This window comes from Etheostoma cragini, chromosome 15 (assembly GCF_013103735.1).
Source record: "Etheostoma cragini isolate CJK2018 chromosome 15, CSU_Ecrag_1.0, whole genome shotgun sequence".
In the NCBI taxonomy this organism is placed as follows: domain Eukaryota; kingdom Metazoa; phylum Chordata; class Actinopteri; order Perciformes; family Percidae; genus Etheostoma; species Etheostoma cragini.
In genome coordinates this window covers 17,986,958-18,119,561 of record NC_048421.1, presented here as the reverse complement: position 1 = coordinate 18,119,561, position 132,604 = coordinate 17,986,958, and the positions used below count along the sequence as shown (strand labels likewise).

The following is a 132,604-nucleotide window of genomic DNA, read 5'->3' as shown; positions in this document are numbered from 1 at the left end:
AAAGTTTCCTTAATGCAGCTGTAAAGTCTGAATAAGAAAAAGCAAGCCCTTCGCCGCTCTCCCACACAGCGGTAGCCCATTCCAATGCCTTGCCTCCTAATAATCCCGTCACAAACGCTATTTTAGCTCAGTCGGTAGCGTATGATCGGGGCTGTTGCTCAAACACGAGTCCACATTGCATTAAAAACGAACGACACTTCCCAAAACTGCCTTCATATCTCTCCGGTGTGGGAACCCACGGCTCACGAACAGAGTCAATAGCAGGTCTTACCGTAACCGGCTCCGGTAGAGACACGGGTGCAGGCGAAGCGGAAAAACTGGCAAGCTGATCCTGGAGACCAGAAATGTTTGTAGCCAGTGACTGGAGCGTATTCATTATATCCTGGAGTGCCGCGCCAACAAAGCGCCCTGGTGTGAAACTGCCTGTTTCCCCGTATCCAAGTCTGCTGGGTTCATTGTATGGGTTTCGTGGTGGAGGTGGATGCTTTTGCGTCGGGGTGGGTGCTGTCCTGTCTCAACGCTCCCCCTCCGACCAGGAGCTCCACCCTTTTGCGTTCCTCTCCAAGAAATTGTCTCCGGCCGAAAGGAACTATGATGTTGGCAACCGGGAGCTGCTTGCGGTCAAAGTGGCGCTGGAGGAGTGGCGCCATTGTTTGGAGGGGGCTGAGCTGCCATTTGTGGTCTGGACAGATCACAAAAACCTGGCTTACATCCAGTCTACCAAGAGGCTGTCATCCCGGCAGGCCAGGTGGGCGCTGTTTTTTAGTAGGTTCAACTTTACTCTCACCTACCGTCCGGGGTCGCGGAATGTGAAGCCGGATGCACTGTCTCGGCAATCCGACAACCCGGAGGATTGTGCTGAGCCTGAGACGGTGCTGCCACACTCCTGTGTCATCGCTTCTGTGCGCTGGGAGATCGAGGCGCAGGTTACAGCTGCCCAGGCCCTGGATCCTGGACCTGGTGACGGCCCAGCTGACCGGCTCTACGTGCCTGCACCTGTGCGGTCCCAAGTGCTTCAGTGGGTCCATACCGCCCGCTTCTCGTGTCATCCTGGGAGGCACCGGACGTCGACGCTGGTGAAACGACACTTCTGGTGGCCAGCGATGGAGGCCGATGTTTGTGCCTACGTGGCGGCCTGCTCTGTCTGTGCGCGGGGTAAGGCTTCACATCGACAACCCGCTGGTCTGCTGCTGCCGCTGCCTGTCCCCAGCCGCCCATGGTCCCACGTGGCGCTGGACTTCGTCACCGGCTTGCCCATGTCCAAAGGTAATGACACTATATTGACTGTGATGGATAGGTTCTCTAAATCTGTCCACTATATAGCGTTACCTAAATTACCCACGGCTGGTGAGACGGCTGACCTCCTAGTCCAACATGTTTTCCGTCTCCATGGAATACCTGTGGACATCGTTTCCGATAGAGGTCCACAGTTCATATCACGTGTGTGGAAGGAGTTTTGTGCTGCGCTGGGTGCTTCTGTCAGTCTGTCCTCCGGTTACCATCCGGAGTCGAACGGTCAGACGGAGAGGGCCAACCAAGATCTGGAGGCGTCCTTCCGCTGTGTGGCGGCCGGGAATCCCGCCACCTGGGCTGACCACTTGCCCTGGATAGAGTATGCGCACAACGCCTTGGTTACATCTGCCACGGGGCTCTCCCCCTTCGAGGTGGCCCTGGGTTACCAACCCCCCCTGTTTCCAGCACAGGAGAAGGATCTGTCTGTGCCCTCTGTCCAGGACAACATTCGCCGCTGTCACCGGGTGTGGGCAGCGGCCCGGGAGTCCCTTCTTCGGACCGCTGACCGGAATAAGAGAGGGGCGGACAGGAATAGGGTCCCGGCTCCCCCGTTCCAGCCAGGCCAACAGGTATGGCTGTCTTCCAGGAACATTCCTTTGCACGCCGAGACGCGGAAACTCTCCCCCCGGTTCCTGGGTCCCTTTGAGGTCGAGGCGGTGGTGAACCCTCCGGCTGAAGCTGCCGGCCACCATGCGGGTCCACCCCACGTTTCACGTTTCACAACTGAAGCCGGTGTCCACCAGTACCCTCTGCCCTCCGGTGGATCCGCCCCCGCCGGTACGGCTGGTTGACGACCACCCGGTCTACACTGTCAGTCGGCTCCTGGACTCCCGACGGCGTGGTAGGGGGCTGAAGTATCTGGTCGACTGGGAGGGCTACGGGCCGGAAGAGCGGTCTTGGATCCCCCGGAGGTTTATCCTGGACCCACAGCTGGTCACTGACTTTCATCGGGACCATCCCGATAGGCCCGGTGGGGCGCATGGGGGCGCCCGTTGAGGAGGGGGTACTGTTGTGGTCTGCTGTCCTCTCCCAACCTTTGGCCTACTTCTCCTCTGAGTTGCTGTGTCTCTCTGGCTGTCTGTGAGGGCGTTCCTGCCTAGGGGGCGTGGTTACCCTCACCTGTTCATCATCCGCTCAGCTGTCACCCATCATCTCATCAACTCCTGCCATTCATAAGCCCGGGCTAACCACCTCGTCGGCGCCAGATTGTTACTTACTCTTTCGTGGAAACTTGGCTCTCAGTTTATGTACTCCAGTTTATGCTCTCAAGTGTATCTCTTGTGTTCACCGTGTTTTCTCTGCCTCTTCACACAGAACCCTCCAGCTGCCTTTCACCATCCCTCCGACCGGTCATCTGCTCTCTTGGATCTTCTACTATCATCATTAAAACCCTTTTCATTATCCTGCCGTTGTATCTCTGTGTTCTGGGTCTCACATATCACAACAATCTAAATTACCATAGTCACCTCCCTTATGCAATGGTAGAACAAAAGTTGATTTCCACATCTTAGGGATATTTCCTGTACTTAAGGTTAAATTGAAGATGTGTATTACTAGACTAGCAATGAGAGGTGCAGCACATTTTGTAAAAATGGGTCTAGATTGTCATTGCCTAAGGATTTCTTGGTGGCAGGACCTCTGCTTCAGAGAGTTTCTGAAAACTAAAAACTTAATTTCCATTTTCCTTAGTAACAGTTAAAAAACAAGATCAGGAGTCAACTGACTGGCCAGAACCACAATAGCCATTTGCCCTTTCAAATAAAAAACCAGCAGAGATAAAATGCTTTTTAAAATGATCACAGATCTCATTTTTATCACTTAGAGAATGGGAGTTTGAGATAATTTTCTCTGGAAGAGAGACATCATAATTTCCTTGTTTAGATGAGTTGATGGTTTTTCAAAATTTTGCAGTATCTCCTCTGTCATAGCACTTAGAAAGTAGTTTGATTTGGCTCTTTTGACAGCTGCAGTACACTTGTTTCTCAGTTGCCTATAAAACCACCAATCAGCTGGGGCATCTGTTTTCCTCGCCACGGCCCAGGCTGGATTCTTTTTCCGAAACTTGCTAATTCAGGAGAGAACTAAGGATTAGTCAGATTTTTAACTATGGGGTTCTTAAACAGAGCATGTTCATTAGACAACTCAAAGAGAAAAAAGCAAGGCCTTAAACTGGGTTCAGATAGCAGCATGGGGTTACAAGTTTTGAGTGATCAGTTGAGGATAAAAGCTTGCTGCAAGAAATGTTTAAAATTTCTCTTAGAGATTATACAGGGGTCTGATCGTTTCAGGCTGGTATCTCTAATATAAGCAATAGGGCAGTGTGACCATAATTTCAATAAAGTCCAACTTTTCGATCAGGCTTCTAGCGTTCAACTAAATTATTCCAAGACCATTTTTAAGTGAGTGCATATCAGATGGAGGAACCGGGGTAGGCCTCAAAGCAGTATTAGATGAATGATGAACCATTGATGGGCTCAATTTAATTTGGACAAGATTACAACTACCTTTCTGCATGCAAGAGTGCCTACTCAGAATATGGTGAATGGACATAAGTCTAGGAATTGCATAGAGGTGTTTATTTGTTTTTTTTATACTAGCAAGTGAGTAAATGGTTAATGAAACTGGGGTAGGAACATTAAATATGGACTGATGGGACAGCAAGCAATCTCAAAAATCAGACCTTTGAGATAGTACACTTCAGGTAGCAAAGGCTCTGCATGAAGAAAGAGTCAGAGACATGTTTGTTGAGAGAATTCTGGAGCCATACCTGTTAGGATGAAGATTATCCTAAGAAATAGTCCTGGGGCCTGTTTGCACAAAAGTAGAATAAAGACATCCAGGATAAGTGAAAAAGCGCAGCTTGACTCAATGTGATCCCCTCATCGCGGCTTAATCTGTTGTATGTTTGCCAAGCCAGGATGAACAGGTGAAGCTATGTCAAGCCAGCTGTAGATATGGGATGAGTGTACATTCACGGCTTTCTCAAATAGACCACGGTATCGATCACAGATTTACTGATGCAGAATTGAGAAGACGCATGCGCCATATGTTTCACTCAATGATCAGCAGTTTCTAATGGAAAGTAACGAGGAGGGGAAGAATATAGTATGCAGAAAGGGAAATACGGCTGTTATCAAACGGAGGGATAAAACCCAACATAGCGTACCCGACTGAATGTGTGAGGGTGTAAAAAATCTACTTAGCCTATAGTCACTCCACATTTTTACAAAGTTGTAGGCTACACTGTGTTTTAATTGCTTTAAATATGCTAGTTTCATGTTTCTGTTTTTATGTGATAAATGTGCTGGTTTTACTGTAAAGTGTCCTTTGACTAGCCTGCCATGTAAAGCACTATATAAATAAAATGTATTCATATTTAGCCTTTGCCTTAAAAGAGAGCAGAGGGAATTAATGTTCCTTGGTAAATGAACTCTAAGGACTTTAGGCATAATTCCCAAACCCTTATTCACAACGCAAGAACATTTTTTACAACCATGTGCACAAATCTCTATATGCTATATCTATATATCTAATTCTTTGTACATTTAATCTTCATACAGAACAATCAAAAAGGGACAACAACTAGAAAAAGAAGTGACTTCAATACACGCTGTGAGCATATGTAAAACAATATTCATGGTTTATTCTTCGGACAAGTGACCGCACCAAAATAAAAAGATGAAGAAGCATTGTGGTGTTCCCAGTGTGATGAATGTAAACTACACTATACATACTGTATATAGGCCCCGTTATTGGTCCAGGGATGTGAGACTAATTGAGAAGGTTATAAAACCACTGTAAGCTATAATAAAAAACATTTAGCCTACACATTAAGGAGTAACACAAACTGTCCTTTATTAGAGAAGGACAAGCAACAAGAAAAGGAATCATGAATGTATTGGTCTCTGACTGGTCTGCCATTATTATCATCTGCGAATATCGCTACATTAATATTTGAAGCTGAGACCACAGAAGCTGCGCTGCTCAATTCTACTTTTAGTGACAAAGTGGACACTGACGCAACTTGCAGGTCTGCGGGCAGGCAGCAACCACTGGGCAGGAGTGGTCGGGCAGCGGCCACGGGGCAGCGGCCACGGGGCTGCTGCCCTACGCCAGGCAGCCTCGAAACAGTACCGGCCCAACGGGAAAAGTCCCACTCTGCATCAGGGTGCCAATGCAACCATTTCTAACCATCTAAAAAACAGTAGTAGGGTTTAAATCAAACTCGCGACAACAATAGTGACAAGTAGGCAAATGCATGTTAATAATGCATGTTAATAAAAATAAAGCAGAACACATGCAGAAGACAACGTAATAACTGTTAAACACGTTTATTCGGGATCAGAGCGGCAGCTGATTTAACACATGAGACTCCAGGATTAATCTTTGCCTGGCTGTTAGCCTGCTCTGGACCAGGCTAGCTGCAAAGAATAAATCTCCATGGTTACTTGGCTGGGTTTTATTTAATCTGGTTTCGTGCAACCAAGTCAACACTCATGCAACAGGCCCCTGGTCGATTTGTTATGGCTGAAACATTATCCACAAAAGGAACTCTCATTAATAATAGTCTTTGGCCCTAAGTGATTTTGATTTGATTTGATATTTTGGGATCTCCATTAGCAGGGGCCACAGGCACAGCTATTCTTCCTGGAGTCCACCAAAAGCTTGTGCAGCTCTACATTACCAAGCATCACTGTTACATTAAAATAACAACCCAAAACAACATTCAAGACATCACTGGAAAAAAAACATCTAAAATAACAACATTCAGCACAGCACAGCACATAACAACACAAGACAACACAGGACCTACTTTACTTAGGCACAGAATGTACAGCAAGCAAATACACACAATACCCTCAATGACACTAACAGCATTCCTTAAGTATTAACCAATGCAAAATATTGCTCAGCTGGGAAATGTTCTTTAAGTATTACTTTGAACTGAGATTTTCCATGTTCTAAAATTACATGTATACTACTGTGTTTTTCCCCGCAATGCATGTCTAGTACTGTAGTCATGTTTATCAGACAGACCAGTTGGAAAGAAGGCGGCTGAGGATTGTTGAGCACGATGTTAGGTAGGTCCCTTTGAGCTGAATGGAGCACTGGAATTGCAGTGCGGCCATCTTGGAAAGGGAAAGAGAAGTAGCCAAATGGCCAGGAACAGCTGAAGGAAGGGTAGATGAAGAGATGAAAGGATGTATGTGCACGAAGGTCCTGTGAAGAAGGCAGAGATCGTCTGAGACATGATAGACATGGACGAAGCAGGCAAATGGGGAAATACAACCTGACCCCTGCCAGGGAGAGCTGGTGATGCACACTAGGGCTGTAGAGGCCCTGTGACGTCATGCCGCTGGAAGCCAGACACCAAGAAGTGCCGTAGGCACGTGATTGCTGCCTTTGGGGTAGCAATGGAGGCGAGGTAGAGCTGGAACAATGCAGTTTTATCGTTGTCGCGGCAGAAGGGAATGCCTTTTACGCGTAGGGACCTTTGAAGGCGGTCCACAGTCCAGTTCTCTTATATCCAGCGTCATCTGTGGCGGTGGAGACGGTCGTGTCTGCCGGGGAGAGTGGTGGGCGCCTCTATGGGAGGAAGGCTGATGACAAGGAGAAGGTAGACGCCGACCCCCGCAGACTGAGGGGAAGAAGCTTCAGAGCTGCGGGGGGCCGGGGATCATTCGAAGGAGGAGTGGAGATCCGGGCGAAGCCTGGCACTGTGACCACTGACTGCAAGCGGCTCCGTTGAGACAAACAACAGGGGTACGACTGCTGCTTGACTGAAAAATACCCTGTTTCAAATAGATCATTGTGCAGATCTTTGTTGACATCTGGTAAACTTAGCTATATTTCTGGATCCGTGATGGAGAGCTTGGAACTATGACCCTCTTGCGCCAAGCAATAAGAGATACACGATGCTGGCTGCGCAGCACAGTATATGTAAGTTTGTCTGGTGAATAGAAGTGTGGTTTATGCTCCCAAACCTAAATTAACAAATCCCAGATTAATTTCTTCAATCTGGGATTGCTTTGTCAGTCTTTTGATATTGTGAGAACTGAAAAATAACTTCTCAAGTGCCCCATTTGATTAAATGATACTGGGCATGATTGTGAATAATTGACCGTGGTGCATTGTTACAGTAACGCGCTTTTTAAAAGGCAGATGGGTGGAACCACTGAAAAATAATACTTCAAACATCTGTGCCTTCTTCAGTGGAAGACAAAAGGCAACCTGGGATGGAAGAGACAAATCAACAGAATGAGTTAAAAAGACTGAGAATACAGGCAACTTAAGTCTCCTCTCCACTATCCAAAGGAGATAAAACCCCTAAATAAACAAGTAAGAGAACTGTATCTGGAACTTTTGTTCCAGAGGTAAGAAAAACTCATTCAAGTTAAGTAGAGTGCCTTGAGTACTTCTACCCAGTTTCATCTTACTGATGAATTGACCAAATTCAGAAAGATATGTTGGGAGTCAGCACCATTTCTATATTTGATACAGCACATTGACATTTTACCACATCAGTATTAAATGGAACTAAGATAATGAGTACATGCCAGCTGTGAAAATTAGGTCTTACCTCATGAAACTAGGTCTTCAGTCAGTCACTAACTCTTCTGGGTCATTAACATGTTTTAAGAACAATGTTGGTCTAACATTACTATTAATTATGCTGTAAACAGCGATTTTTGATAGCTCCTGACCTATTTTATCTGATTTTAGCTTTCTTTTTTTCCAGTGGCACTATCACATATCTTACTTAGGCTAATAATAACCTTTTTTTGGTACTTCTTTTTGTTTTCTCATGTGAACTCTGAACAATGTGTGATAAATCAGGTCCGAACATTGTCTGGAGTTGCTGTTTCACACATTTAGCACACAACAGGAGATTGTCCGTGTCAGACGCGTTCTTGCTCCCTGAAAATACTCCCTTAGGCAAGGGGTGGCACCTTGGCGCGTGTGGGCAAAAGGAAATAATGCGGTTTACACCTCGGCAACGTTGCCAGTTTGTAATTTGGTCATTAACAACAGTCTCTTGCGTTTCTTGAATTTGTTGAACAATTACGGCATCGGCCCTTAGCGACAGAAGTTCTCTAATCTCATCACCTCTCCAGTTAGAAATGTTTTTGCCATCTTTGTGTTTTACTAACAATGAGCTGCTCTATTCACACATGGGCTCAATCAGACATTACACTGACTTTGTATGAGGGAGCTGGCAGTTAAAAGTCTGTTTACTGTCCAATCTAAGTGATTTGGACATTTGCGCTCTTACATAGAGCTGAAGTTAAGTGTTGTACATGTGTGAAGGGGGCTTTTTAGGCAAATACACAAGTGTAAATGATTGTGAAAAGTTATCTTAGCTGGGCCACAGGGGTTTGTGTACTTGGCGGCCAACTGATTTTAATTTTTAAATTTCCCAACTACCATTTGTAAATAAGGAAACAAAAAACGGAAAATTAACAGTTATTCATACTTTGTTTTGATATTAAACAACGGAAAACAATCTTGTTACACGATTTGTCTTTGATGTGTTTATAGATTGAAATGAAATCGGAAATTAAAATACATGTATATGAGTCATTGTCTTTAATTTTGCATTGGCAAAATTAAAGACAATGGAAATGGAAAGTCATGTTCTCTTTTGAGGAGGAAAAAGGGTTACACTAAAAGATGATGACTTGTCTGTGGACAAGAAAAGAGTGTTATGTTGTGGACTTGCAAACACAGTGTTCACAGAGCATTGATTGGTGGCATGCATACAACCATAGACATAATGAAGACTTCTATTATTTCCATCTATATACACATCAAAGACAATTGAATAACAAGATTGTTTTTTGTTTTCTGTTTTTAATTTTTACTAAAGGTAATTTGAAAATGGCTTTTTTTGGTTTTCGTTTTTTTTAGTAGTACACGGAACCACAGGAATGGCAACAAATATATGCTCAAAACCTGAGAAAAAAACCCTGCCTCCTTAGCTCAACTAGGAATATCACCTGCTGTTAGCTTAAAATATATCCTCATGATGAATTTAACAGTCGAAAAGATCAGTATCATTAAACAATTGAAGTCATCACATTCAAATGTGTGTGTGAATAGCTTAAAAAAAACACTCATTTCATAGATATGAAAATGATTAAATCAATGTATACAATACACATGATGTGCTTTAATAGTTTGTAAACAAACAGAAAATGCACAAGAACAGTCATATTTTGTTGTTTTGAAGCCTTTAAATTAGTCTCATATTATTTGTGCAATTACACAGACACCTGTTTCATTCATACCACATTTAGCTGTATGATAAATGATTGACTATAAAAGACAACAGCCCTAAAGAACAGCAATGCCTTTATGGCAGCAAATGAACCTCACAACATTTTAAAAGTGGCTACAGAGTTATGGTGCATGAATAGGAAATATTGCACATAGATAAAAGGCTCTTGGGATGACATCATTATTAATTAAGTAAAAAGAAGTTTGTGAAAACTAGTTAAGCGTGGCGGTAGGTTACATGTATCTGGCTGAAGCAATCTACTGAACAATTATCACCCCCACCCCCTCACCCATAGCTATCAAATTTTCTAGCTGCAAGCGCTCTCCAAGAAAAGGAAAAAAAATCATGTATGCAAAGACTATTTTGAAGAGGAAAAAAAGACTATCTAAGAGGAAAAATCATAATCTCTAATTGACATCCATTAATACAGCACGTACATTTTGAAATAAGTTAAATTAATTAATTTGTTGAATTACTTTGGCCAACTTTCCACAACCCTACAGTTAAAAAAACAAACATAAGACAGCCAACCTAAAAAAAAATGAGTTTTTCAACCTAATCATGGATTTACAATGAGACATTGCTTTCCTACCAATTGAAAAAGGACATATATCACAAATGACATATTCAAGTGTACATCTCAAATATCTTATCATAGAAACACCAATGTTCCTGATGTTTTACTTGTACAATAAGGTCAATTTGTAATCTGATTGTTATGTGTAAGAGATACCTGTCATAATTCTTTGCAGCATATACAAAGATGTTTATACTGCAGACAATTCAGCTGTCTGTCAATAGACATAAAGTACATATTTTCAAAGCCTTTGGACTCAACAGTAGAGATCTTCATGGGTCAGTTTTGGACACAAAAGGAAATGTGTCTATAGAAAGTCTAATATATATATATATATATATATATATATATATATATATATATATATATATATATATATATATATATATATATATATATATATATATTAGTTTGCACATGGGACTTTATTTCCATAATTTGAGACTGGGATATTGAATTCGGACATAAACCAGGACCGAACGCCAAGATTTGAGATTAACTTTTAACTTTTAAAACATTTGCACGTTTCACCAATTCACTCACAGTTGCCATTAAGAAAGAGGACTGATAGGCCTATCGCTCATTTTTCTTGCACTTTATAATCCACACTATCCATCTGCCTTGAAAAATGTGTTTTTCTCCGGCAATAATTATAAGCCACCGTTGGATCAGAGCTGAGAGAGTCCGTGTGGATGCATTTAGGTGTTCAGGTGGCATTGTGACAAACAGGCCCGATGAGACCTAGCTGATTATACAGAACTTAACTCCAGGACCCAGTCCAACTCTGGTCATGGTTTGTGCCTTGATCAGTAGGAACCAAGTAAACGTTAGTCTGGCATTGCCAGCCTGATTTGCAAATGTGAATTAGTCTGGAACCTCTCAGTTCATTTTTCGATTTCCAAGGATCATTGAACTGTGCAGACTAAAATGCCTCTGGACTCAATTGAATCGACCGACATCCAATATCAATCAATTTTTAACAGGACAAAATGGCGGCTGGGTTACAAACTTTCTCATATGACAGATAAAGCATAGGGGGGGTATGCAAGAAAAGAATCTTGATTCATGTTTGATCAGTAATTTGAGTTTTGTGAGCCTGGTGCATTTACTGTAAGGACGGTAACTTTCCTCTTCTTAAACCCTACTCGAAGGAAATAATGGTTGTGAATGGTCCGCCCATGGCCAGGCCTGCTGGAAATCTGTCTAAATGGGATGGGAGTCGGGCTCCCAGGGTAAGTGAACACATGAAGACCTCTACTCTCCAGTCAATCTGACTGAACAGCTGACAACAAAAGCACTGTATGCCCAATTCATTCAGTCAATGGGATAAGTGTAACAAATTGTAACAAACTGTAGAAAAAACCTTCTAGTATGTACTGATTTAGGTTTAAGATTCCTTTAACTAAATTAAGTCTTGTTGAGGTAACACACTGCACCATCTATTACTGTTCTATTGTTTACTGCTGGTTCTGCTGGTAAACTATAATCAATAACATTGCACAAAAAAGCTAAGACAATGAGACGAGTGATAAAAGCATCAATTAAGAGCACATGGGATTCCATACAATAAGGCATTGCTTTAATGAAAACATCAGGACAAACAGGTCACAGTTTTAATTAATGCTTGATTGACTAGCAACTATGACTTCCTCTTCAGTACTGATTGTTTCTGTCAAAACTGTGACTGGACCAATGAGCTCCTCAGCTCCGCCGCAACGAGTACCTGATATGTAGTGATGGAAGCTGCTGGCAAATCACAAACCTAGCAGAGGGTGGCGGGGGAGGGTCAGCCTCATGGATGATAAAGCAAAGGAAATGATGTGTGAACCAAAATGAAGCTAATTGCTTCAACCATCAGGCTCTTTTGTCACCTGTGGATTCACGTCTGCAGACTGAAGCTGCTTGTCGACCGTGGTCAACGTTTTCATACACAATCATATCCTACAAGCACACCTACAAAAGAAAGAAATACTCCCCATGTACATATTATATCCACATATTTTGCAGACATCTGCGGAAATAATATTCATTTGGGATCTTTTCCTTATCTAAAATTAAAATTATTAATTGGGAATATAGATTCCAGGTGGGAGAAAACCAAACCAAACCAAACCATAATGCCAAAGGGCCAGCTTTTCTTGTTTAAATGCTGCTAATATAGCCTATTTACAATCATCTATTGTATGCAACAGAATTAGCCTCTGTTTTCACTAAAAAGCTGATATGTCCTGGCCGTTTATCAAAGAAGAAGAGTAAATAAACCAAACCAAAAAAGGGAATTCATAAATTGTGCTTTTTAACCCACAAATCCACTTCGTTGAAATGGGACAATTTTAAGAGGCACCACTTGAAGTGCTTACATCAGTCAATGAGAATCTCTAAAGCTATAACAAGGACTGAAAATACAAATAGTAAATATAAGTATATGTATATATTAAGAAAGTTAATACAATTCCCTTTCCAGTCCCATGTCCAGTTTAAAAAATAGTTTCTTCAGGCTGTCAAACAAACATCCATCTGACATGAAGGATCCTTCTTTGTGTCAACGCGCAAAGCCCTTATGATGTCCTAAGAGAGAGACGTCTTTGCCGGGGTTGATTGTGGATGACACAGGAGGCTTGTGCAGAAAAAAAAGCAGAAATGGTTTTGTTTTGTTGTTTAATGGAGGAGGTTGTTGTAATAAGAAGACAGAACACCTCTGCTGAGGAGACATGCTGATTTTTCGAGATTTCTGTCAACGTCCGTGGCGTGTCTCAGGAATCCTTCAGCTAACCGTTCTGCGGTTAAACAGTTACCTCGTTCTTACTGGCAGTGCGGTATGTGTGGTGGTGACCCGGAATGTATTGTAGGTGGTCCACCGTGTGTGTCCGTCGGGAGGCAAACGCCTGCCTCTTAGACGAGCTTGGTTGGTTGTTGACCGTCAGCGTGTTGTAGGAGTCGTTAGAGGCAGTGGGCTGAGAGTGCATCTTGGTCATCTTGTGGCGGTCCATGACGGGCGTGATGGGCATTAGCATGTCGGCGTGCGACATCGCCCGAGCCATTGCCTTTTCCCGGAACTTGTCACGCCTCATCGCTGGGGACAGCAAGGGATCCTGGGAGTGGAGGCGCTCTGCCGACAACAGCTGCTCCTCTGAGAGGTGTCGGCTGCTGCTATAAGCGGCCGCTGCCATGACGCCGTATGAAGATAAGCCGTAGTCCCCGCGACGTGGCGTCCGGGGAGGAGACAGGACGTGGTCCTGGGACATGGCCCTCTGAACTCGGCGGGGCCGCTGCCGCTGCTGGTGCTGCTGGGGCTGCTGATGCTGCTGGTGCTGCTGGGGATCTGCGTTCAGCTTCACCATGTGGGTCGGCCCCCGGCCGCCAAAGTCAGGATGATGATGCTTCCTCGCGTAGTACTCATCTACGTCCTCACCTGAGAAGCAGAACACAAAGAGAAATAACAGAATCAAGACCTTCCTGGCCTTTGTTTTGGAAATAGACACCCTTGGATACCTGTACTTGTACTGTAATATGGAGTTTGATTATGCGTATGTAATTTATTTTTCACAAAGGTTTTGTAATAATAAGCTGTAACAAATGTATTTTAGTGCATTCTACACTACCGTGGTTAGTGATTCCCACAGTTCCTAGAATTCCATTTAAAACAAAACTATACTCACAGAATATACAGTATAGTACATACACACTTAGGGATTTTTTTTCTCACAGTGGGGCAGCAAGCCCCATATATAAACCAAACCACAATTACAACATGCAAGTTGCAGCATGAGATAATTTCCTCTTGTTTACTTTGACACATTTCATTAATAAAAACAAGCCATGCAATCCATGCATGAGCAGGCAAGAGCCCTTTATGATTTGCCAAGTCAGAATCAGCTTTATTGACCAGGTATGAAGACACATACGAGTTATCTGCAATTAGCAAGAACCGATAATTTGTGATGCTGCCACTCTTTGAAATCTGCATGCAAGGGGTGCTCACAAACCACTTTTGTGAAATGTGGCTCTAGGACCCTAAGGGCCATGAGCGGTTGAAAAGCATTGACACCTTAGTCTAAATTATATTTGTCATAAACCAAATCTGTTCATGAATCTGTTTGTGTCTCCACAGATTGAGGGAGTCTAAGCTGCCATATGATAAGGTATTTTTTTTCTTCTTTTCGGAGGTTGCTGGAAACCCAGAGAGAGAGAGGCTTGACTAGGTTTCGGGTGATATCTTGGCATAACAAACTTGACAGCTGAGAGAGAGATATATGCATTCGGGGGAGACAGAGGAACCTCAGAGTTGCGGACGGCACTAGTCAATGACACATCTCTGTTAAACTGTACGGTCTGCCTTCGTTTTTCCTCAATCAAGTTCGATAAATGCTTCTGTATAAGTCATCAAAGTCTACGGAACCTTCATGTATCCCAAAGTCAAGCTGCAAGGGTTTCTATATCGGAGGTGAAAATGCTAATCAGCAAAGTAGTTAGAGAATCGGATTCAAACTGTTTTGAATAGTTCTGGCCCTTTTTTCCTAATGAAAAACAGAACAGCGAACTCATTAGCGTAGTTGTCCTTCAGCGTCCAGAGGGCTCATCAGCATACCACAATACTCAACAGATCATGAGCTGGTCGTGCCTGAGCGGCCAGCCAGTTGTTCAATTCCTCTGTCAAAAAGCAGGTCGGTCTCTCCACTGAGGGGTACTAATGGTAAAGTCATTTATGGCTGCATTAGGCTGCAATCAGCTCTCAGCAGACTTCTATCTACCTGTTTTTGGCAGCGCCGGCACACAGGGGGACGCTACCACAGAAGCTCTCTGATTAACAGTAGCGGCTGAGGGGTCGTTACCTCTGCAGTAGTTAATTATCGCAAAACGTAGAGGTCGAACGGCCATTTTTAGGACCGTAGCACAGAGTCGTGGAGGAGAGGGATGATGCGAATTGTTTGTCTGGATGCTCGGCTGTCTGGGAGAGATGTGATTTCTGGATACAGAAGGTCACCTTATTGTCACTTCATGAGGGGTTTCATGTCCACTGGTCTTTGCATTCCTAATGGAGGAGGCTCAACTTTGGCCTGTGGCATTGTGCTCCAGCATTTGTCCCTGAAGGCTTGGTTTAGATGTGACATTATGGCATAAAATGTCAACCAAAGTCAACCAGAGGCGACACGTATACAAACAATCGAAAAGCGGTGGCCCATATCTCCATTAATAGGTCACACTCCAGTCACTGTGAGAGATCTGTAGTGACTATTAACTCATATGTTAATGGGGCAGGAATGTATTTTGTCTTGCTATGACAATAAATTATACATATTATGAATTCTCATATAAAATGTAAGTCTCCGATAATAGCCAGGGGAGTGGCTGACATCAACCAACAGGACCAAGTAAAAAAACAAAGGGCCAGGTGGATCATGTCTCACTGATTGACACTTTCTAAACTCAAATACTGTTTTCATTCACTAGGTATTTGCTTTGATTGTGATGTTTGCCTCAAAGAATTTAAGTTACCATCAATAAAACTCAAATTCTAACTGGTAGATAAACTGTTGTCATCTGTTCAGAACGCCTCTGGCCCGCTCAAATTAGATACACCAATGTGATTGGTGCAGCTCGGCTAAAAAGGTATAGTTTATGAGCAGCATTACTCATTGACAAAGTAACTCGCTGAGCAAATTCAAATTGTGCTCTGGGCTAGAACTCTATTTATAACCATTAACACACAGATAAATGATACTATTTTTGTACAATGTCAGATTAATCCCTGTGCAATAACACTACAACCAAGCATCCAAACTAACTAAGATTGTAATATAATAAAATAAACTTAAATCTGGAGGAATCCAACCTCTCTCTACCTTTTGAGGTAGATAAACAGTACACAAAATTGTGAGAATTCACTGATATAATAATTTCAGTAGAGGGTTTATTGGTTACCTCAAAACTGCAAATGCACTTCCTCTTCCTTTAAAGCAGTCTTTTCCACCACTTAATTTAAAACCTTTTCATGATTGTTGTTACACTGTTTACACTTTAAGTGAGTGAAGTGATTTAAGAGGGTCAATGTCCATTGATTGCCGTCATCGCTGCGGTGTGGATAGCACACAACACTTTACAATTAACATAACTGCGAGAGGCTAAAAGGGTGCAAAACATGGGGCGGAGCTGCAAACACACGGAATAGCTAACAACAGCTAATTAAAGCCCAGCTCGCGCTCTGCTAGATTAGATTCAATTTAAGCAGTATACTTACGTTTCAGCTATTGATCACTGAAGACTGTAATTGCATAATGCACCGACACTTGTGAAACTGGTGCAACATCAATTATCAAGTGATCTTCAGATAGTTTTGGAGCAGGAGCGGTCAAATTAAAGAAGGGAAATGCAGCAATTTTAATTGTTTGTTTTCCCTTGTGGTGTATCAAAGGCAGGTTTGTGTATCAAAGGGAGATTTTTTTTCCTACTCTTTTCTGAAGCTCTCCTTGAAAGAGCTGATTGGGCTACTTTAGAGCAGCGTCCTCAATCTTTGCATTGTTGACATCACTGAAGGACGGGCAGGATGGAAGTGTAGTCTCTCTCTCTCTCACAAACACACACACACACACACACACACCATTTAAAATATTTAAAAAACCGAACAAATTTAATTTAGTCATCATCATCCCTCCAGATTGTTTAATTAAAATCGCAACTAATTAGATTATTTTGAGGCGGTTTCGAAATACCTCACTCATGCTTGAACCCACAAATGTATTTATTTTGGAAAGGCTTTTCTTCAAGGGACGACTTTGCTTGCTCGTTTGACAAATTCTGCAGGGCTCCTGTATCAAATTTGAAAAGCCTGTTTGTAGTTTGACTTGATTCATCTCTGTGATTTTTTTTTTTTTTTTGGTGTGTGTACAAGTCTCCGTCGAGATAAGAGCAAAGCCCGCAGTTGATAAGGGAGAGAGAGAGACAGAGAGAGAGAAGGCAAACGTGTCAAAGACAAATGTTGAATGTGTTTAAAATGAGATTGCGCAGAAGCATGTTTTCATATCCAACAACCAAAGACACATTTAAATGGCTTTCTCTCAGTGTTTAATGTCTCTTAAGATTCAAGGTTGCTTGACGAGCTGCATGCTTGGTCTCAAACAAAGCAGCACCAAGCCAAAAATCGTATTAAAGTGAATAAGAGCATGACAACGCATAGTCTGTGAATATTAAGTACTCAAACGGCAAGCTGATGATCGGTCTCTTTCCTCAGCAGTGGCGATGGAAATCCTGCTGGGGCCAAACAATATTCATACAAGAATATTTGATTATGGAATCCAAAACATACCACAGAGAAATATTATATTGAACCTTATGGGAAAAACCAGTAAACTGTGCAAGAGTGAAACTGTGATTGCTGTAGTCTACATCCACGACATTCCACTTGAGGGATTGCTCAGTTGCCTTGTGTCAAATGTCCTTCTTTTTTGCCGGATGTCTGTTACCTTCTACTTTCTTTGTGTTGGAAATTTAAACTACTAGGACTAGGGTTAACTGCTCCTCTGCAGGGTAAATCCAGACAGCTAGCGAGACTATTTGTCCAATCTGAGTTTTCTGTTGCATGACTAAAACGACTTTTATTGTAGTGTTCAATCGAAACAAGTTACATCTCGAGCCTATTGTACAGCGGAACGGGAGCTCTGTCCGGCACTTATCGCCGGCCAAGTCAATTGTGATTTGTTTAAAGAAATGCCAATAAATCAGAGAAAGGTTTCCCCCATCCCGGAATGCTGTGTGGACTAGCCAGACCCTCCTCCGCAGCGCTGTGGAGAAACTATGGCTGTGACCGATGGATCACCAACACCAGTGATGACAACATTCCAGGCAAATAATGCCATCTAAAATCACACAAACATGAAGATCCAAGTGACGACTATATTACCACACCCCAAATTACTGTTTGAGTTTAAAAGAGCTCTCAATATCAGATAGCCTACTCACAACCCGGAACAACACCAGAATGAGGACAATAACAATGCAATGCAAGTCTCCAGCTCACTGCTAATTCAGTCAACAATGATTCAGCAGTCAATACTTGAGTATACAATAATAGAGCAACAATGACACAGTGACCGCCCACTTTTTAAACTGCTCTGGTTTCCATGACGTTTTATTAAATGCTTAGAGAGTTTTAAGCCTGGAGCCAAACCAACCAGCCAAACCTACACTATTAACTCTGTCCATAAAACATTTGATTTGGCGCAAAACAACGTTTTGAAAACGGCGAAAACAGCAAAGGTACAACACTGTGTACAGAAATGATCATGCACTTCAATAGTAGCAGCTTGCTTTAGCCGTTCATGGGTTCACAGGTTGGGTAAACATTTCCTTCGTAACAGCAAGCTTTTAAAACCAGAGACGCTGTGGCGTTTAGGATTGTGGGTAGTGTAGTAATTCTCCATTATATCGCAAACAAGACCAATATCATATGGACTTCTGCCTTCTACAGGAGCATACATCTTTGATTCACAATCTAAAAATCAAAAGCCTATACATGATTCGTTGAATAACCACTCTGCTCTGGTTGTTTCATTGTTTATCCATGGAAGAGCGGTGCCGCCAAACTTGGAGCAGTACTACCCTTGGCGTCCCGCAGCGCTTGGAATTGCGCTCGAAATTCTAATTATTTCAACTTTGACCTTGTTGCCGCTGACCTTTTTAAGGTGCAACCACTTCCAGAATGTTCCTGCACTGCGCTTAGTGCGTTTAGTAGTGCATTCAAGTGTGTTGAGAAGAGTACACCTGAATACGCAATTTGAATATCGGCTGTGCATTGAATTCATTTCTGCAAACAATGCCTCAAAGTAAAAGTAAGGCACAAGCAATGCTCTGCAGTGTTTTCACACACAAATCACTGTAAACACTGTATAGCTCACTGAGTCCAAAGGAAAGGTCTTAAGAAAAGGTACAACATAATACACTAGCAAGCACACACTGTGTTTTCACGATTGTGTTTGCATCAATGGACTGATAAAAAGGAAACGTAATGGCACACTTAGAGTAGGAGCACATATTCCGTGTCTGCTTACTTGAGTGTATTAAAAGAAGTCCGAAGGTAAAAGCTGTGAGAAGAAAATGTGCTGTTCCATGACTTAAAAGGAGTTTTCATGCTCAGACGAGACCAGCTGCAACCCCATCGCCCCCCTTCGACGATCTCCTTGCTGTAATTCAAAATGTTTTGCTCAAATGAAAGAGGAAATCTGACACATAAAAAATAGATGGTCTCAAGTGGAGGATCTGAAGTGTAAGTAGTCAACTAAAAATGGTAGTTTTTATAAAATAGTTTTGTTCCTGGTGCTTTTCAAAGGTTCAGTTTGAGCCTCGATCAAAATCCTCTAGAGCTCTGCATCAGTTTGAAACAGCAAAGAGAGAAATGCATCCAGAATTCTGCTTTTTATGCACCTTGGCATTGTCTAAACAGCAGATACGGATTAAAGAATCTGTCTAACACATTTTCATTCCAATATATTGCAAACCAAGACACAACAGAACATTAGGCCCACTGCATGTGTTACCCATCTCCAAGCTGCCTTTTACACACTTCAGTTACCAATTAAATATAACCTTGAACACCCCCCAAAAACTAATTTACAACTAACCGTAGACCTGTCAAAAAACAGATTTTTTTTTTTACTTTGATAGTTACTGCATGGTTGCTACACTTCACTTACTTTTTAATGAGGAACTTAACCTAAGCTTCAAACACATATCAGAGCAAAAGATAGCCATGAATAATCTTAAATGTCCCAGGTGTCTTATCTGCATTTTTTTTTTTAAATACTAACTTGGGTTTGGAATCATTCACAAGATAAACATACATTGGAAATGTCCTTCCAGTCAGGCGTTCAAAGGCCACATTTAAAACATGTTTCATGAAGAATGACAACGGTCATGCCTTCTTTCATACCTTATGTTCTATCTTAATGTGTTACCGTTCTCTGGTTTAATGAAAAGATAAGTAAAAGAAAATCTAGATCGACATAGGAAACATGCAACAAATGCAAAGAATACTGGGCATGCACATGTCATCATCCAGCTGAGAATAAAGGAATTATAGCATTGCTTGGGACAATAAAGCACCATCTTGTTGCGGTTTTGGCTTAACAGCTAAAAAAATAAAATAAAACTTAATATGTAATCAAGAGACATTAGCAACATGACATAAGCTGCAGATGGAGCCAAATTACACGCCAATTAGATTCAGTGGACGGGCCGATAGATGAGTCGATGGGAATGATTATGGTGGCTGCAGAGCGGTGTCATGCATTTTAAGAGGTTTATTTCCCTAAAAGGTGAAAAAGTGAGCGGATAATCTGCATGATGAGCCACCAAACATCTGGAGATACTTATTATGATGCATGTCTCTGTGATGGACATTTTTGATGTTTCATCAGGTCAGACGCAGTGAATGTGGCAACCCTTTAATGCACAGGGCATGAGGGCGATGTCATTCCCTGTCTTTGCTTTAGTGCATCAGGCAATAAACTATGGAGGACCAGGTCTTCCATATTTAAGAATAAATACAGAAATAAATAAATGCTCAATAAATAAATAGGCATACAATTAATTGCCCCAAAAAATACAATGAACAAATAAATGTAGGTAGAAATTAAATTATACAGTGAGACATAAATGTGTATATCTCTATTAATTAGCTTCTTTATATATTTAGCTTTGTAATAATTACCTTATTTATTTATTGTCCGTTATAATCTTCAACTTTATTTAGTAATTACCTATTTTTTAAATGTATTTATCTCTGTGTGTGTTTAATTTTTTGGTCTGTTTTATTCTTCCTTTGCATTTCTACCCTATTTATTTTCACCCCTGGTATTTATTTCTGCCTGTCACTTTTACATTTCTGTATGCATTTCTACCTCATTAATGCAAATGAGGAGGGGCGGGTCTTAAGGGGCCAACTTCTGCCCATTGGTTGGTCAGCATTTCACTGCACGGTCGAATTTACATGCCACCGGTCCACACACAACAAAAATGGCTACCCGCGATGAAGTTGTCAGTGACAGGGGGCATTTAGCAACTGTTTTTGAAAACAATGCTAACGTTATAATTATTGACTTTATCATTTTTCGTTTAGACGCTCTGACAGAACGTGTGTTTCAGTTAGCGGCACACATGGACACAGATGTGGACAATGTAGTTTTTCAGAATGTGGAGGAAGCGGCCTATCTTCTTAACTCGGTCGCTAACGTTAATCACACACCTGGGATAGCTGGTCGCCCTGCTTATTTGCTGCCTGTGGACGCCGTGGAAGGACTTCTACATGCGGGTTTGCCTGTTGGTGCCATTGCAAGGCTTTTTGGAGTCAGCAAAACAACAGTGTATCATTACATGTGATGCCAATAGAACCAGTGTGTGTAACGTTACCAATTCACAAGAATGACACAGGAGAAAGGCAAACCCTTGCTAGCTTTTGTTAATTTACAAAGTTATGGAACTAATCAAGAATGCATAGAAAGTAACGTTATGTCGCACACACAGTGACTTCAGACTCGACTCCAACTCGAGGTGCGGGACTCGTGAACAATGTTTATTTTTAGGAAGCGTCGGCTGAGCTTGCCGTTATTACCTTCCTCCGTTACCTATAACCTGCCTACCTAACACGTAGTATCTGCTGCGCGCGGCCGCACGTGAGTGAGAGTTGACAACAAACATCGGCAGCTGCTCCGCCATTCATCATAAAGTTTGGCTTTAAAACGTCATACAACAAGACCCAAACAAAGAAATGCTGAACGCAAAATAGGTGAGTAACCTGTGGTGAGTAAACATGTTCAGCTTAGCATTGGCCATCTAACGTTAGCTTGCTTGTTGCTTCAGCTACGACCTTTGGGAGGTTTACTCTGACTGTCGTTCGTTATGAGAAGATGAACGAGCGTTTGGTTACTTTCCAAACTTGTGGTAGTCAATTAATGTAGGCTAAACATTTACGTCCCGCAGGCTGCCATCACGTTAATTATTACAGATTGGCTGTTGATCAGGTTACAGTTTTATTTAGTAATAACTGTTACTGTTACACTTGTTTGAGAGTCTGGTGGTGTGTTGACTCACAGTAGTTTAAGCTGTCATTGATTACATTGCACAGTACATGGTTGTGCTCTGTGAAAAACAGGTTATAGTTACATTATTCCTTATAACCAAACGCTCATTCCTCTTCTCATAACGAACGACAGTCAGAGTAAACATCCTGAAGGTCGTAGCTGAAGCAACAAGCAAGCTAACGTTAGATGGCCAATGCTGAGCTGAACATGTTTACTCACCACAGGTTACTCACCTATTTTGCGTTCAGCGCTTCTTTGTTTGGGTCTTGTTGTATGACGTTTTAAAGCCAAACTTTATGATGAATGGCGGAGCAGCTGCCGATGTTTATTGTCAACTCTCACTCATGTGCGGCCGCGCGCAGCAGATACTACGTGTTAGGTAGGCAGGTTATAGGTATATATGGTTCTATTGGCATCACATGTAATGGTACACTGTTGTTTCGCTGACTCCAAAAAGCCTTGCAATGGCACCAACAGGCAAACCCGCATGTAGAAGTCCTTCCACGGCGTCCACAGGCAGCAAATAAGCAGGGCGACCAGCTATCCCAGGTGTGTGATTAACGTTAGCGACCGAGTAATGAAGATAGGCCGCTTCCTCCACATTCTGAAAAACTACATTGTCCACATCTGTGTCCATGTGTGCCGCTAACTGAAACACACGTTCTGTCAGAGCGTCTAAACGAAAAATGATAAAGTCAATACTTATAACGTTAGCATTGTTTTCAAAAACAGTTGCTAAATGCCTCCTGTCACTTACAACTTCATCGCGGGTAGCCATCTTTGTTGTGTTTGTGACCAGTGGCATGTAAATTCGACCGTGCAGTGAAATGCTGACCAACCAATGGGCAGAAGTTGGCCCCTTAAGACCCGCCCCTCCTCATTTACATTAATGAGGTAGAAATGCATACAGAAATGTAAAAGTGACAGGCAGAAATAAATACCAGGGGTGAAAATAAATAGGGTAGAAATGCAAAGGAAGAATAAAACAGACCAAAAAATTAAACACACAGAAATAAATACATTTAAAAAATAGGTAATTACTAAATAAAGTTGAAGATTATAACGGACAATAAATAAATAAGGTAATTATTACAAAGCTAAATATATAAAGAAGCTAATTAAAAGAGATATATACATTTATGTCTCACTGTATAATTTAATTTCTACCTACATTTATTTGTTCATTGTATTTTTTGGGACAATTAATTGTATGCCTATTTATTTATTGAGCATTTATTTATTTCTGTATTTATTCTTAAATATGGAAGACCTGGTCCTCCATAATAAACACGGGGATGGAGGACGAATGAAGGACCACCTACTTAATCTGTGGAGAGAGGAGGAGTATTTACTTAAGTCAGACTTGAGGGCCACCTCGTAGGAGGGCGGCAGATGGCTGAGGTTCTGGAAGGATCTGGACAGGGACAGGTCGTAGGGCTCCGTGGCTGAGGTCAGGATGTTGTTCATCCGTTGGGGTCTCTCTACAGGGGACAGGGGAGGAAGCGGTGTGGTGCAGTCAGAGAACAGTCAGTCAGAAAGACGGGTTATACACTGGGAGTCTTTGCTGGAGAAGAGAAAGGAAGGCATGTGGATAGAGAGGGCAAGGTGTAATGTGGTAAGAAGTGTGGATCGAAGACTTTAGCTTTTGCGAACGAACGCGTGAAAAAGTCTGGTTGCATTTTAGATGTACAACAGTTGATAATGCTGGATCTATTCCCACCAGAATCAGTAATGGCTTGTTGGGTTACTAAATACGTTTTATCAGCAGGTGCATTCAGAAGGGAATTTTTGCCTCACTAGAATTGTAGCACTTTGTGTTTTTTTGGTACAAACAGTCAATGCACTGACAAAACAGATGCTAGCTGTAGCTGGGAGTGACTCTGTACATTATGAACTATGACTAATTTAAATACGTAAAAGAAATCTTGTTTTCTTTTTCTGTCATTTTACTTCCGACACGGCCCTTTTTCTATTCTTTGCACATTTATGAAATGGAGTCATGTCATCAAGAGCACTGGGATCCCAGTGTTACACTAGACATGTTTCCGTTTTATCAAACTTAACCCAAACTATTGGGGTTTCCATAAACTGGTTCGGATCAAATAAAATAGGCAACAGCGTAGTTTTATCAGAAGTTGGCGCTATAATCTATGGATGGCTTTAATAATCCGCCAGTAAACAGAGTAGAAGAAGTAGTGGTTCCTAAATGGAAACAAAACGAGTGGTCTTGGCCATCTAACACATCTACGCTGTCTGGAAAAGAAGACATGTCACGGGACTATCCTGAAGGACGTCAACAGTGGCAACAACTAATTAGTCATGTGAGTTAAATGTTTGCTTTGTCAGAACCTTTGCAGCAATGGTTTTTCAATATAGAGCATCAACTCTTTTTCCACAAAGACAATAACAAAACATTTCTTTGTTTTATAAAAGTTTACCCTTTCCATTCAGCTATTCTAATGCAATGCTTTAAGATGTGCATGAAGATATGTGAAAAGGAAACTGACAGTTATTTGGTGGGGGGCACACTACTCTACCTTGTACTTAAATGTAGAAAAACTGTTTAAATAAAGAGGTTAAATGCTTGTATGATGAACTAAAGAAGGAGACGTGGTTCTCAACAGTGTTTTGGAAACTATAGTGTCCACTAGCAAGGCAAACTAAACTCCTTGCTTTTTGAAGGGTGTCTGGTGACTTTCCCCTTGAGCCTTAAAAGGTTGTTGTTTACTGAATGCTGATGAGCAGCATCAATAAAATGTACCAATGTGTGCATCTTTGCCATCACACATTCCGAGCAAGCTGCAAATCTATTGCGTCTAAGCAGCTCAAGTGACGCTTGATTCATTGTGGAGTGCCTTCAACAGTTCTGTTTTTGGTATCAGCGATATGTGGGGCAGCGTGCAGGCTCCTTGCACTGCACGGAGCTCCTGTGGCTTCAGTATTTGGGACGCCAAGTCATGGGTCAGGAGGCGCAGCGGGGGGAGGGCTGGGATACGGGCAGGGACTCTGGTGCGGGATTTAAAAATAGGACTGGGTGACTACTGCAGCAAGGAGGACAGGGACAGACAATACCAAGGAACATATGGTTTAGAGGGGAGACATTCACTGAGTTGTCTGTGCAGGATTTTTAGGGAAGATTGAGCCGGTTAGGTGAAGTGAAGGAGCCGGTTAGGTGAAGTGAAAGAGTAAAGATAATGTGTGAAGAAGAGATTTTGAGATCCAATTAAAAGGTTATGGACTGTAAAGCAGCGGTGTGAAATTTTTGTGACTGCAAAAAAATACACAAGCATTTAGGAGAATTAAAAAAAATGACCCCCACTGTGCAGGTATACACATTTTAAATCTCTACATGATAAAGAAAAGGTGAAGAAAAAAATACACATAAACACCATTTGTATGTGTATTACTTACCGTATCTCATTTGTCTGTGGGCTAACAAGTGAGAAAGAAAGCATCAATAGCAATCAATGTAAAAAAAAAAATGTTTCAACCCTAACCTCCCCAGAGGTTGCCCTTGTTCAAAGTGAATATTGCAGCCAACACAAAGATTTGGAATTATGCATAACAGCTCCCATCCTTCATCAGAAGCTAAATAGACTTCAAAAAGTGCTGTTTGAATAGTTTTATTTGGTGCTGAAAGTTCTTTTGCAACCCATTTTCCCAGCAAAAAAAGGCTGCCCTGTTCAAGAGGCAGAAAAGCACCTGCATAATGGGGACCGCAGCGCTTCATTAATGGTGGAAAGGTTTGTATAATAACTCGACACTGCCACAGAATGTCGGCCTCTGCAGTTTATAGAATATCATAGAGGGACATTTTAATAACATGTAAGGCCGGATTCCCTCTTTAATTAAACAGTGTTTCATTTCATTGCCGTTTAGATGCAAGATCATTCAGTAACTCCACTCTAAAGCTGTTCTCCTTTCACAGAAAATCACATTTATAGAAATAGATTGGATACAATAACAGTGATTGCATTTTCAATAACTGCAGCAACTGCACAGATGATCCTTTGATTATCATGCACTTTTGTTTCTCATTTTCTCCCGAGGATTTCTTTATCAGTTCCTCAGATTTTAATTTCCTTGTGAAAGATATACTTCTGTCCCTGAAATTGAAAAATAGTCCATCACAAGAATTGTTTGGCTTACTTTCCTTTAGAGACTGATAATAATGCATATCATATGAAATGAAAGTCAAGTCGGGTCAATCACCACATTAAAAAGATAAAACATGATGGGATTTTGTGATTGACTTTTCTAGCATGCATTCCAAATGTACACATTCATATTAGGTACAAAGTGACTTTTTACACTAGATGCAATAATGTCACATCATCCAGTTACAGTGAGGACCTTTCTTACCCAGTTTAGGTGTTAGCGCAGTCAGATCCAGGTGGCTGTGCTGGTAGTCATGGTGGTGGTTTCCTATTGTGAGAAGAAGAGTTAACACTTAATTTCAACAATGTGGGTTCAAGTGACAAGAAGAAAATCAGACATGTCATCAGACTTTGCCCTTAGTCCTTACCAGTGTAGTCATGAATATCATTTTTTGAGACATATGGATTCTGAACATTTGAAACGGTTTTAATTCTCATTTGGCACACCCCCTCATCTCATCCATCGAATTTGAAACACACACACTCACTCACGCACAGGTGCAGTGCACACATGACATCAGGAGTGCTGATTTGAAATACTTTGCAAGGAAAGGCAAAGGACACAAGCCCATATATTATCTCTGTGGTATAAAAAGATCAATATATCACTGAGTAAATCAATATTTTCAAGGTATTATGTTGACTTTAGAAATTCCAGTATCATGACAACACAAGTCCAACTTGAAAAAAAAAACATTCGCCCTTTGACCTTTGTGGTATGTAGCCACATGTGTTTGAGATTTCTTTTGCAACTCCACTTATTCAGTACCTCATGTAAACCCTTTGAATTGAACATGGTGTAAGTACTGTAGTGCACTATATCAGTAAAACCAAAAATGAATGACCCAAAATCAACATTGACTTTTTTAATAAGTTACATATGTAAGTTAAGTACCTAACATACTTAACCCTACTTACATCATGTTGCCTACGTAATGTACTTATGTACATTGTATACAAAGTATTTATTTGTTACCTTATTGTACCCAAACCCCAATCCCTAAACCTAATTTAGTACTTTTGTTGCCTAATCCCAAATAGTTTCTGCGCTACCTCCACATAGTGCGTTGTTGAGTGGTTGTGGTAATTTCAGTCAGTCTGACAAATGTCATCCTCCTGGTTGAGTGTGATCAGGTCTAGTAATATACTTTTTCCCCCAGGTACAAGAACTTTGATTGGTTCATTGTGTCTGAAGTTAGCAGTTACTGTTGGGGTTCACTTATGAGAATGTGAGTGTTTCTTCCTTTTGACGAAATCCACAGTGTACCGCTGCTTTGCCAAAATGATTGATTGTAGCTTCTTTGTACGGGAACATGGAAGCAGCTACACCTCATGCTGATCCATCTTTGCTGCAAGTGACTCATTTGATGTACTAATATTGTTATGTGTAGTTTGAGTGGTTAAAGAACAAAGCAACATCATCTGAGACCTCCATCGTTGAGCGGCTAAGGGAGTTTAAATAATTTCAGAGTAAAAATATTGCCTTTATTCAATTGTGCCTTGGGTTTCAGAACAGCAGAACCAACAACAGATCCTATTTGCATTTAAATATGTTCATCTATCATTCTATAGACTGCTAAAGACAATAAAAACACCTCTGATAGCTTAAACCTACACATATGAGCTCTTTGTCAAGCCTTTAACTGACGACAGGGCACCCCCCTAATGTAAGTGTTTGGCTTTTATTAAAGATCATTGCCTGTTTTTCAATGATAATGCTTTTCCCAGCGGGTGCATGTGACATTGCTGACTTATGTTATTTGTTTTTTGCTAAGCCAGTGTTCTCATCTTTCTTTCTGGTTTGAATGTGGTGTTGGAATGTCTTGCTTATTTCATCTGAAATTAATATTCAATTCAGGAAAAGAAGGAATATAAAGACTCCGGTTAAATGGTTATTAAGCTGTGAACCATAATCATAAAGCGAGTCTTTGGTCCGTTCTCCCTGCAGCCCTACTCTGCTTTTCCAATCGCACAGGTTTGATCAAGGGACCAATTATTGCAGCTACAGAGAGCTCAGCTAAATTACCCTGCTATGAACTTAAAACGAAAGCAGTTTTGTACGAAATAAACAACAACCTCCTACTATCTGGGTAATTGCACAAACTGTTCTTTTCTCACAGCATGAGAAAACCACCGGTCACATAAAATTCACACATTAAAATGTAAAATGAGTGTTTAACTATGGTTCAAAAGTTTATCACCCAAAGGGAATGGGACTATTTGAGGTAATCTCCAGTTCCGCTTCATAGGAGGTATTTGACTTATTCATTCATTTATAGATTTTGCTACTATTGGGCAGCAACTGTGCCGCAACACTTAGAACGTATTGTAAAAAATATTATATTATTTGTTTATGAGGAGGGTGGATTTCACGGAGAAGTCTGGTTAAAGCACTCGATAGATGCAGCCGGGGATGAATCAGCCCTGGAGAAGTGAGCAATCACACAACACAAAGCAGTCAGAGAAACCCATTCCCCCTAAATGCGGTCATTTCTGAGGCTGGAGTGTATGACGCTTTAGTGTTTGGTCAGTGGAATACTATAGGTGCATTTAGACACAGGTTTTGAGATCTTTTTAAGTCCCCAGAACTATTTCGAAGGAACTAGAAGGTCCCTTCAGTCCATTGTTGTGTTTTGCTACGGCGGGTCAAAGACCTGTGAGAATTAAGACCGTTAGTCCGTTGACTATATGCGACATGACAAGATGAGTGAACACACTCTGCAGCCTGCGGTTCAGTGTCCCAACTGGCTTGTGCAAATCTCTTTCTTTCTATGTCTTTTTTTAAAATGTATCGGGAGACCGACAGCAAAGCTTAACTTCACTTTTATTGTTTTCAAACAAAGAGAAATGTTCTCCCATCATCCTACAATGGTCACAAATCGATAGGAGAGTACTTCCTCGTTTTTTCATTTAAGTTAAGGCAACCGTCCTGTGTGTGCCAATCTGGGATGGTCATCCCTGCAAACCTCATCACAAAGGTTCCTGAAAGTACTGCCTTTCAATCAGGGCCTTTTTAAGGTGAGAAATGAATCCCCCTAGAACCCAGGTCCCGGGAAAGTTCCTGCAAATGACCCCCCATTGCTATCTGAAAACTGCAGCAAGATGCCTGAAAAAGTGAGTCTATGTCCTCAAGTAACCTGAACAACTAAACATTGTCTTCCACCAAAAGTCAATGAAATTCAGTACACTGCTGTTGCAATATCCTCCAGTCTGTTGCAACAGGCGCAATGGATGGTTTCTCTTGCCATTTGCGCAAAGACTTAACAAATGCAGATATTCTGATATTTAGAGCACACTGTATGTAACTTTACTGTTTACTTAATTGAAACAGTGAAGCCAGAAAAAATCCATGACATGAAAAGCTGGTATAGGAACATAATAACTATAATGTATATAGAAAAGTATGTCAACACCGGAAGATCATATGTGGTTATTAAATATATTTAATAAAATATATTTAATACTAATGTGTTGCTTTAACAGCCTCCATTATTTAAGTTTAATTTTTTTCACAAACTGATAAAACCTGGCTGCAGGCGTTTGCTTCCATTCAGCCACAAGAGCATGAGTGAAATCCCAAACTGATGGTGGATTTTAACGTCTGGCTCTCAGTTCATCTCAGAGCTGTTGGATGGGGTTAAGGTGGGGGCTCTGTACAGGCCAGTCATGTTTGAAAATTTGGAAAACCATTTATTTTTCACTTCTTAAGAATATTAATTGGGACTTTCACCTTTTTTGGATAGTTGACAGTAGAGAGGCAGTCAGGAACAGGACAGGAACAGGACAGGGAGGAGGGCATGACATGCAACAACAAGGGAAAACACTCCTCTATGGAACTGGCTTTGTGAACAGGGGCATCACCAAAGCAAATGGTCTTCACCAAGAGGTTTTATTTTCCTAACACAAAATGTATGTGTAGTGTAGCCAGACCTTACTCAGCAGCGCTGTGGAGACGGGTCTGACAAAAAGAGTATTGCTCCAGTGAGTATTCGGGGCAGCACGACTCTGTATGTGGGATGGAGTTGACAAATCTTTGAATGGTCTCAAAGGAAAACTGTGATTGCAATCCTGAGCAAAATACTCTTACCATTGTGCAGCCTGAATACGACTGTTATGTGTTGACACATCGAGAGCCAAAGCCCCTCATTTTCTTCACAGATGATGTTTAAACTGTTGCTGCTGCAGTAACACCACAACTGAAAAAGTGGAGCAAATGTCAGGGGATTTCTTCTAAATATCGATTTCATCATTCACACTGAATCCAACTGACAGAGCTCAGGACAATGTGAAGTGTATTGAACAGAACATACCTGCTCAGTGTTAATACATAATGCAGCAGCTCTCACTGCCAGTTAAGTATGTCACATGGATTAGCTGTAGCAATTCAGGTGGCTCTGTCACAAATAAATCTAATGCTTCCAGGTTCCAGAGAGTGGACAGAGGGGATCCCACTGTGACCCAGATCCATTTTAAACGGCTCGCTCTGGGGAAGCTGATGGACAGACGCTGGCTGCGGAGAGCACTCATGCTATCTCATTATGCTGGCAGAGTGTGGAGGACCATGTGGACTTGGTGGGACAGATCACCTCGTTTTGCCCTTGTGCGTATGAATGTGTGTGTGTGTGATGGAGAGTCAGAGTGACACGAGGAAGAAAACAAGATGGGAGCTTACATTTCAAGCGGCTTTACCTTCAAACTGCTCAGGACTTTAACCTCTAATGGGCCTACGATGGGCAACAAACCACAATGGAGAAATTTACGGAAATACCAAAATCTGAAGCTACGGTGGAAGAAGGAAAGAATAGGGGGGGGGGGGGGGGGGGGAATTCTGTTCAAATTCAGTGCTGTTGGTGACAGCTACAATTTATCACCATCATTTTGAAGTGAGCCTTCAGCTGAAATGACCAAAGTCTCCCGTCATGTCTAGATTTTCTAAAGCCTCGAAACAGAGCAAGAGGAGGTGCACACTTCTAGTTTTCTCTCAGACCACTTGAATTACAATTTCTTGAAAAATAACCATGGATTGTTTTACCCAACAACAGCAAAATAAAGTGCCTACCTCAGCTTTAATCAGCATTGTGAGCGTTTGGCAAGGGCTTGAATCTAACAGACATTCATTTATATGTAAAAGCACTCCAGCCTTAAACAATATGTGTGTGGAATGGAAATGCACTTACTGATTAAAATTAGGTTTTCATTCAAATGGCTAATATTTAATACAAGCAACAAAAAGGAATAAGTGGCATTTGTTGTGGATTTGTTTTTCTTTTAGAAATCAAGTGTCTACTGTTGAAACAAAATATAGAGAAATTAATGCATGTCATGCCTGCAGCTGATGGTTTAATTTATTGGCTGGAACTCATCTTTGCTGACATGTTGGCATCTGGTTTACACCACATCTGCCACCTTTTAATCAATGAAACACCCCACAGCCTTTTAATTGCACTACTGAGTATTCTTGGTATTTAAAATGTCCACGTTACCACCAGCATTTTTTCCTTTGTGCATTTAACTCTTATGGTATTTTTCTTGTGCATGAATGAATCTTAATTCTGTCTTCAAGTGAAGTTCTTAATATCATGACATCTTGTAAAGACTGGGTTTTTCCCCCAGCAAGTCCCCCCAATAGTTTGCTGACGAAATCAGTATTCTCTATCCTGCTAAGCATTTTCTTCAATTAGCACAAACACAGGTCTCTCAGCCTTACCCACACAGCGTCATGAGCTGGACCAATGGCGTCTCAGGGAAGTCTGTGAAATACTAACAAGGATAAGCACAGATTTATCTGATGTCTTCTCCGATATGTCAGAAGTAACATCATACAAAGCTGCCGTTATCCTTGCCGTGGAATATAGGACTCCATGAAGTCAGAGAACGGGGGAAAAAAAGAGGCAACTGGAGGATCCCCGCTGACAGCTGATGTTGAAATGATGGCTGGGTCTTGAGAGAAAAACCTGCAGATTCTAAAGAACATTACATGATGTGGCAAAAGTATGGGGACACTACATTGATGGAAATCTTTATGCTACAACAAGCAATGCTAAATGTACTTTTTTCATTTTTAAATAAAAAAGGGACAAACACAAATTCCTCGGCCCGTGCACAGAGCCAGTTACATAAATTGATTTCCTAGTGAGAAGTGGACCGCTTATACAAGGTCCAACAGCTTTGGGATGAGCTGGAACACCGACTGTGAGCCCTGCTTTTCTGAGTGCTGAGTCCAAAAGTAGCACTGCATTAAAGTCAAGGTGCTGTGCCGGCATGTTGCTTCAGGAACCGGAGATTTATTTAAATGGAGTGCTCATGTCTATCTGACCCAGTCCAGTCTCCCTAAATCTAACAATATTTCTCCAACCTTAACCAAGCTCTTTTTCTTTTGTTGTCCACCCCTAACAATAAATTCCTGTCAGTAATTTAAATACCTCTTGAACTTCAACTGTCTAGTAATTGCCATGCGAAGATACTGTAGAAAGAAATACAGTTTTTGAATCATCTAATATTTCTCACTACCAACAATGAATAACAAAATGTTCCAACTCATTTTAACTACAGGAAATAAAAGAATTCCACTTTGTTGGGGGCTCAATGAAGTAATTAAAGGGAACTTCTAGTTCCTTTTTCTGTTTGGTTAACTCATTTGGCCAAGAGTGAAATTAGTTTTTAGCGTGCATCTGTACATCGAAAACATCTACGGAATGGAGCTTTTGCTGGAAAAAGTTTCATGTTGAAACTTTGATGACTCACAGCTAAATAAGCTGAATTAAATAAGACTTATGGCACAAAACACAAGACGATGTATTTCAGAAGTAATTAGGTGAAGACACACCGAGCATTTTCAGACTCTTATCAGGTTCGGTGAGTATTCAAAAATGAATTATCCACTAAGTTATTTTCTATAATTACGCTCCATGTTTCACTGTAATTAGGTCGGTAGTTTGGCACAAAGCAACTGTTGATAAGCAGGCTGATGAAATGATTAAATGAAGGAGGAAAGGCAGGGTTTGTGAAGACACCACAAACTGGAAAATTACAACAGAGATCTTTTAATGACTGGGCAATTATGGGCCGAGGATGGGTGCTCGCTGGCAGGCGAGTGATCGGAATCCCAAATCCAAATGTTTACATCAATTTAGGAACGCGTTTCAGTTGAGACACGGCTAATTTGGGCTCACGCGAGTTTACACTTTGATCAGACACAATTGTGCAGTCATGCACTATGTGAGTGAACTAGAAAGTCACCCTGAACAAATGACTGAAGTTGTTGTTGTTTAGCTTTCAACATGTACAGTGGGGCTCAAAATTTGGGGCACCCCAGGTAAAACTTACAATAATACAGTAAAACTGTAAAACTGTATTATTGTGCATAAAGAAGCCAAGAGAAGATAAAGACGCTAAAAGAAGATGGAAAAATCTCCAAAAGGCATCAAATGACAGATTACACATTCATATAATATGTCACAAAAAGTTAGATGTTATTTCCAACAATTACACCCAAAAGTTTGGGCACCCTGCAGAGTTAATACCTTGTACCCCCCCTTTGGCAAGCATCACAGCTTGGAAACACTTCTTGTAGCCAGCCAAGAGTCTTTCAATTCTTGTTTGAGGTATCTTCGCCCATTCTTCCTTCCTAAAGTCTTCCAGTTCTTTTAGATTTCTGGCTGGGTTGCCACGCACTGCTCTTTTAAGGTCTATTCATAGATTTTCAATTATGTTTAGGTCAGGAGATTGTGAAGGTCATGGCAAAACCTTCAGTTTACGCCTCTTTATGTAATCCATCGTGGATTTTGAGGTGTGTTTAGGATCATTATCCATTTGTAGAAGACATCCTCTCTTTGACTACAACTTTTTCACAGATGGCATCAAGTTAGTGTCCAAAATTTGCAAAAACTTTATTGAATCTATTTTTCCTTCTACTCGTGAAATGTTCCCTGCTCCACTGGCTGCAATACAACCCCAAAGCATGATTGATCCCCCCCCCGCCCCATGCTTAACAGTTGGACGGAGGTTCTTTTCATTAAATTCTGTGCCCTTTCTTCTCCAAATGTACTTTGCTCATTCCAGCCAAAGTTCTATTTTAACCTCATCGGTCCACAGAACTTGTTTCCACAATGCATCAGGCTTGTCTATATGTCCATTTGCAAACTTCAAACGCTGATTTTTGTGTTGAAGACGTGGAAGAGGTTTTCTTCTGATGACTCTTCCATGAAGACCATATCTGTACAAGTATCTCTTTATAGTGGAATGGTGTAGCACAACTCCAGTGTCTGCCAGGTCTTTCTGGATGGGTCGTGCAGTCAAACGTGGGTTTGGACTTGCTTTTCTCACAATCCTGCGAGCTGTTCTGTTTGATATTTTTTTTTTGTCTTCCAGATCTTGCTTTAACTTCCACTGTTCCTGATGACGGCCAGTTCTTAATTACATTCCGATCAGAGGATTTTGGCATCTGAAAACCCTTTGCTATCTTCTTATAGCCTTCTCCTGCTTTGTGAGCGTCAACTATTTTTCGTTTCAGTTTCCTAGACAACTACTTGGTGCTGAGTTATGGGGCAAGGTCAGATGAGTCTGGACATTTAAAACCTGAAGATTGACATCACCTGGTCTTCCCAGATGAAGATTGAGAACAATCCATGAAGCGTTCAGATCTCAGCTTTCCAAAGGGGGCGGTGCATGCTATAAACTCTGCAGGGTGCCCAAACTTTTGCGGATGTCATTTTTGTTTTCTGTTATTTTGAAAGTGTAAAGGATGGACTTTTTGTGACATATTTAACAAATGTTTAATCTGTCATTTCATCCCTTTTGGAGATTTTTCCATCTTTTCTGACTTTATACACAGTAATTCAATTTTTTACCTGGGGTGCCCAAACATTCGAGCCCCACTGTATGTCAACTCCTCCGAACTGCAGGAGAGAGGAGGCGGTTTCCATTCCATGAGTTCCTACTTGAGAGTCTGTCACCATGTCTATTCAGTCCCATCTATAATTCTGACAGGTGTGTGTGTGTGTGTGTGTGTGTTTCAGCCCTCTCTCCTCTCCAAAAAAAACAGTGTCAGGAGAACCGAGACAACCGGCTAGGCATTACACAAGATGGGTTCCCACCATGGGCCCCTGGGGCCGAGGATATTTGTTTCTCCTTTATTGATTAGGGATTGTGTGTCACAGCTCCTGGGTGCATCATGCGCTCCTGACATGCATTTCCAGTCAAGAGAAGGCACAGCCTGTTGTTTCCCCTTCCTCAGGCTGACCTTGTGTGACTCCTTAACAGAAGAACAGGCCTGTGGACAAACTCTTGAGCTCTCCAGAGCCTGAAGGCCACATGATAGGGATGAGCAAGGAACGAAAGCCAGGATGTGTTTTTCAAATACACACTGTGAAAAATCGCCATCTTATCCAGGACTGTAGATACCTTAGAGGAAAGGTTGTGTTTCTTTGCAGTTTCTTTGCATTTTGTAATTTATGGGTTTTGGTAAGTAGTTGTAGGACATGGATTCTCAATTCACTTTGTTTAATAAAGAAGCTCTATTTTGATGTTTTTTTTTAATGCACTTTGGTTCCATATTTACATTTAAAGTACAAAAATAAATCCCAGTGTGAATCAATTTATTTTTATGTGAATTAGAAAATAATTGGCCGGCCACCTGGCACTCTCTCGCAAGGCTGTAAACTGAGGAACATTGTTTTAGCACAACAAAATAAGAGTAAAAAGGTTTTAGTATCTCTCCCGCAGCATTTCATTCCTGGCAGGTTGGAGAAGGTCTTATATATATCTTATAAACATATTGTGGTCAAGCATTCTGAGAGGTGGCAGACACTGTGTTTGGAATTGAATCCTATAACTATTAATAGGGCTACAGAAACAATATGAGTAGTAAGAATATGTCAAGCTGTTTCCAATAGAAATAAACTTAATCCAATGTTGAAGCAGGATTGAACAAGGAACCACAAAAAACTAGTCGAAAAACCCAGGACTGCAGAAGTGCCTACTTCATTATTTTTCTCTGTATATTTCATTTGTCTCACTTTGATTTACATGTTTTTTTTTTACAAATGCAAAATCACACAAAATGTTAAAGATACTTTCAAAAAATTAAGTCCTAATAACACCAAATGTAACGTGCTTCTACAAACTGGTTTTAAGAAAATTGACTGGAAAGACCTTGAATTACAAACAAAAATACTTGGTGGGGCGGTGTCTTTGCACTGCATGAAGATCGGTGACATGGGTGGAGGAGAAAAGAATGCAAACCCGATATTAGAAGCTGCAGTCAGTTTTGAGAGCATTTTGAAATCCTAGTAGAAGATTTTCTCTGCAGTTGTGTTTTTTTTTCCCCACTCCAAAGCAGGCTTACCTAACCCTGGTGATCCTGGAGGAAAACAAAAAATAGCATCTGTGGCTCACTGTTTAGTGACTTCTCAGAGAATCCTTTACCGGGAGGCTTTTGGAGTAAGTGGGTGTTTATTTTCTAGCCCTTTCCATCAATGGAGCATTTCTTAGCTTGGTGTAGAATGCCTTTGAGTGGCTTTGTCTCCTTCACACTTCTGCCATTTTCACAGAATCTAAGTAACAAGCGCCCTTCTGTACCCTGCCTCATGAGTAATGTATGATGATTAGAACAGATAATTACATCTATTTACATATAAATGTGATTGATACTTGTCCTACAGAGCTAAGCTTCCTTAAGCCGCTGCAGGAGCCGTTTGCCACTGATCTTGTGATAATACATCCATAATATTTGGATCCTCCATCTGAACTTCCCTAATTAAATGATCACTCACCACGAGTAAACAATCGGGGATGATGATGCTAATTAACGATGGCTGAACACTGTGATGCGGTACATGATGAGAGACGCCACTAGTACATTCTAATGGTGTTCATTATTCTGAGACGTAAGATTAATACGATTTCATAAAGAGACGGATTAAGGCCTGTTTTTTTTCCAAGAGCAGAGATGGAGCAACAGCAGCGTTGCACAGTATCGGAGGGGCCGCGGGTGTAATTGATTAGCTGCAGTCATCCACAGTACCCGCAGCCTTCATAAGAATCTCAAATGAACACTCAAGTGATAATGCCAGCACTCAAAATGGGACCACAGGGGACTTTTTTGAAATGTCAAGACAAGCCCAAATGGTTTTCAAAGCAGGAGGACCTTTTTAAATAGATGCCACAAATTCCATTTTCGTAACAAATAGCAACAAGGTCTTGATTGTGTATTCATACATTTAAAATACAATCAAGTGTCTGTTCCTTCTCCCTGTTGTGCTTTTTTAATTTTTGTAGTGCCCCTGTCTTCCTGAAGCCCCTTTGTGAAGGTTTTAAGAACATTTGCTCACCCTGTGTAGCCCGGTGTCAAACATGCCCTCTAGTCAGGTTGCGCCTTAACAGGTTCACAGTCAGACTGCTTATTAAAACGTTGGCTTCAAGCCCAAATAGCCTCTGGGTTCTTTTGAACTGGTAACAGGCCTGCAGCATGATTGTGGGCTGCAGGTACCAAGTTTTCACCAAAAGGTGTCTGGCTGGAGGTTTGATCCCCCCAGTTGAGACTGAGCCTCCATCTCCTCTGACATGCTGTAATAATCTTGGCACACTTGGGGACTTCCACTCATGCATTTCTCAACTGGCACCGGGACATATCAGGCGGTCCCACATGTCACAGTGCAAAGGCCAAATTCCAAATCGCATACTTTTTCTTTTCTTTTTACTTTTAGTGTGTACTGCAGCTGCCCTTACAAAGTAAAAAATGCAGCATGCATAAAATTGGGACAGAATACTTCTTCATAACACTGAACCTTAAACTATGAAAGTGTTGCACGTATATGCAAAGGATTGTGGGTCAGAGTAGCCAGAAAAGCAAAATTCGACCAAATGCAGTAGGACATCCTGGTATTTCTGCATTTGACATACTATCTATTGGGACATACTAAATCTTTCTCTGGCATACTAAATAGTATGGTAGTATGGGGTTTGGGACACAGGAACCGTCTCCTAGAAATTCTTTGCATATACTAATATGTGTTCCAAGATATTATTTGTAAAGAAATGTAATCATCACCTGGATTATGTTCAGAGACATTGTGAGGCTGCTGACCAATAAAATACATGTTTTAAGGTTTTAAACCAATGCTGTTATTTGTCTGAGGGCAAGCTAAACTTAATGGGACTAAACATCTGATAAAAGAACAGACGCTATCCTACTTTAAGCAGCAATGACCTTCTCCTCAATTGTGATGAACTGGCTTGGATGTCATCCTACAGTGGTTCCAGTAACACTGCTCTAACAGAACGTGGACACCTGCTGTCCCCCAGAGGTCAGTCCTTCACCCCATGCTGTTCTCAGTGTTCATATGCTTTCCCCTAGTCTGATGACTTTCCACAGTAGCATCATTGCTGCACCGGTGACACCTTTTGTATGCTTTCTAAGTCCATTTGTAATTGTTGAGGAGTGTCGGTCTGTTCACAGAGCCAATTATGTTTCCATCTTTTGTATTTCTATCTGTTTTGATGAACAGAGATAGCCTAAATGCCAGCTGAACTTATCCCCATCCACAACATTTGAGGTCGGAAAGTTCGGTCTGGGCTTGATCCATTGTGGAGCAACTATGTTCGAACCGGAGCTGTTTGGACCAATCAAATTGTCAGAGCGGGCTTTATACAATGATGGACATATGATCAAGGGTAACGTAATCAACCACGTCACCAAAGAGCACTTGGGTTACAACAAAGATTGCTGCCACTGGAGAATTGAGATGTGTAGATTCTGCCATTGCGTCTGTTATAGAAAACAGACAGCGCATTCATCTTAAAAGAGGAACAGAGCAAGGCATTTGTCTATTGGAAAGACTTTTTTGTCGTCCTTCCTACGGGATTTGACAAAACGTCATCATACGTCACACACTCCGTTGCTTTGATTGGTTGTAGGTCTATCCAATTGAGTGCAGAGGCATTTTCTTTCCTGGTTCGGTGGCAACACTACCCATAATCACAGCCCAATGGAGCCTATGTATATTCTAACTAGAATCTGAGTATGATGACGTCAGATAGAACAGAGACGTTCTATCAGGCCAAAATATATGGAACTGACATAAGGTTCACTGTTGTCCTCCCGTGAATAAGGTTAGGGCCAATGGAATCAAGATTTTGATGATATTCCTGAATGCATTTAAAATAAATGTGAATGGGCACCGACAAGAATCGTTTTTCTTTCAGCAAAATAAATCCATGTCAAGATGCATTCCCAGTACTAGACCATACAAAACAGTTTTGTTCCGTTCAGTTATTTTCCTTTTGAAACATAAAAGACTATAACTTGCATTTTGTTGTGAACTGCATTGTAGAATGACAGTACGTTAACCTGAAAGTCTTTCAGTTTTCTGAATTTTGATCTTTGAAATGAAAGCAGTTTTTTCTCCAAAAGTGTGTTTCCAGTCCTTCCAAATGGCAACTAATTAACTATTCAATGTAGCAAAGCAATGCATGCCTTTTGGTCACAGTGTTTGGTTGTTATTCACCTGGTATTGTTAGACTTTTAAGTAAATCAAGTCGGTTCACATCTTAGGTCCACATTTTCATGAGTTCAACCAAAACAAAACTTTCCACAAATTAAATGTTTTGTGGATCGATATATACAGCAGCCTTTCAGCAACACACACCGGTTGCGTATGAGTGGCATGAACTCTCATTATCACCATTCCTCAGAGACCTGCATGCCTTTTTCCCACCAGCGTTTGTACACCAGCACCTTGTTATCTTCCCATTACTAAAGGTGACACATACAGAAGACAATTAACAACAACCAAACATTCGCAGTGAAAAGAAATGACAAAGCAGTTATTTTCAGACGCTTGATTGTCTCGATTCTCAGCGAGTTGTTTTTGTACTCGCTGTGCGTCCACAGTTTGGTTGCCCTGACTTTGGACAGACCACTAATTATACAACAGCAGGGAAGAGTATTGTTAAAAGACAACTTACCTGCTACAACATGGAGAATTTATTCAACTAAAAATACTTTTTCTCCTGCACAATCTTCCGCTTGAAAAAATGATGTAGACTCAAGGCAGGTGTTTGGTTTGAAGATATGAAAGAAATGAAGCCTGGTCCGATACTGAGTTGTTTTATGTTGTTTTGTGGCAAAGAAGTGAGTGTAGATTAGATTATCACAACAGGAGAAAGGGATTTATTTTGAAAATCAAAAACAAGTGAGACAGTATTTGGGGAGATTATGCTTGTGAATATATCTATATTTATTTTATTTTTAACAGTTTATTCTTGTGTTTTATCTGTTTTTATTTGTTTTGTTGAACTGATTTTCTGTAAAGTACTTGGAATTGCCCTGTTGCTGAAATGTGCTATACAATTAAAGCTGCCTTGCCTTGCTTATGTGTATAGATCTATCCTGTGTATGTATGTGTGTATGTACGTACACCACTGGTCAAAAGTTTAGGGTCACTTAGAAGTTTCCATTGCACTCCATTATAGACAGAACACCATCTGAGATCAGTTGCATTGTTTTTTTTTAACCAGGGCAGCAGTTTTCAGATTACGTTATGTGCTTAGATAATTGCAAAAAGGGTTCTATAATGTTTTATCAGTTAGTTTTTTTAAAATGATGCCATGTTAGTGAAAAGAATGTGCTTTTGGAACATTGAATGAATGGTTACTGATAATGGGAAGTGTAGTTTTGCATTAAAGTTCAGTCACCCACCCAGATCAGATGGTATTCTGTCTATAATGGAGTGGTATGGAATTATTTTATTGAAATCAGTGACTTCAAACTTTTGAACGGTAGAGTGTGTGTGTGTGTCTGTATCTATCTATCTATCTATCTATCTATCTATCTATCTATCTATCTATCTATCTATCTATCTATATATCTATCTATCTATCTATGTGAATTTGTCTGTTGTATTGCTTGTTTCATGTTGGACCCCCTTGAAAATGAGGTGATTCGTCTTAAGGGGCCATCAAGAAACGTTCAAACTAACATCAGGAATACAAAAAAAACAAATATGAATAGTTGCTTCCTATATGATGGCAACCTTTCTGATCCAAAGGAAACAAGAGGGAGATAAGGAGCAGGTGAGAGGGAGGACATGAAAGAGGAGACTGAAAGAGAATGAATGTGTATAAAACAGTGAAGGGATTGTGGGGCTTCTGTATGGCAGCTTTTGAAGAGGTGTCTGGTTTGTACAAAAGGAAGAGGTCAGTGAACAGATAAGGGTAGAATGGGTGATGTGTCACACGCACAGGTGAAGAAATCTCACACTGCCAAACAAAGAGAAGGAGAAACACAGGTGATAGTAGAGGATGGATGCAACTCTCCCAAGGGATGCAAAGCATTTTCTGACCTAAGCAACATCAAAGAGGGGATGATGATGAACCGCAAGAAAGACTGAAACCACAAACCTGTTCCATAATAAAGATGTTTCGAAAAGTCACGTATTGTATCCTAAGCCTACATGTTGACACTTAAACAACAGGCGCATTGGGATAGGAGTTAAAGCCACTACATGTAGATCTTATCTAAATGTTGTGTCTTTTTAGTTATACGGATGGAAAATGTTTGTTTTTGTAGAGACATTAGTGTTGCAGTCATGTTGCAGAAATTGTAAAAGTGGGCATTGCTTTCTGCCACAGTGTCTTTGTATTTATACTACCATTGTGGACAACTGTCAGAAACCCAAGCTATTGTTGTTAAAGAAAAAGCAATATCATATTTGTCTTGTCAATAAATCTCATGGAAAGCAATAATGTGTTTGTCTCTACTTTGTCTTTAACATCCAGGCCAAAGCCTGTTGGTTAAAAAAAAAAAACATGTTAAAAAAGCAAAAATCAAGTATTTTTCAAAAGCTGTTCACCAAAACATTACTCATAAAAGGAGAAAATTGCGCATTTGTTGGGGATTGTTTCCCATGGTGGAATAATCACGGTTTGGTGCTCTGGTGAGTATTTCTGGCAGAAGGATGGTGTTTGTGGGATTTGGAAAAATATATATTACATTGTGTTTGTGCACAGACAAATACTGGGATAATACTATTTTATATTGCAGTGTGCTTTCATCATTGGTGGCCTTTACATGGATGGATGGAAATGTGTTAAGTATTGTTTTTTTGGGCTAATAGATTAGTCAAAAAAGTTGGGTCTTAGTCTGTCCCACCAACCGTCCAAAACTAAAAGACATGCGAATAAAATGGAAAAAAGACTCAAAACTGAGAAGCTATAGAGGCAATATGTTAAGCATCGTTTCCCGATGAATTAGATTAATTAATTCTCAAACATCCACCTTTTCACCTCAGAAGGAAGCATTACCTTAATGTAGACTGCTTTGGATTTTCTGGCCTCAAACTAAATTGCTAAACATGAAAACAAAACTGTGTTTCCCATTTCCATTTTTAGCTCTAACATTTACACCTCCTGCTGTGCTGACATTAGCAAACACCATCACTAACCCCTAATTTCCACTGGCAGCGTAAGCGCTGCGTTCCAGAAGCGCCGCAACCCCCCCGAGCAATCCCTTTCCATTCAAGTCAATGCTTGATATTCCACCAGCCGCGCAACGGCTCATCATAGAAGCCCCGCAGCCAGGCAGGATGTGAAACAGCGAGGAGTATCAAGTCAGTTTACCAAAAGACCCCCCCCCCCCCAATATTGTTAATGTCTCCTCTACAACACCACAGACAACTGGAGATTCTAAACATCATCACACCAGAAAAGAGAAGGCACAGAGTTTAACTGTAGGACTAGATACTATCTTAATAAACATGTGATTGTTCAGTTTTAGTACTAGAGCCAATCAAAATCTGTAAGTCTGCAGGCGAGACGCACCACTTCTGAGATGCTCTAGGTGTGGCATGGCGGAGGACAGAACAAAACTGAAACGCAGCACAGAAACGCGCAGTGGAGAATTGGAGTATGTCATGCTACCTTGCAATTCCTCTAGCCTTAGAAATACTGCTTTTTATCTCTAATTGAAGTTCCAAATGTGTGCAGTCAATGGCAACGTTTTAGCCTTGAAAAGCCAGAGGAACAGTCTTGATAGATTCTGCTATTAATGCACGGGATCAGGCATCCTGCAGGTATCTAAAAGAGCCTTAAAACTTAACAAAAGCTGCACATAAAGAGAGAGAAAAAACAACTAGTTGTGATTTGCATTCCTCTGTACGTAGAGAACGCACACTGGGAGACCTTAGGGTGTCCATTTACAGTTGGAGCTAAAGAGGAGAAATCAAACAACAACTTGTTAGATTGATTTGTTCAGAGACGCATTGTGCCTTCGAGTGACTCACACGGTGGTGCAAATGAACTTCCTGCTACCTCGTGTCTTCCATCTGAAGACTCCTGCTGTCAGTGAGCCTCTACCAGTCCCATTTTGATCTTTGCTTTCATGTCTTTCATTCTTTTTTGCCCCTCTAACCAAACATCTCACGTATTAATTAGACCCAGGAAAAGACTTGGTCACCTTTCATGTGCATCTTTTTTTTTTACCTATTATTCAGTGTGAAAGGAGATTGCATTAACTGAGGCACGGATTCACAGTGCTCACTGCAAGTACGGGCCTGTGGCTAATAAACCGTGACAATCACACAGACAGCACTTTATATGCTGTACATTGAAGTGACACAAAAACAGGAAATTGCACTTCTAAGACCTGATAGATGAAACTAAATAAATACTAAACCAAGCTAAAAGAAATGGGAATGCTGCAGGGTCCGAGGGAGTTAAAAAGCACTCACCTCTGCGACTACTGGAACCAAAAACATCTAGGCATTTCCCACAAGACAGAGTGATGCACTAACAAGCCCTCAGAGTGGCTCGTTTTTTTTCCACCTCTTGCTGTGTCTGTTCATTTTGGGTGCCAGACACATCTGTCTGTGGGTTCGCAGAGGTTATGACTGCTTGGAGATGAAATCCTAGCGGGCGTTGCACGACTGGAATACATGGAGCGATATGGGGCTGCTGTCTAGTAAAACAGTTATTATAGATTACTAATTACCGTCATTTGAGAGTAATTCATTATATTACAATATTACTGTCTCTGAATTTTAATGCTTTACACAACTTTCACCAAAATAACAGCGGAAGACCAGATCAATTAAGTCTCATCTTCAAACACTTCAATGCATCATTGATTGTGTATAACATTTTGTGTAATTTGCAATATAATTGAGTAAAATCCAAATTAACTAAAGCGTTACAAAATAAACAAGTACAATAGGCAAGTAGGAGAACATGACAATACTTAAATACTAGTACTTATTAAAAGTACCTTACAGTTGTATTGAAGTACGGCATAGGTACTTTCCACCGCTAATAAAATGTAATGATATTTACGTGAAGCAAGCCTGAACATTACTTCCCGGCATGTTCTTATTTGGAACACACTGCTGTCCGCGCTGACGTAGCATCACCTGTTGGGACACAGATGTTGTCCACACTGTCTCTGGTTCTGGCTCTGGCCACGGGAACAGTGATAAATTATATAATATAAAATAATATCCATCTAACAAATGTATCCGTCTCTGTATCCATCTCAACCATCGAATACAGCAACAGGAAATAATACTTGCAGATTGTTTTATTTCCTGTGATTAAATTTTTTGCGTTGTTGGTGAATTCTTAAAAAAACAAACCCCACTAAACTAAAATGGCTTGTAACATTTGTTAATGAGATAGTAAAAGGTAAAATATTACCAACATTTAATTAGTAATCTGTTAAATTACTGCGATAAAGCAAAAAGTAATACATTACTGTAATTGCCTTACTTCGTAACGCATTCCACCCGACACAGCTGGCAAGGAAAGATGACGACAAAACAAGAGCTTTAGCGGACTAAAGAGCCGCTGGAGACAGTGTTTTTTAATTGGACAGCAACATTTACCGATGTGCTGCACCACAGAACAAAAAATATTGGCCACAAAAAAGTATCAAAAATAGTCATCAATCCCTGACAAAGTCTTGCATTTTCAGCTGCTCAGCGATGATGTTCAGTGCTATGAGTGAGCAGTGTGGTGCTTCATTACAGCCACAAAGATAAACGTATTATAATAATATATAATAAAAGTATTAATAAAAAACCCTGTCTATATACCTTTTGCCTAACGCTGTTTGTAGGCAGATTGCAAATGGCAAAAGTGTCACGTTTCCTAAAAAAAAGCCCTACACCTATATTGCATTTTCAATTACGTTTCAAGGGAAATGTATTTGTTACACATTAAGTACGTCTATTATGTAACTAAACTGAGGTATGTTGCCTAACTGAGTTAAGACACGAGTTAACATCTACTTTTAGTTTCACACAGTGGTCCTTTGATTAGAAACACACTTTTGATACATCAACAATAAACTTCTTCCAGGACAAAATACATTTCTCTCCAAACGTAACTGAGAATGCAGTTTAGTTGTATAGAAATGTAATTTTGAGGAGACAGGACTGCTCTTGCATGCTCATGTATGGTGTGAAAGTGAGGGAATTGTCTCATGTTGCAATTCTTCTTGGAAACATCTCTATTTTCTTTGCTTGAAATTGTTGTTGGATCTGAACTTTTAACTCTTGTACTAGTAAAATATTCATATTAGTGGACTCTGTCAGAGAAGTTGTAATTAGTATTGCAGAGGTTGATAGCGGTCTTAGATTAACTTTAAAACTATCTGGTTGACAAATCATCAAGATCGAAGCTCTTCAAATAATTGAAGGAGGACATTTAATTACCAAAAGGTGTCCACCAACATCCCAGAAATGCTGATCAGGAATATGTGAAGTAATGAGCCTACGTTATGAACTGGCGGGCGCCTCCTTTACTGCTGACACAGCTAGAAACCTATCATCACCTTGGCAGATTAAAACAATTGAGCGCAAACATTTCATTTCAAGTTCATGAATCGTCTCCAGCGTGATGAATGAAGCCAGACTGGGTGATCATTGTTTGAAAGAAGAAGCCAGTCTAAGAAAAGGAGCATAAGTTAACACATCACGTCATGGAGGGGAGCACAAATAACTCAACGCAGCAGGAAAGGCGATTTCAAATCATATCCTGCTAATTAAGTTTCTGCAAAAAGTCACGCAAAAGCCATTTAAAAGACTCCAGTGCTGTTTGGGTGGAGCGTTATTGAAATTGCATTCATCTGAAGCACATCAAAAGATAGATATGGTGATATGAGGAAACACATTAACTGAGATGCTGCTGGGCCACATCATTAAATCAACGTTTCGCTGAAAGTATTGCTTTTTACACAGTGTATGGTCCAAAAGTTATTGTGTGAATAGGTGCCTATTCATAAAGTCTTCAAACATAACTTTACATAATAAACACATGGGCCGGATAACAGAGTAAACCACACATACACTATGAGGCCATGAACTATACCCTTCCAGTCTACATGTTGTTTGTCATCTCTGACTACTCTCAGACCTCATCAGTGGTATACTCTGGCATTGCCAGACCTTCCTCTACAGCGTGGCTGAGGAGGGTCTGTTTGGTCCACACAGCATTCCAGGATGGGAGAAAAACATGCTCTGGTTTATTGGCATTTCTTTAAACCAAAGCACAATCGCCATGGGCCTTAAGCGCCGGATGGAGGCAAGGTGTCACTGCAAAATAGCCTCAGAAAGGACTTTTTTGTGTGGGTGAAACATGCTGATTTAAACGTTGTTTTAGTCGTGCAACAAAAAAAAACAGTTTGGACAGAAAGTCTAGCTTAGGAAATCCAACCAAAAAGAGTGACATCTGGCAGAATTTCCGGTTGCAACTAAACAATCCAGGAAGTGGAACGTTGTGAATATAGACTAGCAGTCCAATACTGGCATCAAATGTGCAATTAGGAGGTGGTCACCTCCTAAAAAGACTTTGGAGTTGTCAGTTCTCCTGTGATGTTTATGCATATTGTAAACAAAGCCATACTGTGCAATACAGAAACATTTGTGTGGACCTAATAGGCTTAACTAGCTTTCTTTCTACTTCCAATGACTTGAACACAACGGATGTTAATTAATATAAAATAGTTGCGTTTAGCTTTAATACAACTTCGTAAACAAATGATTCTCCTCCTAACTTTTGCTGACAATAATTGAGTTACAGCATCACTCAAGTAAATGCAATCAATAATATTAAAAACCATACACACTGGCAGTGCCCACAATTGGCTGTTCTGGTGCTGTTGGACAGCCTCACCAAGGTGATCCAGTTCTTTGCATTAGGAAACTAGTGTTTAAAAAGCCCATCGGGGCTGTAAGACATATGCTGTTACTTGTTAGCTGAGAGTTGTCGCAGTATACCAAGAAACACATTGTTAAATTTGTACCATGCACAGCTTTATTCACGCCAACAAGACGACACTGTAACAATTGTCTTGGGCTGCTCTCTCCAGTCTGACATTAAAGGATGCTTCAGGAGGAAAACAGGCTGAACATGAGAAGGAGACAAGGCCAAATGAACCCGTGTGGGAACTCTTAAAATACCCCTTTAAGTAGGGCAGAACTCAAGGCTCTGGGTGTAGCACACTGCACGGCGAACCTGTGCACGCAGATGGGACAGGAGTTACATAAAGCAGCATGAGACAGCACAGGACCCCGCTAACTGGAGCCTCTGATTATAGAAAGGCGTGGCGAGGGCTTGCGTGTGATCAGGATTGGAATGGCATTATCTCACCTGCTGCATGGCGACTCACATGACTGAGAAGACATGGGGGATTAACTCCCAGGCTTCTACTTTAAATTTTAGCACTGCCAGCAAAGCAACTTCTACAACTGGGGTGTTTTAAAACAACCAAATGAAGCGGGTGGTGGTTAAAGATTCATGGGTAGCATATTCCCAGCCATCCGTTTCACTGATGAGGTCTATAGCGAGGGATTAAGGGGAGCCATGCATATGGTTTAAATTGTGGCATTTCAATGCTCGCAGTCTGCCCTGTCCTCCCAGTCTGTCCTGCACATATTATGAATTCTAGTAATAAACTGGCCTTATACACGAGAGCACAATATAAAATATGAAGTGTTGCACAATGCAGAGAACATTTGTCACCATTAAAGTCAATATTTGATGACTGCCACAAGATGAATGCAGCCCTGGGGAAAAAAAGAAAGAAGCCTGTTATAATCTAATGTGAGTCATGAGTCTCTGTGGCTCCTGTAGACCCAGGTAATAGTCTGCATTATACAAAGTAACACCAGCTACTCTCTAGCACTTCACCTTGATGCTCTACTGTATGCATCATCATGTTAATATTACTTTGAGAACAACAATACAAGAATGATTGCAATACTACAACAAAGAGATGATTGTATCTAAATAGAGTTCTTGCCAATAGTTTAAGTTGTTAGTTGCCATGACTGTCCCAAATATTAGAGACAAAATCACCTCCTTTTCTATTTGTGACGGTTGTCGCTGGTTACTGAGCTTAACATGGAATCAATTTAACTAATTAATTTAAATGGAATTGTTTTTCCGCAGCAACTGAATCGCTGCCAAAACTGCAGCCTTGTTCAGCCATTAGAAAACAAATGATAGTGAATTGTCTATTAGCTCTGTCTTCGATTAACTTCTAAAAAGTTTTTTTGGGGGGAGGACACCTTAGTTCTCAGGGTAAAGACACAATCCTATTTTTTAGCCCACTCAGACATGCTTGTTCCTGCAAATCTGAAGAACTTGCCTTAGTTTTTAACTTTACTTCTGTATCAAGTATGGTGGTATATTGTAGATCGTAGAAAATCAAATGCATCTTTTCACGTCTTGAGAAGGATTGACATGCTGACCTGTATGTGGTAGCCATGGTAACATAGCTTTTGTTAATGAAATTACCTGTAGTGTGTAGGGGTGGAGGGAGGTTAGATACGATGCACACACATGGTATCCCTTGTATGTCCTGTGCATGCTAATGTCCGTCCCCGGCTGGAGATGCTGAGCCGCCCTGAGGCTTTCTCCCTCCGACTGTTGACAAGCTTCTTGTCAGGAGGGTCTGTCAGATTCTTGTAAAGCCAAAGGACTCAAGAGTGTAAAAAAAAGTGGGGAGGTGAACGCTGTTCCCTGAACACTGCTGGAGAAAATAAATGCTTTACGGTCGGATAGTTTTAGGTTGTTTGTGACTGGATTTACCTGGTCGGGGGGGGGAATCAAAGCTTACAGTGAGAATTGCTGAGCAAGAGGTTGTTGTTCGAGAAGAGTCGGGCTGGCTGAAAGGGTTTAGTATGTGAAACACTTTCTCATAACATCTGGGATGAAGGGGCATTAAATGATCTTGAATTTTAAGACCCGACTATATTTGATTCAGTACACCTGAATCTGGCACTTGGTGTAAAGACTATTGATATTACCATCTGATCTAGATCTGGGTACAGAAACTGGCCCAAACCTGGCCCAAGTGCTGCTTGTTGGATCTGCTTTTCAGCCTAAACTGGCCCAAGTCTGCACCCTCAATGAAACATCCAAATGTGGTATTGACCCCCCCTCTTTTGGCGTGTGTCTGCAATCTGGGACTTATGCATTGTCAACGTCAAGTATCAGGAGTGTTTGCTGCAAAACAAATGACAGACTAGAAGGTCAATTTTAGAAGACAGAGATCCCAAACAATGACAGCAACTTCCAAAAAATGACACTTATGGATTTTTTTACTTCTAAACCTGTTGGTGGCTCCGTTTCTTCAGGCACTATTAAAAGTATGTCATTTAGCGATTAGCGTTCCCTGTTTTTGGTGTACCAATGGATTTACAGACAACTATTACTTTATACCATATTTGCACATTTGCACCATATTTGTGCAAATGTAGCCTATACACAAATTGATAGATGATTTCAAGCTGCACTAATCAACATTTACATATCAACAAACAGATCGGATGACTGTAATGTTGAAAGAATTGCTTAGCTAGATAAAACATTGCAGACCACTGATTGGTTTGATTGAGACATCCATCACTAGAACAACATGGGAGTTCCTGCACAAACCAGCCATTTTCCAGTGAGTGTCGCAATGTCTCATGAAAAGCTCAAAACCTTGCTTACACTGAGGGGGTAGCCTACTGTCCGTAGTGGAAAATGAAATCATGAAGAGCACCTTGTACCAAAAGTGAGTCGAGTCAAACCATGCCGTAGAAATTAGGCCTTAGAGAATAGCTGGTGAACATAACGGAGCATTTAGTTGCTTAATAGCCAGATATTTCTCTCAGGAGTTAGTGGAGACCAAAACAGAGCTAAAAAGGAGAGGTTAATGGAGCATTTCTGCGTAGTGTGTTCCTGGCCCAGACAGCAAATGTTCACTCATGGGCCCCCTAACAGCTAAATGTGATTCACGGCTAGATGGCAAAGGCATGTTCAGAAAAAAAAGCGTATCATTAATAAGTCCTAGTGTAGTATGTAATATAAATGTCACAGTATAGTATGTAATAAAAAGTCATAGTATAGTGAGTTATAAAAAAGTCATAGTATTCATGACGTTATGACAACAATAATGTCATTAACTGTACAAGTTTTGGACTGAAAACTTTTAAAACATAGTCCTATTTTTTTTTAACCCTATTTTCTTAGCTTAGACAAAACATTTAACTAATGTTCAGAGAATCAGTGAAGGAATGAAACTAGAAAATAAGTTTATAGATTGGAATAAGAGTTGAGGCAACAGTTAAGAAATAATCTTGGAAAAGCAAACATGTAATATATGAGAAAGCAGAGAATATAGATTTAATAAGTATGTGAGTTATTAATTCAGTGTCTGATCTTGACAGTGTGGCTATCACAGCAGAAAGTAGGCCGTGAATCCAAGCCGAGGATCGTGTAATTTTCTGAAATGAACATTGTCCGATCAAAGGCCAGCAAAGCAGAGACACACCTCAGTGCTCGCTCTCCATAATGGGGTCAAGTGTTAAATATGCCGCCTCTCGGAGTGAATTTCATTTCCTCTCTTCTCCCCGTCGTATTGCCTGTCTGTGTTCTAAAGCCTTTTCTTCTCTTCCTGTGACATTTTAATTGCTGCAATAACTGCAGAGTCAAAATATTGCAAGTGAAACATCAGTTAGCAGATCATCACAGTTCATTTTAATCATGACGCAAGAACATCAAAGTCATCTTCAAAGTAAATATGAATGAATAGTGACATTACAGCAGCTGATGTTTTCATCTTCAAACAGCAAATGGAGTGAGAGAGAATCAAAAGCTGCACCCATCTTTCTATCAACTGCACACATGTGAGTCTCTAATGCACATTGAAGTGTTTGGCTGATCTCGTAAAACCCAGCAGCGCACGTGTTAACCTCCTCTGATCCCTCTTCAAATATATATTTCATCACTCGGTGACAGTGTTGTTTTGTTAAGCTGTGTGTACACCAGTTGTTTGCCGAAGGGTTCCTCGGTCGTTGCACCACGTTCCCCTTAGATCTAATGAACTCATCAAAACTGGGGCTTTTCACTCGAGATCCCCACCGACTGCTTGGCTAATTGCATTTAACTCCATGAAAAAAAAAGTCTTCTACAAAAGGACTGCTGTAAATCTCTTGGAGTGACGTGTCTGTGTGGGTTATTGAATCCTCTGTGAAAGATGTATTTCTTTAATGACTTAAATGTTCACAAAGAGTGAGGTCACTTTGCATTTCATTGGAATATTCAAAACGCACATCTCGCAGCAGCAAGGAGATTCAGTGCGGCTGGTGAACAGCTGAGAGCCTTAATGATAAACATTTTTATTTCATTGTAAATGGAACAGGAACCAAAATAATTAAAATGCTCATGAACACATTACTAATTGTACGTAAAGAATAAATGCTATTTGTTAGAGTGTCCATTTTTGGAGCTGTGTATCTGGACAGTCCTGATGGGTTTACAGTATATGGAGAACACTATTCAGGAGCTTTGCTCAGTGCATCCATTTACCTGTCTTTAGTAGCTTAAAGTTTTGTTAAGCTGAGGAGGAGTCTACACATGAAATATGAGAAAAAACATTTAGGGTAGTAATTACGTGGATGACACTTGGAGAAGTTTTATTTTACTCAAAGTGACATGTGTGACAAGAGTAGTGTTCCCTCAACAAATTATGAGAAAAAAGAAAAGCGTACAAGTAAAACTATGAAATAAGCCAACAAATGGTACACTACAACTGAAGAAAAACATATCTGATAGATTACCCAGTGCAATATTTGTAATAAATGCATACATTCAAATAACATATGCGGTGATGGAGTGCAGCAGCGAGTGTTCCTGTTCACATGGCTGCTGGGCACACAAAACCTTTATCACCCGCATTGAGCCTTTTTTAAGGAAGTAATCACACTCTAAAAGGTTGTGAGACTTGAGAAACACTCTCACTTATTGCATTACTAGAAAGCATAATTTCCAAAGTGTAATGATTTTTTACTATTTCGTTGAAAAAATGAGAATAATAAGTGGTAGACGGACTCAGTCATTAGCTCATCAGGTGTAGAGGTCTCACATTTAAACATCCTATATAATAAAACCCGAGATGTTCTTGTCTTTTGAATATAAAGCAGGTCGAGGTGACATACAAACACTTTTGAAAGTATCAAAACGCTCAATCCACAGAGAAATGCACACAGCCCGTTTTCAGAAACTGGGTCTTTGAAGGAACCGCCAGGACTTCTTTTTGGTTGTGATGTCACAACTAATACATGTAGATAGAAAGTACCTCTACAGAGGTGTTACAATAATTCCCCGGCTGCAATGACGGTTCAGAGATGCAGAAAACCCGGAAACCCTGAACAATTGGAGCAGAATAGGCTTTTTTGAGAGTGGGGGTTTAAAGAGAGAAGAGATGAAGAGAGACTTTGGTAGCGAGTAGTATGAAAGCCCAAAATCAAAACAGGGATGTTGGTTGGGGTGGGGGTGGATGGGTCAAGCAATACAGGATTTTCACCCAGGAGACTGGGGCTTGTATCCCACGTGTCACGTTTCCTAAACCCAACTGTCGCTTTCTTCTTTTACTAAACCCAAACGTCTGTTTTTCTCTGCCTCAACCCAACCGTCCGTCCAGTTTTGGTCCTGCGTGTCATGGGAACGTCGTCCCCTTGTTCTTTTCCGAAACCCAACCATCCCGTTCTTGTCCTGCCATCCCATTCTTGTCCCTCGTGTCATGGAAACATACGCCCAGCCACGTCCTTTTCCTTAACCTAACTGCGTCAAAAGGGACGCCAATAGAGTCTTTTATTGTCATTGACACTAAGGCACTTGAACAAAAACCCGTATTTTACGCAATGCGAGAGAGAATGAAACAAATCAAGCTGTCTTTTTGAAAATACCTAAAGAAAGGAAATGTTCACTTGCTGCCCTCATCACCCCAGCATTGCCCCCCTTGTGACTGAAGAGAATTTATTGGCCGAGGTTAATAAAGGAGCCAGCGTGTTCATCTGCATTCAATGCGTCAGGCTGCAGCTGAAAGAACAGGTGGAACTTGAATTTTCTACTGTCACAAAGAACAAACCCGTTTTTCAAGCCAACAAGGATCCCTGAAGTGTCACAGAGAGGAAACACCATCTGTGCACAGCAGTCAAGCCCGCCAGGACTGCTGCAGTGTTCAGGGAGATCTTCAGATTAAGACATTTGGATTCTTTAACCACAATAACAATGGATGTAACAGTGAAGGCAGAATCTGGTTAGCACTAAGCGATGAGGTAATCACTGTAAGATAAGCCTTTACTGGAGAAATGTTTTTGAAACACTCCCCCTCTATATCTGCGGGTTGAAATTTTATTTATTTTAATATTACACAAAAAAGACATTATTGTGCATGCGCCTTGAATCTGCTGCTCTGTAGAGAACCCAAGTGATGATAATGATGGTGGCATCGAAAGTTCCCATAGCATTTCTAGTTTTAGCAAGTGTTGACTAAATACATTTCCAAAACTAAAGTACTGCAGAAACCAAAGCCATTTAGGACCTTACATTGTTTCAACTATAAAACTTCTGAATTGTGTACCTCAGAAATACACAGAAAACAGAAAAGTATTGTTCAAAACGAATCAGATTTCATCCCACATATATTGAAACATGTGATTTATGATATGGGATAATATGAAGGATTTGAGCTCTCTGCGTGAATTAAAGGTTTTATACAAAAAAAGCATCAGAAATCTGTGAGAAATGGTTCACCTCTTGGTTTCGAATTGATTATGCTGTCTTCCACTAATGATGCAATTTCTTTATCAAAGCACAGAAATACACCGCTATGAGGCATGATGACAAATTAATCGCCGTCAGTGTTTGAGCAGCTGCCTTGCGTTTTGCGGACAAAATGTTTATGTGCACTGCACAACAGCAATGACACATCGCATCACTGTCTGAGTGAATGTGCTTGATTAAACACAGTGCAGCTTTTGGACTTGGGGGAATGAAAACAAAGCAATATGCAGCTTTTTTTTCAAGAAAATTCTGAAGAATTTGAAGTCAAAAGGACATTATAGGACAACTACAAGTGAGCCTCTTTGCTTACCATGCGCCAAAAAGCACCAAAAATCACCTGACAATGCTGGTGCCAAACACGCTGTAGCATTTTTGGCCAAACTCATCCTGGCTCAATCTCTTGGTTGATTAAAAGGACTCTGAAAACACTGTTGTTTCTGCTGTGTGGAGTGAGTGGCAGCTCGCTAATGAGCTCAGTGGGAAACCCTGATGAGCTTTGAACGCGGCTGTTGACTCTGATGCTGCACCAGGTGATCCTGGGGTCTCACCTCAAACTTCACTCCGCATCCTGAATGTGCAAACAGGATTGAGATGTGCCAAAAACCTGTCCAAGATATCACCTTTCCCTCCTGCTTGTCAATAAAGGCTGACATGGAAAACAGTATTCCAATGTGTGTTCAGTTTGAAAACACAGCAGCATTTGTAGAGGAATTAAAACATTAGCTAATGGTTAAACTGTAATTAAGATGAATGATTTTCTCCAAACATTTTTCTGAAACATCTTAGTTTGCTTTTTGACTTTTCTCTGACTTTTTGCAGATACCAGTTGCTGTGCAAAATCATAAATATTCTGCATTTTGCTTCTATGAAAAAGCATTACAACATTCTCTGTGGCATGTTAGTTGTTAGTTGCATTAATTCATTTCTTGTGTGCATTCTTAGTGGCTACCCTGTAATTCTACATCAAGCTGCAAGTCTGTTTCTCAACATGTTAATTCTTTTACTGGTCTTTCTTTCCACTTCACATTGCAAATGAATCTTTGGACATTTTGTCTTGATTTACATTTGTATCAAGAGTCAAAAGGGCAGAAGGCGTCACAGCAGACCGTTATCGCGGCAGACATGTTGACATGTCATAGTAGGAAAGTCTGAGGTGTATTCAAAACCATTAATGATGGCTGCATTCCACTTAGGAGAGGCCCTGGTATTATGCATGTTGACTTATCTAACTGGGACACTTGATGGAATTAAGCCCTTATTAAGGTTATCAATTTCAGCTGTGCTTTTCCTACTATGACAAGTCCAAATGTCTGCTGTGCAAAAGGTCCACAGACTTTTCTTGACAAAAGGCATCCAAGCTTAATGTCAGACACCTGTGTGGTCCTCATTAGTGAGAGTGCGTGCACACGCCATAGTCCGGAGGCTTCTCCTCAAAGCTGGGAGGGATCACATGTTTCCCCTACGGCAGTCGTCACAAGTCAATGGTGCGGGAATGAAAAACGGAAACATGTTGACGATGAAAATTTTTTGCATTAGTGTTTAATGTGAGTCATTTGTAGATATGTTCACACACTATGGTTTTTCATTGGTTTATTTTTGCTTGACACGTGAAAGCGAGAAAACCGCTCAATGACGGCACATTACGTCCTCATTTTAATAGTTTTTATGTGGCTCATTAGAAGCCAAACCCTGAAGATTTTCTAACCCTATTTATTTTTTGACTATGTGTTTAAAACAGTGCCTGTTACATTAAATAGAATGGTCACATGACTGAAATTTGCACCACGGTCACATGTTACGTTAACATGTTCATGTAGGTCCCCGTGCTGGCAGTAAATCAAATGGTCATGTTGTTTTGGGATTCATTAACAATCAAATAATTATATTTGTGTATGAGGAAGTGTCGGTGAAAGCAGTCCGGATCATCATCATTATAATAAAATTTTAAATCAAGACTTTTTTTTTTTTTGAGTGAAAATGTCGTTGAAGGGCACTGGCAACTGGCTCTTTATGATTACAGAAGTCTAGACTGAATAAAGAGATGTTCTTTTTCTTTTTATCCCCTCTGTTCTCAGGGCTTTTCAAACCCCTGTTTGACATTCGGTCTGTTGGCTTTAGAAACATTTAAAAAAACATGAATTACTAATTTGAAAAATGCCTCCAAAGGAATGACATTTTGTACATATTTTTTTTTATGACACGCAGAGCTAATTTTGTATAAAACTATACATTTTTGTGTGAAGAATTGGGCTGAAAAAGTTATGCATTTCTGGAAAGAAAACCTCTATTCAAGCCTCTGCTCGGGCCAGAGAGCCATCCAATTATTGAATAAAAACAGGGATATTGTCCTTTAACAGATGAACCACACACTGAAGCCTTGACAGCAGAGACAGCTCCTACAAGTCTAAGGAAACAGTGCAGGTTTAAAGAAAACATGCTCAAGGCTTGATCCCTATTGAACAAAGGTCATCTTTTCTTTTGCCTTTTGGCAGCTGGCTTTTGTCAAGATGGCGGACAACACATTTAATACCCAGAAGGAGAACATGTCTTTGAAAAAGGGGTCTTTTCCTACACCTTGCAGTCGACCATGGGCAGACTGAGCAGATGCCACATCTGGTTGGATGTGTGTTCATGCCTGGAATGACTCAGACTGGTTTCAATTTCGCACAGTTTCTGGTTTCTCCGGCGCCACCGTCTCCCAGTCTGCTCTCACCATTTCTTTTTCCGACTCAGTACCTCTGAAGGCTAAATTACAAATGATAAGTGTGTTTTGCATCCAATCTCTCCAAACACAATGCTGACGCCTCCAGTAATGAGGTCATTACTATGCATATCACAGATATCAAGAGGAATGAGCTTAAAAGCTTACGCGTTTAATTGATTAAGGCAAGCAGACAGCCATGGCGCTTTGTAACAAAGGAGGTTGTTTTCTCAAAGGATGTGATATTTGAACACCATAACCAAAGAGTTCTAATTAAATATTACTATACTTTGGCTTCTATAAACAAATGAATGTCATGCTGAAGTTCAACCCAGCTACATGTTGTTCTATCGCAGCTGAAAAATGGAAAGGATCAATGTTTTAGAAATTATTCAAGATGCTATCACACAGTCCCTGTTTGATTAAATTCAGCAGTTTCCGTGCAGCAGTTATATTGCATACTCTATTAATAACAAAGTGGTGGCTTTTAACATGAGCCTCAAAACCTTTGTGAGACGCATTGCATTTCTTACTCTTTATGCCACAACCATGGTTCGTTCCTGTAACAATGCAAATTATAGTTTGCTATTTGGATGTTTTAGTTTTGATGCAGTACTTTAAATATTTAAAAATGTCTTCCTGTTTTTATACTAAAGATTCAAGGCAAAGGTGAGGGCTTACAACTTGATTGTTGTGAGCTTTGATGTGAAATATCCTCAAAGAATAAATAAGACAGTGTAAGGTCCTCAGAGCCTCACAGCTTGTACATTTAAATATGTAGAATCTGCTTAGAGTGGACAATATAAGCACAGCTATACAAGCAAAATGTTCACATACATTGTCATGTCAATGTTCAACATTCAGAAACCTGCAAGATTTTCTTATTTTTTGACTTGGGACTTGATTTGGCCTTTGCTGGACAGGACTTGAGACATGACTGGACATGATTTGGGACTAGTCTTCAAGATAGTTGAGACTTGATTTTGACTTTGTTGGACAAGACTTGAGACTTCATTGGACATCACTTGCGACGTGTTCTCAATGACTTGAGACTTAACTAGACATGTTCAGGATTAGTCTTGAGACTTGATTTGGACCTGGTTGCGAGAAACTTGAGACCTGACTAGGACTCGCCTAAAAAAGACTGCGCTGCTTTTCTCTAATAATATCAGATATTCAGAACCTTAAAAAGTGTCATTTCATGCGCAGGATATTAATTCTCTGCCATGACAAAGTCTCAGTGTTTAGACGGCTAGCAGCGTTGTAAAATGGAAGAAAAAGTCCTATTTTATTGCAAATTGTACAGATGCAGACAATGTCTTTTAAGCAGTAATAGTGCGGGGGGGTTTCACCAGAGCTGGACATTATGCCAGACGTGTATGTTATTTTTAATTAACGATATACTTTTGATTGATTAAGAGCCACGTGGCCCGACTGTGTAAGACAGCTGACCTGAAGCACTTCGACCAACCAGCTCTTTGTCACACATGCAGTGTTTCCTCTACCTGAGCAGCAGAGTCTTGGAAGCCCTGCTGCACTCTGCGGTGCAATGTGACCTAGATAAGAGCTGGAGGATACTTATCTAATGTGGGGCAGCGCGGATTGCATTGTATCCACGGGCCGAGGAGCGCAGAGCTCGGAAACTTCAGGGACACAATCTGCTTAAAGCAGATAGAGATGGCCTACTCTCTTTACTCTGAGAGCCTCCAGTTCGTCCAGCTCTGCCTCTGGTCATAGGCCAAAAGCAAAATGAGAGTCATTCACTGCCTGCTGATTAAATTTCATCAGACAGACACTCGGAGATGACAACAATTTGGAGCATGGAGTCAGATGTGGCTTAACAGTCTTATTTTTATTTTTATTTTTTCATTAATTTACTCTTTTTGGCAATGACCAGAAGCTAATTCAAATTAGGTTTTCAATAGTTAATCCTGACTTAAAGTGACTTTAATTGTTAATCTTGGATTTAAAAGTGGCCTTCGTAGCTTTGTTTGAAATGCTGATCGGGATGCATTTTTTTGTCCGAGCCCAACCCATGTCCGACAAGCATTAAAGCACCCATATCATGCTATTATGGTTTCTAATTGTCTTTTGAGGTTGTACCAGAATAGGTTTACATGGTTTCCTTTTCAAAAATCATATTATTGTTATACCGCACATTGCTGCAGATCTTGTTTTCAGCCTCTGTGTTTTGGTCTCCGTTTTGTACAGACCAAAACATCTCACTTGTTTTAGCTACAGAGTGAGACATCTCACTCCTATACTATCTTTGTTGGGAATTGCACGTGCGCAGTAGCTAGGTAAGATTACATCAGCTAGAAAAATTTCTTCAACTTGGTCAGTACGAGGAAAGATTAGCTGGGAGACTTCTTCTAAACGAGGGGCTCTTGTGGAATACCTGCAGGACAGGGACATGGAAGTAGTTCTTTTGGAGATTATGATGAGTTGTAACAGTGTTTTGCCAATTGAGAACGAGCTAGCATGTTAGCGCTAGCATGTGCTACTGTTAACCTCCTCTATCCGACATCTCGGGTAGTGACGCAGAAGGCCGTGCAGATTTTGAACAGCTCACCCGGAGAATGAAGGCAGAGGATATTCAGAAAAACAGCATGGATAGTTTTTTTGTTCCAAGTTTGTGTGTGTGTGTGGAAACAACAAAGACACATAATAACACCACACATCCTAGAAAAAGTGAGTTTTTCATCATACACTGTTAAAATCTATTTTTTTTCAGGAACAACAGCGCACGTTATTAAGCTGTATAATTTCATATGTTCAGTGTGTTTATCTTTCCTGCTTGCTTTGTTTGTTTATAGAGCATGGACTTAGTGGTGGTCAGAAAACCACCAAGTCCATGCTCTATATATTGTCTACTATACAATACCCACAATGCACAGCTAATTTGATTGTACATCTGATGTACCCTCCATTTTACTCCCATACACCACAATGCAAAGCGGTCGGAGAAGAAGATGTAGAATGACCACCAAAAAACTGGTGAGAAAAACCGACCCGGCTTTCATTTATAAATGAAAAAAATTGAACCGTCTTATAACACTGTCTTATTTCAATGAATGAATCCAACACATTATTAGCAAATATAAATCCCCTCAGCTTACTGGCCTTTGGGAAAGGTTGTCACTAAGGCAGCCACATGTATGTTTAACATTTAAAGATGATTTATAATATAAAACAGGTATATTTAAAGGCTGCAGGCAACCCTGTTTTTGTAGGCCCAGTTTAATATGCAACGTAATGGTATAAAATATATGTATTAGGGGGGGCCATGGTCAATCTCTCTTTCAGTTAAGCGTTCCTTGGTTTCAATAAAACATTGAAGGCTCCTTCTCTATTGGGCACATTGAGAGAGTGAATGATTGAGGGAACGGATTCTGAAGCGCTGACTGGAGTTTAACGAGATTCCCTCCAGCTGTGTTGGTCCTCATTAGGTGAAGGAAAGGAGTAAAAACAATATTATCAAAAAGCTTAACATCTTTAGTACGCATCTATGCAAGTGTGTGCTCCAGGAGTAGAAATGATTTCTGCCAGTGTACTCATCTACCTGGTGGTCTTCCTTAAAGTATTCTAAGCAATCCAAAGAGCTGAGTTTTTGTTTTAAAGGACAAATCTTCTTTTGATTAAAACATGTTGGAGTTTGTAAAATAAAAAGCAGACAGTTCAGTATCCAGAATATCTAAACTGCATTTTGGATGTAAAACAGAAAGAAAGCACACCTGAGGAATTTCAACCTCTCCGGTTTCAAAAGTAACATTGTGCAGTTCTCAGAAAAAATGTTCATTTTGTTCATTTTGTGTTTCTCACACCCTCCGAAGCCACCTCGAAAAGTTCCTTCATGTGACCACATGATCCGTGTGTTGTCTTGAGCATTATGTTGTGTTGTTGTATTGTATATTATGTTGCTGTCAACATTGTTTCTTTTCGAGAAAGCGTGTGGTGTTGCTGTTCCATAGCTGCCGCCCGGAGGCTTGCTCCAGCCTAAGTCAAATTCCTCGCATGTTTGTCTAGCGAAGAAAGCTGATTCTGATTTACGTGTACCCGTGTGTATATGCCGTCAAGAGCATGCCAAACCTGTAGGTGGCAATGCAACGAGAAGTTCAAGCCCACTTAAGCCAATCCGAATCCACAAAATAGCAACAACAGTAACCAATCACTCCATCTCTCTTCTCTTCCTCAGCTGCCCGAACCTCAGTTTGTCTCAGTTTACAAGCAAACGTGCAAACAAAGTTTTCCAAAATCTCCACTCCACTTTTCAGGGGCAAATTCTCCATTTGCGTGTAAATAAAGGGCACCAATACAAGGTAAATGTCTGTTTTTCAAAATAACCATGTACGTGTAAACACCTACTGAATGTTGGTAATATCCGTCATTGTACGACTGAAAATTGCACACGACAACGGCACATTTGGTAGCTTATAGCAGGACACAACAGATAGTTTGGTTGATGAATTTGTCTTTTGTTTATCCTCTTTCAAAAAAGCTTGGTTAAAGGTGCTCTAAGTGATCTCAAACGTGTTCAGGCTACAACAGTTGTTGTCACAGACAGCAAACATCTCCTCATGAGCGGTCTGTCCCAAGAACACACTGTGAAAAAAACACATTCTCTGTAGACATACCAGGGTCTCAAAGCATACCAGCCAATAACCAGTAAGAAGGATTTGGGGGTGGGGGGTTAGTGTGCGGAAGCACAGAAGGGAAGGGGAGGGGTGGAGGAGGAAGGACGGGCAAGCTAGTCTCGTTTTGTTTGCAATTAATTCGAACATCAACAAGAAGTAACATCACCCAACATCCCTTAGGGCACCTTTAACCTGGAGGTTGGTGTGCAACTTCTTTGACTGATCCCATTTCTTGGCATCTTTGACGTCTGTTTGGCAATATCATTGCATTGCAATTTTATCATTACGGATAGAAAAGGTGGCCCCAACTACTTTCAAAAATCCTTACGAAATTGTAGTGAACTGAATAATCCCTTAAAACCCACTCTGGATCTTGGCTATCTAAGGCTTAATCCCTGGCCAGAAAACCTGTCCTGAAGACTGAATCCTTATCACTAGAACAATCATCAATCATCAGCTTGACACGATGAATCTGCAAAAAAAAAATCAATTTTCTCCCCAAAATAATGCCTCTAACAAGAACCAACAGCATGACAACATGTCTCTCACACTCTGCTGCAATGTCACGCAAGTCAAGAGAAGCTCAGCCACGTCCGGAGACATCTTGTTGAGGACCATGGATCCAGTCAGCGCCTCTGGGCTCGGCTGTTCCTTTTGTCATGAACTAATGTCAGCGCAGAAGCACACTCGCCTCCCCGGGACAGATGCTGGTCTTAACATTTACGTTTTTGTAGGCCCAGTTTAATATGCAAATTAATGGTATATAATATATGTATCAGGGGTGCCTGCGCTATCTCTCTTTCAGTTAAGGGGTCCTTGGTTTAAAAAACATTGAAGACTCCTGCTCTATTGGGCACATTGAGAGTGAATGAATGAGTGAACGGATTCAGGAGTTTAACGAGATTCATTCCCTCCACCTGTGTTGGTCCTCATTAGGTAAACTACATGCACCTGTGTTGTCTTCATTAGTGAGACTCTGCACTGGCCCTCAGGTTGCTATGAGCAGGGAAATGAAATCACATAAAGCTTCATCATTTGGTGGAATTAGGAGTAAAAACAATATTATCAAGAAGCTTAACATCTTCAGTAAGCATCCATGCAAGTGTGTGCTCCAGGAGTAGAAATGATTATCTCCACTACATCTTGGAATGTGTGGAAACAGTCTGGTTACTGCTTTTCTGCCAGTGTACTCATCTACCTGTTTTTTTTTTTTTTTTTTAAGTCTTCCTTAAAGTAGTCTAAACAATCCAAAAGAACTTCACAGTCATACATTAAGCATTAATCTGAGGTTAAAGCTACATAATGGGAGGATTTTTCTTTTTAAACCTTAATTCATGCCTCTTACAAGAGCCAACAGCATGTCTCACACACTATGCTGCAATGTCACGTAAGTCAAGTGAAGCTCAGCCACGTCCGGAGACATCTTGTCGAGGAAACTGACCCTGGATCCAGTCAGCGCCTCTGGGCTTGGCTGTTCCTTTTGTTATGAGCTAATGTAAGCGTGGATGCACACTCGCCTCCCCGGGCCGGATGCTGGTCTCTATCCCTCGGATCACAAGTTCAATTAATTTCACAGTTGGCGGCACCCACAGTCATTTTGCCAGGGCCTGTTGTCTGGAACTGGAAGAAATGATGAAAAAAAAAAAAAAAAAAAGGATGCACTGCGAGCCGCAGCCGCTCCTTTCCCTCCTCGTCTCCGTCCTCTTCACCCATGAAGGCTCCACTCGCCTGGAGCCATATCTGATGTGATAGGGCCACAGCTCTGCAGCATATTAAAGCTCACATCATGACGATAAGGGAGAGATGAGTCGGAGGCATGCATCATTAGTGCTCCACAAAGACACCTCTCTTCTATCCCGTTCAACAGAACATTTTAGAGTTGATTTAAATTCATTGAAGAGTTGAATTAATTGACAGCCTGCAGATCAATCAAATCCCTTGAATGTTGTTTAAAATCCAAATTACATTTTTTCAGGCATGACCTAAAGATCAGCTCCACGTGACTGAACTTAACTGTATCACATTTTCCATGGACATTGGCTGAGTCTCATAGTGATGTTACAAACTTGTGGTATGAATATTTCAAACACTTCCAAACATGTAAACTGGAATGACAGCACTCCGAAAGCCCAGAACAACTTAATATTCTGGCCTCCATTCACCATTTTTTTTATTTCATAGGCTGATGTATTTTCTCAGAAAAGACACCACAGGCGTGGTATTGCCCTCAGATTAAGCAATCATCTTCATGTGTGTGGGTGTGGAGTTGACTTCCAATGAAGGAAATTCCCTCGGATCAAAGTAAGAATGCATTTTTGGTGTAACTAAAAATAACAACATAAAACCCGATCTATGCGAACATCAAATATATGCACTCAAAACCCAATTTAAAGCACACGTTACTACAATCTTGAATGAATTAATTATGAATTCAAAAAAAAATTTATGTGATATGAATACACTGTTTGTACATATTTCAGAAATGAAGCTCAACTGCAATCATTCATCTGTCAGATTACCTCATGGGAATTTTTGCAATTTTGCCAATTAAAAAATGAAGTTATGGTTATATGAGGCTATTTTTTCACAAATGTGAACCCATTTTTGGTTGACCTTTTGGTATTAAGCTCTTTTCTGGACGTGTTCTCAGATACATTTCACAACTCAATTGCATCCAGTTAGTTAAAGGGGTATGATAACCTTATCTGTTTTCTATGTCAATGCCTTTGATAGCATCAGCTAATGGCTAGTATTCTACACAATAGGGCTGTGTCTCAAATCGCGCACTTCTGTACTAAATACTAACTATTTGAGTACATAGTGCGTTCACATTGTCAAAGTGCGGTCAAATGCAGTGCACTTAAAATACCCGGATGGTGTACTCAAACCGGTCACAAAGTTAAGTGTAGACCGATGGACACTTTCCACACTCAACGGTCGCCATCTTGGCTACGTAGCGGAAGGGGCTGAGCTAACAACCGTTGAAAAACTAGTTAGCGGCGGGCGAAGACGCGATAGCGACCGACGGAGCAATACAAAGTTGAACGTGAGTCTTTTTGCTATACAAATAAGCCACTTGTAAATGTATATTTGGTTAATTTTACAGTCGATAATTTTTGTACCACAAATTATAACGTTTATTAGTACCGTAATTTGACGTGCTAGCAAGCCAACCTAAGCTAGCTAACAGCGGCAGTTTAACCATATTGGCAAATAAGTTATAAGCTAACGTTATATGTGTTGTAGTATATTGTTGTTTGTGTTAAACTTTTGTCCCATTGTAGACGATTTTAGTGTTAGATGTATGATCTTAACAAGTTGTACATAATCCGATGTGAGCGTTAGCTCAGCAATATAGCGATCAGCCGATTGTCTGCCGGGAACTTTAACAGTAGCGTAACGCTAATGTTAAAACGTATCTGCTCTTACTGCCTCCACCTGATGTATATACTGTTTATTTTGCCTCCGCCTGACGAATATCCTGTATAACCCATCTCTTCAGGGACAAACGAGGGATAGAGGGCCGTCATTTAGGGGCGACAATGGCCAGCAGACCGTAGAAGGATCCATTGGAGAGCCTGGAATCCCCCCTCATGTCCCCATCCCCTACGGCCTGGGGGGAGCCTGCAGAACTACAAGCACATTTTTAAAATAAAATCATATTAAAAGTATTTAACTTTGTTATCTTTTGCATGACTGTAGCAAACATATAATGAATATAAAGGAATGGGTCTATTTAAATGTCAATTCTGTTACCTCTGCTTTCACTATTGTATTGTCACTGTATGAAGACCATTTAGAACAAAAATACAACTTATATAAAAGATGTAATGATGGTTTGTCTATTAGGTAAGTTGTAAGGGTAATGCTTCATAGCAACAGTCTTATCTAAGGGCAACAAGGATGTCCTCATGAAACCGTTGAGCATTAAAATGAACAGTAACGTAATGAATGAATATTAACATTACTTATTTTTTTAGCAGAAACATTAGTATATACATAAAAGACTGGCCTGCAAAGAATATGTATAATTAATCATTTAAGAGTGCAGTAACAAGAACGAATATTACGATACAGTTTTGTGTACTGTTTGAAGCTAATGGGGGTGACATGACGGCGGTGTCGTAATCGTCATCTTGGCGTGACTCTGAGCAAATATATCACATTTATTTTTGTTAAAATATCAAAAACAAAGCAGGAATAATTTTTTGCGAAACACAATAGCAGACTGGAATGCTCTCCCTGGTGAAATTCCCAATTGTACAGAAGAAGAAGGGATTAAATGTGATCGTCATTTCGGGTAAGTGCACATGGCAGTGCGCTATTTGAGACAACACTCCTCTGTCAAAATTTACGCACTATGCAAGACAGTACGTAGTGCACGAAGTGTACTGTCTGGAAGTGCGCAATTTGAGAGACAGCCTAGGTCTTTTTCTGTTGCTGGCTCTCAACTGTGGAACCAACTGCCACGTGACATCAGAAATTCCCCTTCAATTATAACATTCAAAATCAGGCTCAAAACACACCTATTAACAATGGCCTTCCTTGTTATTTTCTTTAATTAAGGCATAACAGTGTTTAACTATTATTAAAAGTGCAACAAATTACTAAAATTGTCTTTGAATAAAAATATTGGAGTTGTCTACATACTCTTTAGACAGGCATTTGGACTGTCTACAGTGTATCAGCACTTACAGAGGATATTCAAATATAAAGTAAGACTACCAAAGAGAGTTGGCATGGCCAGATTTTGTAGAAATAACTAATGACATTTTTTTTTTTTTATAAATATAAATGTTCAATCATTGACCTTCTCATTAGACCTTGTTATTGACACTGACTTAAGCCCTATTGGTCCGGGATAAGCAACATCTGGGGACCTTGTGTGATTTAGAAATTACCCCCCCACATCTTTTGGTTTCATGTGGCGCATTCGCAAAAAGGCAAAGTACTCAAATTTCCTGACATGTCTGTCATCAGAAGCTCACAACCTACCATCCCCAGACGGTCCAGACTAGGATGGTCATGAAAGGCGGCGTCCGCATCCCGTCCACCCAATGTCCAATAACAGTCTTTGCAAGAGGGATAAAAAAAAAAAAAAAGCGCACAGGAAAGAAAAACCTTGAAAGAATTATATCCGACCCCGTCAAATCAGACTCATTATCACAGGACCTCGGTATTTAGCAAGATATAGGTTGTTTGTGGGGGAATTTTTACTTGACAAATCACAGACATTGCTGATTCGCACAGGAATTAAGATTACAGACGACCTCCGTAATTATTACAAATGAGCAGAGGTTACAAGGTAATACTAATCCCATGTGAATAGGGCTTTAGTTTCAAGATTCTACGTCTGCATTCCTTTTTATTGCTGGCTAGAAAAAAAAAAAATACAGATACTGCCTCTAAACGTCTGCTGTCTGTAGTCATCCACCTAGTCATTTTTATACTGACTATCCTATTTGATGTTTTTGGAGCTTACCTTACATGCTTTTGGGCTATGAAGGGAAACTACAGCACCCAGAGGAAGCCCAGAAAGAACCCAGCTCTCAAAGCAAAAGCTTTAGAGCGTGAGGAAAAAGAGCTGCTGTGCGCTGCACCCCCTGCACAATGGTACGCACTTATAATAATACCAAATGCTGATGGCGCGCTTGCAAACCACATTATACCCAGTGATGAATGAGAACAAAATGGGTAAATATTATAATGAACCATCGTGCATTCCTGCAGGCACTCAGCTGGCATTGACTGTTAATGAGCGCTAAGGAAAAATTGCCACACTGCTTGTTGAAACACCTCTGATAGATGTTTCACATTAGGTGTGAAAAGGCCCCCATTAGATTATCCAAACCTCACAATTCAACCAGCTCCCCTTTGCTATGCTTTGCTTTCCTCTCTCATCTTTTCCTCATCGCTTTCTTTGCCACTGTGTCAGGCCGGACAGTGTGTGCTGGCGTCCACAACACACAAGGGAAGGTCCTAATCAGTGCCGCCTACTCTTACACAGCTCTAACACCTATGTCTTATTTCACAGATGTGCACAGTAGTGAGCCTGAAATTCCTGATCTTACAGCCACAGCATGCTGCTGTAAGGATGCTGAATACATCATATTGGTAGAAGCAAGGCCTCCTTCATCTTCATTTTTTTGATTAGCTAGATTCATGAATGAAGCCTGGTGTGTGTGTAGGATGCATCACTGCAACGATTGCAGGTCTGCCCGAAGGGTCAGCGGAAACTGGTGGGTGGAGGAGCACTCGGCTTCTCCCATTCACAGAAAAACATTCGAAGGCAGTGACTAACCCAGCATTTAGAGGAGAAGACTCCACCAGTGTCGTCAACCTGCAGATGAGTAGCAATCATGATTTCTGATGCCATTTTACATACAATTACCAGCCATTTGTGCCTGGAGCAAGAGCTTGCCGCAGCTCGCAATTGGACACTCGAACGGCAGCAGCAGCAGAAGCAGCAGCGGCCGCGCTATGTGGAGAGGAGTGGGAGGATTGATGTGGAACAAAAATCCCATCTCTACCAAACTGGGCACTGATTTGTTTGTATGGCAGTTTCCGGTCTCTGTGATGAGCTCATTGTGCCTTTACCAAGTCCAGTGTGTGTGTGTGTGTGTGTGTGTGTGTGTGTGTTTTGATTGTAGATGTGTAAGCACTCCAGATTAGATGACTGTCTATTTACACACTACAGTCAACAAAAGATACATTATGCTAAAGTGGGAGATGTAGTTTTTATCGAACTGCCATAAGTTACCACCTAAAGAGTAACTCAACACTAAATTACATCCTGATCCTGGACTAATTTAAGAGTGTTACAACCGAAGTTAAATCCTTTTTTACGAGAGAAAAAGCAGTAATTTTGTCCATTTGACACCCCAAAATTTTGAAAATCTAGGTCATATCCCAGGACACCCTAAAACTACGACGCAACGCAACATATACTGTAAATGGAACTGAAGCTGTTCGGTTTCCTCGAAGCCACCAGACTCCTTTGAGAAAACAGTTATTTTACTTCACAGAACACAGAAATTGCTGCCTCGATCGGTTAGTTTGTTTTGTGTTTTGAAGGGTTAGGAAGTAACAAAATTACCAAACAGAGCAGAAATTACTGCTTTGTTGTCTATGATGTTTAATGGCTTAACTGATAGCATAGAAAATGGCTTCCGTTCCCCTTGCAGGGGAACTTCAACAGGGCTGTCTGACAGCAAGGTAAAGCGGTGAGATACTGTAAATAGGGGATAAGCCTAAACTAACTTGGATTTTTTAAGGTGGGTCTTTTTTTAAAAAGTTTCTAAAATACATTCATCTGCTGCCCCCCCCCCCCCCCCCCCCCCCCCCCCCCCCCCCCCCCCCCCCCCTTTCCACAGTAGTACATTGTTTAGCTTCCATGTCAGCACTCCTGTCTGCTTCTCTGATCTGGGAGTGTGCCAACCGCCATATTTTGTAGGTAAAACACTGACTATGGTAAATTACCTCATACAGCCCCACTTCAAAATCTCCAAAATTAACCTTTAAGCTATAGGGGAGATGTTTTTTATTTTGTGAAGGGGGCGTGTTTAAGCTAAAACAGGGTGTTAAGTTGCTCTTTTAAAATGTTCAGTTTTCTTTCCTCGGGTAGCAACCTTGCTCCTGATTTAAGTGTCAGTGTGTATGTGTGAGTGAAAAAGAGCCCTCTTTGTTTTCAAAATGAGGACATTGTCCTTCACAACACACCCATTAACACTCAGCCTCTTCTCGGCACTTGAAGGCTTTTTCTCGTCCTTGGTTGTCAGCTTTTTTCTTGACTTATTCTGTCCTTCTGGCAGCTTTCTGGTTTGTCCCTTGTTATTGTAAAGGGAGAATACTTCCCCTCTGATAAAACAACTCTGCCTTGGGCAGACCTGCCTACTGTATCACAGCTAATTCCTTGCATACTAAGACAAGCTCTCCCCTTTTAGGTATTGGTATTTGGTTGTGGCCACTATGCTGACAGAAGCATTTCCATGTCCAGATCTGCCCTGTCCTTGCCCTCCACTCATAATAGATATTGACAGGTGCAGTGCAGATAACGCTAATCTGCATCCTAACAGGATTTCACGTGTCATTTAATGCTTTCTCATCGCTGCTGCATTCAATTCACAACTTTGTTATGCTTCTAATAGCATTTCAGCGTGGCACATGAAACATGTGAAAGTGGAGCCTGACTCGTTCACAGGTTTGCTGTCTGAGCTGAGCATGTGAACTGATGCTTATGGACCCTTGGCATGATGAAAAATATCACTAAACTGCAGCAGTTATAGATTCAGTCAACAAGGGGGTTGGAAAAATTCTGTTAGACTTTAATTTAGATTTTACACATTAAGATCAGACTACATATTTATTACCATAAGTCTCTCTTATAAACCGGACGTGAAGTTTAAAAAAACATGGGCATTTACCAGACAGCAAAGCTCTAACAATAAGACCCAGATTGTTAGGTGCATTATGGGAAATGCAGGTTCCAGGAGATTGATCCATACATGGGTATAAAAATCAGGACATCTTGGATCTTTTCTTTTCTAATCTGTCTTTCATGAGTGCCCCCAAATGTATCTCTTGCCTATTCAAAATTACTTACACACCACCTCTACACCTACCTGCACACTTGCTTTTGCAGTAGGAATACATATGTGTTGCTTTCTGTTATGTTTTATTTATTTTTGTATTACACTGCGTCAGAGAGGTGTTAGTTCACTGGAGAATACAATTGCAAAAACACAACAAAAATAACAGATTCAAAAAGTAAAGATGAAGATGCCATAGGACTGTCACGACAGAAATGATCTCCTCAGTAAAAACACACACAAGGATCCTGCAGATCAGTGCCTGTGTTGAACATCATACTCACCACCACAACCTGATATGTGAATCCACAGGAATTTTTTTCAGGAAAACATTCTGAAATTATAATGTATACATATTTATATGTGGTGAAAGGCTGATATATATTTCCAATTTGAGATAAAGAATTTTCAGAGAAGGTAAGTGGTGCCTTAATAGATGAGATAGCGCATGTTGACGTTCGATCCGGTCAGCTCTTTAGATGGGACTTCAGTGTACAGACATGCACTACATAATGCATGAGGAGAGGCTAGATCCAGTGTGTGTGTGTGTGTGTGTGTGTGTGTGTCAGGACATGATGTATGCGTGTGCGTGTCAGGACATAATGCATGAATCTCAATATTCACTCTTTGCCATGCGGTAGTAAGGCTTGTGGGACTGCCAGTGTGAGTTTTGTCTAACCAACCCAATCAGGTTCATTAGCCTCCTTTTTAATGGACAGGCAAGATAAGGAGAGGAATGGATTCATATGGTGCATTTGACTGTTTGCAGATCTGTGCGCCGTGACAGGATGGTCTCCGTACTGCTTCGAATCGCGCTCATTGAGAAAGAAGCGGACATCACTACTCCGGTTAACACTGGTCTGACTTGAAATGAGCATTTTAAAGACCAATCAGGTAGTCAGGTAGTTTTCTGACTCCAATCAGAGTCAGAAAACTACCTGGCAACAGAATGAATGTTTGGGGTTTTCATGAATTCTTCGACAGCAAAAGGTTAAACTTCCTACTCAAAACAAATATTGTAACCTCAATGTACACAACGATTGACGGGGAGTGGCAAAGTGTGTGACTCGTAAGGTAATAGAGAACACCAGCTTAAAAAAAATAAACATTATCCTGTGTGCCTCTGACTGGAATGAAGACTTAATCCATAGTGAATATGTGTTGAACCTATTTGCATCTTGTTTGTCTTAGTTCTTTTATCGCTCTCCTCCAAACACAACTTCCAGTGGAACTGTAATGTAATTACTGGTGTGTGTTCAAATAGTGTTTTTCTTCTACAGATCTTTGTTTAAATTTACATTTTAATGGATTTTGTTTAACCACATGTCCTACACACCCGAAGTTCACAAACAGAGCTGTTTTCACTATATGTTTGCATGATATTTCATTGCATGATCAGACATCTTCTCTGGACTTTGGTAATGTAAGTTTAGCATAAATCGACACTACACACACCAAGGGCCCTGTCTTGGGCCCGATGCAACGCAACATAAAGTGTCTTTACTATTTCAAGACCGTCCAGCGCCCAAGTCGTTTAAATGGCAATTGCACCTGCGCCAATTTTTTGCACTCATGGTCTTACAAGAAGGTGTGTTAACGCACTCTTGGCGTATTGGTATCAATCTATCCGGTGGCCTGCCAATCGTAAGGTTGGTGGTTCGATCCCCGCCCCTGCAGTCATTGTCGGAGTGTCCTTGGGCAAGACACTGAACCCCGAGTTCAGTGTTGCATCGGAGTGTGAATGTGTGTGAATGTTTATCTGATGAGCAGGTGGCACCTTGTACGGCAGCCCCGGCCACAGTGTATGAATGTGTGTGAATGGTGAATGTTTCCTGTAGATGTAAAAGCGCTTTGAGCAGTTGTTAAGACTGGAAAAGCGCTATATAAATACAGCACATTCACATTTATCCGGGCACCGGGAAGTGATTGGGAGCGCAGCATCTCATTGTTATTTTAACAGCGCATTAGTAAAATGTGAATAGGCTATGCTTGCTACACACACTTAGGGATGCGCAGCAGCACAAAAACATGCAAGTAAAATATTACATTTATATTACATAAAAATATTAAGGTGCAAATCCGCCATTATGCTAACACGCCTGGCTTATAAAAGAAACTGGAGATGACGCTCTGGTTGGCTTATTGCATGTTCTTCCCAAATCCCACCTTTGAATTAATAAAGACACTATGTCCAACCCTTTTGAACCATGCGGTTGGCACACGGACCCTCTTTTCCGCCGTCAAACTAGCTTCACGCCGTGCACTTAGATCGTTAAATTAGGGCCCCACGTGTCACTCTACTACTGTTAGCTAACTGAAAACACCTGTGCAGGTGTGCATGGCCTTGAAAAGAGGAACACACTTCATGAGACGGAATATGATTAAAAATGTGCATACATTTGCCATTTTTTCTATATCTATATAGTCGGTGGTTAAATTAGGATGTATTATGTGGGGGAAATTTACTGACGCTACCAAAGGGGAGCTGGGGACCACAAACTATCTTGGGTTAAAGCCAAAAATCAGAGCAATTTACATTCTTTTATTAAACCTATTTTTCTCCCCACCTGCCGTCCACCTTTCTGACCTTTCTGTCTGAAAAGCGCACGGAGTACGCTGCTTCTATCTTCCATTTCATGGCAAGTGTCAACCAGCGTTAAGTTGCATTACTGCCACCTAGACTGAGGTTGCTAATCTACTCCGTAGATTGTGAAAAAAAACCAATGAGGGTTCTGATGGGCACACGTTTTTACATCACCTCATTTAGGACTGTGTTCTCCACAGCTACAAATAATGTGCTTTAGTCATTGTTTGAATTGCGAGAAAAGAGTAAAAATATATACATTATTGCTGAGATGTGCAAAGTTCAGTGTCTCCTGATGCCACAGAAGAGAGTAGGCCTCTGTGCCGATCCGACATGATAATAAACCACGTTCAAATATATCCCAAAGACAAACCGTTTTAATGGTTTCTTCTTTCAAAGCTGAATGAAGAAAATTGGGTTACATTAACGTCTACATTTGCCCAACGACTACATTAAAATATAATTTATTTATTAAAATAAATAAAATATACATTGATGATTGTGCAATGGCACAAAATGCAAAAAGTGTCACGTGTTAACCTTTTAACCCCTTGTTCCTTCAATCTTAGTGCTTAAACAAATGCCTCCTCTGCTATATTCTATATTCTATACTTGGCACATATTTCAGTCTCCCCTGCCAGCTTTTTTTTGGGTGGGAGAAACTAACTTTTAACGTAGTTACTTCTGAGAGTTATGTTTTTTGGTCAAAATGCCAGGCTTTACACAGTTTGTGTGTGTCTGGGTTCATATCTGGCCCAGCGTGGGCCGCAACAAGCTGCCACCTGTCACACACATCACCATGATGAAAAGTTCACAGCTCGGTGACCGAAAGATGAGGGGGTACAGCTTTCACTGCTGTTTCACTCTGTGTCATTCCTTTTCTTTAAGTCTCAGCTCTGTGGATGCTTTGATCGTTTCAAGACGTAAGGCTGCTCTTTGGCATTTTATGTACTGCTGTATGGATGTTGCCAGCTCTGAGAAGAGTGGTTTTGCAAATCAAAAATAACACCAGCACTGTTGTTCTTCTACCTTTTTGATTGAAATTTGATTTATCACCACCAGGGAACACTACGGACCTACCTTCCATTGCCCAAGGAAATGGACAGAAAGCTTGAGTTTTGCAAAATGGAGGTAGATTCTGGGCTGTTATACACGACACAGCTCTTACAGCTCTACAATCGTAACTTCATTAGCAGTCAGTTTTGTCTTGGTTTTACCTTGAGTCCATCTACATTAATATTTCAGCCGAACAATCAATATTACCACTGAAAAATATGTAACAAGTGGGTAAGAATGCACAGATGGAATTAATGTAATGTGTGGGCTCTAGTTTAGAGGATAAAGGTGGGTCAGTTGTCTATTATTTGCAACAGTTAGAGTCCTGCTTAGCCCTTTGTGCTCAACAGCTTTCAAACAAAGCAAAAATGTCACAGCTGTAAACAGACAAAGCACTTTACATTTGGCTGGTCATTCACCCATACTTCGTGGTTCCAGTGTACTGCCCTGGAGTCAGCCATGTGGACCGGAGGCTGTCCGGGGTCGAACCTCCAGCCCGCTTTACCTCCGGAGTCAGTGCCGTCCGTTTTTATTAACATAAAGACTACAACACCGGCTGAAATTTGAGCAAGACAAAGAAGGCAGCATGAAGCTGTACAAAAACGGATACTAAAAATAATTACAGTACACCCTATCAGCTCAAATTGTAAATAGGCGCTACAAAAGGAAACAGAGTATTTGGAAAAAAATGAAATGTTGCTTCTGCGTCCACACACAGTTAGACCCTGACACTTTAGAGTGGATCTTAACAAGCCGCAATGGGCGAGCACTAGAGCCAGAAAAAGCTGGACTTGCCACTGTTTGATCTTTTTGAATCAAAATAAAGAATCATAGTAAGAATCAATGTAAAGCATCATCGTCAGGGTGGAAACCATGGGTGTGCAGTGCGCGGATGATGTCATGTTACGTGATTCATTGATCTACAATTCTCAAGTTTTCAGTTACCGTTTGCCCGAGTTCAGAGCCACTAACAGCAGCTTTGAGACGTCTAAGGATTCGGTAATGGAGGCAAACTGGACAAGTGATACCTACTTGGCACACTCTTAACTCCCCGCCATTTACACTCAGCTACGCAGCTATGCACAGACACACTTTAGGCCTTGAGGGACCACAGCGCAGGGCGGTGGGAGGACTGCTGCAGTGTGTCCCAATAAGACAAGGTCACCTTAAGTGGATTGGGATGAGAGGGGGAAAAGCAATTCCCTCAGGATGAAAACAGGGAGCAACTCATGAAAAAGTAATTAAGCAGGATGCACATCAGTGGATGCCACAGGCGGAGAAGGCAAGGAGAGCAATGAAGAAGCCTAGAGGACGAAGGGGAATGTTTGTTCACAACATATCTGGGAGATGTTTGCTAAATGCACACGACGGGATTGTTTAACCTCGCACTATTTTTGGGTGTACGGTGTGTTTGTTTCAAAAAATGTGAAAACGATTAATCACACTAAATATTTCAAGCTAAAATAAAACATTAAAAATCATCTGCTCACATGTGAGGATTTGCTTTTCTCTGCTTCATTTATTATTATTATTATTTGTATTTTAACCCAGGAAATAATCCCACTGAGATTCAGAATCTCTTTTACAAGGGAGTCCTGGCCAAGGAAGTGGTATCAACATCTCAACACGCAGTAAAACCCAACAAACAACAGACTTCGTACAAAACAGCAAAATTGCATTAAACACTACAACAGGACATGTGCATTCTGTGGTCAGGAAGTCCTTTATCCTATTTTTAAAATCTTCCATGCTAACAAATTAAATGTAGATCAATGTGACTTTGTGGCTCACACCAAGATGTCCACTACAGGTTTTTAGGAATGATGTACGTATGACTTGTCTGTGTGACTGAAGGGTGCAGCAACCAATCAGTACATCAGTAGAGAACATAATTAAGAAGGCAGCTTGTGCAACACGGCCTTGTAAAAAGACAAACCCACTTTCTCATACAACTTGCAATGATGTGTGCGGAAACCCGAGTCAGAGAAAAAATGTGACACAGCATCGTACATGGAATTTAACATTTTCAGCAATAGCGAATTTGCATGCATATATAAAATATCACCGTAATCCAGTGCTGATAAAAACGTTGCTGGAATTAATTTCTTCCTTGCAGTTTATGTGACTATGAATTATTTTGGGTTTTAGACTGTTTGTCAGGAAAAAATATCTCATTAAGAACACATATACACACAAACACACAGTTCATCTCAACATCTTTTTGGGGACCCGTCATTGACATAATCAATCAATTGACATTCTAGCCCCTTACCCTAACCTTAACCATCACAACTAAATGCCTAACCTTAACACTTACCCTCACGCTAACCATAACCTAATTCTAACCCTAATCCTAAAACCAAGTCTTAACCCCAAACAGTCCTTTTAAAGTTGTGGGGTCCAGCATTTTGGCCCCACAAAGCTGTCTGGATACTGTATTCCTGTTTTTTGGACCCCACAAATGGAGTTACATAAGAACACGCACGCACGCACTTTGAGACAGACTTGTGATTTTGTGTTAACCCTAACCCTTGACCTAATTGTACCTAGGGGTTAGGATAAGGGTTAGGATTGTATGAATCATGGTGACTTCCCCATACGTCCAATGAATACACAATTGAAATGGAAACCAAAGGCCATGCACGGGCCAGCGCAGAGTTACGGTTAGGATAAGGATATGAGAGAAGAATTCGAGAGAGCACATATGAATCTCAAGGATAAACCATCCCAACCATTTTTGATCAATGCACAGTTTCTAATTCAGGTTCAGGAATCTCATTCTGTTGGAACATGTACTGTGAGACAGCCGCTTGCCTTACATCAGAATAAAATCCCTGTTGTTCAGAGCTGTTAAATGGCCACATCGCGACACACAATCTATCACATGGGATAGAGATGGACCATGTGGAGGGGCCAGTGAACACACCAACACTTACTGACAGCAGACATAAATTCATCCTTCACAGCCTTGGCAGCGGCCCGCACACGCCAACAGGAAGACCAACGGTGTGGCTGTGTGGATCCACACAAAGCTCAGAGTGCCGTGTTACAACACGAATGCATGAATATTAATGACAGCATTACTTGGAGCTTTGTTAAGCAGCTTGTTAACTCTGATGTACATTCAAATCTGCACTGTTTGTAGTCTTTCACCACAACGCTCCTACGCAGGAAAAATGTGGAATTCGAAGAAGTAATTGTAATTGTTTTGTTTGAAATGCAAATACGAGAACAGGCTGCTGTTCAAACCCTTTAATGTAAGTATGAAAGAATATGAAAACACCCTTTTACAAATTCATGTCATGTGTTCAAATATTTATTTAGGAAATGTCAGCAGTAAAAGGCACTGGTTTAACGTTAGATGTAAAAAAACAACCTTGTATGTGTTGTTTTTGTTCTGAGCAATTAAAGCAAAAAAGAAAGGAAAGAGCCCCAAAGACGACAGGGGGTAAGAAGCAACAGAAGGCATAAAGGATGAAAAGAAGGAAAGATAGAAGAGAGGAAGGAAGAATGCAAATGGGTAAGAATGCATAGACAAAATAAGGAAAGTATGTAAGGATGGGAAAAGAAGGGAGAGTAATAAGAAGTAAAGAAGGGTAAATGCAGAGCAATGAAGGAGGGGGGAGGGAAAAAGGGATGAAACCAAGAAAGCAAGGAAATAATGGAAGAAAGGAAAAAGGAGGGGAAGAAGCAAAGAAAGGAAGGATTGAAGCAAAACAGCCAGAAACAAAAAAAATAAGGGACAGTACCAAATGAAGGTCATTCGATACATCTAGTGGAGAGAAAAGTACAAAGGTTTAAAAGGAATGAAGGATAAAATGACAGAAGAAAAGAAATTAAAAAAGAAGAAGAAATACTCCGGCAAAGAACAAGTACCTCAACACGGCACTTTAGTCAAGTACAGTACGGGGGCAAGATGCAGTCAGCGGTGACACGGTTCACATCTGGCAGTGGGGGGGAAGGGCAGATGTTAAACTAAGACATGTATGACGGAGGCTGAAAGGACCTCCACTTGTAATCAAGCAATCAATTTTTATTGACATGAAATTGTAATGGAATCCTATCAAGTCCTTCGGGTTCTGCATGACTCATCATGAAGCAAAGTGTGGCCTCCAGGATCGAGCGACTGTCTCGGTGAAAGGACACCACAGCTTCCATCCTACTGGAAACCGACACCGGCACATAGGAATGGTTGGCCTGTCAGCTCGTCATCCTCCATTGTCTGCACACAGGCTAGCAGGATGCCCAGCACGCAAGGGGCGGTCTTTGTTCAATGTGTGGATGCTTTACTTTGTGGCCCCTCTAGAGATGGAGATGGACGCAGACGTGGTCTTGGTTGTCCACGTAGTTGTGATGCTAGCCATAGGTGGTAGCTGATCTTCACCTTTTCCTCTGTGTTTACTTTGCTAGCTTAAGCTACTGTTCTCCACCTATTCCATCTTGGTTTATTCTGATAATTACATTTAAAAACTCGGCGGACCAGCTGGCGATCTAGCCCAGGCTGGCAGAGTTAGCAGAAGGCTACAGAGTCAGCAGGAGTCTGGCTAGGTGATTTCCCAATCCTGATGAGCGACTCATAGCGACTTGCGCGTCATCGTCGTCCAACCTCAACCACATAAAGCACAGCTAATAGTTCTGAAATATGCAATTTAGGATACATTTAGCGAAGTTGACGGAGAGGCAACTAGAGAGGCCAACGCCTTCTAGAAGATCAAGCTAGACATTATTAAATACAGACTGCCACCGCTATCAGGCCACTATAAAGAGCATCAGCTAATATGTGCAGCAAGAGGGTGACGTTTACAGTCAGGAATACTTTTTTTAAAATATTAGTCTTTAAAGATGCCGTGGGTAGGATTGCGAAGATCCAGCACTTGGCCCAAAAAATGTAACATTGATAACTTCTCAGTCCCTCCCCCCTTACTGTTAAAGCCCAAAGTTTCCTAAGCCACTCCCCCCACAAGGGAGAATGAATGTGTGTGACTGAGCAGTTATAAACACACAGTTAGACACCCCCCCTCCCCCTCCCCATCCCTGATTGGTGCATCTGAACAGGTAGCTGTGGATGTTTGCAAATTGAACTCCAGTCTGTAGGTGGTGCCAGAGGAGCCAGATTTTCTTTTTTTACCCGCTTCATGTAGTTCTACCCAAACATAGGCTCAGTTTCAGCACATATGACAGAAAGTTAGTTTTATAAGTCTTACCTACTGCACCTTTAAACACCCATTTAATTAAATCATACAAGAGGGAGTTTTCAAAACTCCCACAATAACCTTTCAATTTTAATTGACTAGTTTCCTTGCTGCCTTTTCCAGTGCTGTCATTTTAATTCTTGGGTTTAAGTCCACCAAATAGAAGAGTTTCTAATTTTTAAATGTTCTGCAAAGGGGAATAAAACACACAGCAGTTAAGATATGCCTTCTGCCGGGTGTGATAGTCATTTTGGCTTCAGGGTTGAGTCATTTTTACATGTCACCCACAATGAATGTCAGTCAATTCATCACCAGCAGCAGAGCAGGTATTTTTTGGAAAATGTCGTCAGATTTGCCTCACTAAAAGTCTTCAAGGGCCACTTAACAACTTGCATATTAGACAATTAAATAGGATTTACAGCATTCTACATTTGTTCATGTTACTTATGCATTCTTAACCAAAATCTCTCCTCATCTGCAAATAATCAATGGAGATTACACCTACTTGTGGTCCTGAGACAGTATTTTGTGTGTCAGTGTCACAGCAAAGTGTTCTATATCCTTAATAATAATAATAATAATATATTGTATTTATAACGCACTTTTCATTCCAAAGAATCTCATATCATATCACATATCTCAGGTGCCACAGGAAGTTCCGCCATTTTTTGTTTCCTTCTGCTTTCTTTCCGTTGGAATTCTAAGTTTGGTGGATTTCTGAGGACTATGGTTAACTCTATATGGATCTCTGAAGGTTAAATCCAGACAGTTAGCTAGACTATCCATCCAACCTAACTGTTTTGCAGCATCTCCTAGAGCCACCGAAGATGATTATGATTGGTTAAAAGAAATGCCAATAAACCAGAGCACATTTTTCTCCCATCCCGGAATGCTGTTTGGACTATCCAGACCCTCCTCGGCTTAGCAACGTGTGGATTGTCCGGCAAAGCGAGACAGACTACAACGTAGTAACAAAGGCGACACATGTAAATGTAACTACAGGTTTTGGGTGCAGAGCCTTTAGAGAGACTACACGGAAAGCTGCACAAACTGGTCACTTTGAGCTACTTGTGTTGAATACAAGTTATGTGTGCTGCTAGACATTGTTGATAATGAAAGCAATATGGAGCAAGTTTAAGAAAGGCTTTTTCTTTTCAGTAACAGAAACCATGTTTTGTTATCTAACAAACCCCATTCTGCACTGCCAAACGTGTACTTCGTTCAGTACGGTTTTATCACAACACTATAAAGTAAAGCTGTCAGGTTGCAATCATCAGTTTACTAAAATAAACCTTTTAAGGAGAATTACCTTTTGTCAAAGCATTATCTGGGTATGTATGTCACTTACAGCAGCAACCGTACATTCACTTGAGCTGAAAACTAGAGGTCTAAAATAATGCACCTAATAATGAAACCGACTCATAAAAAAGCTACACAGAACTGACAAGCCTATATATCTTTTTAAAGAGAGCTGAGGGAAGTCAGGACCAGTCAGAATTATTTACAGCTTTTACGCTTCAATTGCAAGTGGATTGTATTTGTAAAAGAACCACAGTGATGAATATTCTCGAGAGAAAAATGTCCTGTTAATGTCATTCGAAACTTATAACGGATAACATTATATGGACTGCCAGTATTTGGATCAAGTGGCTTGTGGACTCAATTAAAAGGCTTTCTAATTCAAAGACCTCTACAACAGGCCGAACAACTGAGTGGTAAGCATGAGACACACTGTGACACGTGGCTGAGCAGAATCTATTTAAACTCAAATTTCATTCAGGAAAAAAATGTCAAGCTCACACTGTGATTGAAGATTTCTGCAAAATGCGGAGCAAAACCACCAAATAAATAAATACAGGGATGGTCACTCTCAATCAGAGAAAAATATGTCAAGTTAGTGTTTTAAAATCAATTCTTGATCTTTCACTTACCTTGCAGACACCTAAGAAGGTTTTATCAGCTGTTGAGACTCACACGGTTAATAACAGCAGCCATGTACAAGTCTGACACCCTCACCTGTCCATATAAACCATATCAATAATCTTTGTGACTGTTCATCTGTCGCTCTCATTCAAATCAGCTGTTAAACAACCACCAGTGGAATGATTGTGGCTCACAAAACCACCAACAAGAAAAAAAAGAGTAATAAAATGTTACGAATGTGGCACTCTGCACCCAATGACTGCACTGTGATTATCGTCCAAGGGCACTCGAATGGTTCGTGTGTGTGTGTGCATGTGTGTGTGAAGTGTGTGTGAAGCGTAAAAGACTTTTCTTATCAGGTGCGAGCAGAAAGCAGGTTGTATGGCTTTTTCTCTGGGAAGAAAACAGAACATTTGGAGAACGTACCGTAGGAGAGGGGGATGTCCGAATCGCCCTGCCAGGACATCTGCCCTGATTCGTCTATGGAGTGCTGCGCTGTAAAAACACAACAACAGGCCTCTTGTTTACAGCTCATTCTCACTCCAACGCTGCTTCAGACTCATTAAAACTCCAAAGTAAGACAACAGTCAGGAAATCTACTACTCTGCCATGCTGCATTCACACTGGCCAAAATGTAACTTTGTCATTGGACGTTACAGAGAGAGAGATAGAGAGTGTGTGTGTTTGTGTGTGTGTGTGTGTGTGTGTGTGTGTGTGGGGGGGGGGACGACTTTGTAATTTCCCACTTCAAGCCATTATGTGTTATAATGTCCAAATTCCGCCAAGCTGAAACAAAAGTCATACTGTTTGATTGTCTGCTACATTCATTTGGCAGAAGGAGAACAACAGCATGACACAGTAGCCTTGTGAGTGAGTGAGATGCTTATTATTCTGGTTTTCAGGGTACAGTGAAGTGAAAACCAGATAAGGAAGATGGACTTTACCTTTCAAGTGGCCACGTCCAAGTGTAACAAACCCAGAGGTGATGAAGTTGTGCATGTCTTGGCCTCCGCCGCGCAGGTTTTCTTTCCCATAGTGTCCTAGTGAGACAAAAAAGTGTGGAAAATGATTATTTCAGCCAAAGTATCTGAGACCAGAAGGGCTTCATTGTTCTCTGGTATCACCAGAACAGTGGTCAGCAAAATTCCTATGCCATTGCTAAATAAGTGGTGCTAGAGGCTGGGGGACATAGAGTAGAGCAGGTCTAGTTAGTGAACTACTAAAGCAGGGGCGTTCATTTATGAAAGGCTTTTATGGGTTGTATAAGAGGGTAAGAATAAACAACATTTATCAACGGATGATGTGGAGGTCTTGTTGTGCTAGTCAGTCATAATAGCCCTGAAATTCCTTTTTAAGTTTGCTGTACAGGGCCATAACAGAAGTGAACCACGACTCCCAAGGCATATCTCACCACATCAAACCGATCCAGTTACTTAGTTAAATGTGATGGTGACGGTTAAGCCCCCTTCTTTGAACACTGCACAATTCAGGTATACACTCTTTTGGATTTCCCCTGTGATAAAAGAACACTCCGTAATGCAATTTGTACCACATTGCTGTTAACTCCGCTCCGAACCAGTGGTGTAATTGAGATCGCAGGGGCTGAACAAAAGAACAAGACAAGACTTCCAATTGTCCTGTCAATCACACACAAGTCTTAAGAAGAAATAAAAGAAGGTAGTGTTGAAAAAAACAGCAAAAAGGAAAAATAAAAACAAAATAAAGTTGGTTTATCAAACCGCTCCTTTATTTCTCTTTGTTAGTCCCTGTCTACATTAATCAGCGAACAATTAAATGCCTCTTTCTCCAAGGAAACTACTTCAAAGTCAATAACATCACTCAGACCTTTGGGCCTCAGGAAGCGGATATCGAACAGCATTTCAAATTATCATAATGAGAAGAAACACCTGGGACCATTTGGCCTGGTCTTCATCCAACTGAAGCTTGGCACTCAAGCCTGAGCACCACAGCTCGTTTGTTTATTTTTATCAAACCCAGAGGATTACTATGAACTGATTACTGACGCACTCTGACCAGCTCTGTTATTGTGGGACCTTTTGTAAAAATCCAAAGAAAAGAATAAACATATTTCCCTGCATCTAGTGATTTCAAAACAACACCGTTGTGTCTATATGGATGGTACAGTAGAGTATATTTGTATAATGTCTCCCAGGAAGAAATGCCGGTGATTCATAACCTCGGCATGCTCCAAGGGCAGCACCGTGGAGCTAAAAGCGTGGCAGGTAGCTGGAGACGCCGGCTGGGACATAAATTGCTCCCATGTGACAGTATAAACATACTGTATAGCCCCTTATTATCTCTGGAAATGTTCCTCAAAATTGCCTGCATAATGAAAAAGATCTAACCTTTTCTTTTAGAGAATAACCAGACTACTGAAGTTTTTCATCATACGTTCATGAATGAGCGGGAAAGTGTTTTATTTCAGAGATAAAAACTCTAATCTCCCAACGAAAGCAAAATTTGTAAAGTTATATTTGAATTGGTCATTAGGGAAAAGAAAACATCATCAAAATAGAGACAACAGTCATCCCATTTCTGTACTTTGACATAAATGCATAACCCCTTTAAACACAAAAGGTTGAGCTTTAATGGTTGTTGCTGGTAAATATTAACTCAAGGTCTACTAAATATTCCAAATTAATTACATTTCCAGGCTTTTCCATCAATGGCTGGGGGTCCCTTAGTTCCAATAAAAGAACATTTTGATGTTTTGGGAAATAAAATTCATGAGTTATATGAGGTGATCAATATCTCATGTCCGTTAATAGGAAACTATAGCCAGCAACTGACTTAGCTTAGCTTAGTTTAGCATAAAGACGGAAAATAACTGGTTTGGCTTTGACCAGCTGCATCTCTCAAGATGTGTCCAGACATTGAGCAAAGCTAATTTGCATTGCATCATTTGTGCATTATCTTGAACTTTTCCTTTTTATTACTCCATGTAATAATTATTTCAGACAATAGTGTTATTCTAGCTTTGTGGAAACTTTGAATTCATATAAAATCATCTATGCACAAAGCCAGGGCCATAAAGAAATGGTTTCCCGAGTTCTTTCCAAATTACTTGACTAGCTTGTAAAAAAAAAAAACCTGACCTCATCCCCGTCCGAGACCTTTGGGAGGAACTGGAACTGCAACTGTGAGTCAGACCTGATTACGCAAAAAACGGAGCAGGTCTCTGCAGCCAATTTCAAAATCTAATGGAAGGTTTTGTTTCTTTTTACAAAACTTACATATGGGTACAGTGTTCAGGTATCCCAAGCCGGGCTTACCCCAGTTTGTGAAATGGTCACGTTATTTTGATTTATTGATTTGTGTACAGGTCACAATTTTCGAACGTAACCATTTAAAGAAACTGCCATGACACTGGGTTGGTCCGGGGGACGCAACAACTGGGAACTGAAACGCCACATGCGGGACGCAATCCCCGGGTGCAGGGACGGGATCAACTGTTTCTGTGGCACACAACAATGGGAAAATGAAACGTCACACGGCGGCCACAATGGGACGGCTGTGGTTAGGAAAAAAGACTGGAGAAAGGAACCGTCACAAGCAGGACACACCGACAACAACGGGACGGTTGTGGTTAGGAAGAGAATAACAGGGAAAGGAACTGCAAAATGCTGGGCCCGATCCCCGGTGTCCGGGGTGAAAGTCCTGTGTTGTTTGAACCATCCAGGACCCCAACCAACCTCCCTATGGGTATTTTCATCTCTTCAATACTACTCGCTACCGTAATCGTTCTGGGATCAAAAAATAGGCTTCCCATTGAAATACGTTATAAATTCGTAATCAATACATAAAAATAACAACATTAACATGACCTGTACACAAATCAATAGATTAAATATTGTGACCATTTCATGAGCTGCCATGAGACTGGCCTGGATATCCACGTTCTATGTTTGGGTGTCCAAATACTTTTGGCTATGAAGGGTGAATTTTCACTGTCAAGAAAACAAAAGTTGGAACCAATTTACAGAGTGTAAATGGTTTTAGGTTTGCTTTGAGCAACGTAACATCATTCTTTGGAAATAGCATTCTAAAGTTGGTCTCATGTCAATTATAGTCAAGTATCTGCAGGGCTTTCAAACTGAAAATGAAGCCAGTTGCTGTGAGTGTCCTTCGGAGATGATTCCATTCTCTGTCTGCAAAGTGTGGAAGACATTTGTCGCCTAGTTTTCACAGCACCATAACAACTTTAGAGCACAAAAAATGAGAGAACAGAACGGAACTATGCGAAGGTGAAGTGATAATGCACAGTCAAGGAGAAGTACTATCCACATCCCAAAAACACACTTCATAAGCATCACACCGAGGTAGAGTATTCTTTCCAAAACATCGAGTGGGATAACTTCACATCTCTTCACATACTGCTGATGTTTTCACTTCAACGCTCGAAATCCACCATTGCTGAATGTCATCAGCGTCTTTTTAATGTTTTCCTCCTTGGGCTAATATTTTACCTTTTGTTAGAAATGCTATAAAATTGGTCCATTTTTCTTAATTGCAATTAATATTTTAATAAACCTTTTTTACCTACTTTTTAATTACTTATTAGCTATTATGTGAGCAGTAATAAAAACGGAAGGAAGGAGCTGCTCCGTAGTACACCATCAATGGGGTGTGGCTTCTGACAGACCTTATATATGATCCTTTATGCTGCTACATCAAAAATATCTATTCAAATCTATTTTTATTCTCTGACACATTAAATCTGATCTTTGTGTTAACCAGGAGGGGTTCTTTAGACCAAAGAATCACTGTAGCTGTCTCTGCTTTTGAAGGCCATCCTATAAACCAGATGTTGATCATTGACCATTTTTATTTTCCAAACCGCTTTTCCTTCACCTTCAACATCATGAACAGAGCATTTGTCAAGAAAACATATCTTCTGCTCCCAGTGAGGTGAACTGCACCGTTCAAAAAGGGAAGTAAACAGGTAATATTGATTGGTAACACTTTCTTTATAAACCCTTTTATTAACTAACGCCAAAAGTAAAAGTAAATACTGAAAGTGTGAAACTTTGTATTCACCTTGATGTCTTTAATAACGTGGGGTCGTACTAAGAATTTTTAGGATGCCAAACTGCTATTTATCATTTATGTAGCTGAAACCAAATAAAATATAAATGACCTGTACTAACATACAAAATAGAAAAAGTGAGCACTTAAAGGAAAAAGTCAAAAGTGTGCTATTCATCTTTTTTCTTTTTACAATATGACTATTTCTAAAAACAGTGGTCTCACAGTGCCAGACCTATCTCCAGCATGGTCTAACTACACTGCTTATCTATTCTGGGATAGGGAGGAAAAAAAATATTCTGGCTTTTTTGCATTTGTTTAAACCAATCACAACTCTCCTTGGTGGCTCCAAGCCTCGGATGTCAGGCTTGATATACATTGCTGTGATAAAGCCTGACATCCGAAGCTTGGAGCCAATAAAAACAGAGACACCATCTGCATATTATAACTAACTGTAATCATTTTCGAAATGTAAGGTTAACTCTCCAAAATAACTACATCATAATAAAAACAATAAGTTTTCTTTTCTCACCAGTCCTTAGTTTAACCTGAATTTCAGAACCCATCGGCTATCAGTCTGAAGAGGATTTAGCCACTGGGGTCAACGGCCAATATCTATGACGTTCCGGTGTGGATATCCAGATAACAGATAACAGACATCCGGCCTAAGACAACTTCTTCCTCTTCTGCGTGCCTGGTTCGATTTAACAATTTGAGACACAACAATGTAGTTGAACTTCAGAGATGACATCTCTATTTAGAGATATGTTCTTATGAATGCAGATAAGTAAACTACAACAAAACCAGAACGCGTACAATAACAAAGAAATTGCCCCATTGCCTACAGATTCTACATGTAACAGTACGTTCCAATGCAAAGACTTCCTACTGGAATATGTACTAAGAAAATGTACTAAGAGAAGCCCAACAATGGGTTGAGCTAAAGGTATATAGTATCCAATAGTTACATAAAATTGGCTTTGGCTGTTTCACTGAAAAAATAACAAAGACATATTTTTCCTTAAATTCCCATCCCCATCATTTAATATGTCCTAAAATCTGAGTTACGTCTTGCCTGAAACGCCTCCATCCCTGTTTAGACACCCTCCACCCTTCTCTCTGATGCCTTCTCCAGCATGTCTGACATACTGCTGCTGTTCAAGCACCAAACAACAGCAAGCGGATATGACACAGGTTGGACAACTGAGACATCTTTTCTGTGGGTGCTACATATTATGAACAAAACAACAATGTGTGGCATTGTGAATCACACTGAAGATAATTACCAGAGCCATGAGTGCTTGTTGCCTAACAAGAAACGTAATTGTTGGCCGTTATGAGCAGCTTGCATAATCAACTCGGTTACCTCGGGTTGGATTGACACACTAAGAGAAAGTGATTTTGGTAACCATTAAAGTGAAGAAAAAAAATAATAACGATAAATACTTAATATATGTAACTTAAATTGAGTTATGTCATTTTATGTGTTTTAGTGGTGCACGCAGGGTTATTCAACTAATTTGCAATGAATTAAATTAGGACCACCTTTAATGTTGATTGATGGACCTGGAGGTTTTATCCCTGGGGCTGTTACTCATTTTGCCCGGGGGATAATCCATTCTTGATGGCACCGCTGCTTGTTCAGCCTTAGTGTTGTCTACTTCTCGGTTATCTACTCTTTTATTTCTTCCTCTGTGTATTGCAAACAAAAATTAACTTCCTAGATTTCTGGAATTGTCTTAAATCCCATAAATACTGTGTATTAAAGGCTGAAATACAATTTTATTGATTGTATACCATAAGCTACTGGCAAAACTGAGTTTAAAGTTTTAGTGAGTACCTTTTTTTTATATCAATGAACATCCAATACATTCAAGCCATTGACAAATGAGTTAATACATCAGCTCCACAAAACTCTCTGCATTTCTCAGTATGGCTATGTTTAGAAAATGGTGTTGACCTCTTCTGAAGAGACCCTCATGTTTTTTTTTAAATCCTCTGTGTCCTCCTTGGTTACAAGCAACTGCGTGGAGGAGGGGTGAGGGTGGTGTGCTTGAGTCATGTGGATGCAACAATAGTGGTGTTGTCATTACATAGACTTTCTTATCGGGGAGGCAGAAACTTGGCACAAATAGCTTTAACCTTGATGGACATATCGTGGTTGATTACTTTAAAGAAACTCTGGTTATAACATATACTTTAAAAGTTTCAAAACATTAGCAGTAACAGTTCCTAGGCTAGAAAAGGGGACATGAGGTAATACTTTAAGTAATGCAGACGTTACAAAAATAAAATAATTTAAGACCAGGATGGTGACCAATCGTTAGATAAATTCCACTTATTTGGTAGACCAAAAACATAGGCAAAAGCAGATTCTCCTTGTAGCCGGGCAGCATGTTTCACAAGTTTAAAAAGTAATTCTGCTGCAGAAAAGTTGCTCACATCTTGCAGTACAGGCTGTTTTGCTCTCCTCTGACATTCACTCCTGTTGGGTGGTGTTGGTGGCGGTAGCAGAGAGGAGGGTGGGGGCAGGGTGACTCAAGAGTGAAATACAACACTGTTGAATCTGGGACAAAATACTAGGGCACTTAGCAAACGAGCTGATCCCTAGAGCAGGGATCTGGAGACTAACTGGTTAAAAGTAGGAGGAACAGCATTGCACAACAGAATTATCTCTGGACAAAAAGCTTGCGTCTCCCGCAGAAGATGATAATTTGCATCTCAATTTTGAGCCAATGCTGAGTAGGCTTATGGGACGTGAGCGAAAGCGAGACAAGAATTCCGCCAAGGCCTTGCACTTAATTCCCTATATACAATATTTCCTTATGTGGTTCCTCTTAAGAAAGATTGAGTAGGGAAAGCTTAAGATCTCACAGTCCATCCATATATTTCAGTGGACGTCAATCAAATTCTTTTTGGCAGATTAAGGAAAGCGAAGGGTTTCTTTCTTTACAACGCTTAAGCTTTACCATGATAATAATAAAAAGTTGGATTTTTTCAAATAAACATGTAGAAACAGCTACACATAAACATTTTTGCCTTCAAACATGCTCAATTTTACACTCGGAGCTATGAATCTCTATATAAGCAATGTCACCTACCGTGATTTGATGCCTTGGCGTGAACAGGTGTGTAATGACTCTTCGAGGATCTGACCGGCGTCTCGTCTTTGGGTGACCCATTAATCGCTGCAAGGTTTTCATGTTCATACTGAGATATTGGAACTGGTCCTTGTTGCTTCAGAATGTCTGCCAGGGCTCTGGAATGAAATCACACAAAAGAAAAATGTTTTTTTTTAACTGCAATGTTTCCCTTTCCCAATTACCCAACACTTTTTTTCTCTCGCCACAATCCCCCTAAAGGTCTTCCTAATTTATTTAGATAGAGCTCCAAATTAAATCATAGAGGTGTGCTGCAAACAGAGAGGAAATCCTAATTACGTAGAGTCACAAAGGAGTTTGATTTTTAATAGCGCGGGACACAAGGTACAGACAAGTCCTATTATGTTTGCCGGACCAGAGTTCAAGGCACATTTATTAAAAGTTAAGTCAGTGCTTCTCCTTTGAAACCACAAATTAAAAGCAATATTTTACCTACACCAGTTCCAACTTTTGGAGGCACAGTGAGCCTGTGAGATGGAGTGCCAGCTCTGCGTTTTCTTTTAGAAAATGAAAGGGCAATTTAACTGTGTCAATGTCAACCACACATTCCACTCTCCTATAACTCTGTGACTTTGGAAGACATACCATATATTAATAGCATTTCCCTTCCAGGAGAAGCACACTTTAGCAGGTTTCCTTTTCGCAGACACAGGCGACCTGATTTTACATTGTCCCAGTTGGCTGCTATGTCATGTGCAGAAGGAGTTACAGCAGTTTGTAGGCCAACTTTAACATATATTTTAAGCGAAAAGAATAACATTTGGCCTCAAACAAAAGCACAAAAGTAAAAAAGACTTTTTGTTACTTTTGTTACATGTATGTCAATTTACATGGAAACCGCAGCCACATTGGTCCGAAATGCTGTGGCTGTTTATCATCCTAATAGAGCACAATCATTACTGCATTTTTGTCAGTCATTGATAATAATATTTGACAGTTTAAAGCATCTGTTGACAATATATTGGCCACTTCCAATTGTTTGTGTTACTACTATCCTGTACTATATATCCTGCAGTCATTGTCGAAGTGTCCTTGGGCAAGACACTGAACCCCGAGTTGCCCCCGGTGCTGCGCATCGGAGTGTGAATGTGTGTGAATTTTTATCTGATGAGCAGGTGGCACCTTGTACGGCAGCCCCGGCCACAGTGTATGAATGTGTGTGAATGGTGAATGTTTCCTGTAGATGTAAAAGCGCTTTGAGCAGTTGTTAAGACTGGAAAAGCGCTATATAAATACAGCACATTTACATTTACATTTACATTTAAACCCTTTTGATTAAAAGCGTGTAAACTAAAACCAACAGTGGGTCAAGAATGGACCCTTGGAGGACACCATAATTAAACTGAGTTACAGAGTTTGCTATTGCACCTTAAGGTTGCATAAGGTTTTACGTCTTCAGTTAGAACGATTGGGTTTGGGACTGAGGACTGCAGACAGGGTGGGGAAATGTGGAAAGAAAAGGACTCAAAACATTGTGGTTTTACTCTTTGTTGGGGGATATATTGACTGTACCAAAAATATAGAATACAACCAGCCTTATGCTTTTAACATAAGGCCAACAGAGTGATCAATCTAATCAAAAGCGGAATAAAATTTAAGCTGTCATCGCTTGTCATCGTTCTCTTAAAAACAAACTATGTTTTGACAATAATTACCTAGAACATATCTTTGGGGTCTATGCAATCCGTCGTGTTTTATTGTACCACATATTTGCTGATGATAGTATTTCTCTGATAATCTTAAATCAACTGACAATACATCCTAATAGCAGACTTTTTATGCAAACTTTGGGCTTTTTCTTTTCCTTTTGCATTAATTTCAGTAATGCTACTGTAATTTTTTCTCATTCAGTTGTCTTGCCTTTTAACTCAGATTGTCAGTCCTGCAATCAAAGAACAGATCATTATTCTCACCACCTAAATGGCAAAAATGTCATCTCGGTTTGCTCTAAAGAATGAGATCAATACAGTCTGTTTAAACCACTGGCTTTAGCTCTCACTGCATTTCTTGTGTTTTGGTGAAGGTCACCGACCAAACAGCAAAGGTCTGCCAAAAGCTTAGTATTCTGCTCACAGTCGTCCCTCGGTCGCAGCAGTCTAGATTTAGAGATTTTGAGTCTAAATTACATCAGAGAAGCACACACTTTTTAGCAGCCGAGCCTTGCCAAATATAAAGCTAATCCCATGTTCTACTACTTCATTTTGGTCACGGCTGTCAGCATGAATGTCTGCTGCCAGCCTTTGAGGTCTATTCCAGCAGCAATCATTACGACATTTCTGTGTGCCAAATGGTCGGCGAAAAAATATCAAATCATAAAAACATAAAAGAAAACACTGTTGAGCACCCAGCAAGCCATGCCTCCTTATTTAATTGACCTCTCTCTAAACCCTCGTGGCTCTTGCTCATATTAAAGTGTTTGCATTTTAAGCAGATCCACTTGAAAGTACGCCCCATGGCTGGGATACAAGTGCAGTTAGAAGACATTAACTTCATCATCTCTTCATTTCTTGGAGCAAAAATGGAAAAAAGTGCTGCGTCATGAGCTTTGTTGTTCTTTTTGTTGTTTAAAATGAAATACTCTTATTATAAAATCTCATGAGTCCATATGGATTTTAAAAGCTGACTGTGCCAGCTTTTGAAAAGACACTTACAGTGATCACTGGAGCTACAATTTGATCTACTGAAAGAGTTCCTTTGTGTTGTTTCAGTGCTAGAATTTGGGAGATTGTTTATCATCCAAGAAATTGTCATTATATTTTGAAGAAAGCTGAGTAATCCTGTTTGACATTTTCAAAGCAGCAGGCGCTAAAGTTACATGGCCAAGGCATAACAATGATCAATTATCTTCATCTTGTTAAAGCAACACCAAACATGCTCCTCTTCTCTGTTTAGAATGGACTCTGGCTAAAGGCAGGTGACTCCAGTGACTCTTGGATAAGGGCATTGACCAAGTGACAACACGTGCATGGAGAACATACAGTTTTAGTCAGACCTAACCCCAAATAAAACCCCATCTTTACTTTTTATACTAAGTTTCAATGGTGATGGAGAGTACCCTAGCACCACCACAAGACAACCTGGACAGACATAAACCAGTCTTATATACAATAGAAAGAACACTGCAGGTTTTTGAACTGTGGGTGGAAACCCAAGTGAATAGGACGAAAACATGCATGCGGACCACTGAGCCAGTTAAGAACGCCAAATGTTTTTGTGTGGATAAATTAATCATTGAATCATTTCAGCTCTTACATGATTCATCTAAGGTTTGGGTTTGAACTGGGCGGGGCTCAGTTGGAAAAGTATGATGTCACATTCTTCTGCGTACCAATCATAATTTAGCACCATTTGCATAAAAATCTATTGACAGCTATGGGGTTGTTTGCTTATGTTGGAGTCCTGAATATTTAACAGGTTCAAAAAAAAAGAAAGATTTGAAACCAATTTTTAGGAAAGCCTTCTGAATGTAAATGGATTGCATATTAAATAGTGCATTTCTCATCTACTGACCTCTCAAAGCATTTTACAACACCTGCCAACATTCACACACTCATGGCAGAGGCTGCCATTCCAAGTGCCAAGCTGCTCATCGGGAGCATAGGGGTTCAGTGTTTTGCTCAACGACACTTCAACACTCAGCAGGAGTCTTTCAAATGGCAAACTCTACCCATAAGCTGGTCATTTGGGTTGATTTTGGAGCACCAAGCAAGATTCAATGTAAATCTAACAACTAACAAGGATCCCTGGTAGGTGTGTTGCAGGACACATCCACAAATAAAAGCAGGTCCTTGTGTGAAACAATACATATTGAATTGCCAACATTAAGAAACCGTTTGGTGCTCTGATGATATTTGTAAAATAGTTGCCTTGCATCTGCTCCCAAAAAACCCTATACTTCAATTTTGTTCATCTGAATGGCCACAGGGTGAGATTGTATGTAGCTTTAACACTTATCGAGCAATTCAGTGACCACTACTGGTGCCTTGAGGACTTAAAAATATAATGACTGTAGAAGAGACTAATCTCATCAGGATGAACATGATCACTCATGATGGCTTTCAGTGACATTTACTTTGTCCCTCTGGGGTTGAACGGACAGAGAATAGCACACGCTCCCCTCCTGGGATTGGCACAGAATGGGATGTGTACAATGAAAAGGTATACAATCTTTTTTTTTTTTAATGGCAATGCTCTGAGGAGGAGAGTAATGGCACATGCTGAAGGTCATGAGCTTTGTCTGAACCCGTGATATTAAGGCAGTAAGTTATGTAGGTTGCTGTGAGTCAGTTGAGACACCAGAATAGATTTTAGGCTATTGGAGGGAAATGACGGTCATGCTTTTACACGTTACTGTGAAAATGTGTTTGTCTACAGTTTATATCAATGTGACTATAGGCAAAATGAAGATAATTTCGACCTTTTTTGACATAAGTAGGTTTATCCCAAAAGCATGTTTGCTCACTTAAGGCTGACATGATGTTAATTTTTAGGTGTGAAACAACATTCTCTTTACACATTTTATAATGTTTTTCAGCTATTTAATCATCTATGAAACAAGCAAACTCTTACCTGTGCACATTCATTTCCTGAGGGGGCTTGGTGGCTTTATCATAGGCAACTTTAACAGATATCCCAATGGCAATGACGAGCGCTATGACCCCGCAGGTGATGTACACTGTGGTGTTGGTCTGGTCCAGCTCCGGGTCGTAGGTATCACCTGTGGGCCCCGGTGAAGGGGGCTGGGTTTTGATCCAGTCCGGTGTGTTGTAGTTGGTGCAGCTCTTCTGCTCCAGGCGCATCCCCCGGTCCGCGCAGCAGAAGCGCAGGAAGCAGCTGCCGCAACAGAAGCGGTGATCGGTGTTGTTGCAGCTGAACTCTTTGTCGTACGCCCCGCTCACGTCGTAGTAGCCCAGACAGGTGTCGTGCTGCACCCTGGGAGCCTGGACCTGCGTGATCTTCCCCGGGACGGCCACGGACAGCGGGACCGCTGTGGTGCTGCCGTTGACCTCCTTCACCTTTGGGTTCCTCCTCGGAGGGAATTTGTTCTTTTTGTTGGTGTTGGCGGCGCACAGGACATTCAGCGGGTCTAAGTAAATCAAAAGAAGCAGAAGGTGCTTAATCCCCATCATTTGAGGACGCGCTGGTGTTTGTTCTTTGGCCTACACACTCTTCTGTCTGGTCTTTCTCTCTGAATATCACTCGTCCACTTCTTACCGCGTGGAGCTTCTTGCGGGTTTCTTCATCGCAGGTACTCCTTTATGTGCCAAGCTTTGCTTCGCGAACTTTGACTGGCAGATTTTGCGCTCACCAGACACACAAAGCATCTTCCAACTTTGATGTCGTCCAGTCTAATTGTCTGTTTTCTTATCAAAGTTCGCTTTGGCCAAATGTCCTGTTATGATTTCGACTGCAGAGACGCGATAAAGACGCGATGTTCTCCGGGGAAATGTTTAGCTGTTGATCTGGAGTATGATCGAAGCTCGTAGTTACACTGTGGAGAAGAGAGGCATGTACAAATGGATTTAGTCGGTTAAATAGGACTTTATGTTAGGCCAAATATCCACGGGAAACTTTATTAATAAGCAGGCATCATAAAAAAGAAGAAATTGGATCGATAATTGGCAAAAACTGGACTGATTGTAAAATGCGATCACTTTCAGTACCGCGGACAGCGCCCAAGTTTCCATCTGGGGGTTTGGAGCGCTTCAGCTTCAAAAAGTAATAAACAAAGATTTAACATTTTTTTCCTTAGATTTCCCTTCTAACATAAAACGGGTTTTTTAACTAGATAATAGATTCAACCCGTGTTCCTGTATTTCACATGGATCATAAATATGCCGCCGGGGAACGTTTTTATTTGGTCTTATTCGCCTTTATTTTACGCATAAACTTTCTTTTATCTGACTTCCTAATTGGAAACGAAGCATTGCCTTCAATTTTTTTTTCTAATGAGAGATACACAATTAAAGATACGTATTTAATAAAGAAAGAGAGCGGGAGAAGATGTAGAGGACTTACCGGGTTTACGATGGCCGGTAACGGGGTTGTCTCAGTCACTGCCACTGAATCAAAGAGCCTCAGCAAGACAACAGGCAAGACCTTTCTCTCCTCTCCGGCCCGCCCCCATCCTCTCTCTCTCGCTCTCTCTCTCTCTCTCTATCTCTCTCTCTCTCGTTACCCCCTACCCTCCACTTACGTCACCGATTCAGGTAGGCTACCTCAGTTAATTATCAATCGAGATCTCCCCCACGTGCTTTGGTCATATGCCTCTAGCCTTCACTCGATAACTCGCAGAGGTGGAAAAGAGAAACAGAAAGATAACAATGTATTACAAGTTGTCTGTAAGAGGCGAGGCGCTGCTGTTGGTGTTCAGGCATCAGTGCACATGCAAGCTGCGTCCACTCACAAGTCACCAATCACGTCCGTGTGTGCGTGTGTGTGTGTGTGTGTGCGTGTGTGTGCGGGTGTGTGCGTGTGTGTGTGTGTGCGTGCAGCAAATGCGAATACATGCCTGAGCTGGTTTTAGAATTGTAAATCAAATGCCATGCAGATGGGGAGGTGGAGAAAAAATTGTTTTTTTTATGTTGACTTTCAAAGTAAAAGTAGTTGGGACTGGACTGGATGTTTGTAAAGGGCTATATGGGTGGAAAGTGCTGATATAAAGCACTTGCACAACATTCTGACTTTTACTATCTAAAATTTCACTTTAATATTGAATTTCTTTCTGTGAGTTTATGTTCTTGGAAACATTTATCTAGAAATGTCCACTTTATTTTAAGCATCCACTTCACTCTCAGAATAACTATTCTTAAAAGTCTTACATAAATGTGACTTTTGAGTCTTTTAGGGAAATTTAGAATAAAATGAGTATGACTTATTTTTATGACACTTTCTAATAGCACGTTTTATATAGAAAACATGAATTAAATTTGACTTTGATCTGAGTTTTATAACTTTTAGTCTGAAATTTGATGTCATTGTCTTGGATCCACTTTACCTTTAACAAAATTCAGAATTTATTAAATTTCTTTATTTGACTTACATAGGCTATACAAATAAAAATTGTATCTGTTGATCAATTCTAATCTATGAAACCTTTACCTAATTTGTGCATATCTGTTCACAGGATTCACTTCACTCTCAATATTTTGAGTTTTACTTCAAAAATTGGATTTTTTTGTGACTTCAATAAGTTTTCTTCCTAACTAAAAAATCTAACTTTCTTTGTTTTCACTCATCTTTAAGTAATGTGACGCTTTAATGCCTAACTTTTACATATTAATGAACGTCCGTTACATTCAAGCCATTGCCAAATGAGTTGCTACAAAGCTAATTAAGACTATCAGCTCCCCACAGCTCTCTCTGAATTTCTCAGTATGGCTATATTTGGAAGATTGTGTTGTCTGGTGACATTTCTACGCATAAACTCAAGTGAAGATAATTACCTGTTCTGAAGAGTCCATCACGTGTTTAGTCCCTGTGTCCTCCTCAGCGACTAGCACCTGTGTGGATGTGGGGGGATTAGGGGGTGCGCGGTCATTATGTGGACATGCCGCTAGTTTTCTTGTCATTAATTATACCCTGTTTACACCGACGTGGTTATTTTGATAAACAAAGAGATTTCCCTTCGTTTGTGCCCTTGGTTTACATGCAAACAGAAAATCCACCTCTGAAAAAGATTGTTTCTGAAAACTCCGGCCAGAGTGAAGATTTTGGAAAACATTTGCATGAACTGTGAAAAACGGAGGTGTAGGCATCAAACATCACAGTACTGGCCAAAACTGGCACCTTCGCCAATAGTGTGATTTATATTTACATTTTTATTTGGCTATGGTGATGGATGCATTCAGAGTAGCAGTTGAATTTATGTTGGTGCAAACCCTTTTCATCTGTTTGCATTTGCAAATACAGCTGCTGTATTATGTCAAGGAGCAGAGAAAAATGAGTGCTCCAAGGTCAGAGTTTTTCGGGATTGTGACTGGCTAACGATGTAATTTTGTAAAACAGAGAGGGTGAACTGTCCGTTTATGTAAATGTAGCATTAGAATTCCTGATGGGGGTGGCGGAAACTACACACTATAGCTTTAACATCCTGAGGATGATTCCAAGCATCTGACAGAAAAACGTGACATTTTATTTCCATTTTCCTTGCACAGACTGAAAGGCACATTAAACATGTCTTTTTGTTTCATCCAGCTTTAACATTCAGCTCATTTATAGATCAATTAATTTATTATTTCCTTCCATAATGCAACAGTCTATCTCCAAAAAGTCATTACAATCAGAAAATGGGGATTGGAAGACAGTTATTAATAAGGCAAAGCAAGGCAAGGCAACTTTATTTGTATAGTACAGTTCTGCAGCAATGCATTTCAAAGTGCTTTACATAAAACACCAAAATATACAGTAGTTAAAAATTAATACAAATTGAATAAAAATTGAAAGTGGTTAATAGGAAATTGAAGGCAATAATTACAAAATTAAAAGCAATTAACAGTAGATTAAATGTAAGAGTAAATTCACAATGGCGTGCAATGAATTAGCAAAAAGAAAGTTCTTCAGCCTTGATTTGATAGAGCTGAGATTGCCGGCCTACAAGTACTGGAGGTTTGTTTCAGATATGTGGACCATAGGAACGGAAAGTAGCTTCTTCGTTCTATTTTCCAACTCTGGGGATGACAAGCAGACCTGTCCGTGATGACCTTAAAGATTTCTGCGGTTTATAGTTTACTAGCAGATTTGAAAGGTAAATTGGTTTTAACCTGTTTAACAAGTTATAAACCAGCAGGAGTATTTTGAAATCTATTCTTTGTTGTACAGGAAGGCAGTGTAAGGACTTCAGAACTGGAGGATTGTGATCCACCTTCTTGGTGTCAGTGAGGACTCGAGCAGCAGCGTTCTGAAACAACTGCAGCTTTTAAGGAATATTTTTGGGAATACCTGTAAAGACATTGTTGCACTAGTCAAGTCTACTCAAGATGAAAGCATGGACAAGTGTTTTCCAAATCCTGTTGGCATAGAAGTCCTTTAACCCTTGATATATTTTAAAATGATCATAGTCCATGACTACACCAAGATTTCTGGCTTTATCTGTGGTTTTGAACATTGTTGTTTGAAGATGAGTGGTAACTTTTAATCGTAAATGTTTTGTTCCAAAAATGATCATCCAGTTTTTTTATTCTTTTAATTTTAGAAAATTCTGGCAAATCCAATCGTTGGTAGGTTTAATGCACCTAGCCAAATGTTATATTGTATACATAGATTGGTAGATATATAAATTTGTGTGTCGTCAGCATAACTGTGAAAGCTTATGTTGTTTTTTTCCATAATTTTAGCTGGCGGCAGCATGTAGATATTAAACAGAAGAAGCCTCAGGAAGGAACTTTGGGGAACTGCACCTGTCAAACTTATGCTCAGATGCATAATTACCGGTGACACATTGTAATTTCCATTGTTTTAATAGGACTCAAACCACTTCAGTACTGGGCCAGAAAGGCCTACCCAGTTTTCCAGTCTGTTTAGTATTATTCCATGCTCAACCATGTCAAATGCAGCACTGAGATCTAGTAATACTAAAACTGTAGTTCTGCCACTATCAGTGGTTAAATGGATGTCATTAAAGATTTTCAGAAGAGCATTAGTGCTGTGATGTAATTGGCAACCCAACTGGAAGGCATCAAAAACATTGTTTTGGGACAAAAAAAAGGTTTAGTTGTTAAAAAACAGCTTTTTCAGTATTTTACTCAACAATGGGAGGTTTGATATCGGTCTGTCCAATAATGATGTATCTAAGTTATTTTTTAAGAGTGGCTTAATTAATGCAGTTTTTAAGACCTGTGGGTAGATACCTGCTTGAAGAGACATGTTTACAATCTGCAAAAGTTCTGAGGCCAAACATATCAAAACAATTTAGAAAAATCCAGATGGTAAAATATAAAGGCAACAGGAAGAGGTTTTCAGAGGTTGTATGATATCCTCGAGGTTATGGTCAATTGTTTGAAATTGTGTCATGAGTCATCAGCGAGACAACACATATTGTGTCCCTGATATGGAGGAACTGACTGTTCAAATTTTCTGAATTCTTTTCACTGAAGAAGATGGAAAAGTCATTGCAGGATTTGGTGGATAAAAGTTCATATGCTACTGATACTGGAGGGGTTGTTAACCTATCAACAGTAGCAAACAGAGCATGTAAATTATTAATGTGTTTAGTACTGCTGTCAAACGATTAAAATGTAACACAATGTAACACTGTCCATCAATAAAAGGGTGAAAAATACGTTGGCGAAGGGGGCAACTAATTTGCCTTAGCTGTGTGATTGGCCATCAAGTGGTATTTCAGACTGGACGTGCTGTGATGATAACTCAGTTCACAACGACAAAACACACAGATCACTTTGGTCTTGTCAATGGAACCATTTGGCAACTTTAAAAAAAGAAACTTTCAATTCAGAATCTTATTGGCATCTATTTCGGCGTCTAGCGCTTGCCATCCACTCAAAATGTAACGTTGCTACTCTTTGGCCGACTCGCAAGCCCAAAAAAGTATGTGTGGCATGCTTGTTATTTTGTTTCAGGTCAAGCTAGAACTGGTGGGGCTAGTGGCTAGCATGTGGAAAAAGGTTTGCTAGGCCAAAAAGAACGTTATTCTTAAAAATTGACGCTGTTAAAATGGGTTTGTGTTAATAACGCGTTTAATTGATAGCACTAGTTTTTAGCAATATTCTCATAGAAGAACAACCGCCTTGCAATTCTCAATTCCAAATTGTAAATGCAAAGTCTCTCTTTATGTGTTATAATGGACTTGGAGATTCATTTTTGCCATCTGCTCTCAGCTTTTCGACACTGTCTTTTTTCGGATCTTACAGCTGCAACTATCAGAGGTAGTGTTAACCTTAACGGGAGCAATGGTGTCAATAACAGTTGATATTATCTACAAGCTCAGTTACTGAGACGCCAGAGAGGGCGGATGTGGAGGAGAAATAATGAATTTTTCACTCATGTTTCCAGTGATGTATCGTTTTCTAATTATCTCTGTTTGAAATTTTTTTTTACAGATATAGAGCTGTTAAAAACACACAGGAAGGGTCAGAGAGAGCAACATCATTCACCACAACTTCGCAAATGTTGACCTTTAGGGATAATTAAGTCCAAGATGTGAGCTTTGTTGTGTGTGGCCGTAGTCACATGTTGAGTTAGCCCTTAATTATCAAAGATACAGTACAGTTCCTTTGCACCTCTATCCTTAGGACTGTCGACATAAATGTTGAAGTCAGCGGCAGCAATTACACAATCAAAGTCAACACAGATCATAGACAGCAGTTCAGCAAAATCATTTAAAAAAGGCTGCACAGTACTAAGGTGGTCTGTGGATATTTAGAAATATAGCTCTAGCAGTGGATCTTAGTTTAAGAGCCACATAGTAAAAGGAACCTAAATTTCCAACATATCTTTGCATACATAGGAATGAGTCTTTGAACTAAACCCCACCTCCTCTCTTATTAACTCTATTTTCACTCATTAAACTGAAGCCAGGGGATCCTTACCCAATGAGAATAGCAGTGTTGTTGTTCTGATCTAACCAGGTTTCACTTAAAAACATAAAATCCAGATTGTGTTGAATAATAAAATCATTGATTAAAAATGATTTTCCTGCTAAAGATCTGACGTTTAAAAGAGCAATTGTTAGAGTGTTTCTTATTGTATTGCTGCTTCACCACTTTGCGTGGTCTGTTTCTAATAGTAACTGGAATCATGTAACTGTTTTGTGCACTAGTAGAGTATATGTCAGAGTAGGAGGTTATGGAAGAGGGAACTGTGTTTGAGCATGTGTTTTTGGGATGTGAACTGTCAGCCATTCCTCTGCGTTTGCAGGGCATGCTGCATATTTCCACAGCATCTGGCTGCCCTATGCTTTAGGATGAATTCATCCCTGCTAAATAGAGAGCCACATTCCCAAAACAGATTAAAATTAGCAATGAACCCTATCTTATAAATGTTGCAGGCAGTCTGAAGCCAGGTGTTGAGGCTAAGGAGTCTGCTAAAAAGGTCTTTTCCGCGACCTAGCGAACGACTTCCCATTGCTCTTTAAAATGTCAATAAAAATGCACTTTCACGGTAGAACATGACATTGTGTCCACAGTGGCCTACAATGCGTTGATTGATGTTGGAAATAAGGGTATCAGATCCATACTTTACCATGGATGTCTGCAACCTTAGCTCCTGGACGGCAGTGTGTGCATTAAAGAATCACATGGTTCAGGAGAATGAGTCACCAATAATTATTGTGGTTGGGGGGAATAGTGGAGGAGGAGTGGAGGATTGTGACTGGCCAGTGACAGGAAGAGAACAGTCAGTAACAGTTTCAGATAGACAAGGAAAAGAAGAATGCTTCCTTGGTAGGGAATATGGTTCTAGGGGTACGTCGGTGTTCGAACTGTCCAGGCAGCGGCGGCCACAAGATTGCCTGATCACTGCATCCCTTAGACGCTTTCGTTGAGATACAGCAACCTTCTCCCGTGACAACAGCTGGCCAGACAGCTCAGGAGACCACCACCAGGATGGCCGATCTGCAACCATGAGGAACCACAGCACCTGACACCGGGGGGGTCGGTCCGCGACAGACCGCAACAACTGTACCACCAGCCGCCGACCGAGAAGTTCCAGCAATCCTAGTCATCAGGCACAATCCAGGACTGCTAACCGCCGGCTCCAATAAGGCATCGAAGCAATTTGAAAGGCTGATAGTGGGAGGCGATGTAGAAGGCAATGGAGCCCAGGATGAGGATGGGCTCTGGTGGTAGATTTAAACAGACCTGGTATGGGTCCCAGTGTTCTATGTCACAAATGGCTGTCGTGAGAGATGATATCCGGAGCGACTGTTGGTCCGCCACGTCCAAGCAGGTGTTTAGTAAAACATCGTTGTTTTTTTGGTCCTCTGAAAGCCTAAGAATCTCTTTTTTGAGATCTGCAATTTCTAATTGATGAAATCTTGCGGGGAAGTTGGGACTCAACGAGTGTGGGAGTAGCCATGGCGCTACCGTTAGTGATAGCTTAGCACCTGAACCGAAGCTGAGGGTTGGAACAGTGTCCAATATTTCCTTTTTCCACTCTTTAATAACTCATAAAACACTCAATAGGAGTCCTTTCTTGTTTCCTGCTTGTGGCGTCAATCCAATTTTTCTCCTAAGAATGAGAATTTCTTTGTGTTCTTCCAGGTCAACTCTCTAGTCTCATTCATACAAGCAGCTCGCATTCAAGACACTAGTAAAAAAGAGTGAATGCTTGCAGCTAAATGGGCAAATTAGGCACGCTTATGAAACAAAACAATTTGATGATTGTTTTGTGGTTTGTATCAAATAATCTACTGGCTTAACCTCTGTGGGTTGATTCTGAATGAGCTTGGAGAACAAAGTGAAATGAAGCAGGGTTTAGTACAGTACAATAAGGTACAGTCTTTTTTTCATTGAGATGGAATTTTAATCGTATTCACAAATGTGTTTGAATCTGGTATTTCAGGTTGTACCAGATGGTGAAAATGAGCACATTAAAACATGCCAGACAGGTAATTTGACAGTGAAAGGAAACCATGTCATATTGACTTTCAAATACTTTCTGTCATTGCCTCAACTCCACTGTCCTAATTCACTTGGTTATTATCCGGCATGTCAAAGCTCATCCATCTGGTGTGCAGACTAAAACCACTGCCAAGATGTGTTGGTCTTGGTCTTGTGTTGGTCCGACATGAGTGCTATTGGATCAAGGTGAATGCTGTTCGGGCAAGGTCTGCTGTTATCACTTTTAGAACAGAGAGGTGTCGTGTAGCCCCCCCAATGAATTTATTACATTGACAAAAGATTCATTTGTCACAAGCCTATGATTCTGCTTGTTACTATCGATGAGGATGTCAGTGGGTGACAATGGGGATGATTATGTTGATAATGGCCATATGATAATAGCAATGACAACAATGATACATTATGTAAAGATGATACAAATAAGAGAGTAGAACAGCAGGATGGGATAGGAGAGCCCCCCCATTGAATTTATTACGTTGACAAAAGATTGATTTGTGACAAGCCTATAATTCTGCATGTTACTATGGATGAGAACTCTGACGTCGATAACAACGTCAATGGGTGACAGTGAGGATGACTATGATGATAATGACCATATGATGATAACAATGAAAACAGTGATACATCATGTAAAGATGATAAAAGTAAGAGAGTAGAACAGCAGGATGGGACGGGAGGAATGCACACCAGCGTTGGCTGCCTGATTAATATGCCATTTAAAAAAACACATTGGAAAAGCAGTTTGATCGACAAACCATAGAACCTTTTAATGCAAATATCTAACTATAGCTAAACATTGGAAGGCACATTAAATTACGTGAAAGGTTAGGTTATACAATGTCTATCAAAACGGACTGCCAAGTGGACTGCAATGGTAATCTTGCATTGCAAGGCCTATCTCCATAGCATTGTGAAGTAAATTCAGGTTACAGCAGTTACATTCTGGAATAAGAGAAAAAAAGCTCTGTGTTCTTTGCATTTCTTGAAACAAATCACAATCATCTTGGGGGGCACTTAGCTCCGGACACATGGACGGTGGCTCTGCAAAATGTTCCCAGGAAGGAACTTGTTTTTAGCAGAACATTGCACCCTGCAAAAAGAAAATGCCACATACAATATAAAATGAAGTTAATTTTCACACAATACACTAACATGATCTTATTAGCTGGGTACATAGTTAAATGTAGTTTGCTCTTAACAGTGTATCGCCGTCTTTCCTTCATCCACAGCAATCCCCCCCCAATCGGTCCCAAAATGTCCCAGTTGGAGCATCCATCCATCTTCGACCGCTTATCCGGTATCGGGTCGCGGGGGCAGCAGCTCCAGTTCCAGTTGGAGCATATCCTTAGCAATACCTTAAACATATTCTTTGTAAATCTTTACAATCAAACAAAAGAACCATGCAAGACTGACATGTTGCATGAGCCAAACGTTCTTTGAAACGTTCCATTTTCAGTTTATAGCTTGCTAGGTCGATGTTTGTTGTTGTTTCCCAAAGCGCAGAACGGCAACACAAGAGTGAAAGAAACATCCAACGAAACATTATCCTGGATATGAACTGGCGGAGATCCGAAATACATAATTGGACACCGCAGGGCAACGTTGGGTTTTGTTTTGCTACAGACCACGGCAGACTTTTCTTGGCATCCCCCTGTGGCCCCTACTGATGCAGCGTAAATGAACTGTCCCCTTTCAAAAACAATGGAAAGACTTTTTGCCGTGCCGCCTGTGGACAGCCGCAGTCTACGCCAGCGCCCCTGACAGCGCAGCAGATAATATGACATGGATACATGACAACACATGGAGCTTTTGATGAATGTCTTTCCACACTGGATGCTCTGGGAGTCAGCGTTAGCAAATTGGACCTGCATTCTTCTGTCAGTCAAAATGGCACATCAGATGGCATGTTAAACACAAAGGGAAGAGTGATTGTCCATTAGTGTTTAACAGCTGTGAGTGCGCAAAGCTGGCCTCAGCAAAAAAGCTCTGACAGGTAACGGCAGGGTCGACATTGGCTGAAGAATAATGAGACCATATTTCCACAGAAGAATGAAATAATGAATCACAGAGAAATCTCGAGCTTCCGAGGCGTCTTTTTCGAGGCTAAAGCGCAAAACAATCACACAAGGAAAGTAATACAGCTCTTTACGCCACTGTTGGAAGGCTCTTGAAAACACTTGCCTTGATAATTGTCACGTTGATTAGTATCACGGATATTTGCCCCACATTCCCTCTCTAGCATCTAGTTGGTCTATATTTTGTCTTTCAATCAGGGATTTTATTTGGGTCTTGATTTGGCTTAGCTCAGAGCACCAACCAAAATGTCTGCCCCAGTTCTGGTGCAGAGGGGAATAGCTCTTCTCTGACACCGGCCCTGTTCAAGGGTCCGTTCCGTCGCCTTTGTTAATGAGCCAGGCAGTCTCAACGTGTTTCAAAAGCTCCACACTCGATGCAAAGTGAATCTTAACACCATTTTGGTGTGGCTGTGCCTCTTCAAAGCACATCAAGCACACATAGGCCTGCAGAAACAGCCCTCCATTTTGAAGTTATTTGCATACAAAGCATACCATGCTGTTAAAGCTATGAGTAACGAGAAGTGAGAGGGGTAATATGGGGACATAAAAGTTGAGCCCAGATTGATAAATATGAAAAAGAAAAATGTATGAGAATAAAGTGAACAAAACAAATAAAAATTAAACAATAACTTGTCAAATTCTTTAAGAACTTATTAAAAGTCATCTCATATATATATAAAATGAAATTCTATTATTTTTGCTTTTAAAGGAGTTGAAAAGGAATCCTAAAAAATATTTTTTATGTCAGTGATGGCATCTTCCATGAAATATGCACACATATTCCGGAGTTACTACAGATTTTTTCTCAGTGGTGAAACAAGGTTTTGATTGACTTCCTTTACTTATTTATTAATTAGAGGACTCTTTTGAGGCAGAACCAAACATTGCAGTTAATAGATAATATTCAACGTGATGACAGGGTGCCTGTGCCCTCTGACTGAGCTTGTTAAACTCTACCAGCTCACCTGTCAGAGAGACTTTTATTCCCATGTGGAAGAGATCATGATGATCTGATGAATTATTTACCAAATATTATGTAAATTGGAACAAAATTCTCATGTTTATTGCCCTTATTTTCATAGAGACTGCTCCTCTCCTCCTCTAGGGTATACTTTACATCAATTTGAGAAAACTAATATGGAAGTTTTCTTGCTGTAGTTGAGGCCGCTGTTGGATAAATATACAAAATTAACCATTTGTCTTTGTTTCCGAAGATGATTATTTGATTTAGCACACTACATACTGTAGTGACAGAAATATTGCTAGATAAATTGTCTTTGGTTCACCATTGAAAGCTCATGATCACAGGTTATCAAATTAAAAACTGGTTCAACAACATTCAAGGCAGAAAACAAAGACATTCGGTAATTGGAAACAGAAAAGTGTTCTCTCTCCTGTTTTATACATTATGTACACTAACGACTGCCACAGTGAACTGACCAATAACTTTATTGTGAAGTCTGCAGATGACACAGTCATATTAAGTTTATTGGACACCACTGAAACATCTCACAGCCTTGTACTACCTTATTTTTTAAACTGATATAAAGAAGCCTTTTTAGACTTAAATGTTACAAAGACAAAGGACATGCACATTGATTTTAGATGTCACCATCCAACTCCTGATTATAGACGGAAAAGAGGTTGAAATTGTTGAGTCACACAAGTATCTGGCAATCATTGATTTAGGACAACTAAACACAGACATGCTGAGTAAGAAAAGTCAGCAATGTCTCTTCTGTCTGAGAAAGCTAGCTAAGTTTCAAGTGGACAGATCCCTGATGACATTGTTTCGCAAATCTTTTATTGAGTCCGTCTTTACTTTTTCATGTATTTGCTAGTACGCTTTTTTTAGTTTAAAACAAAAAACACATTAGCAATGGTAAGTAAAGTTAGCAGCAAAATCATTGGGATTCCGCGGATAAAATCAACTGAACTGTCCAATAGACAGTTGCTTGAAAAGGCAAAATCCATCATGTTTGATGGTTCTCACCCCCTGCAGGCAGAATTTAAGATGCTGCCCTCTGGTTCCCGCTTCAGTCCGCCACCAGCCAAAACAAATGGACATAAATTCTCCTTCTTACCCTCTGCTATCTCTCTGCTTAACTCCATAAAGAATAGGTAATGTTTGCACAAAAGGCACACTTGAACTTTTAATGTTGAGGTATTCATTTACCCATTTGGTCTGACCCTGTATTTTTTATCGATGTTGTCGTTTTTCTTGTCATGTACTGTATGTCAACTTCTTTGCTACTGCAGCAAAACTAATTGCCCGTCGGTGAGAAATAAAGGTCTTAAACTAAAGGACTTGAAAATTAATTACTTTGTCGTACGTAATACTTTATCAGAAAAGAATAGTCCAGTCAGAGTGAATGCACCAACCCCCCAAGGCAAATTCATTGTAAGTGTTACTTACTTGGCAATAAACGCTTTACTGATTCTGATTCAGTGTCTGTAACTTTTAGAAACCCTCAATGTGTCATTCACACCCACTTCACACCGTGATGGATCAGCTGTGTGGAGGTGAGAAAGGAGCCAATGTTTGATCTCCTCTCTCAAGCTCTCTGTTCTTCCATTAGTTAGACTACTATTCCTGTCACTTTGCGTTAACAACTGAGTGCCATGCCATGATTGTCTTACTGGAGAGCTTTCTCAAAATGTGTGCCAAACTAAAAATAAAAACACCACTTTTCAAAAAGCTTCACCCATCATGATACCTAAACAATAAAGGAAAAAAAACATGTCATCAGAAGCATTAAAATCAAAAGGCCAGATAATAAGAACAAATACAGATATAGTTTAACAAATAGAATAAAAAATAATGACCAAACCCTGAAATGGGTTTTAAATTGCAGTAATGTAGTAAATTAGCCGAGACGCAAGCGCACACAGAGCTGGTACAGAGGTTAAAATGAAAAAGGAAAAAACCCTGTTGGACACACTTGCGATCTAGACTATACACACATATACACAAATACACTGCTGTTTTCTCTAAAGAGGCAGACAAGAAGTATTTTGTTAGAATAAATTTTTACATCCATCCCAGTTTTGGAGGTGTTCCATAAACATATGGAGTATTTTTTTATCATTAGATCAATGCAATCAGTTTGGATGTAAAAGTTGTTATGGACTTCTTAAAATGTTGGATGTCCACATTGCTTTGAAGATACACTCTACAAGTAGAGGGTGAAATATGTTCGGGACTCTCGCGGGTCACGGTTTTCCCGTGGGAGTCCCACAGTAATAGAGTCAATTTCACTGTTAGTAATGGGACGGTGAGTCCTAGGCTACTACTTAAAAAATCAGTGACAGTGAGGAGACAACAGATAGAAGGTAAGATACTAATCAGTCTCTCTCCAGGCTCAAATACGTTGGAATTGATCTGCACAGGTTAGGCCTGCTATGTAGTCTACTTATTAGCCTAGATCTCTGTTCGGAATTACGTAATGAAATCGCCCAGGGCTGCAGGTAATGCATGTATGGTTTAGCCTAAATTTCAAACGCAACCTCAGTGATTTGCTCAAACATGCTATAGAGGAGCAACAGAGTCTGATAACTTTAGACAACATAAGGAACGAAACGGGAGCGGGACGGGATTCAGGAGTCTTTCTCTTGGGATTTTGCAGTCATGTGATCGAGATAAGAGGGGAGTGTTTCTGTGGGCTCGGGATGGGATGGGAGCGACAATTTGTTATATAAAGAGACACCATATGTTTTAGTTGTATACCTTGCAGTGCATTGTATACGTTTTGTTTTCAGGAGGCATTCTTTTTAAAAAGGACCACATTGACCAAAATGACAAAAGATTAATCTTTTGACACATGTACGTATTACCTGTTGATTATCAAAGTACTTGTCATACTACTTGCATACTTGCCACTGCAGTGTGTGCTAAATGGCTGTGTTATAATGTGGACAAACTGGGTTAAAGAGATAAAATCTCTACATTTTGAATATTTGTCTGTAAATATGTTTATTCTGACGGGACCTGCAGCATCCTTTAGCATTCTTCATAAATAAAACAAGAGTTCATGAAGCGCATCTCCGTCTTTTTTCAAACTCGGTAAAGCTGAGCAGCCAGAGAGACCCGGTTGGTGCATAGAGATCTGTAATCTGTCTCTATTTGACACACCTCACTGCTCGGTGATGCATTGAAGGAGATTTTAAAACACACTTAAACTTCTGATTTGGACCCGAGTGACCAGATCAGCTGCACCTTAAAGAATACATAATGCATTCTCATAGAATGTAAAGCAGGGTCAAGGGAAATTAAAACTTGTTTGTTTAAATGTCTGTTTTTTTAGATTGGCAATAAACTGCATAAACTGTGCAGGAGAGAGGGAGTGAAAGAAATGCAGAGATGTTCTCAAAGGAGCTCAATGATTGCAAAGTAAATATGAAAACAGAAGTCGAAAAAACAGATTGTGTGTGTGTGTGTGTGTGTGTGTGTGTGTGTGTGTGTGCACGCGGGTGTGTTCGAGTGCATCGCACCATCACAGGTGCTTTTGATGAACAAACACATTCATGAGAAGACATCTGGCTGTCAGAATTGATTGGTAAATAAAGTGCACTTTAAAGAGAGAACACTCCAGTCTTAAGAGGGACTTTGCTGCGAACTAGTATATTTCGTATCCACACGTCACATAAAATTACATAAAAAAATACGTATTCTTGTAGTAAAGGAGGAAATGCATTCTCATCATGCTGGTTTGCATGATTTGGAGAGAAAAGTGTACTAAAAGTTGCCAGAGGAAACAAAGGCCGCAGAACTGAGAGATACGATGATGTCCTCGTTTTCATCACTTATGCAACACTAATGACCGGGGGGGGAGGCAGAGTAAAGGGTGTAAACTTTAGAAAACAGTGCATTTGTCTTGTTTAGCTGAAATTGTGGTGCTAAACTCATTTCACCTCTGCTCCAGCCCAACTTCACACTGAATGCCGGGGCGATAGTTTGTTTTCAAGAGAAGCCTTGGACGGCTGTAATGAACTGAATAATCCTTGGGGCGCAACGATTGCTCTTTTTCCGCCTGGGTTTTCGGTGGGTTTTCTTAATAGCGCCTTTCATCGTGAGCGATTACCTTTATCCGTGTTAGCAGCTGTTGACGGAAAACGCACTCTGAGGACAAACAATGAACCCTGTTGAGCTTGAGGTCACGTTATGTGGCCAATCATCACTTTGTTTGTTCTCCTTAAGTGTGTGATAATTTCAATGGTCAGTGGCCGGTGCTCACCAGCGCTTATCATGAGTGTCAACTCTGGCAATTTTTTGTGGCGCCTGCATGCAGTCAGAACGCTTGATGTGATGCTATTATTTCTGTTCAGCAGGCCAGACCGTATCTAGGGAGGATTACTGCTGCTTGTCTGTCTCTCCCTCATGTTGTTGTTGTTGTTGTTGTTCGTTGTGGTGTTGGCGCCTCGGCTTCGCAGGTACTGTAAGACGCACCAGTAAACACAGCCTGCAGGCTGAGTGGAGAGTGCTGCCTGTGACAAAGTCCATTCTGTCAGTGGCACCCGATCAATAATGGACTCAGCAGTATCCCACTGCACAAGCTGTGTGTGCGTGCGTGCGTGCGTGCGTGCGTGCGTGTGTGTGTGTGTGTGCGTGCGCGTGTGTGTGTGTCGCGCCAGGAAGCAAAATGTGGAAAACAAGCCCCCTCTTTTTTTTCTAATCTTCTCTCTGATCTCAAAGGGAGGGGGCTACCTAAAATCCAGAAAACAACAACAGCACACTCAAACCCACAACAAAAATGGTGTCTCTCAGTTTCAGGGCTTGATCCTTCCCCCTCCCCCAAGGGGAGAGTTGTTAAATTGTAGCTGCATAGTAACAGCTTCCTCTGAATCAATTACCATTTGGAAAGAAATGTCACTGCTTTGGAAACTGTCACCGGGCACAGAGACCGAGAGGGACCGCTGGTTTATTAAGCATGCAATAGATGCTCAGGGCTATGTAAACACACACAGTTTTTGCTGCTATTTAAAAAGAAAAAAAAGACGGATTTCCAATTAAACTATCATCTTTCACTTGGACATGCATTGCAGAGGTGGGAAAAAAATAGAAAATCCACTGCCCACATTGTTAAGGTTTCCACACGGTGTGTGTCCCCAGAGACTCTGAAGTGTGAGTTCTATAAGTTATCATGAGACCTAATTAAGCCGAGTAAAGCTACTAAAACACTAAGAGACTCTATAGATATCTTTGCTCTGGCAACACAGGCTTTGCATGGAATTGCAACAGAAGTCCAGAGAAATTGTCCTCAGATACATGCGTTTGCTGTGAGTGAGAAAACAATATGGCCGAGTGATTGAAATGTCAATATAACATTTACTTTTAATAACCGAGAGGCAAGAAGGACTTGACGTGTATTATGAGAAGAGGACTCTCCTAAGCCTTCTCCCTCCTCACGTGGTTAGTGGACAGTGTTTGTTCAAAAGAGAAGAAGGGCTGATGCTCAGTCTAAACAAGATAGGAGTCATTGCTTTGCCATTGTTTCATTCAGAGATATCGTGTCCAGGCTGCAAAAGAGTGAAGCTTTGGAACCTGTTTTCTTCTGACATAGTCATGCTAGATTCAGGTGTAGGTGGCAGGCCTGAGAAAACATCCTCATACGCAGTACCTCCGATCACACAGTGTTTTTTTATTTTTTTATACTTTGCATTCTTTTCTATTCTCAGTGTACTTGCCCAATAAAAAAACAAAGCATTAAGACTTTGGGCCCTATCTTGCACCCGGCGTCTTTGCTAGTTTAAGACTGACGCAGTTGTCAGTTTCCCGTCTGGGGCCAGCTTTGCTTAAATAGCAAATTCACCTGTGCCCGTCTTGGCACCCATGGGCGCGCTGGTCTTAGAAGGAGGTGTTTTCAGGTGCATTCTTGGCGTATTGCTATCTTAAGGCAGCGGGAAGTGATCTTGCCATTGACCAATAAAAAACCTGGTCTAAAGTCAATAGCACAGCATTTCTTGTTTTTTTAACAGCAAATTTGTATTATTTATGCACAGCGTGCACACACTGTGGTTGCTACACTTTCCCCCTTACATACTCCTTGCTTAACCCCATCTAGATGCTGCTTTCCCCAGTACGTTCTACACACACGCCAAAGGGTGCCTTTTTCATTGCATCAGATGCCGAATGCCACCGTCCAGACGTATTTTACGCATTTGGAGTGAGACCGGGTTGTAAATGTACGTCCCGACACAGGGCGTCAAAAGCAACGCCAAGAGTCCCGACCAAGCGCGACTAAATATGACGGCAAAGGAAATTTTTTGTCTCAATAAAAAACACCAAAGGCATCTGACCAAGAGTCCCTTTTTGGTGCGATGGGAGTGGCAATGGGTTTTGTGACGTTAAACGCTCTGCTCAATGAGTAGCCTTCTTGTGCTGCTGTTCTACTTCCCATTTGCTCGCTCTGCCGTAACAGTACTGCAAACACTTGCTGCTCACACCGTTGCTGCTCATGTAGCATTTCTTAAGTCCCACCCCCACACCCACCTGTTTCCATTAGGAGGGTTAGTTTTCGCCCCCCCCTTGTCCAGCCTCTGCTCTGCTGATTTTGGTGCATGCTTGCTGGGAGTGACGAGACCAGACGAGACTAACTTAAAGTTAATCTTAATGTCTTAATGCCATCTTAATTGACTTAATTTTCTGAAGCATGTCATTTCCACGTGTCCATACACGCGTACACATTTGAATTACGTTATCTCTGCACTTATAACATTCTCTTTTCCACGTGTATGATGTAGCCTCCTTACCCAGAGCAGACGACCTAATTACTAATCGAGCCCTGTGTCCCAAAATGACATTGCAAGGCTGACAGTGCTCAGGCAAATATGTCCCTTTGTTTTACAATGTCCATACAGTATTGTCTAATTTTTCTCACACCAGTGTTGAGACTTGTAAAGTCTGTTCTTTAAAGACGCCACAGTGAACTTTCAACATACTTCTCTCAAAGCTAAAGAACACAAAACAGCCATGTGTCACTAGAATTGGGAGAAAAGAGCTGCTTCTTTTCAGTGGTTTGTAAACTCAGTTATAGGACATACCCTGCAGAACTACAAGGGTGTCTTTGCTTTCTCCTTTCCCCAGTTATTGTTTTTAAACCAAATTTTAACTTGTTGGTGTGTCTCCAAAGGCAAATGAAATATAATCTCTTTATATATGGCCTACAGTCAGTTCAAATATTGAATTGTGCATATTGCAGAAGGTGCGAGGAAAGCGTTTTGGGTCCAGCAGCATAAACACAAGAGAATGAAAAAGAATGAGGCGATTAAACGTCGGCTGAGGAGAACAATGTGAAACTCTTGAGGCAGAAATGTTCCTGCCTCTGCCCTTGCTTTTGTTCACACTTTGAGCATGTGTCAGTCTATGAATGGCTGGCGCAGGAGGATGCATGGAGCCAGCGCTGGCATGAGATGATGACTGATGTGGTCCCATCTCACTGCTTGCGGAGGATGAAATATAAGACAGGCTCTCCATACAGCCTGAAGTGAACTTTGCTTCATTTTGCCCACTTAATGGTCCAGCGCCACATGCCAGTCGGCCTTTATCACCGCCATCACTCCACTTAATCAGAAGTGCTGGCTTAGGACTCCCTCTAATCAGACCAATTAGACTTTAAGGCCTTGTCTTTCTGGCGGATGCCCTCTTAAGTCAGGAAACTCTTTGGCTTCCTCCTGCTTGGCTGGCACACGCCCAGCCAAGCTTTTAAAGAACAACCTTGAGCATTTTTTTCTATAAATCTTTGTCATAACCTTAATTTAACAAGGGAGGTCGATTTAGAACAAATTGTTACTCACGACAACACTGACGATTAATGTCTCTCGAGGGTTTAAAAGGGACTTCTGTATATGGTATGTGTCAACGAGACAATTAAAAAAACGAACACAAAAAGGCTTTCAGCAATACTTTCTCCATTTTGTGTCCTCTGCAGACACTGACATAAGACTCGCTGGCTTTGTCACGATTCTAGAGGCTAAGAGGAGCAGCTTCTCTGAGAGGCTCCGACAGCTTTGATATCACACGGACCGCTGCAAGAAACCATTCCTATCACAGGCAATAAAACTTTTTAACACGTCATCACTGGGTGCTAGATGAGACTCTGCAACACCACAATACTGCACTAAGTGCAAGCTGCACAATTGGTTTTTTTATTGGTAAATTTTAGCATTCTATTTAAGCAGTTGCACATTTTGTATTCCCATCATGTATATATTCAAATATTGTTTCTTATAATTCATTCTAATTATTGTTTAATGTATATTGTATGTGTGTATATTGTATCCTAGTATTTCATTCATATTTATATTCTGTGCTGTGTGACTGATTTTGCTGCTGTAAGACAATAATTTCCCATTCTTTGGGGTCAATATCTATCTATCTATCTATCTATCTATCTATCTATCTATCTATCTATCTATCTATCTATAAAGCATCCCTTACCGTTCTGGCAGGCTTCAGTCAGTCAGGCCTGTGAAACCTTTCTAAACATCAAATGAGTGTTTTCATCACACTTTGTGGTGTGACAGCCATCCTGAGAGATTGTATCCTCATAAACAAGGCTCACATGGTGTATAAGGTAAAAACTGCCATTGCATGGCACGTGAAACATAGTTTTGAACGTAAAAGAATGATTCATAGACTTCATGGTTAGCACTGCAGTCAAATCTTTTCATATCAATTATAATCTTAAGAAATGGGCAACCAACTCCTTGTGTGACCTTATAATAGTTTTTGACATTTAGGATTTTTGAAACATGTTTAATCTCAGGATAATCATGGTAAATCGGACAGCACTATCCATCATAGCCATTTGTAATTACCTGCATATAGATCACTGTCACATGAAAAGGGCCATTAATAGGAGCTCTGCTTGTGAATAGAAAACATTCAATCAAAATGCCACTGGCAACACGAGCAGAAGCCAAGAGCAGTGATTGAACAAGTATCCTAACCGGGACATCCCACGCTGATGGCATGGCTCCCAGGTGGGCTGGCTACATGTGGCAATCACATAAGCCGGCCCATTAGTATAGAGGGGGGCTTTTCTCTGTGTTTGACCAGCTTGGTTCAGCTGAGCTAACAATACTGTTGGAATATCACCAGGCCAAAACAACTCAAACAGGGTTTGTAGTTTTTAGGGTTAGATACAGAATATATTTATGTTTTTGTAACCTGAAACCTTATTTTCTTTATAACATTGTAGTTTAGTGCTGATATCTAATCAGATTTATGACAGTATATTTGTGCTAACGGTTTAAAAAAAACTCCCAGAGTGTTAACCACCTTGGTTAATACAGCTGCCTGGTGCGGGCAGAAATTATGTTGGGTTGTCCGTTACCTTCCGCTTTCTTTGTGTTGGAATTCTAAACTCTGGTCATTTTATGAGGACCACGGTTTACTGCTCCTCAGATCTCTGCAGTGTAAATTCAGGCAGCTAGCTAGACTATCTGTCCGATCTGAGTTTTCTGTTGCCTGAGTGTAGTAAAATTCAATGTACAACTGTTCCACCACAACAAGTTCCTTCTCGAGGCTATTTTGCGAAGGCCGTCCAAAGGCTACATGGACCAAGACGATTGAGATTGGTTTAAAGAAATGCCAATAAACCAAAGCACATTTTTACCCAATCCTGGAATGTCCTCAGAATACCCAGATCCTCCTCCACAGCACAGGAAGGTCTGGCAAGGCAACTTTTTTCAGCACAGGGCAACTCAAAGTACTTTACATAAAACATTAAACATGAAAAAGCAAAGGGCAGGATAAAAAATAAATACAAATACTGACAAATAGAAATATTAAACAAGGTAAAATACCAGAATAACATTCCAAATACAGTATATGGAGCATAGAAACTGAATGCTGCTTCCCCCTGTCTTATTCTGTCTCTGGGGACAACAACCAGACCTGCCCCAGATGACCTGAGAGGTCTGGGTGGTTTATAGTCCAATAACAGATCAGAAATATATATTGGCCCTAAGCCATTTAGGGATTTATATACCAGCAGAAGTGTTTTGAAGTCTATTCTTTGAGCCACAGGAAGCCAATGTAAATACTTGAAAACTGGAGAGTAATGGGATCCACTGTCTTGGTCTTAGTTAGAACTCGGGCAGCAGCGTTCTGAATCAGCTGCAGCTGTCTGATTGAGTTTTTTAGGGAGACCTGTAAGAACATCGTTACAATAGTCAAGTCTACTAAAGATAAAAGCATGGACAAGTTTTTCCTGCTGCTGAGACATAAGTCCTCCAATCCTTGATATATTCTTAAAATGGTAATAGGCTGATTTTGTAATTCTCTAAATGTGGCTGTTAAAATTGAGGTCTAGTGACAACACCAAGATCTTTTGCTTTGTCTGTTGTTTTCAACATTGCTGCTTGAAACTGAGTGTTGACCTTTAATCGTTCATCCTTTGCTCCAAAAGCTACCCCCTCAGTTTTTTCTTTATTGACACATTAGTGCACACCCAGTTATTGATTTGTTCAATGCACCGTTAGTTGGGGTATTGATCTATAGTCTCCTTGAATTAAAGGTATATAAAGCTGTGTATTCTCTGCATAACTATGTTGACTTATTTTATTGTAGATGTTGAACAGAAGAGGTCCCAGAACCGCGCCTTGGGGAACTTCACATCTCATATTTGCATGATCAGATACATAATTGCCCAAGGTACAAAGTAGTCTCTATTCTTTAAGTAGGATTCAAACCAGTTTAGAACCGAGCCAGAAAGGCCAGCTCAGTGCTGTGGTATGAGCGGAAACCAGACTGTTTCATGACAACAAAATGCTGAGTTGTTGAATGCCTGCTTTTTCAATGATTTTACTCAAAATGGAAGGTTTGATATTGGCTTACAGTTGCCCATTAGTGATGTGTCTAGATTGTTCTTTTTTAAGAGAGGCTTGATGACAACAGGAGGAGGTTTTTAGTTGTTTCATAATGTTCTCCAGGTTGTTGTGGATAATCTTCAGAAATTGTGTCATATTGGGACCTTTTTCTCCTGGACACTGTGACACCACATGTCCTGTGCCTGATATGGAGGCACTAGCTGTTTGTCTAATTTTCTGAATTTTGTCTGTGAAGAAGGAGGCAAATTAATTACAGACCTTGGTGGATAAAAATTCAGATTCTATTAGCACCGGAGGGTTTATTAGTCTATCAACAGTAGCAAACAAAGTATGTGACTTATTGATGTTTCTGTCAATAATGCCGGATAAGAAAGACCACCTTGCATTCCTCAGTTCCAAATAATAACAATAATATTAATAAGTGTCATAATGGACCGGGAGAGTAATTTTTCACCACCTGCATTCAGCTTTTTGACACTCTCTTTTTTCGCATCTTACAAGTGGGGAATTTCTCCATCCACATTTGTAATTTTACAATTTAAATTGTCATTGTGTGCCCCTTATTGAGTCAGTCCATAGTTCTCTAAAACACAACATATTTATTTAGTCGCTCTGTCTTGGGGGTTGTCAACATGAATGTTAAAATAACCAGCACTAACCACACAGTCAAAATCAGTACAGACCACAGACAGCAGTTAAACAAATTCTTCGAAGAAGGCTGTACAGTGTTTAGGTTGTCTGTAGATATCAACAAATATAGCTTGAGTGGAGGACCTAAGCAGAAAATCCACATATTCAAAACAGGCAAAATCAATGTTTTCAAAATCAAAAATGTTCATAAGATAATTATACATTGAAATTAGTTTTTAAACAAGATGACAACTCCACCTCCTTTCTTATTAACTCTATTCTCACTTATGAAAGTGAATTTAGGAGGAGCTGACTCGATGAGTATAGCAGTACTGTTATTATTATTCAACCAGGTTTTAGTTAAAAACGTACATTTCTTTTATTTTCAGTATGTTAAAATTATTAGCTGTCTCCTTTTTTGTGACAGACTGTGGCTGACAAGGAATGGATACTAAATGCACTTTGCAGTTGAGTAGTTGTTACATAGTGGCTTCACTAATTTGTTTTGTCTGTTACTGTTTCTAAGGAGCTGGTCTGTGGATAGCGCTGGTCTCTGGAAGTGCGCATGTGCACATGTCCACAGGATGTAGACAGTCAACCATGAGTCTGTTTGCAAGGCATACCGCAAGTTCCCACAGAGCATTTGTTTGCCTTGTGTATTGTGATGAATACCATCTCTGCCAAATAGCAAGCCATGTTCCCAAAATAGATTAAAATTGTCAATACAAACCATATTGTGAATTCTGCATGTAGACTGGAGCCAGGTGGTAAGTTGAAGTAGTGTGCTTAAAAGGCATGATCCATGACCTGGAGATGGCAGTGCGCTCGAAATAAAAAACAACTTCCCAGTGCTTTTTAAAGCATCAATGAGAAGGTTGAAGTCCGGCTTTGTGCGTTCACCCTCCTCATAAAACATGGCATTATGTCCACAATAAATCACAATGCGTTTAATGGAAATGGGGAGTGAGGGTATCAGGGCTTTAACTTTGGCAAGAATGTCTACAACCTTGGCTCCTGGAAAGCAATGATGGAGTCAGCATCAAAAAAAGGATTCAAAGTGGCTGGAAAGGCTAAGGGTAGGAGGCGATGCGGTCTTATTTTGAGCTTTCTTCCGAACGTAAACCACCTCAGTCCAGGACGGCCGGACGGTGGGGGTTGAGCAGTAGGATGGATACAGGCAGGTGGAACGATCCCAGGGCCCCGTATCCTGGAGTGCTGCCGATATAGTTGAAATCCAAAGCGACTGATCATGGGCCACATCCAAACAGGAGGTCAGTAGGGTGTCTTTAGTTTTTAATTCCTTGGACATCCTACAAACATATTCACTAAGGTCAGCTATTTCCTTATTGGTATTCCTGAACAGCGATGTTACTTTGCAGGGCAGTGGGGACTCATCAGGAGTTATGGATGTAGCTATGGATGTGGCCTATTTTGCCGTAAATACTGCCTACGTTATCTTTGTGTTCCTTTTAAAATCAGGAAACTGTTGGCAAACAGTCCTGCTATGCAAGATTAGTTAAATTGTAAAACTACTGTCAGTTCAAAGTTGAACCAGACAGTAGCTCTGTGAAATCCAATGAACACGTCAATCCAATCCTAGTTTTAATCTGGATGAATCTGTGTTGTTTTGAAAAAAAACCAGGATTCTCCTGATCCCAACAGGGCGTAGGATTTCAAGGTGGATTCCAGGAATAACATGTAGTAAAACTTAACAAATCATACATTTGTATCATTTAGTCTACATACATGTATTTATATTTTGTACTTGTGAGGCCGTTGTAACAGTTATAAAGTAGATAAAGTAGACATAGGCTACCAATTAAGCTATTTAGTAAAGTAAAAAGCAAATAAAAATAAAAATGAAATAATCCCCCAAACGGATTTCAGTAACAAAAATAATATATTCCATTTTTCTGTCATTCATCACCATATATTCATTTCAAAGAAACAATCATGAGAGATGAGTCTGTCAAAAACAATTTCTAACAATTGCATCCCTTAGTATTTGTCCAGTCAGTCCCTCATTCTGACAGAACACCAGTTGGTTAGCCAGGCTCTGGTGCATCATAGACATCATCACAGAGAGAGACATTGCGCTTGGTAGGAATGTTGTCCAGGACAATACACGCAAGTATTAAGTTGCATGCACCCTCGCAAGTAGTTAAGGTATGCAACGCATCTCTTCAGAACTCCATTTAAACGCTCAATTGCACATCTTGTTTTTCAATGAGCAGTGTTGAAGTGTGCCAGTGCAGGTGTGGTTGGTGCAAGAAAAGGAGTCATCAGCCATGGTAGGATGGATAGGCACTGTCTCCTAATATTACGCCATCGGGTCGGTTGGTTTGGCACTCTCTGTGTAAAGCACTCTCTTTCAGGATACATGCATCATGAACAGACCCAGGCCACTTAATGACTTGAAGAACTCGGATCAGGGCAGTCTGGACATTAGGGCTATAACGATACACTAAAACCAGGATTTGGTTCGCATCACAATTTTTGATCAACGATTTAATACTAACCTTCATTATTTTTTTGGGGGGGGGATTCTCAGTAAACATAATTCAACTTTTTTCTGCCACATGGCATTGGATTTTCATTGATTATATCCCACTTTGCAACACATTAATACAACAGATACCCTAATTTTATGATTTTCAATAGATTGATCCAACACCAAAGATTCTTTCGTACCTTAAAATAATCTTTTCAAAATATTTTCAGTGGTTCAATAACTCATTGGAATGAGACATAAGAATAATGGTAATGGTAACTTTACTGGAAAAATCCCTCTCTTAACCTGTAGGGGGACCGAAGAGGAAAAGTGCTTTGGTGGCTACAGTAACGCTGCTGGTTGACAAGTAGCTAGCTAATGATAATGTAATTTTTGTATGGGAACGTAAGATTACGACATTGTTCAATACGCTCATTTATTTTTAGTATGATTGTTTTGACCACAGTTAACAACACTGGGCTAACACACAAATTCCTCAGTATTGTTAACTGAATAAATAGACAACTAATTTAATGGTAATTTAGCTAGCAAACACACCCTTGTCTTCTGCCTCAGTCTCTCGGCGCTGCAAGGCTTCAGTCGGATGAGACCTGACAACAGCCCTGGGGTCACATCCACAGTCAACCCCCAACCAGCTAGCAGCCATCCCTGTCAGCACTTAACTCCGGTGCTAAGGACGCTAACGTCAGTTTACTGAACCGTCAGGAAACAGACTCAGGTACGCGAGTCAGAACAACGTCCGGTATCCTCTTCCATCAAACGCTGGACAATACCTGCATTGTCCTCTGAGAAAGACTGAATATAAGATGGCTGTCAAATACCCACCCACCAATTATCTGACATGTTGTGGCTTGTGTTCAATTAAATCAATTATGCCCAAGGCCTAAAATACTATGTCCACTACAACAGATGAGGTTTAACCATAGGACCCAAAATTTCACTGTTGCAGAAACCCATGCACTGCTGGAGGGTGCCATTATGTCTCTATGGTAGGAAGGAAGAAAGTTCCTCCTAATTCAGAGGAAACATTCATTCTGGATCTCAGCCCCAACCTGGATTCTCACTGGTAGAGCCAGCAATAACAGGAAGTCAGAAAAGAGGCTTGAAGCGTCCGTAGCCGAATTATAATGATGATGCCTAAGAATAATTTCTTAAACGAAAAAACTGAAAAAGCAGAAGCACAGATACTCCTGGCAGAGGAACAAATCAAGCTGACCAAACTGCAGCAAACCAAAGTGAAACTTCGGATCCCCCTCCTAAAAGCAAGTCTTTGAAATGCTGGTCACTCCTCCTCCAATGAAGAAGAACCTTGAACATTCTTTATTTTGTTAACTATTGGACATTTAGGCATTAAGACGTTTTCAAAATATCCCAATGTACAGTATATGTTAACATTTGTTTTTATTTGGTGTGGGTCAGATAATAATAATAATAAATTGAATTTGTATAGCGCTTTCCCAAGCTCAAAGTCGCTTAACAGAGTAGAAAAACAGTGTTAAAAAAAGAAAAAAAAGATGAGGGGTCATAAAAGAAATTATGAATGGAAGTGGATGTTATTTTTGTGTTTTGTCTCAAAATAAGAAACACTTACAGTGACCCCATGTTGGCTCTTCTACCTGTTCTGTACATAGTTGGTGAAAACTGTGAATCTGGGTGATCCAGTCCAATGTTGCTTTCAAAAACCAGCATAAAAGTACGATGGATTACCTTATCATGAATAGCAAAAAATGTGATTTGCATATCCAGATAATTTTGATCCAGATTAAATGTTTTGAACAACTGGCCCAGGGATTGTTTACCTGCCTAGAGCTGTTTTTTTTATGCTGGTGTGAAAGATGGTCAATGGTTTTCTGCGGTGGACTAAACCACTGGACAGAGACTACATGAAAGAATAGACTCTGGTGCAGTTTGATAGTTGTCTGAAAGCATAAGGGCCAACCACAGTATTTTATGATTGTAGATATGGGATTTAACATGAACTCTATTAAGTCCATCCACTGATCATGAACCATCCAGGAAGCAGACCATATTAGCAATGTATTTACATACAAATGCAAATAATTGTGGTAACGATGGTAACATAAGCACTTAAGCATGTGACTTTTTTGTTGTGATGTATCAGAATGTGGGAAAAAATTAAAACAGAGGTCTGTCTGACTACATACCTGTGTACAGATTTGAGAAAAAAGTGAGCAGACAGGAAATTCTGATTTTAGAATATTAATGTACAAAACTCTGTTCTTTTGTACTTTGTCTACCAATTTGTCACTATTCAACTACTATATATGAGTCCAATGCTGATGATAATGATGCCGAAACACACTCAAACTGCCCAATAAATGAATTACCTGTCAGCCTATTTAGCGACTAAATACTTGCACTTCTTGGGTCATGTGTTTAAATGCAAGTTTTTTGTGGTCTGGACCAAAAGACCCAAACTACACTCTTAGGGCCTTATTTTGCACCTGGCACAGTGCAGCGCAAAGCCCGACGCAAGTGTTGTTGCTAGTTTACGACTCATGCAGTTTCCCATCCAGCACCCACATCTTTTAGATTGCAAATGCGCCTGAGCCCATCTGTGCGACCATGGGGGTGCTTGTCTTACAGGGTGGTGTGTTCATGTGCATTATTGGCATATTGCTATTTTGCGGGAGTGGAAAGTGATCACGCCATTGACATACAAAAACCTGGTCTAAAGTCAATAGCGCAGCATTTCTTCTTATTTTAACAGCGCAATAGTAAAATGCACCTAGGCTCGTGCACAGCGTGCACACACTATGCATGTTACACACCCAAGGATGCGCAACAGCACACACACATGCAAAAGATTAAAAATAAAAAATATTACAATGTGAAATTGCGTGTGTGCGAGACTCCAATCCTGCAGACCATAGTAAGAGAGGGAGTGAAATAGTAGAAGACGCACTGCTTTGCAAAGGAATAGAGGTTGGCTCATTTCAAATTAATGGATTCAGATAGTATGATAGTAAAGGATTATGCCGCTGTCAAACCTGAAGCTTTTCAAAATGTTTGGTAAAGTTAAAACCGGGTAGGAAAAGCTGTGACAGAACATAATTTTCTCTTTTTACAGAGCATATCAATGTATTACCCAAGAAAACAGAAAATGGATATTGTTTCATACATGAGTTTTTATTCCAGGCTTTTGTCACTGTGCAGATGATTGCTTGCTCTTCAATACACTTACATTTAATTTAAGTGATATTGTGTCAGACAGGAATATAAATAGCATGCCTACACAGATCATATTGTGTATAAATATGGCAAGTTTGATGGTAGAGGCGAGACAGATATATATATATATATATATATATATATATATATATATATATATATATATATATATATATATATATATTCATAATATCTGAAAGCAGATGCACACACCTTTTCCTTCTTTAAGTGCCTGACAGGCAAATAAATGGTGTAAACTCAAACTGTATTGATTATGAGTTTGTTATTGCCCTTAGCTAAAATAGCCAGGAGGATGTTCTTCCCCAGCATGGGATTATGGCTATGAAGCTGGAGCAGCACCAAAGCACCCATAAACATCGAGAACATCCTGAAGGTTATTGCAGCTTTTTATTACAATGGCAGTTAAAAAAAATCTGGGTGTGCTCTAAAAAAAGTTTTCTCCAGAAACATAAAAAATAAAAATGTCAAATATTGGTAAGCTAGCACATCCTTATATGAACCCAATCCTCTGAACGTGTTGATTTTGAAACATAAAATGTTTAGAAGTTTTAAATTTAAATCTGATCAGCATCACAATATGCATTGTAACAACCATGCAGCTTTTTAGACAATACATAAAAGAATAAATAGCACAACATTTCAAGCGAGTTCATATTTAAATCTGTTATATCGGCCTACATAAGTATTTTTTGAGGCATCCAAAAAGCAAATTTGATGAAGAGTGGATGAAGTGCAAAACAATATCTTCTGTATATGAAGCATACGTCTTTGACGAATTAATCCAGCAAAGAAAAGACATTTGCTTTTACGGCCACTATTTTTGGAGAGCCGATCAAAAAAAAGTGCTTTCTGAAAAACCACATTGCGGTGCTACCTTACATCATGTTACATCACGTATTCTTAAGTTACATCGAGCTACTTCCCGTCATTTTAATAGTTTTACTTGGCTCATTTTAGGCCAGGAGAGGGAGAACACTACAAGACTTGTGTTTGTAGAGCACGAGAGGAGTGTGGTTGTTCCAAATTAACATCAGAACTCTGGTACAAAGGTGAAGTATATCGGGTTGAATGCCAATCAGTAGCATTTTCCAACTTTAAGAGGTCTGGACACATTGATGTAGGAGTTTAAATACAACAGACGATGACCCTCTGAGCTCGATGCAAGTTAAAGCAGAAACAGTGGAAACAATGCAGTATTTTTAGGAGTATGTACTAAGGAAATGGGAAAATACAGACTGCTGAATGCTGAATGGACAAACAGGAACAGTGGTCACAAGTTGAAACTTGTCAAAATCCTTCTAGGTTAGGTTGCTTGAGAGGAAGGGCACTAAATGTCCCAGTCTTTGGAAACATTGCATATCAATGTTGGTTTATGCCCTGGGCAAACATTTTACCATTCTGGGCAGACAGACAGAACTTGGGAGGTGTTTTGAAGATGCAACCTGCTGCTGGATAACGGGGAAAATAATTATTGATTCTGAAGTTTGTGTAGGAAACACAATGTCTCCAAGTCATGGAGCAACATGGGGGTCACAAAGGGGGCCAGTAATTGCCATGCAACCTTAAATGACCCAACTTGCACATCATTACAGTGTATTTGCTTTTCATGAAGTGCTTACATTATTTTGTCTACCCGATGTGAGCATTCGCATGCTGTGGTGTATATACTGTACGTGGCAGACAGATATGGAGAGGAGTAGGACTGAGGTTTTGGAGCAGCGTGCAGTGCCAGCTGTGACCGTCAGGTTAGGTTTTCTTGCTGGATCTCTCTGCTCCCCGCTGAGGCTGTTCTGGTGAAAAAGTCTCTGAACTGGGTCACAGCTGTGCTGCACACAGTGGCACCATGGCACATTTCTCTGTGAGTGAGGACTATCTGAAGGCCGGGGGAGAAAATGAGCATGCTTGTTAAACTGCCCCCCCTCCAAGTAAGATGAGAAGAGCGAGAAGCCAAAGCAATAAATCATTAATCCACCATATAGGGGCTGGGGAAAAAGAGGCAACATCTCTCTGTCTTTTAATGTGTGGCGGATGTATGACACCGCAATTCGTACTTCTGCCACCTGGGTTTTACCCTCCGGAGACACTGAGAAACTGAAATTTGAATACACAGTCTAGAGACAGGGAATAACAACGAAACAAAAAGAGGCGTTGAAGTGTCCTAGATGCCCCTCGAGGAGAGGGCAATGCCAAAGCTCAGCTGGGTGCTAGTGGCTCCTAACCCTGGAAGCAGCAGACTTCTGCTGCACATAAACCCACCTTTGATACCATTTTCAACTGAGCTGTATGTGCTGTAAAATTAAGACTTTTAAAAAAACACACTGCAAACTGAAACATTACAAAGTGAACTTAAACCTTTTAATAATGTATGTATGCAAAGCTAATAGATTTAATTCCCTTCCAAGCTTGACTCTGGTGAGGTGGAGGTCTTGCATTAAATGACTTTTTCTTGCCCTCAATTACCGCTGAGAATAAAGATCACCGAATAAGAGCAGAAGTGACGCAGGTGCCCTGGTTATAAATTTGTATAATCTATAACTCTGTTGGCCCAGATTGCCATTAAGACATGCTCTTATGCACTCAATGTATTAATGGCTAAATCGTAAATGCGACCACATTCCTGCCAAGGTTTTTAAACAATCTTCATGATCAGCAATAACGCGGGGTCTAGAGAGGTCAGGTCCAAAAGGTCTTAAAAGCCAAGTTGAAGATTTGTGAAGAAGGGAATCAATTTCCCTCCCTGCTGACATGAAGTAGCAGCCTGCTGTGACATCTTTTCACCAACTTACAGAAAGGAAGGAAAATGCTACCAAAACAGATTCTCATATTTTTTTTGCTCTTGTTTTGACCTCTATCTATTCCAAAGCAAAAGCGCAACTATGCTGCTTATTGTATTACATGCTATACACGTTTAGCTGAAGTCCCTGTTCACAGCAGTACATTGCTTGGCTTCTGTGACAATACTCCAGTCTGTTTCTCCACACTAAATGTGTGCCAACCACCATCTACTGTTGGTAATACACTGACTATGGATACAACCCCATTTCAAAATATCCAAACTATCCCGCTAAGTTATTTATGCATAGGCTTTACTACTAGTGGTAGCCACTTGGTGCCTACCTAAACACTACCAACCTGATCTACTGGCATGACAACATAAATGCTTTGGTTATTATCTTTGTCCGTCACTCACCAACTAGCAAGCGCAGAAATGTGGGCAAAAGCGCAGCAATGTGAAACGAGTTGGGAGGACCAGGAGGCTGCTACTTTTACACGCTGTTCAATTGCAAGGGCTTAAATGATGTCCTTTTACATGGTCAGGTCTTCTGCTCACAGTCAGGTTTTTGTCTAACTGCTGAATTGAAAGGGCAGGATGGGCTATAATTATGTGATTGGAAATGAACGGCTTTTCCTGTATTGCTCAATACACAAAACTTAACAAACTTGAGACCACAGTGCACTCGGTGCACAGTCTTTGTTGACTGGTTGTCCACTGTAGGAATGACTATATTGTTGCTAGCCGTGATGTACTACTACCGTGTACTATTTGCAAATGTCATATTGGGATGCATGTTGCTTACAAATTGTGGAAAGCATTAGATTTGAAACGAAAGAATGGTTTCTCATTACAGTCTCTCCATCCTGCTTCGAACAACCACAGCGTCTCTGCCGTTGCTTGCAATCGCCAGTTAATTGTAGCACAACCTTGCTCCTATTAGTCCTCCTTGGCCAAGCTTGCCATTAGCTGATTACTGCACGCCCACTATCTTATTAATGTAAATCCCTAAAAGAAAATATGGCTAAGGCACAATATTTGTTTTGCAGGCTATTCACACGGTTCACAGTCTCAGTTGGCTCCAGTGCTTTATAGAGATTTTTAATGAGTCTTAACCAACCACCACAGAGCACTATTTATTATCCCATCCTGCTGCCTTTCCCAAATGAAAATAAGAGGTAGAGGTAATCCATCTATGTTTGTATCTCAACAAATATAATTTAGACCCTGTACTTATCTTGTCTGCACCAGGTGATGTACAATGCTCTCTCCTTTGTTGACTCCTTTGTTATAAATTAATCTGTGAGCTTGTGCCATCACTCATTATGTGACTGAGGTGGTGTTGTTTGACTGCAGTTATACTGCATCCTTAGCAAAAAAAATTATAATTGATAACAGACCAACTTTATTGATTTACAGAAGGAATGTCCTGTTATCATATTCAAACAGACAGACAATGACATTTCCCCATGACAGTCCTTATTTATCATTTGTGTTTCCACAGCGTGTGTTTCTCAGGGTCTCATTTTTGTATCTAATTGAAACGCATTCAGCATGCAGTGCTGTTACAATGTAGTGAATGCCATTTTCTTCAAAGATACATTTACTGTTCATGTTTATAGCCACACATTCTGCACTTCTTTGCCCCATTAAAACCAGAGATGTCCGCTATCACCTCAGCAGCACTCTTGGCTGCAGTCATCGTGAAGCCCTCATCCTGTCTCATGCTGCTTGGGCACCTGCCAATATGTCCTCATTTAAGAAATCGTCTGGGCTGATAAATGGGCGCACTCTCTCTCTCCCCATAACTAACAGAGTGCCCACCGCCCATAGGGTCGACAGAGAGGTGCTCAATCTGCTGTGACAAAATTACGTCTCCTATCGGCTAGTGGGATAGGAGCAGGGGCCTGCAGATTAGAGCCAAATCACAGCATCACAAGTGCAAAACCCCTTCCTGCCACATCCTAACTGGGCTCTGGCTCACTCTCTAACAATGTTACCTGATTTGCTGCAATTCTCTCCCCAAAAGCAGCATAGAGCTAAGGGTGAAGATCTTTTTATGTCTTGAACCTTGAATCGATAGGCTACCAAATCAATACAGCGAGCACCATTTTCTCCCTGTGTGAAAAGATGCCCTCTGCATAGATACCTGGACTTTATCTGCCTGCAGCAATTAGCCAGTCAAATGGAGCTACAATACATTAATGTCTGTTAAATTAGCTTTTTGTAAGTAATTAATTTGACCTCCCTTTGATGTTACATGCTCAGCAATAGCTTGTACGATTAACGTAGTCTAAACAATTCTAGTGCCAATTCATTTTCATCAGTGAAGGATTTCTTCAGGCAGAGCCAGATAGGAATATTTGGGCCAGGGTAATCCTGCGGAGGGGGGTGGTAACCTCTCTATGTCGTCAAAATGGGCTAAATTTGGTGACATGTTAATTTTGGACTCTCCCCTTGTCTACTGGATGGGGGTTGATTAACGTGGCTCCTTGTCACAGTGAGCTGGCAGAACCAGGACAGGCACAGAGTTCCATACTGCCCTCCATTCTCCACGGACAGCAAGTTTATGGCTCTGCAGTCTCCGTTACAACACAAAGAAAACTATGAATGACGTCTGGGCTGTGGGATCAGCTGTAGACACACACTAAACGATCCACAAATGAAAGAGCTGAATACATTATTATTGCTGAATACATTGTAATCATGTGAAAACCATACATACATGCATACATTTGCAGACAAAATGTATGTAACAACAAAGGTTGTTGGTTCACGTACACTCTTATTGTAAGCACAATCCTTTTTGAAGGCAGCTACACACAGAACAACTGCAGCCAGCTTAAATGTGCTGTGCAGGACTTAAGAACTTGAAGTATCCTTGGAATTAGTTTTTCTATCCATACATCCATTCGTTGATGAAACTAAATACTAGAGTTGGGCCTTTTTGGTTATTTTTTGTTAACACAGATTAAATAATGACATTAACAGCATTATTGTGTATGCACTTTATAAACCTCAATATATAAAACAAAACAAAATCACACTGAAATTGTCTTTACTACTTATAGTACAAGTTGTAATGTCCAACAGTCCTCCAAACCATACGACGAAGATATGGGTCGTTTGTTCCTAACTCTTATATATTCCACCCACGGTGAAGGTTAAAACAAGTTTAACCCATGTAGTCCTGGGGTCAAATTTGACCCATTTCCAAGTTATTTTTAATATAAGAAATATGGGAGGTCAAAAATGTTGAACAAGGCAACAAAACATATATTGGAAAATGTGACAAAAAACTACGAAAAAACGGACAAAGACATTGAAAAAAAAAGTAATACTTTTGAGATAGTACAATAGTTTACAAAAGTGTTTTTCCATGTTGAGGGACAGCGACACAAGGGTTAGGTTGTAGGGTTAGGTGTTAGGGTTTGAGAGTTTTCTCGATGGCTTTCCCCACTTTGTCTGACGACTGGTCTGTTAGGGTTAGGTGTTAGGGTTAGGTGTTAGGTGTAAGGGTTAGGTCTTAGTTGTTAGGGTTAGGTGTTAGGTATTAGGTGTTAGGGTTAGGTGTTAGTTGTTAGGGTTTGGTGTTAGGTGTTAGGTGTTAGGTGTTAGGGTTAGGTGTTAGGTGTTAGGGTTTGGTGTTAGGGTTAGGTGTTAGTTGTTAGGGTTTGGTGATAGGTGTTAGTTGTTAGGGTTTGGTGTTAGGTGTTAGGGTTAGGTTTTAGGGGTTAGGTGTTAGGGTTTGGTGTTAGGGTTAGGTGTTAGGGTGGGAGGGTTAGATGTTATTTGTTAGGGTTAGGTGTTAGGTGTTAGGGTTAGGTGTTAGTTGTTAGGGTTAGGTGTTAGGTATTAGGTGTTAGGGTTAGGTGTTAGTTGTTAGGGTTTGGTGTTTGGTGTTAGGTGTTAGGGTTAGGTGTTAGTTGTTAGGGTTTGGTGTTAGGTGTTAGTTGTTAGGGTTTGGTGTTAGGTGTTAGGGTTAGGTGTTAGGGGTTAGGTGTTAGGGTTTGGTGTTAGGGTTAGGTGTTAGGGTGGGAGGGTTAGGTGTTATTTGTTAGGGTTAGGTGTTAGGTGTTAGGGTTAGGTGTTAGTTGTTAGGGTTAGGTGTAAGGGTTATTTTTCTTCCTAAATGTGACGTTAGTGAAGTTAAAAAAACAAACAAAAAAACTTCCTGTTAACTTTTAGTTTCAAACAAGACTCGAACCCCAATCTCCCGGGTGAAAGTGGTGTTTTGCACTCTTAAAATTCCTCACGTTACTTCCTGCTTTGATCTTTTCATTACAATTATAAACGTAACTTCAGATTGTATTTTTCTGCTTGTAAACAGGATTGACATCTGGGATTGTTTTTCAGGGGAGACAGTCTGGTAAGATCATATGTATGAGGGTCATTTTCACACCAAGTTTAACTTCTGCCCTTGCAGGTTTAACCTGATCTTCTCTGCATTTAAATCTAATATTATTCAGGTGCATGTAATATTGTATGCATGCCTGCACAAGAGACAAAAAGTAGCAACATTCTCCTTTACTTTTCTGACGCAAATATCGGTCTGTAATTGTGTTGCTCCACAGTGCCACAGTGCAGCTTACAAAGTGTATTATGTGAGGAGAATAAATAGTGGTGCCCCAAGACAGCAGTTGGATGACTAGCACAATGCTAACAAACTGAAAGTAAACACAGGCCTGCCTGTGTGAGCACCTGCTCATAGTGATTAATTTGGGCACTGGGGCTAGTAAACACATCATTACCATTCAGTCTTATTTAGTTGCCTCCGCAATACAAGGTCAGGCCAGATGTTCTGTGGACACAAAGCAGCTTAGCAATAGTGTTGCATTCTCATTATTAAGCAGGGATGTGTTGTATACACACATACAGCTGTTATTAATATTGTTGATCCGTTTGCACTTTCGTTAGAAAACAATGGAATTATACCCAGCATTTGTACAATATTAACAAAAACAGCTTTGATTACTCATATAAATCTAATTAGCAATTTTTCCTCCCCATTTTGGAGGAAACAGCTGCTCAGGTCAATTTGGGTGATTGATTTTGTCACAACAAAGTGAGATGAATAATTTTAGCAATTTGGTCATTTAAAAAATCACATTTTGGGAAGTCCTGTAACAGTAACTGAATTGCTGGTTTAATTCCAGCGATTCCACTTCAGATCAGTTATTAGGTAGCTTCAAAGTGTGAATGTTTGTAACTGTTTACATGGTCAGGAAAAAGATTTGGGCTGCTTATTGAGCATTTATTTATTTCTGTATTTATTCTTAAATATGGTAGACCTGGTCCTCCAGAAGAAAGGTTAAATTAAACAAAATATCTTGTGATTGATCCTATATTTCCAGTTTCTCCTACAAAAGATACAAAGCCATAAAAAGTGTGTTCTAAAATTGTTGTTTGATGGTCTCTATCTGAACAAATTTTATCTCCCTCAGGGGCGTTTCTGGCTAGTTCTTCTGGCCCTTTAGTGCTTAGAGTTAAAATAGGTTGCTGTACTGTGTAATTCAGCCTCATGCTATTTTTATTAAAAAAAGAACAGCATGAAAATAAAGGAATTTTACAAGAGTTTGTATTACAGATGTGACTGTGATGAAGTGGAAAATTACTGCCAGTTGTACATCTTAGTTAATCAACCCACTGACTAACAATTACACTGAGAAGTTAATGAAGAGTTATGTGTGTTTGCTGTGTGAAATTGAAAAAAGTGCCAAATATATATCAGTTACAGCAGGTTTTCTAACGTCAAAGTAATGCAGAAAACAGATAAATAAACCCGTAATGTTTATGAAAGTTGTTGCGTGAGTTTGGTTGAGTTTTTCAAGTGTCACTCTTTCAATGATCACCACAAATTAAATTCTATATTTGACTCTGTTATACTGATGTGGAGCAAGAAGTCTTATTGGAAGATTGTGGCGGCCACAAAATTAGCCAAAACGTAGTTCTAAGAGGCAAATGTGCACCGTGTTCACATATAGTTCTATTTTTTCTCCTCTGACAGGCTCAGGTGGTTACTCTTAAGTCCTGACAAAAGTATGGAAAGCATTGGCTTTGTAAAACCAAGTTTCCTAGTTTTCCAGCTGCAAGCTGATGCACTCTCCGTCAACACTGGACCAATTAAAGAACCCCCCCCCCACACACACACATGCACACATACACGAGGAAATAGGGCCCAGGTTGAAAAATACCAAAGTTGCCCTTTAATCAAAATCAAAAGTGTGTTACGTCAAATACTTACAGGCTTTTACAAGGAAGTTGCCAGTAAAAAAGGAACATGCTCAAATTTTTAATGTTAATTTGGGAGGACCAATTCCCTTAATCTATTGATTCATTCTCTGTGCATGTTAAAGAATACAATAAAAAAAAAAAAAAACACCATGCACCATGTGAAAAGGAATACATACATTAAATGTTGCTGGCGTTGGAAACGGCTACGTGTATTCTCCATGGCGTATATAGAGGCATTCCAAGGGACTTTGTAAATAGCGTCTGATAAATATTAACACTTCCAAAAAAACTGGCAAGAACACTAATCATTTTAGGTAGGTATACCTAATGAAGAGCTATCTCTTGAACAACAAAACCTTACAAACAAATAGTGCAACATCTCCTGTTAAA

At 40.5% G+C, this 132,604-nt stretch overlaps 1 protein-coding gene across 4 annotated transcripts; it reads right to left on the bottom strand.

The window, feature by feature from the left end:
- Positions 1-12,792: 12,792 nt before the first annotated feature.
- On the bottom strand, positions 12,793-95,725 carry LOC117958327 (protein shisa-6). 4 transcript variants are annotated; one of them, XM_034894633.1, is made up of 9 exons: positions 95,387-95,725; positions 93,938-94,859; positions 89,309-89,466; positions 82,106-82,201; positions 81,588-81,656; positions 26,582-26,644; positions 25,631-25,651; positions 23,542-23,700; positions 12,793-13,560 (listed from the first exon to the last, which is right to left on the bottom strand). In XM_034894633.1, exons 2-9 carry the CDS (start codon positions 94,495-94,497, stop codon positions 12,932-12,934), a joined length of 1,755 nt encoding a protein of 584 aa, XP_034750524.1. In that variant the 5' UTR covers positions 94,498-94,859; positions 95,387-95,725; the 3' UTR covers positions 12,793-12,931. The 4 variants fall into 4 exon arrangements, with proteins under 4 accessions (XP_034750524.1, XP_034750527.1, XP_034750528.1 ...); XM_034894636.1 differs by having other exon boundaries at positions 23,572-23,700; positions 95,387-95,724; XM_034894637.1 differs by lacking the exon at positions 23,542-23,700.
- Positions 95,726-132,604: the final 36,879 nt, after the last annotated feature.

Excerpts from the sequence above, each read along its gene's own strand:
- LOC117958327 (XM_034894633.1), bottom strand. The coding sequence starts at position 94,497 with ATGATGGGGATTAAGCACCTTCTGCTTCTTTTGATTTACTTAGACCCG. Across the intron at positions 25,652-26,581 it reads TGCGCTAACACCTAAACTGG|CCCACAGACAAATGAGATAC; the intron begins GTAAGAAAGGTC and ends CTCACTTGTTAG. Across the intron at positions 13,561-23,541 it reads CTCCTCTCTCCACAGATTAA|GTGAGGACGTAGATGAGTAC; the intron begins GTAGGTGGTCCT and ends TCTGCTTCTCAG.